This window comes from Amphibalanus amphitrite, unplaced genomic scaffold, assembly GCF_019059575.1.
Source record: "Amphibalanus amphitrite isolate SeventyFive unplaced genomic scaffold, NRLGWU_Aamphi_draft 000039F_arrow, whole genome shotgun sequence".
NCBI lineage: Eukaryota > Metazoa > Arthropoda > Thecostraca > Balanomorpha > Balanidae > Amphibalanus > Amphibalanus amphitrite.
This window is the reverse complement of record NW_024881535.1, coordinates 1,385,157-1,529,335: the sequence shown is the minus strand read 5'-3', so window position 1 is coordinate 1,529,335 and position 144,179 is coordinate 1,385,157. Positions and strand designations below refer to the sequence as shown.

The window sequence follows — 144,179 nt, the reverse complement described above, 5'->3', positions numbered from 1 at the left end:
CGGTCCCGATGCAGAGGCAATTAATGGCTGGGTAAGCCAGCGGTCGGCTCGAAAACGGGTCAAGAGTATTGCACGCGGCGTGGCTTCAAGGCTGGGAGCGGGGATTTCGAGACGTGGGACGTGACACTAGGAATCGGGATGGAGAGAGAAGGAGAGGGGAGGAGGAGGTCGCTTCGTGCAGTAAGATCTTGAGAATCGAGATGAGAGGGTGCAAAGGTTCGAGTGCGGTCGAGAGAGGTTGGTTCATCTCATCATCTGCCTTCTGCGTGACGTTCGAGTGGAAGGGGACTGGGTCGAGAGGAGATTCAGCACGTGTATCCACTGTGCGTAGAGATTGACCTCCACAGCTATGCTGCGAAACAATGACTCCTTATAAGATAAAAGCCAAGAATTCAAACCTTGAAATATCTAACCACACTACCAAAGATCAGTTCAAAACTATTCCAAGGACTCCGCCAGCCAATCCCTGAGCCCAGTCTCCCACCCGCCCCAAATGGCAGTCCCCAGACTGCGTGGCGCGCCACCAAACAATGAACCCCCATCGCGCGCCGTCCCAGGTCGGTGCGATCGCCCGTCGCACGACACCCCTTCCCGCAGAGCCAGAATTTATCCGTCTGGCGGATTCCATTAAAGCGGCGTTCCTGGAGGCAGACGCCAATAAAAAACGCGCCCTCCCCACCTAACGACTACGTTATTTGGGCCCGTCCGGGACGATGATATGTGGACGCCAGATGTCCGCGATCGTAACGGTACCGGTGAGCGCAGCTGGTGGACGCTGATACGCGCGCACACGCACCAGGATGGCCCCAGATGAAATGGAAAACGCCCACGGACAACAGGGGTGCGCTCACACAAAAAGTGGTGAGGATGCAACACAAAAGGAACACAGGTATGATGCATGTACTGCCACCGATAGGTAAATCACAAAACATAAATCAGAGCAGTCATGTAAAGCGAATGGATGCTGCAGTTCATCTTGGCTAATGCAAGCTAGAAGATTATACCAATTCTAGGGTGACATGAGCTTACCGAGCACCGTACTAATGGTCCAAATTAGGTTAACCATACCCCTGGCATCGGGTCACGAGGCTTTCACCTCGGTTCCATTCGTGTCCGAACCACGGCCGTGCTCGATGACCCTCATATGGCATCATTGTAGGCCCGCTGAGGCCAGCACCCCTCCCGGCCTGCGCCCCTTTCGCCTGCTTCGTATGCGGAGAAGAGAAGCCCGTCCGTCTCATGATGAACTGCGGACATGCACGACAGCATGGACGAAGAACGTGGTCGGGGTTTTCTGCCACTCTGATCTGCCCAAACGGTGCGGGTTGCTACCGGAGACATTGGCGACGATAGGACTGGGGTGAAGGACATGTACACTATCTACGCTGGTGTATGTACGGCTCGGGAGATGGTATCGAGCGGTTTACAATGACGACAGATATAGCACGGCTTTATTTGTGTGACGCAGGTGACCTAGCAAGGCTGACAGAGTGATGAGGACAGCACGGCAGCTGTGGACACAGGGTGACCTCCGCACAGCACGGTTACGAAACAAGCACAATGCATCGCCAGGTCACATTCACAGGCCAAGCACACGCCACCAGCACGTAGAAAACACAATGCAGAGTCGCACGGTCACGATTCACGACATTGCCGCGCTAATCACGGACGCAAGTGCAGGCACGTCCATGACGTGGAACGGATGCTACCCAGGCACGTCCGCACTGTGGAACCTTCGTGACCGCGTGCACAAGGTTGACGACGCATCCGCGGCGCCGCAATAACCCATCGTGTGGTTAATCGTCCCGTCGACGGCTGCGGTGTTCTCACCCATAAACTGAGCTCCCATCGTTTGGCCTTGCTCACTGCGCCGCCATCCACCGGGCCGACCCCACCAATTCGCGAAATTCAACGGTAAATGCTGGGCTCCGGTTCAAAGGTGCAAGGATGTGGCCCACTCTTGGGTGCCATACCTTGATCTGTGTTGCACTTATCCCACTAGCTTCCGTGTCAAAGTGCCAAAAGCCTTCTTGGGCTGAGAGATTTGCATCACAATCAAATTAGCTGTATTATAAAACGCCTGTTAGTTAAATCCGCGTATTGTTATTAAATTGTAAGCAAAGATCGCTTTCCCCAAGTCCATTTACACTTATCAATCGGATGAGCCATTTTAGCTGGTTCACTCCGTTTCATTTTTTTTCCCCACGAATCTTCTCTACATCTCGCGAATAGTCTCACCATCTCAATTTTATTTTATCATGATCTTCAACCATTTGTCATACTCCCTTGTCCACGTTCCAAATCCCTCATCTTCCTCTCCTTCCCACCATCCCCACCACACAAAGCCCGAACCCGCGGGAGAGCAAACACAGTCCGCTCTCGGGACCGTTTCGAGTGACGCCGGCCGGTGTCGGTTACGGTCCGGATCGGCCCCGTCGGCCGCGACGCCGCCCGTCGGTCGACGATCCCGCCGCGTCGGCACCGACGCACGTGCGTCGTCGCCGACAGAGCCGCTATCGGCGGGCGGCGGAGGCGGCGATAGGAGGATATTATGTGAAATCGATGATCGGGCCGATACCGGTGTCACTCGGGGCCCGCGGAAAATCGCCCAGCTGGGGCCGGGACACAGACAAAGACGGTCAGCACAAGGGAAGTGTCCGACTCTGATGAAGACGCTAGATGAAAGTTTAAACGAGGGCGAGGGGTCAATTGGAACGCTAATGGACAGCTTTTGCAATAAGGTACATTTGGTATTAATTTCAAGATCTTTCGTCAAACATGGAATGGTCTTCAAGTGTATTATTCGGTTTGTGTTTAGTAATAATATAGGTACTATTGCTTCCAAATTAAGCTTGATTCGCGTCTGGCTCTAGTACTGCATTGAATACCCTCCCAAGCCCCTCCCGTATCGACAGGGTAGCTGTCCCGGTGAGGTGCGTGTCAGACTGAAGCAGTGCGTGGACCTTGTGACTGTCAGTCCGCGCCTGGGGCGGGGACACGGGTGTGACCTGTGATAATGGCGGGCACGTGAGCGTGACGCATAGCTGGGTCACATTCTATCCAATCAGGGACGATGAGAGCGCCATAGTGCAGTGGTCAGGCCGACGACCGGGTGGGGAGCGCTGGTTGGGCTTGCTGCAGGCTAGAAAATATTGGGCACGCTTGGTAACTTGAGTGCTACACGGACTTACGCTTAGACTTTTCACATTTTTTGAAGCGAGGAATTAATTTATGTCTTAGCCGTCGCAGGCCGAGGAGAGTGCCTTCCCCGACATTTTTTCTTTAATTGCACGAAGCATGCAGACAATAGTTTTTTCAGATTTTCGAGCTCTTCCGAATGCCACTTACCACGTGCCGCACAAGTGGCCCAGGATCCGAGTTAGTGTGGGGATGGGGGTGGGGGGGGGGCGACGTGGTTGGCGCCGAGCACCTGCCTGGCGCGGATAAATAATTATCTGATAAATATTTATAATATATGTTACGATTATATTGGCATTATTGTTTTAAATGAAACTGTGGTTATAATTATTAAACGCAGTATTGAAACTAGCGCAGTTAAAGCACCCCGCAGCAGAACTAAAAAAAAAAAAAAACATTCACACACCGTCCAGGCCCGGGCCGGGGTCGGATCACTGCCCTCGCCTCACAGCGACTTCTGTTTCGACCGCTGGTCTCGCCCGCCGGCCACATGTGCCCTTGACCTTTGACCTACGATGCGTGTCCTGGCTAAATTCCGTTCCGATCGCGCGTCCAGCTGCACCAAGGTTGCGGCCGCGCGGCCCGTCTCTCGCCGGGCGCTGCGCCCGCGCCCGAGCCCCGGGTAATGCCTCTGACGCCAGAGGCGCCCGAGGCCAAAATCGCCGATCGCTGACCGACCACAGGTCACGTCCGCACCCCTACCCGCGCGTTTGAAACTCCCGGATGTCACAAGGCCCCGGATGTTAAACCTCTGGCCTACCGTGCACGACTCGCCGAGCCGGGTATCTCGGTAAAACTCGGGCTTCGGTAGGGTATTCACTACAGTACTGGAGCGAAGTGAGGATCAAGCTTAATTTGGAAGCAATAATACCATTAATGACTGATTGTGTGTGAATGTATGATGCGTATGATGGAGTGTAGTGTAACTGTTTGAAAATGCGATGTGTGTGTGTGTGTGTGTGTGTGTGTGTGTGTGAGCGCGCGCGTGTGTGAGTGCATGTATGCACGTGACGCTAATAATAGTACACAACAATTACCTGATACGCCAAGAATTGTTACGCATGCGCGTGCCAGTACAAGTGATTAAGAGTGTGTGTTTGTATGCATGTGTATAGTGTAACGCATAGGTACGAGTCTGCACGTAAGCTTGTATGTTTGTGAATGAGTGTGCACGGAGAGAGGTGCCCCGAATTAAGCCTTGAGCTTCTGCACCAATCTCCGATTTACTCTTTTGTTCCAGTACTTTCTGTTCAATAAATATCATCATCATCATCAACCATTACAAAGACCAATTAGAATCTCTTTTACAATGCAGAATAATAAAAAGTTAACAAAAAGCTAGCGCCGCGATTGGGCTTTCGCACCGCCGGTGGCCGTCATCAGCTTACTCCTATCATCAGCCAGCAGCTGACTTCAGCCAACAGCTGACTTTGCCATTAATTATCAGCTGACTCCTGTCATCATCTGACAGGCATCATAAGCTGACAGCTCAACAGCTGTCCTCAACTGACACAAGTGAGCCGGTTACGCCGTGGACATCTGTCCGCCCCAACTGCGGGCAGGTCGCCACCTTCACGACCTTGGGGCAGCCAAAGTTGGCCGACAGACACAGACAGGGAACGGAAGGTCATCACTCAGCTGGCGCTCAAGTGATCATCCACATGTGGATCAGCCTGTGTCACAGCTGCGGCAAGAAAACTGCGTGGGATGACGTCTGTTCTGATTCTGGAGACTCTTAGTTTCGTTCCCTTATTCGAGCATAGAATAACGTATCAATCAATCACGCAAAAGGAAATGTTTGCTTGGGCTCTAAATTAATACCTCAAGAGGTGATAGGTATATCAGTCTCTTTCGGTTTTTGCGAACTTTGTCTACAGCCATGCGTCTACGTCTACTCGTTCCGTGACTATCCCCCGTCCTTCTTTTGAACGTCATCATTTAACACGGTACCCGCATCAGAGCCCCTCATTTCTGTCCATATCCCCTATCCGGTGGGCCGTTTGCCCCGTCCCTCCCCTCACCCCTCCAGACCGCGTGTCTGGACGCCATGTCTGCCCTGGCCGCTCAATGGCAGACACATAACCCGCCTAATCCGGCAACTACAGCGGCAGGGGAGCCGGTAGCAGCCAACCCGTCGATACACGTCAATAGAGGGCCCGAGTTAACACCCACTCGCCAGGACGGCGCGACACAAAGAGGGCACCAACGACCGGCGCGGGGACCAGTTCCTGGCAAGGGGTCATTCTGGCGTCTAAGGGTCATGGCTAGCATACTAAACTGAACACCGGTCCTGCAATGCATGAAGGTCGGCGTTCGAGCGGCGATGAAAAGTGCAGTGGCTGTGACATTCATGCCGAAGCAGTCCTGCCTATTGTGCTGGACCAGGATGCGGACATTATCGTCAAGCAGTCGCTAATGATGATGACGTCCATACCTCACAACCCAGGGGTACGTCAGTAGCGCAGCAAATGACGCCCATTAGTGTACCAGCTAACGATAACTAAATAAAGATGTCCAGCGGCTGTGCATATAACTAGGCCCGACACTGCCAACATCCGGTCGGTAGCGCTAGGGCTGGCGGGTGATTGCCGTGTCAACAACAACATCAGACATTCCCTACGTCATCAAGGAATGTCAGTCAGCTAGTGCATCATCTGCCATCATCATCAGCGACGTATAGCATCAGCAGTCAGCAGCCCCCAGCTTTTAGCAGTCAGTAACACACTCAGCAACGGCCCAAAACGTAGGCACCAAATTTGCACCTACCAGACAAGACATGTGACTGCACTTGCTCCTCTCACTGCTCTAGCACCATCATTCCTCTCCCCAACCCCTCCCATCCCTGTGCTCAAACCAGTCTATGCGGCCCAAGTCAGACTGCGGTCAGTCGAGTTCGTTCGCGAGGCCTGCAGTTGCACTGTTGCAGCGCTGTTGCACAATACACAGAGGTAGACACTGAGGTCATATCCAGTGCCCACTATGGATGCAGCCCTGTGGTGCGATGAGTGATGACACGAACTAAACGGCGAAGGACAAGGTGATGGGAAAATCGAAGGGATGAGGACCTATTGCAATCTACTGGTTTGATTCACATCTTGACTTTTTACATAAGGTTAATGACTAGAACTAATAGTTCTAGTAAGAGAGCACGGATGATCTCACGCACATTATGTGCAAACGATCTGAAAAATCAACACGTCTGCCTTTAAACCAGTCGCTCAGACCTCGAGCATCCTCCCACGGACATACCACCCGGACCCGATAGCCATCTAAACCCAAACCAGACTGCACAGCACACCCAAACTCCGGCCGCTACATGGCACACATTTTCCGTGACCGCCAACCCCACGCAGCGAGCACCTTTTACGGAAAACGCGCTGCCACACACTCGTAGTTCTTTGTTCTGCGTGGTTGGTTGGCTAGCAACTCTGGGAAGGTTGAGATGACGTCACTCTGTGGCTGGGGGGATCCAGAGCGTCGTAAGCCTCGTCGCAGCTGCGACGTGTCGCAAGTTGTGTAGTAAGTCGTTTTTGGAGGGATCAATTGATGAGCAGCGTTACTTAAGAAGTAAAGTCTATCGCAAAGTGCCTGATTTACGACACAACTTACGAATTTGAAATAGCAGTCGTAAGTTGTGTCGCAAGTTGATATGGCCTTGAGGGAGAGGTCACAGGTCACAGGTCATTGGGGTCATGGTCACGAAATTTGCATGGTACGTGGAAAATTGTTGAAACTTGAGATCCTGAAAATTTCGTTGCAATCCGTTGCCGCTAACGCGAGTTATAAAGCAAGAACCAACGGCTCGTCTATGAGGCCTCAATCCGCGCCAGCGAGAGTGTTGAACATGGTGCATAATATGTTATATTCACATTTATTGGGGTATTCATGGATATGAAGTAGCCTAACACCATTCCAGCAACTACTGGCGAATCCAGAAAGGCGGTCTTGGACGTTGCGAGGGGCATCCCTCAAAAGATTCTCCAAATTCTAAAAACGTGTAGTTTCTGTATGTATTTCCACACGGTCGCTCACCCACCACGGGCTATCGCCGACCTCGCACTGCCGCGGCCCGCGGCTCCCCTCCACTGCGTGTCGCACCGCGTGTCGCCGCCGGGGAGACATATGGCCGGCACATGGGCCCGCGTCGGCCGAGTCCGACCCCAGCCCCGTCCACCCGGCCCGGGTCCGGGCCAGACCGATACAGTTACACACCCCCCTGATCTACAAGATCACAAATCAATAATCAGCACAAAAATGCACATAACATGACACAACATAACAAGGCGAATACCTAATAATACACCGGTGTTCCATAGCGCTGTGCCGGGCGACTCTCCCGCTCGGTGCGCCGCAGGGTTCGTGGTGCAACGACTCCTGTTACATCGTCATTGGAAGCATCATTAGCACGAGTGCATTCAGTGCGAGGCGTGACATCAGACATGACACTCACTACGGGGCCAGGACCAGAATCAGCATTATGTGGCTGCGCGGATACTAAAAGTGGCAGCTCATTTTCGGCACCCTCTGTGTCGTCAACCGAACAGTTATCGCTCACGTTGACGGTGCGGTGTCGCACGTTTCTAACATGATGAGGGGTGCCATCAACTACTACTACCTGTGGAGAAACTACTGAGGACACAACACCAGGTTCAGACACGTCCGTGCATCGTGTGCCACGGCGCCTGACCCACACAGCGTCACCAGGGGCGAACTCGCCCGTCCCGCGCGGCGCCGCCGGCTCCGAGCCGTCCGATCCCTCGCGGCCATTCCCACGGCCGTCCGTTCCCTGGCTGCGCCCTTGACCGTCACTGTCACCGACCGGCAGCTGGCGACCAGCTGACCCGACACAGTCGCGCACTGTGTAGCGATAAATCCGACCGACGGGGGCATCACTGGCGCTGTCGCTGTCGCGGGGCGACACATTGTATAGGTGCACGGCCTCTGTGATTGAGCATTGCTTTCGAGCGGCAATAACCTTAACTGTCCGGTGATGCCGTTCAACAATGCCGTTACCACCCGGCTCGTACGCTGCCCGGAACCGCAAAACCACGCCCCATTTCGCCGCGAACGCCGCAAAATGTCGTCCACGAAACACAGTGTCATTATCACAAAGAATCTCGCATGGCGCTCCACGTTCGCATAATATCGCTTCCAGATGCGACACAACATTTTCCGCGTCCGGCCGACGCAACTGCCGCCACAAACCGAACCGAGACGGACCGCAATCGATCACTGTCAGGTACGACTGGTGCTGGTAGTGGGTGACGTCGATGGCCAGCCGCTGCCACGTCTCCGTTACCTCCAGCGATCCGTGACGCCAGGTGACCGGTGCCGGATCGATTGAGCGGCAGACGTCACAGTGATGCACAACAGCACGCACCTGAGACCGAGTAATGGTAGGAGCGATGTCACGACGGGCGAAATACCAGGTGCGGCGAATCCCTGGGTGACCGGCGCGCTCGTGCAGCTCAGCAATAGAGGCGTCCACTGTTGCCCCGGTCGCCACCGCCGCTTCTGTGCCGGCGGCCACCGCCGCGCCGACCACCGCGGTCGCACCCGTGTCGGCGGCCACAGCCGTGCCGACTGCCGCTTCCGTGTCGGCGGCCACCGCCGTGCCGACTGCCGCTCCCGTGTCGGCGGCCACCGCCGTGCCGACTGCCGCGGGCCCTGATGTGTCATGCCTCAGCCACTCTTTCGGAACCCGTGTCAGGGCGTCTGCGCGATTTTCGTCTGACCTGACCAGGGTCACTGTCAGCACGAGACCCATTTCGTCTACCAGCTGGCGAATAAGGTCGACACGCCGCCGGATTAACATCTCGCCGTGTGCCTTAGTGCGGAGCCGGGCTCGCCCACTCAGAGCGTCGTCAATCCAGCGGTGGACGGTGGCGGAGTCAGTCCTCAGCTCGATGGTTTGCATTCCCCAAGCGATGGCAAGATTTATGCCCTTCACAGCGGCATCCAGTTCAGCCATGTTTATGTGCGTAGAAGCAGCAGCTTCACGCCTCAGCCAGCAGGCATCCTCCACAGGGCCACCGTCTGCGGTCTCCAAAACAACGCCTGCGGCCAGCGAGCTGGCATCCGTCCACACCACGGCCGCGTCACCTGAGACACACCACACGCCGTGCGCCGGATCGTCACTGTTCACCCGTTCAGCCACATGATCGACCTGCGCCTGCAGCGTACGGTCCGCTGTCATGTCGTCCCAGCCGCGTGTCACAGCATTAGCACGGCGTTTGAGCCAGGCTGTAGCGGGACGCAGCCACCCACAGACCGGGAGGTGGGCCACCAGGCGACCGCACCAAGCAAACACGCTGCGGCGGGTCAGCGGGCTGGGCGGGGGGCCGACAGGGTTGTCTCGCACCCAGTGCAGCTCGTCACGCAGTGGGCGAACTCGCAGTCCGAGCAGCCGCGCACCATCAGACACACGCTCAGGGGCCTTGCACTCGAGTCCATACTTGGCGAAATGGCTGACAACCCGCTCCGCGCTCGCAATGTCCTCATCTACCAGCAAGTCATCCACATATGAGAGCACTGCACGCTGGATTTCAGGGTCCTGTGCCAGCACAGCACTGACGACCGCCTTCATGACTAGCGGCCCTAGGCTGAGTCCAAAACCTAGCCTCCCCAGATAGAAACGCTGCCCACGAATCTCAACCGTTTGATACGGCCATAGACTTTCGTCGAGATGGATCTGAAGGTACGCCTTTTTGAGGTCAACGACCGCCACGTTTCTGCCGTGACGCCGCCACTTCCTCAGCTGATCGGCGCAGACATCTGCTTCAGCGGTGTGGGCGTTTAGGTGGCTGTTTAACTCCCGATAGTCCAGCACTGGCCTCACTTTCTCCTTATTCTTCTGTTGTACAGCCATCAGCGGCACGAGCCCTCGCGGTGGGCCGAGCCGCTGCTCGTCGTATGGCAGCAGCCAGCCGTTGCTGATCCATGTGTCCAGCTCCGTGTCAAATTCGTAGCGGGCGGACCGTGGCACGGAGTACTGGGGCACAGAGTTTTCCAGGCACTCAGGGCCAGAGTTGTCCGCCCACTTCCAAGCCACAGTCCACTTTCGCTCTGCCGAGTCGAACCGCACACTAAAGTCCGGCGCGTCAACTTCGAGTGGTGCACGGGCAGCGGCTCCGCAGAAGCGGACTTGAGACGGTGACTGCACACTGACACCCCCCAGGCTAGAGATGCCAGACATGCCGATAATTAGTTCCACTCCCAGGGGCCGCTCGCTCACCACCAGCACACTCACTCGGGCCCGCTGCCCGGTCACAGTCACCACGTCAGCACTGCCCGAGCCAGTACATTGAAACTCGTCACCGCTCATCGTCGTCACCGAGACAGGTCCACACTGCCATTGTTCGCAGAACGGTGCATAAATGATGTTATCGGTGCAGCCGGTGTCGATCAGCGCTCGACAGTCTCGCCCGTTGACTCGCAGTTGCACGACTGGCAGAGCGCCGCTCAGTGCTGCACGCGAGAGGACGCCGGCGCTGACTCGTCCTCTCCTCCGTCGTTTCCCGCAGCTCGGCGGGGGCATGAGAAGGACATATGGCCTATGTCACCGCATGCCCAGCAGCGCCGCGGCCGGCTGGCCCGGCGAGACGGTCCCTCCTGCGCTGACAGCCGCGGACGGGAGGGGGCGGGGGCGAGGGGTGCCGGCCCGGCCGCCGTCGTCGTCGCCGCCGCCGCCGCCGCCGCCGCCACGCGCTCGTCACTGAGCACAGCTCTGGCGCGCGCCAGCACACTGGCAAGGTCGAGCCCTTCCGCTCTAGACCCAGCCCGCACCATCTGCCGAACCGACTCGGGCAGACCTGCCACAAAAGCGCAGGTCAGCGCACGCTCCGGTACGCCACCAAACAGCTGTGCCAGCCGCTGAAGGTCCGCCAGAAACACATCGGCTTACTCTCCACTGCGGAGTCTTCGGGTGGTGAAGGCCTCGTATGCTGCATGCTGATCAAGCGCAAAAGCCTGGTACAGGCCTGCGCGTATGGCCGCCAAATTGCCACGGCTTTCGTCCGGCAGCTGCGCCCACACGGCGAAGGCTCCGCCGGTCAACCGGAGTGGGATGATCGCTGCTGCATCCACTCCGCGGTGCTGGCAGAGCAGCTCCGCTCTGCCCAGCCATTCGACCACATCGCCGGTCCCATCGAATTCGGCGATCACACGCGCGTCGAACGCGACACTGGGCGCCACCACCACGGTCTGTCCACTCGAGTCCACTCCTTTCACGTCTACAGTCCCACTGCCGGTCTTGTTGGCCATTTTTCGCAAGGCCGAAATAGCTTGTAGTTTCTGTATGTATTTCCACACGGTCGCTCACCCACCACGGGCTATCGCCGACCTCGCACTGCCGCGGCCCGCGGCTCCCCTCCACTGCGTGTCGCACCGCGTGTCGCCGCCGGGGAGACATATGGCCGGCACATGGGCCCGCGTCGGCCGAGTCCGACCCCAGCCCCGTCCACCCGGCCCGGGTCCGGGCCAGACCGATACAGTTACAAAACGATGTGTCCCAGATGACCCCCATGACCTCGAATTGATCTCTGTGATGACCCCAAGTTGACCTCTGTGACCTGACGTGTCCCAGATGACCTCCAATTGAGCTTTGTGATGACCCCAAGTTGCCTGACGTGTCCCAGATGACCTCCGTGACCTCCAATAGAGCTCTGTGATGACCCCAAGTTGACCTCTGTGACCTGACGTGTACCTTGATGACCCCCATGACCTCCAATAGAGCTCTGTGATGACCCCAAGTTGACCTCTGTTACCTGAAGTGTCCCAGATGACCTCCGTGACCTCCAATTGAGCTCTCTGATGACTCCAAGCTGACCTCTGTGACCTGATGTGTCCCAGATGACCTTCATTTGAGCTCTGTGATGACCCCAAGTAGACCTCTGTAGCCTGACGTGTCACAGATGACCTCCGTGACCTCCAATTGAGCTCTGTGATGATCTCAAGTTGACCTCTGTGACCTGACGTGTCCCATATGACCTCCAATTGAGCTCTGTGATGACCCCAAGTTGACCTCTATAACCTGACGTGTCCCAGATGACCTCCGTGACCTCCAATTGAGCTCTGTGATGATCTCAAGTTGACCTCTGTGACCTGACGTGTCCCATATGACCTCTGTAACCTCTAAGTGACCCCTCTGATGACTCCAAGCTGACCTATCTGACCTGATGTGCCCCAGATAACCGCCATGACCTTCAATTGGGCTCTGTGATGACCCCAAGTTGACCTCTGTGACTTGACGTGTCCCAGATGACCTCCGTGACCTCCAATTGAGCTCTTTGATGACCTCAAGCTGACCTCTGTGACCTGGCGTGTCCCAGATGACCCCATATTGAGCTCTGTGATGACCCCGAGTTGACCTCTGTAACCTGACCTGCCCCCAAGTTGCCTTCTGTGACCTGACGTGTCTCAGATTACTTCCGTGGTCTCCAATTGAGCTCTGTGATGACCCCAAGTTGACCTCCGTGACCTGAAGTGTCCCAGATGACCTCTGTAACATCCAATTGTGACCTCAATCTCCAACTCTACTAACTCTCTGTGACCTCATACTCTCTTAACTCATTTCTTCTAAAGCATCGCTTCTAGATGCCCTATAGCGCCACGAATCTCCTGTGATCGATCCCAAAATTCATGGCAACTCACGTGAGCGTTAGCAACCACCAGTCACCCAGTTGAGACAAAGCTTCAGAATCAGAGAACATGCTTGAACTGGCTGTCTCATAAGCTCGCAAACCAGAAGGGCGAATGTTCCTTTATAATTGATAGAGTTTTCGACCTTACTGACGCTTACTACGGGATCAGCTGATCGTGTAGCCTTTTAAATTCTCGAGTAAAGCGGGTATTTAAACCTTGTCGCAGCTACGTTCTGTCGTATCCTCCGACAAACCCCTCTTTCCTCAACATCCCTCCTTTTTCGCTACGACACAACTTGCGACGGGACATGTGTCGTAACTTGCGACGTGTCGTAAATGGACTTGCGACGCCCTGGATCCCCCCGGCCGTGTCAGAAGTTGCAGGTCAGTTGCGGTTGTGGCCAGGTGAGGCCGCGAGAGCCGCTGTGGCGTGGGAGGAACCGGCCAGAAAGGTGCCAACTTCCGGCAGCGGGGGGTAAATGATGGCCCACGGAGTCCGGTCAGGTGGGCTGTCCGGGAAGAGGGCTCTGTCGTCCAGCACCTGGCCGTCAACTGTTTCAGTTTGCCAGGAAACTCGACATTAAACGCGTCATGAATGCACGCACTGCACATATGACCACTACAAGTGGCAAACAGACGTAGTTGCATGTATACTACGAGCTAAATAGTTCAGCACCTGGGTTACGTTCTAGTTTATGCGCTTTACAACTTAAGAAACCTACGTTTCGATGGCCACCATGAAAACTGAGCACCCAGCCCGTCAAGGTGTGAAATGGATAGACACGGTCAGTTCTCATGCAGAGGCGAGCAAAAGAAACAATCACGTTGCGCAACCGGGCAACACAATAGCCCTGTGGCCACCGCGAACGGTGTAACCTGACACGGTCCAAACAACGTTACCGCATACGTGATACGTCTCTATCAGATTGATGGAGCTGGCATTGACCCTGACCACTTTGTTCACAATAGGCGGACGGAGTGCGGATTGAGAATACGAATACAGGCACATCCCTTGGATATAAAAATAGCTATTGGAGTACATTTATAGCGACCAATGCTAAAAGATAGCGCAAAATTTGAAACAATCCTGTCTTCATGATGTCTAAAATAGCCCTCACGCGATAATGAACATGATATAGGATGTCATAATTAGGATGTGAATAGTTGTGGTTAGTTCATATAACAAAAGAAATGGACTTGAATACCGAATGCAGAGCTCCATGACTAATTTGTTTATCACGCAATTTATCTTCATGCGATGAAATCACATTATGAAAATACAATTACAGTGACAGCTTACTAAATTGCTAACATAATCACGGAAATTTCACTGTTGCAAGCAGGCCAAGAGACGAAAACAGCAGAATTATGAGTATTTTGAACAATCAAAGTCAAACAAATCGAGCCAAAATTACAAATCCTATCATCCCAAACACACAATTGACCATTCACAGCATCATGCATTCTCATTGTTCCCTTCCGTCAGCCAACCATGGCTCAGTTCTTCACCCTGACGTCACAACCTTCCATTCTATCCACCTACCCTTCTCCGCCATACCTGTCCAGGTATGACGTCACAAGTCGTTCCGTCCCCCTCAAAGGCGCCGCGCGGCCCTAATTGCCTCCGATGACGTCACCGATCGGCCCACGGTGACGCCAGGCAGCCACCTGTCTGTTACCGCCGCGCAGACGGGACCACTGACCCCGGCGGCTTGTGAGAGCGGTCCACCGGCACAGTGGAGCGGGCGATGAGGAGCGGAACAATCCACGGAACTATCAACATCCGCAACGAGAGCACGGCATGAGAGCTTTCCTCGCCACAAGCAATGCTTTTCACCACTGAGTAAGTAGTACGTGTGATGAAAGGTAATCCATCACTTGCAATCAAAGAGCAGATAGCGCAGCGGGCCAACTTCGCCAAACGTCTTATTACGTCAAAGTTGGATTTCCTGATAACGGCGCTTCGCGAGTCTGTTAATGTGGCGAAATAGCTGGTTGGTGCGGTGAAAATGAAGTGTGACCTTTCCACGCACGCGAGCGCAGTAATCCACCCAAAGTTTGACAGGCCAAATAGTGGGATGTTTGCCCGGTTCATTAGCCATCGAGCGGGTCTTCCGACCGCGCCTACCGCTCCCTTACAAAGCCTCCTTCATCACACCCACCCACACATAACTCTTACATCATGAATGCAGCAATCAGGGCCTCATACAATCCCCGGGAAGGCGCCAGGAAGCGGTTCCCCACAATGCCCACACCTCTTCCTGCCACTGACCTCACACAAAAACCAGTGTCTGCTGCCGCCGCCGCCGCCGCCCCGCCGCGGCGTCTGAAGACGCTTTTATGCATCAGCGGCTATATGTAAAGGATTGCCTGCTCGAGATTCCCGTAAGGTATCCCGCAGAGGCTAGTCGAAGCGGCTCAGGCAATCAGGCGAGTCAAAAACTGAGTCAGGAAGAGTCGGGATGGAGTTCGGGAGAGGCGGAGCGCCAAGCGGGCAGTAAGCTTATCGTCAAGTAGTCAGGTAGTCATAATCACGCTGTCATAACTCATGACAACGTGTCTGAGACAAACTCTACATAGCTTGCAGCATGGATACAGGAGATAACCGTATTCCACGATAGTAATTCGCCACAAACCCTAGGCAACAGGTTGTTAGCAGAAGCAGAGAACATCCAGGAACCCATATAAGCGGTTCGTTAGCTCTGACCTATGTGGGATGTCGGGTCACCAGGAGAAAAACTCGGGTCTAAGAAGGAATCCAAAAGGTCCGAAGCTCACCGATTCCACCTCGTTAGCTTCTGATGAAGCGCGGTACGCGGAATGGCCCTTTTTGTCGCTCTTTTTGTCGTTAATAATATCCTCACAGACGGCCGGACGGCACATTACTAGGTAACGGAACTCTCCCAGCTACCCGACAAAGTCCCCAGCTCCCAGCCACCGCGTTGTCAGGACGATGACAAAAATGTCTGGCAAACAGTACGAGACGAACTGTCGCCTCGTTACTGTCGCGTGTATTCATGCACGATGTACACATGCCATTAGTAGGGTGAGGCTGAGTCGTGCGGCAATAATGGTACGCCATATTGGGACAGTATTGTTGTCTCTCCCGCCCGTCAACACCCGCCCCCACCCCCGTTTGTATACCACGACATTTGCTAGACTGGGTCCACCCTGCCGTCTAGAGGAACGCTGTGACGAATGGGTATCCTATGAACCGCACTTCAGGCATCAGCAGCGCTTTCCGATTCAATCGCAAACCGAATGTGTCGCATTGTTCACTTACTTCCACGGCCGCGCGGCAGTGTGGCGTTCCTTCCCACGCAGTCTTTTTACAGCCGGCAGGGAGCCAGCCTTGAGAGGGGTCTGGAACGCTCCCCTGCCATTTATACGCACCCCGATGGGTCCCACTCCTCCATACATTATACGGCCGGCCTGGAGATGGGTCTGGGAGGGACGGGACGGACTGGGATGGAGGAGAGGGGCGAGGGACCAGAGCAATCGATGGTCCTAAAAGCACAGACACCGGTTGTTCCACCCCAAAGAACCGCCTCTGTTCGCCCGCAGAGAGGGCTGTAGACATTCCTTTCCGGTGCTTTGACGCGCATCTTGTTCACGGACAGATCTCTGGAATTCGTAGGGAGCACACAACCAACACGCGCCTTACATTGGTGACGGGCTTTGGGCCCGTAAAACTGTCATCAAAATAAGGAAAACAAAAATGAGCTTGTCGGATTTGTTTTCGGCAAAAGAGTGGATCAGCTACTGGAGCTATACTGGAGGAAGTTTGTTGCACGTTTATTCAAACGAAAATGTAACACTACCGCCCACCATCCCGTGTTCGTTTGGCAACCCAACTGTTTGGACCCTCAGAGCTGCTCAGCAGCAATGCAACTGCAACAACACTGCCGCGGGGGCGGAACGCACCCAGCTCAGGGGCTGGCGACACGTGTGACCTCAGCCACGTGGGAGCCTTGACCTGGTCGTGTCACCTCGTGTGTCAGGTCGAGCACATTGGATATCTAGAGAGCAGCGGCACAGAGCGACGTGGGGTGGCCGACACAGCGCGAGAGGACATCCTGGAATTGCAGATGGAGCTGTCTCAAATGGCACTGCCATTTCTTACGAGCAATACAAAGGCAAAGAAAAATAGACAAGCGCCCTCGCAACCGCCTACGATTCGCGAATGAGTGACATACGATCAGAGAAGAGTGCTGGGAACTGCGTGGTGTTTCCTGTCTGCAACCGAGAAATGTTGTCAAGAGAACCATCAGTGAACCACTTAGAAACCAGACCTTCACCATTATATTGCCCTGACAACGCAAACCAACAGAAGGAAAGAGGAATAAGACGGCACTGAGCCTAGAATAATTGGCTGCGTCAAACGCAATACTTGTCAGGATTCTACCGCAACACACAGCACCAGCATCACGCTCAGGAAAGCATTACAATTATTATAAATTGCTCTTCCCTAGATGACCTACCCAGCTATAACGGATAGTTCGGCATAAGCTGTTTAGGAGGGCATATGTTAAAAACAGGCGGATGTTTCCCTATCACAATCCCATTTAACTCGTCATTACGATTAATTATCGCGCTTTGATCATTCAGCTTTCAGCGAAAATCGCGATTCAAAGCTTTACGAAGAAGTGCGATGCCATTTCCGTCATCCTTGGCGACGCACAGATGGACCCCCCAACTATGATTTATCTCATGGGGTATGGTTCGCCAAGCATAAACACCCAAGTCTCTCCACAGCTACAATCCAGCTTCCACATCCCAACCAGAGCTTGGAGCTCCTCTATCGGAAGCTCTTGACCAAAGCTCCACTCCACGGAGCACGGACTCTTCCCTTAGCCCATCACCTCAACACGCGCGGCAGAGCGAGAGGGCCGTCACACGCGAGAATGATTAACGACATCGCCGTGCGTAGGAGCCGTCATTGTCTCTGTGGCGGAAATAAGTACCGAGGAGCTGACCGGGCGAGGAGCCGACACAATGGTCGGAGGGTGGACAGGACGGACACAGGGACTGCGCCGCGGACACTCGGACAGGACCGGACAGAACGGAGCGCGGGTCGCAGACAGGTGGGTGCCGGTGGAGACACGTGGATTGTCTCTGAATGGAAGTGCCGACAGCAAATTGGACGCTCTCAATAGCCGGAAGTGACGCGATGTTAATTAGCAAAAAGGTAGTATTAATTAGCGGAAAAGTCGGCCTGCTTCGGCGTAAATGTAGCTGTCACGTGGACGGGATAAGGGAAAAGGAACTCGGATAAAAATAAGGAAACCGGCTGACTTAGATGCAAGTAGAGCAAGCCACGCTTCACTATCCACGTGATCAAATGTTCCTGCTCTGATATCACTGGTAGGAGTTCGTAGGCGATGATAATATGAACCATGTCTTCCCTGTCCGATTTATCGGACACGGATTTCACATCGAATAACATAACCAGCAGCAGCAGCTTTCCAGGACATCCGCGACTAGTGCGACCTACACAGAGACACTTCTAAAGAAACATCGATCGCAAGCGTCACCGAACATCACTGGACACATCAGCTGACACATCAGCTGATACATCAGTGCAGTGATCGAAACCTAGTAAATAAAGAAAGGATCGGTATAGGATGCCATACTCAGTCAAATATTTCAGACACATTCAGATCGGTGGGTCGAGATATTCAGAGTCTTGAGACAGCGATTTAAATGATAGATAAAAGGTGAGGCACTGATAAGAGGAACAAACTAAAAGGCACCTTAGCGACGCTAGAAACGAGAGGGGAGATAACAAAGCCCACTGCAGCACGGAGAGCTGAGATTACTGAGGGACAGCAGAGCAAACGACAGACGGACGGAGAAGACGGCCCCGGAGACGGCAGCGGCAGAGCCGGCTGTCAGCGTCCGTTCGCTGTCTCTCATCACCAGTGCCGCCTCTCTGCAGCCAACAGTCGGACGGTATAATGCCTCACTGATTATGGAGATGACATGCACTGCTGTCGGGGGAGCGACCGATGACAGTGCACGCGCTGTTCTTTCCGCGCTGCGTACACCAGTCGCCAGTGACAGCTTCACAGAGCTGGGACTAGCTTCGTAAGCTCTGAGGTTTGAGATGGTCGCCTTCACGAACGGAAATCAATCTCGTGACATTGCTAGGCTGAGGTTGAACTAAGCATCACGGAACTGATATTTTTCGCATGCAAAGCCTTCATTGCCCGCAAGACATTTCACCGTAGTGCAACACATTCCACCGTCCAGCAAGACTACGGATGGCACTTCTGGCGCAGCGAAGACAATGGGAAGGCGAGGGACTGGCGAAGTGCGCCACGACGGAAAGATAAAGGGAAGAGAAACGGTCCCTGTCGCGCCTTGACGTGCTACATCACACAAACAGACACCAGAAGTCCACCAATACCGGTTCTCGTGTCAGACTTCCGAACAGTTCCTGCGGACGGAAGACAGGCGTGTTCGACAAGCGATAAATGATCAAAAATGCCGAGACGGGCCCAGGCACGTGGTACTAGTGAGTGATGATGCTGGAGAAATCCGACACCAGCTGTCGGTATGAATGTTAAAATGTTCAAGCGAAATGCAAGGAAGAAGTGCAAAGAATTGTCTCTAGCACGCCAGGCATTTCTCATTAGTTTCTCATTAGCCTGGATTCAACATTTTTGTCAGAAACAAATTAAAGCTTATCTAAAAACTTCGCAAAATTTCAGAACTTGCCAGAGAGTGTGGAAAACTGGGTGTTTAAGACTCGAAAGATGCCAAACCCAATTAATAACTTCGACGAAGAAGCGTTCTGTCACATTTCAGGCGACATATTGAGCCGTCGAACGAGACATGTGACAAGGCACACCACTGTACGCCCGTCAGCTGACGAATGACGTCATCAAATGGTCGTCAGCTGACTGTCAGTGGCGGTTAACCATCGACTGCTGCGACATCCATCAAACAAATGTGACATGAACATCGAACAGCTCGCGTTTGGAGCCTACCTCCATGACAACGTCACAAGGCAGCATAACAACGGTTGGTTAGCAGGAACTCAACGTCACAGCATTCTGATGACATCATTTTCACATCAATCACTATGATATCGCTCAGGAATCCTATGGAGTGGAGACATCAAAGCACCAAACATGGATATCTACCAGCAGAGCAGTAAAAGAATCCGCTTTGCCACCAGTTGCTTAGACATATGAAGATGAACTCATGGTAAAAGAAGCACCTCCTCTGTGAAAATCACAAAGATCCCTGTAGATCAATGACATCACTAGCACCCAGTGACGCACGTCACCAGAGACTAGACCGATCCAGTGACGTCACCAGTGTCCGATGTGGGTCGCAGACCGCCCGGCGCGACTGGGCTCGGACACGCCATAGCGCTATCAGCCGCCCCGCGGCGGTGGCCGGCGCCCCGGGCGATAGAGGAACGGTCAGGTCGGGTCAAAGGGGTGGGGCAGAACGAGGCGGCTGAGATTGGGATATAGTGAGCAGGGAGGTCAGTCGCAAACAGGATATATTTATAGGAAGAAGAGCATGCCTCGCATCCAACTAGCGGTTGGTAAGCCCCTGATCCCGGCTCTGTGTTACTTGGTTCCCTGACACCGGAGTGAAAGCACAGGAAAAGTTCGGTGCTCGAACGAACTCTAATGTGCCGAGCGGGTCACACAAGTGGCGCTGATTGCCCTAGGAAAGTAGAGCTGAGGAAAACGAACGCTGCTAATGCGGGCCGTTTCGCTGAAAGCGCAATTATCAGCCGAAGCGTTTCCTATCAAGATGAAGGCTTGAGTGATTAAAATGTAGCAGAGCAGGCAAAGGCAGCCTGTTAATCATGTTCAGCTTGAATCTGGGCCACACTTAGTCATCTTATTTCGAGGCACGAGCCTGTTCCTGAGGACGTCAGGAATGAACGACAACGCAACTGTCGAAACATTTTCTACCATTCAGATGCAATTATTGCGTCGGAGATTGTCCATTAATGTCAATCAGCTGGACCCAACAACCAGTCTGGCAGCCACAAAGTTTGTCCAGCGGCTCTGACCACCGTCAAGAGGGCGGAGTGGCCTGAGAACCACTCCCACAATCGCTCTTCGCACGGTGCGAGCACCCGAAGAGAACGGAAGCTAACCCCGCCGCCGCCGCCTCCGCTGCCGCCAAAGCGGCGAAGTTCCCACAGACCGCCCCAGCCGTCGGGGCGGTCCGACCGCCGAGCAGCACCTAATGGTTCCTCTGCTCGGTCCAATGGTCTGATGGTTCACCGACAGACGGCCGGCTGGATGGACCAACTTGGACGGCGGTGGGCTGGTCGCATGGGAGGGGAGGGGGAGAGGTCAAACGGCAGAGGAGCCCGATGAGTTTGGGACAGAATTAGCCTGCCATGAGTAGGTCAAGAAAGTTCTCTTTTACAGAAACGACAGGTATATCGGCGCAGGACAAAATAACAAAATGAAAATAAGAACTCCTGCTCTTCAAACATAGAACTAGAGCCATCTGGAACCAACATAAGGCCGTTGGCCCAGCACATATACCGATAGCTTATCAAACCGACCAAAAGTTCAGAGCCTCAGTCATTCAGGTCAAAGGTCAAACGCCACGTCAAAATGGAACAGCGGTTTGTGCGGGACATGGAGGCTTAGTGAGGTTCAGAGCTATGATTTAATTCGTCGCTTCGCTCGGATTAATTAGTCTCAGACTGACTCAGCCGGGTAGGCACCTCGAATCATACCAGATTACACTAACCACAGCTTATTCCATGCTTTGAAAGGGTTAGTGCCCCGTCCTGCCACAGCAAAACCCACTAAAACCGTCTAGCTGAGTAGAAACAGTCACTGTTCCTCCCCATTACACACCCCTTTGCTCTATCACCATTAAATCACCAGAGCTTCCTAACCAGCTGGTCTTTCGACCCCACTGAGTGACGCAGGGTTCATACAAAGGGGGACGCCACCACCAAAAAACGACCCGTTCATTCAGACCGATTGTGAATACAATGCGGCTAATCATCCGTCGCTTGTCAGGCCCCCACCTTTTCGACCTTCCCTGTCATCTACCCTTTGCCGTCCCAGTTACGTCATACACAAAGCACACAGAGTGTTGTGTTGTGACGAGCAGCACTGTCAGGAGGCCCCGGTCCGCGATCTACTTACAGTCATTTCGGCTGGCACGGTGCCAACAAACGGTGCCGGTCTTTTTAACGGGTTCAGACAGGTCAAATGAGGTCATGCAGGGTCATGTCGTCGGTAATACCAGGGTGACCTGAGGTAAGTGGTGTTTTGGACATAAGCAGTCGGACGACTAGAGAAGCGACGAACTGACTAATTGTATCCGGATTAGGCTGACCAAAACACCTGAATAAGACCCACATTATCCCAAAAGCTCATGAGTCAAAATGCTGCGGCCATTCCTTTCATAATGCTACAAAGAAATGAATTATGGCACAAGGCGCACTTAGGTGCCATTTTAGAAATAAAAACAAATCCTACATTCGTCCCTATCTCACTTTAGGATCAGCCAGCGCCAGCCGTCAGCACCCGCTCTACAATTTGCACACGGGAGCGGAGACACGCCTGAGCGGCTGCCGGTACCGGTGGGGTAGGGGTCGGAGGGGAGGGGTCGCGGGGCGGGGCAGGGGACCCGGGTAGTCATTTGGGGGGGGGAGACGCCGGCTGTGCTGCCTGTAACCGGTGGCAGTGGCAGTGGCTGTGGGGAGGGGGGGGCAGAGGGGTACCGGGAACAGGGAAGGGGAGCGGCCGAGGGGGCAGCGACCGCCCAAACGACCGACCGAGCGGGCCGGCCAGCCAACGAGCCTAGCAATCGAACAGAGCCGCCATCTGGCTTCTGGAGAGAAGCACTCAAAACGCGGCGGTCGTGCGAGCCCGTACGTGACCGTGAGGCGCCTTTGTCGAAGACGAAAACCAGGCGGAAAGTGGCCGATCGAGCCCACTGCACGTGTTAGATTGGTCTCACCAATCAAAGCCGCAAATCGGGGAGAAATTCAGCGCCGATCCAGCGCCGATTCGGTGGCGATTCGGAAGCGAGCCGAAAGCGATTCAGCGTGATCGGAATGATCGTAACGACGATCTGGGGAGCGATCGGGATAGCCCGGGGCGTCATTAGGCGGCTCGATTGGATCTAAACTGTGTCCGAGTGGACCAACAGAGCCATCCGTCTGTCCGGGTCGGGATTTATCGTTCTTTTGTGGCGGCGCGTTGAAAAGCCCGAGTGGCGGCGGCGGTGGGATGATTGACCAGCGCGGCGGGGCGGGGGTGAAAGGACCGGGTGCCCCGGAGTGTGGCGCAGGAGGCGCAGAAAAGAGGCGGCTACAATAGGCGCCCCACGGTGGGCCAAGGCGCCACTGGGCGGGTCAGGGTCGCGAAACCCAGTGAATGGCCACAGAGGCTCCGAGTTGTGAATGGTGCCCGCAGAATGACGAAAAACGCCAAATAAGGGCCGTTACTCACCGGGATGTAAATTATTTTAATTCAGCTGTCTGTGAGAAATTACGAGCCATTACTCGGCGCTCACTAGCACTGATTATGAATGGTCACTCTCTCCAGACACGACAGCGTCACAGCGTGTAAAAACAGTCGGAAACAATCAACTAGCCGTGGAAGATGAATATTCATCTGGCCGGAGCGTGTACAAACCAGTATCACTTTCTCCAGTTAGACGGATGTTTGTGGAATGCAGCACCCCCCCCCCCCCCCTTCACAAACGTTACAAGCGTGTCACCCAGGTAACAGGTAAACTGGAACGCAAATCGGCATGTCACCGCTCCAAACACGTGACGTCACCCGTCCAAACAAGTGACGTCACCGGCGGCAGGTCGCCCGAATGTCGTCGTCGTCACACTCGCCTCTTGATGTGGTGAACGATAGCCATCGGGACGGTAAAACACGTTCTTTGCCTTGACTACCACTGAACTCCGGCTGCAGCCTGCCTACTAAGTAGACCTCAGCAACACTAAATACGACCCCGGCCGCCTGAGAGAGCCTAAGCGGGCCAAAACGGACCTAAGCGGCCGACAGAGGGTCTCATTGCGACGTCCAACATACAGCGACGAGTTATAAATGGTGGACACGTCGTGTTACCGACGTGGGTAAAGTCACGCGCGGGCCGCCCCAGCCCACCAGACGTGGAGTGTGGGACTCTGGCGGGCCATGACAGGACACAACGCTGGAACATGAAGATGCGGCACGAGGAAAACGCGAGGACGGGGGAAGTTGCATAAAAGTTTGCATTGACCTATCTGAGGACTTGCCTGTCCAATGCCCAACTGTAACGCCTCAGCCCCCCCCCCCCGTCGCTCTCAGGCTCATGACTGCATCTCACCTACCTCCTCACGTCACCTGCTCACCCGTCCCCCTCGTGCCAGTCCCCAGTCCCCAGTCACGAAGTCAGCACAGCGTCACGAGTCCGTTTGTCACGAGTCTCAGCGTTCGTGTCGTGATTGTACCGAGGCTCGGCCACAGCACGTGCTTCTGGCTACCGAGTAGCCTTCTGGGCGCGGTATCACGGTATCACGGTCACGCCGGCACGCCGTGATACCGCGTCACGAATTGTACCGACTGGTTCGCGACCGTGACGGCTGAGCGTTTTATTTGTTCTCGGGAATGCAGGCGGGCAGTGCTGGGACCCGGGGCTTTTATGGGTTCAACTGAGCAGAACACAGAGCTATGAGGAGTCCATGACATTTGTATGGTTTTTGGCTGTAGGATGAGAAGGGCCATGGATGACGGCAAATCTAATGCAGGAATACGGCATTCTGAGCCTTGTTGATCGTCAAGGGTATGGTCACGGAGACGGACAATCACGGAATTTAAATAAAAACCCCGTCAGCCTTGGCAAACTCCGACAAACTGGCAATGAGCGGAACAATACTGAGGATGTCTCCACATCCCAAAAATGGAAACTTACCTGAAAATCTGCGAGGCATGCTCATCGGGACGTTCCTGGGAAATCCCCGTTGAAATTCAAACTCCGCTTGGTTCGGTGTTCCTCGGCTGAACACTCAGATATCACTCATTATCCAGTGGCACAAAAAAGCGATGTGTGACCACGCAAGCACTGATCAGCCGCTGTCGGATGCACGACCAGGTGTGACTTGTCACCGGGAAACGATTCACGAATATCACGAATCCTTACGGCACGGGATGCCGTCGATTCACACGGGCCAGAAGCCGCGCGTTCACAGGGGACTGTCTCGGAACAGTCAACAGGACGTTCCGAATTCACTGAATCCACACTCGTCAGTCTCCCCCACGTACTTCACGAGCTACGGCGGAACGGAGCGGCCACACACTGCCTGGCCACACTCCCCCTTCCGCCGTTCGACCGCGCTCACTGCTCGCGCCACGGCGTGCGCGCCGTCAGCGCGCGCTGCTCGGACGAGTCCATTTCCGAACGTGGGGGAGCTAGTTTCCATGGGCGTCGAAACCGGGGGGGACGGGGGGGACGCGTCCCCCCCAGTCGAGGAATCCGGGGGGGACGTCCCCCGCAAAAATATCCTCATGAATGATTAAAAAAGTGATCAACGAAATTGGTGTATTGTCGTTTTGGGATGAAATTGCGGATACCTACTCGTATACAAATTGAATCATGCGAATTGCTGACACTGCACTTGCTTGCAGGGCTGCGGAGTAGATTGATTTTGGTAGCTCTGACTCCGGCTTTTAAAAAATCGCTCGGAGTCCCCACCCCATCTCCGATCACGGCATCCCTCGGCCCGCATCGGAGTGAAAAACATGTGATGTGATGCTTTTGTCTCTTTGAACATTTCTTGGCACGTTAAAAGATAACATTACCTACGAGGTGCAGCTCTGGACTGTCCGTCCCAGGTCCTCGATAGGGAGCCAAAGCTCCAGTTGTAGGGGCGACCATATTCAACAAGGGCTGAAGATCTGTCCCAAAGTCTCAAGCTTGCAAAGACCACACATTTTATGTAGGATATTCGTAATAGTCAAGACCTTCAGCTCACTCTCAAACGGCCCTCTTCCCGTTCAAGGCCATCCGACAGCAGAAGGTCTCACCATGTCCTTTGAACGCTTGATGCTTGAGGGTGAGAGGACCTCGTCCTGGTCTGAGAGAGCCCAGGAGGATGTAATACTCAGTATGGTCCTACATTGGTCTTACCATGACCCGGCCTTCAATCACCACAGCCAACAGAATCTCCAGCTTTTATCCGACCCATCCTCGGGGATGACGTTGACTCTGACTTCAGAGTTGAAGTCTGGTACGACTTTGGTGACTCCAACTCCGTATCCGACCAAAACCGTCGACTACGACCGAAGTCGACTCCGACCCCGCGGTCCTGCAGCTACACTGCACAGAGTTTCAAACTTCTTGGAAATAAGCTGTACCTATGGTTGACAGAGGACCACACGATTTTTTAGAGGCAGGGCTGCTGGACTTGGTGACCAGATCCTAACTGTCCTGGTATCAAACTTATTACTCGGGATGCAAAATTTATGCGTTTTGGGACTGTTTTGCAAAGAGTTTTTGCCAATTTTCGCGGCGCTTCGCGCCGCCAATTCATGCACAGATAGAAAAGAGTGTGACTAATAACGCCTCCACGCGAGAACATGAGAACATGTGTATTGTGTATGCGTTATAAGTAGTGCATAGGCCTGAAATTGTACGGTAACTAGCTTTTGGGTTTTTAGTCAGCCAATCCGTCCCCCCCAGTCAAAAATCCGTGGCGACGCCCCTGCTAGTTTCAACAGGTAGCCGACCGCGCGGCCGCAATCAGTGCAGCTCGCTGGAATCAGCTGATTACTTTCCGTGTGAAATCCGGATCTGAATTTCTCACGTCATTCCCAGACCGGCCAGACCCTGTTTGAGCGCCAGGACCAAAAGGAAGGCGAAGCACGGACTACGGAGTCCGCCACTGGCGGATCCAGACTTGCGTTTTGGGGGGGGGGGGCAACTCCTGCAAGTAACCAAACCTAGGGTACCCCCAAATCCTGTTTTCTCATCGGATTTAGGCCACTTATTTTTTCGTCACAGCCCTGAAACGATAATTTTTTAAACTAAAAATAAAAAGTATAGAAATGGTAGCCCACCCAACCCGAGCCTAAATATTACTTTGAAAACACTTCAAATTGCTTTTGTCGACCAGTTAGCCAGCTCCGGGTCGGTGCTTGGCGCAGCTTTCGCGGGCTGGGAGGTGTCGGTTGGACCCCCTGCCGTTCGACCCCTGATTAAGCTAGAGCTCGCGGAAAAAACAGGCGTGTTGCCCGTGAGTGACGAGACGAAGCCGATGATACCCGATTTTAAGGTCCTTGGTCATTGGTTGACCTTCCAGGGCGGTGTTTCACGGTCGTGCCGACAGCCGCTGCCAGCGCATTCCGCGAGCTAAGGTCAACCTTCGGTGGTGTTGTGGGTATAGTATAGGCTTGTTGATGTCTCCATTGAAACCAAAAGTGCCATCAGCGCTGGCAGCGGCTGGCAGCGTGCCGTAAAACACCGCCCAGGTCAGGTCACAGACCCAAAAGACGGGAAAATCAGGACCTGTCAGAACCTCCTAAAGTAAGGCTGTAATAGATTTGTTTTGGTGCTGATCACAAATTTCATGATAGTTTGGATCATAGATAATGTCTTCATGCGTTTAGGCCATGTCGGGGCAGGTCAGGTCAGATCAACCAGTAGGAGTACTTATGGGCGTCCGTATAGCAGGTGTCCACTACCACTGGCAGCTACGTTACATGATACGAAGGCATCAAAACTACTTCGTAAATATTCAAATGGTTGCAAAATGCTAAATTCAAAATCGGCTAAACGAAACTATCCTAGAAACATGCTAAACTCGGAAAAGTGCACCGAGGTCATCAAAGGTCAATGACCTGACTTGACCGTAAGGTGACATTGGCATCCACCCTAATGCATGGGAGCAACATCATATCCTGTAAAAGCGCGGATAATGTGAGCCGACATACGCCGAATCGCGATTCCGGCCAAACATGGCCTCCAACATGGCCAAACATATGGTGCGTTCGGAGAGGCACATTCCACGTGGAATCCGTTGAATATTCCATGCGCGCGGAATATTCCCGGAGATTGGCCGTTCAGAGAGATACGCCTCCGAACGCGGCACGGGGAATATTCCCGGGGACGGTGAAATATTCCATGCTCTCCGAACGCACGGATAGTCTCGAGATATAAGCCACAAGTCAAAGTTCACTTGGGTCAGGGTCATGAAATTTTCAGACTTTGTCAACATGAGGATACTAAAGTTTCGTCGCGATCGGCTTCATGATAACTTACACGATAACTTCACACGTCGATCGAGAGTTAAAGTATGCAATAAGAACTTCTTGGGTGAAGACAAGACCAACACTTTTATCAAGCCAAGCTCACAGATTTTTAATGATACGGTATTTTCTCTCTACCTACTACGCTACCTTCTCACATTCATTTTTCTTAAGTGTTTTTGGGGACCAAAATATATGTTGCCCCTCTTCCAGGCTTGGGGGGGCATGACCCCGTGGCCCCCCTGGATCCGCTAGGCCGAAACTAACTAGGCCGTTTTCAAACGGTCTGATATTTCAGGTCATGGTTTGCAAACGGCCGGTGTTTTCAGGCTGTTTCATATGGTCTGACTGGGCCAGGCCGTTTGCAAACGGACCGAATTTTCATACGGCCTGTAACATATATTCAGATTTCGACATCTGTCGTAGCATCAAATGCTGATGTGGTGCACTCAAAAGCCGGAATTGGTCCTTGGATGCCGTAAGGACCCTTTTAAGAAATAAGTGACCCGACTGACCCCTTAGAGATTGGCCTGAGCTGTGACCGAAATAAGTCTTAAACCGTTTCGCATGAAGGGACAAAAAGGTCCCTCATATGCTTCTTGTACAATTACGAAACAAAACAAGTTTTTTTTTCAACGAAAACTCAGTGAGTGTTCCTAAAAAATTTATTGCGCATATTCCGTGAATGAAAAATTGCCGGGTCATGTCAGGTCAGGCTGCCACAGCAAGTTTGGTAACTTGTCAGCTCAATCGATATTTATGCAATAAGACTTTCTCGGGTGACGATAAGACATGACGACACTTTATGAAGGAAGCTAGTAAACCCGGTAGTTTCTCCATAGGCGCGGGAACCTGGGGGAGGGGGCAGTGGTGGCAGCATGCCCCCCCCCCCCAACTCTGGGGCCGTGGGGGCGGTGCCCCCCACAACTTTCAGACGGAATACCGCTCTTTTTTTGCAAATATTTTCTTTTTTTGTTGAAAAAGCCAAGAGATTAAAAATAAGTGGCCTAAAACCGATGAAAAAAACTATATTTAGGGGATCCTAGGTTGATCTCTATGGTGTGCCCCCCCCCCCTCTAAAAGTAGTTCCCGCGCCCCTGAGTTTCTCTACGCTGTTGAATCACCCTGCTGATCTAGCAAGTATCTACTACGCAACCTTCTCACATTAATTTTTCTTCAAGCGTTTTGGGGGCCAAAAGATATGTTGGCCCCCTCGTTCAGGCTTTTGGGGGGCCATGGCCCCGGTGGCCCCCCTGCAGATCCGCCAGTGGGGGCGGTGCCCCCACAACTTTCAGACGGAATACCGTCCTTTTTTGCAACTGTTTTCTTTTTTTGTTGAAAAAGCCAAGGGATGAAAAATAAGTGGCCTAAAACCGGTGAGAAAACTAGCTTTGGGGGGACCCTATAGGTTGATCTCTATTATGGTGTGCTCCCCCAGTCTGAAAGTAGTTTCCGCGCCCCTGACTTTCTCTAAGCTATTGAATCACGCTGCGGATTCTAGTAGGTATCTACTACGCAACCTTCTCACATTAATTTTTCTTCAAGCGTTTTGGGGGGCCAAAAGATATGTTGGCCCCCTCTTTCAGGCTTTTGGGGGGCCATGGCCCCGGTGCCCCCCTGGATCCGCCAGTGGGGGTGGTGCCCCCACAACTTTCAGACGGAATACCGTCCTTTTTTGCAACTGTTTTCTTTTTTTGTTGAAAAAGCCAAGGGATGAAAAATAAGTGGCCTAAAACCGGTGAGAAAACTAGCTTTGGGGGGACCCTATAGGTTGATCTCTATTATGGTGTGCTCCCCCAGTCTGAAAGTAGTTCCCTCGCCCTTGACTTTCTCTACGCTATTGAATCACGCTGCTGATTCTAGTAGGTATCTACTACGCAACCTTCTCACATTAATTTTTCTCCAAGCGTTTTGGGGGGGGGGCCAAAAGATATGTTGGCCCCCCCTTACAGGCTTTTGGGGGGGGGCCATGGCCCCGGTGGCCCCCCTGGATCCGCCAGTGGAGTCCGCAAGGATATTTGATTCGCTGCAGTTGCACTCAGCACTGTTTTAATTTCAAATTATATCGATTATTATCGGTGTTAGAGTGAGTTTGCGAAATCGGTGGATCCTCGGAGTCCCTAGGGAATCCACGGAGTTCCTAGTGGCTCCGCGGATGAACATCAAGTCTAGTATATTCGCGGATAAACGGGCGGGGATCCGCGGATGAACAAAACTCTTCAGGATAACCGCGAACTCCCTGAAGAGTTGCCGAGATCCGCGAACCACCCGGGGAATCCGCGGAGTAACGATTCATTCTAGTGAGTTTGCGAAGTTTCTATGCGTTTCATGCAGCTATATTATGACAAGATTGCAAGGCGTATTGGCTAGATCGTCTGTGATCTAACCCTCGCCGGCCGAGGGGGGGGGGAGGGCGGGTGCCGCCCCCATAGGTTTTTTTTCGCGATAGCTCCGAACACGCTGGCGATAGAAAGCTGAAACTTGGCATACCTGACCTTTGATTCAAGCCGGATCTTTTGACACCAACCGCATTTTCGGGTCAGGTCAGGTCACTGACCTATGACGTCATAAGTGAACCTCTGCACGGTCTTCAGATGTCGCAACTTCGCAACGCCCTCACTGCCAGAGGAGCTTCCACATGGATGAGGGAAATGAAACTTGCAGGATCTAGTATCCATTACGAGTCTCACAACTTGTATATCTCGGATTTTTACTAAAGGTCATATGAGGTCAGGTCATTTTCGTGACCTCACCATTATCAAAGTCAATGGGGAAAAATGAAAACTGCTATTCTGGCGCCGGGAACGATCTCCAACTGTCTCAAGCACACAGAATCGTGATTTGATGCACTCCTTGCAAGGTTAGATGCGTCACTTTTGCAATGTTGACCTTGCGTGACGTCATTTATGACGCATTTATGACGTCATCAAGGTCATATTAGTTTTTCGTCAATAACTCCCGATCAAATTGAGCTAGCGAGTCGGGAAAGCCACCAATGGACTCAGGAAGACCTGCCGAATCGAATGATATGCGACATGACCTCTTTCGACCAGCTTCGTGACCTGGGGCGCTGACCTGACCTTGACCTGAGGTCAACACCCTAAGTTGACCTGACCCGAACAAAAAGTATATCATTCGACGCGCCTGAGCGAGGCAAACACGATGTTGTTAAAATCGGCGCTCTGCGGCCGTTTTTTTGCGAAGTTATTCACCAAAAACTGAACCGTACCTTGAGGCACTTGACCTGACCTCAGAGGTCACCGGTTGACCTAGGACCTTAAAATCGGGTACCAATCTCTGCGTCTCGTAACGGCGCACACGCTCATTTTTTTCCGCGACGCTCTAGCTCCTTCAGGGGCGAAACTGCGATGGGGGGTCGTACCCCATCCCCCTCGGCCGGCGCGTATGTAGAAAACCAATAGGTCCGGCGAGGGTTAACTCTCGCCCGTACCTATTGGTGTTTTCCCAGTTGCTATTGGAATTCGCGGAGTAGGTAACGATTCCAGGGGCGGCGGATTCGGGGGGGGGCAGAGGGGGTATTAATTGAGGTTGTCGCGTCTCAAAGGCGATTAAAAAGACAGGATGTCCAAAATGCTATTTGGAATCGACCTGGAATGTCAACCAATGGCCTGGTGCCGTATGGTTTGGGTAGCATTGGCTTCTTCTAATCACGGAAAGCAATCTATTTTTCCGCGAAAGCTCTAGCTCGATCAGGGGCCTCACGGCAAGGGTTCCAACGGACCCCTCCCCCCAAGCGGACACCTCTCCGCATACGCGGTAGTATCTGAGAAAACAATAATACGGACGAGGGTTAAGTCGCAGATGATCTACCCAATATGCCATGCATTCTTGTCATAAGATAGCTGCATGAAACGCATAGGAACTTCACAAACTCACTAGAATGAATCGTTACTCTGCGGATTCCCCGGGTGGTTCGCGGATCTCGTCAACTCTTCAGGGAGTTCGCGGTTATCCTGAAGAGTCTTGTTCATCCGCGGATCCCCGCCCGTTTATCTGCGAATATACTAGACTTGGTGTTCATCCGCGGAGCCACTAGGGACTTCGCGGATTCCCTAGGAAATCCGCGGATCCACAGATTTCGCAAACTCACTCTAACATCGGCATAAAAACGTGCATATCGCCATATCCATTATTCACTGGCCGTGACGGACACAGGGGCAATTTGAGCCAAATGCCCCCTCCCCGCCTGCAGCGCCCGAAATCGACGAATATTTGCGTTTTTTTCAAGAATAAAACGAAAATTTGATTTTTACTTGGAAAATCGTTGTAAACTGCACAGCAGTGTATAAGGAATAAAAATCCGCTAACTTTTTACACTATAAAGAAACTTTTTGGCGGTATCCCCCGCAGCGTCCAAGACCGCCTTTTGGATCCATCAGCGGGTATATCATCGTCCATCGAGGCAAGACACGTTTATAACGGGCCAACGGCTTTCAATAATGCTAACACCGACCATAGGCGGCGCCGGCGGAACGGGGGGGGGGGGGCACCGGGGCACCGTGCCCCCTTGATTTTGGTATCCTTACATTAGCCCTCTGGGCGTTGCATGGAAAGAATGGGACCAAAAGTTGGCAGTTGCCCCCCTTCATTGAAGGTGTTCCGCCGCAACTGAAACCGACGAGCCCTGAACCCCGGTGCACTGTATATTGTGCAATGTCAAAAAGTGAAACATCTTTTCCTACAATCATCAATACCCCAAACTCACGAATCTGAATTTAAATCATGAGCCAAGTAAATGTGTTGTGCGCAACGTGATTGCACAATGGAGTTGTAACGGGTGCTGCGTCGGGATAGTCATTCGGCTCCCGGCGCCCGACATTGGTATTCCGTCCAGGCACTGCGCTCGAGGACGAGCCGTCAACACTCACCACACGCGCACTGTCCGTGTCAGGTGTCACCGTGTCAGTGTGTCACACGTCAAAACGTCCAAACACGGTCGTAAGACAACTGATCGGCAGCTTTTGATCGCTCCCTCAGTCACGACCTTATCCGGCTCGCTAAAGGGCAGGGTCTCGTCCGTACTACGCACTACGCATTCGACCGTTAACCCTATTAGTGGCAGGCTCCTGCTACCCCTATTAGTGGCAGGGGGGGGGGGCTGTTTACGACCCCCCTTGATATCTCGAGATCTAACGGTCCGATTTTCAAAATTCAAACGGCATTCGATTTCGCTCAACGTGATCTACATTTCTAAAAAATAAAAATTAAAAAATGTCAATAGGGGGGGTAGAGGGGGGTAAAAACGGGCAAATTGCAGATACATTTTAGACTGTTTATCACGGCCAGGTTTCTGAACCAATCTTAACGCAACTTTTGCCGATCGATAGAGAATGAACCAGGAATTCACATGGATCCTAAAAATATGCATTTTAAAAAATCATAGGCGGATACAGATCATTGAGATGGGGGTACACAAAAAGTATAGTAAATAAGGTTTTTGTTGGTACTGTTTCTAAAAAGGGTGGTAATGGTCTTGTTATGTTACAATTTTCTTATGAGAGAACGACTACAATTGTATTGGTCATGCATAGGCGGTGTCAGGGCACCTATGTTGGGAGGTAAAACATAACCCCCCTTTTTTGGACGCCTGGATCCGCCTATTATAGCAAAAACGTGTCAAAAGAGGATGCACAATAACTGTATATGTTATCACATGATACCTTTCATTCACTGCTCGTAAAACTGGTGCAGCATCGTGATCTTCGCCCAAATGACTCGCTTCACGAATAGGACCCCCCAATTCCCAGTGCTCTGGAGCCGCCCCTGGTAAAGTTATGAACTTGAAATTTTCAGGGAATGTGCCCAATTTAGTTTAAGGAAAAGTCAGAAAATTTCAGCATCGTAGCTTCAGCGATTTCGGAGATATTCCCGAAAAACCTGAGGGGTGGATAAAAACAACCCCCCCCCTGCCACTAATAGGGTTAAAATGTGTTCATAATCAATGCCGAATGGGGAAGCGATGATGGAATAAGGGTAGGACGGTAGACAGATAAATAGTGAGGTCGGGTTCTAGCCAATAGAATACATAGCGGTATCAATAGGTCACTGACATTGAGGCAATTATGCGGTTTGATGCCCTTTCAGTGTCCAGATTGTATCGCTTTAAAATCACCTCAAGCTTTTTCATCAATAGAGGCTTCCGGATCCTAAGAGCCGCACTTTTGTATAACGATAGACATCAGAGCTCATTTGATATCCTCTGTTCGTTTCACCTTGCAAACGCCGCTCAGAGGAGTTATAGTCAACACTTTGACAGGACCAATCCATCTACTCACGCAGAAATTCCAGATCGCCACCGAACTCCCGCGTAAATTATTATCGACTCTGAGGCCCGGCTAATCCATCATACGCAGCGCAGATGATTTACACTCATCCTTCTCCAAAGGATGAGATGGACAGCTGCCACCACTTCGTAGTTGTGATGGACTATTGTGATTATCGCGAGACGCTACATAACGTGACTAACATGCAACAAAGTAAGCTTTTAAGGCCTGGCTACACTATGCGTTTTCTTCGTGCGTTTTTTGCGTGTTTGCGTGTTTTGCGTGATATCGTTCTAGAAAAAAGAACGATATTACGTTTTTGTGATGTTTTTCACCTTAAATTTTAGTTACATAAGAGTTATATTAGCTTTTGTATATAACCAAAGTAAAAATTATATTGTTTATAACTTTTTTCCTAGAACGATATTACGCAAAACACGCAAACCTGCAAAAACGCACGCAGAAAACGCATAGTGTAGCCAGGCCTTTAACGATGAACTAGCATGGACAGAAGGACCAGCATTAAATATATTTATAAATGAAATTTGTCTTGCTTGTTACAACAAAATCCGTAAAATCCAAGCTCAATTCAAATAGAAACGTTCCTTAAATTACAACACTTCTATTTGATTTAAAAATAACCATCGAAGTCATTAAATTCTACTTTCCCATAAATGACAAGCCTAGCACCACTAATATAGCTCTCATGGAATCATTTCCAAGCCAAATTCAGCAAGGTCGTTCCTCACAAAATCGAGTTTAGAGGATGTCTCACCACAAACTTTCATTCCGTCATCTCATCAGACACTTGTGTCACCTGGCCAGCTCTCCCCACAAGCTTGCATCTAAGACGCTAACATTTGCTCTAAGATGCCACAAATATGCCGTAACTCCGACCTAATCAAGTATGACACGTGCCCCTTCTGTCTATTCTGCGTCAAACATGGTAAATTGCCAATTAACCCCTTCTGTTCACGGCAAAGAATATAAGGTTACTGCTTATCGGCACACTCAGTACCATGACGAGCCTACGTCAAGACAAGTCAATTATTCCTTTCCTCGTATTGCAAAGTAGCACTCCGCGCAATTATATTGTTTGCTCTGCCTCTGTGTTAAACATACATACAGGATTGGTTATTGAGGTTAGAAGCTGCAATCTCGATGTTTTTTTTTGTTTTTGTTTTTAGATTGCCCAACGATTCCGGGTATATGTGTGCAAAATTGCCAGAAGCATGCAGCATTTCATACAAGCGTGAAAACAGGCGTTTGTGATGAAGCTTTAGGAATTAGGAGCAGGCAGATAAGAAACATGAACTTCAAGTTCTACTAATGAACCGAACAAGTTATGAGAAAGTAACAGCGAGCCTAGTTAGACAGAAGCGCAGTGTTGAAAACGTTGCACGACAAACGGTGTCTACACCGACAAATGTCGGTCAGTAAGGCTGCTGACGCACAAGTTTGTCATTGTCATGCGGTTTGAGGAAGAGTTCGCAGTCGGTTGCGTGCTTACTGCGTGAGTTTGACAAATTAAAAAGCAGAGGAACTTTGATTAATGATCGTCTGATGACAGGAGACATTTGAGTTGAAAGGAAAGATATACAACAAAGTCGACTGCTAAGTGCTAACCATTTATGGCGATTTGAATTCTTGAACAATGTGATGGATAAGTGAGTCACAAGGAATTTATGAGTGACTTCAGAACACGAATTTTTGATCCGGATTTCCTGTTATTAAACGCGGAACAGTACAGTATCATTCAGTTGACATCTGTGTTCGTGGTGAAAAAATAGCCACACCTCAAGCCAAACCTTCCTTCTCAATTGTGTCGGTCGAGACATTTTCTTGTTCTTTCTCGTACGACTGTGATAAAGAAATCTACATCTTACATACATCGCTTGGACGGTGGACAATCATCAGATATCATCACTGATTTGTAAATCCAGTCTTTTACACAGTTGTAACTGGGTCAAGCAGTAGCGTATATCGAGAACCGTGTAGTTCTTTTTTAATTTGAGATCATCTATGATGAATCCTTGATTCGAGCAGCACGGATGCAGCTTTACCAAAAAGAAGTTCGGTTGGTAGCTCACAAAGAGAGCTGTAACAATCCCAAATCAATGAAGTCTAAATTGCAGCTCTTCTTCAGCTGCTAAAATGAAAATGGACTGCGGATAAAAAGGAATTGCGCCAGGTCGCTTACATTGATAAAGGAAGGATTGTGTTCACAAATGAATCATCAAATGAAGAAGTGAAACATATTTAATGGCCCAATTCTAAGGCAGGGCTCTAAACTAAAAGTAGTTTTGCCATCTTTCATACACCCTTGAACTGCGAACTGGAAATACACGACATCGGTGTACCGTGCTACCACAAAAACGATCTCAAACTTTTGCTCGACAGCCTTTTATGGTAAGTTCATCCATCCTGCTAACCGAACGAATCACTGACGCACTGGCTTTCATGAGTCGAACAACAGGAAAACAACACTGCATGACTGATTTTCCCACGGCTATCGTTGATATTTCCCTCAATAACCGTCCAGTGCTCGCCTAGCCGAGCGATCCATTCACCGGGCCACTCCCAGTCTACCAGTCCTCCAGTGACGTCACATAGTACTCCAGTTACGTCATCACCGTGTATAATTCGCTGAGCGATCCTTATCTTCAGAACAGGTGTCGTCAATTGTGCGAGACTGATAATGATCGCCGTGTGTAGGCAACATGTGACTATAATTAGCGTGAAAGTCCAACTGTGTATGTGGATGTTACTTATTGGCACACGCCTTGCGGGACAAATATGCACTGTACCTATTCATTAGAATGGACTGGAAGATAGTGAGTGTACGACGTGCGTGCTGTTAATTATGTTTACGTAGGCATTATATGTGAGCACTTTTGGCGTGAAACGAACGGCAAATTGGGTGTCCTTTGCGCATGGAACATCCCCGTGTGTAATGGGATTTGAGCACACGATTGGCTTGCACCGCACACGCTCTGCTGTGTCAACAATAACCATACTTTAATTCTTTCAACAGAAAATCCTGGTAACAGTGGCGATTGACTAAGCCAAACGAAAAGAAACGCCTTCTGCACATTAACGATATCATGCCCATTTATTAATGACATTTTGAATTGAAAATAAGTTTTTTGAATGGTCAAAAAGGCTAACTTCATAAAATACAGAGGCAACGGTAGGTAAAGTCAACATTCAACATTGCTATACCGTTGCCGTCCATTGTCCAATAACACGTCATACGTCCGCTGCACCCATATACGAGTATGCTGTGCTTTCCACTGACCACTGCCCCCCTCCACCCCCCCCCCTCTGGTTCCACCCCTCCCCTCGTGACGTCACACGTGCTGACGGACGGCGAACAGCTGGCGGTCAGGGGAGCCCTCCCCTGCGCTCCCCTGCGCTACCCTCCCCTTCCCTCAGCACCCCGTGCAAAACACACAGGGGAGCGGGAAAGGGGCCGGTGCGGCGGACCGGTCAGCGGGCTGCGTGGTTCACACCGGATCCGTAATGACGCCGTAACCGTTACGGCCGTAATGAGCAAGACATTTCTCAAGATTCCCCAAGCATTGCGACTTTTCTAGGCGAAGTTGAAATTTGGCAACCAGCCGCCGTAAACTGGCAGCGTCCACCGTACTCGTTACGGAACGTAACAGAAGTTGGGGAAAATTGAACTTTTCGGCCGACCGGCCGCCGTAATGACTTTTGTTGACATGTATCTCCAAAACGGTTTGACTGTTTGATGAGCGGTCTTCTTTAGAGAGGGGATATATCTTTTCTTCATGGAATTGTGCTATCCATAAAAGTCATGAGTGCCTGTTACAGCACGTGCCACGTGCGACGTGAGAGGTTCCAGAAGAGCTCGTCATTCATAACTCGGGAACGGCTGAAGCGATACAGCTCAAAATTTGTTTGTTGTTTTGGCTGGGTGCACACTACACATCCGGTGACCTTTGAACGGTTTTGAATTTCTTCAGCGCGTGCGCACGTGCACACCCCTTTTTAATATCTCGGGATCTGCTGGGGCGATAGCGCTCATATTTTGTATGCTAGAGGACACCATGTAAATATGAATATTGCACAGGTTGGCAAAGACCTGTGCATGCACGTGCGCACGTGCGTACCCCTTTTTAGTATGTGGGGATCGGATGGTCCGATAGCGCTCATATTAAGTATGGTGAAAAACACTATGTTTTTAAGCATATTGCACGGGCTGGCAAAGACATTGATTTGCACGCGCGCACGTGCGTTACCCCTTTTTCATATCTGTGGATCGGCTGGGCCGATAGCGCTCATATTTTGTATGCTGAATAACACCATGTTTATAAGCATATTGCACGGGTTGGCAAAGACATTGATTTGCACGTGCGCACGTGCGTACCCCTTCTCCATATCTCGGGATCCGCTGGGCCGATAACGCTCATATTAAGCATTCCGAATGACACCATGCTGACCTGCAGCTTGTACTGGTCAGCGAGGGTATAGGCTAGCACGTGCGCACGTGCGCACCCTTTTTCCATAACCGCAGATCAGCTGGGCCGATAGAGCTTATATTAAAGGGAGATAATGAGCTTTCTTTTTTCTTAAATAAAAATTACTCGACATCTATACTATTTCTACTGTAGTTTCTATAAAATATGAAAATTTCCTAGCACATTTTCGTATGTGAAAAAGGTTTTTATTTTTGCAAAAAAAGAAGCAGTACTTGCAGTACTTGTAACACCCACCGAAATGCGTTGTCCTTCTCTATAAAAAAGTCGCAGTATATGGCGCTTTTGTTTCAAACAGCGACGCTTGGGTTTTTGTTTATGTTATCGCCTTGTCGTTGCTTGGTTGTAAGGATTCTAACTTGAATTAGAGTTAATTCGGTTTAGAATTAATTAGATTCTAATTCGGGGGTACATAGTGCCTACTCTTCTTTGTTTCCAAGTATTATTTTGCGCCACAAATGAACGGCATGCGCCAGAAACGCAGCCAAATCTTGCGATTGCGACTACGAAATTCATTATTTTGGCGTCAGAGCCTGAAGCGAAAAATACAAGCATATTTATTTCAAAAAGACTTCAGGTTTGTCGAACGGTGTTATGAGAATTTTGATAACAGTACTGCATAAGTTTTTCAGTGATGCCGCAAAAGTGTTGTATCTATCTTCTTTTATTGTGCAGTCGGCGGGACCGATTCAAAATTGAGTCGTTGCTACTAAAATAGCAGCATATGGCGTCAGATGATGAACAGGAAAAATAGTTGCGTAAATTTAGACAAACCACCCCCCAAACCATGAAAATCTTTTGAAGGCACTATAGACGACCATTAACTAACTAGATGTGATGAAGATCAAATGTAAGGATACGCTCATTTTACAAAATTACATGCAAGTACCAAAAAGTGATGTAAGTACTTATTCAACGGTCATTTTCAGCGCTCCCCGCTAACGTGACTTCAAGTTGAGATATTTGCGGCAAGGTACCGAATTGAGCAAAATGGTTTTAATTTACATTATAACTTGTTGTGTTTTGTCAGAAAATGGTCCTAACTCAGATTTTGTGGAAAAAGGTCATTATCTCCCTTTAAGTATGCTGAATAACACCATGCATATTAGAAGACTCCACAGGTCAGCGAGCGTATTGGTCTGCACACGTGCGCGTGCTTACCCTTTTTAATGGCATGTTCCGATTGCTTGGGATTGCATCTTTGGTAGATTAAGCCAAGGTATCGCCGAGCGATTGTGAAGCTTCGAAATGTTGACGAGGGCAGCGGTCTGCTCGTGCGCACGTGCAGACCCTTTGGCCTTTTACCTTAGCTCGAATCAACCTGCCAATAATTATTATTTCTTGTGAGCATGCCCTCAGCGTGTAACGTTCACGGCTTACTTTGTATCTTGTTTATGGAGTTCTGAGTTCTGAGTTTCATGGAGTTCTGAGTAAACATCACCGGCCATATTGCCTCTGCTACTTGCTAAATTTGATACTTGGACTTGTAGATATTGGCAGACGTTTGAATCCACATTGACTCTTGGCAAGCCAATCGAGCAAATGGTATACAATCCAGATTCTGGCGTCCGTTGGTATTCCCATCATCCACGAATAGCAAGAATGTAAGAAATAAACTTCAGCGTTACATGCCCTCTTGTAATGCAAGAAATAATGCAAGAGTCTCCGTCCAGTGTTCTGCCCAATGCCCATCGGCGTTTAATTAACAATGATATGACTCGATACAATTGCAGACCGCTATGTCAGAGCAAAATTAACAAATTAAAAGGAAGAGAGTAAAACAAGTCTACATTCTGGCGCTCCAATATTAAAAACAGCTCTTGGCTTTAGTCCATTTTCCGCTTGCCTATAAACAAAATAGAGTTTTGGCGCACTTGTTTCGAACGGTGACGCTCAGCGATGGCAATTCCCGGTGCACACCGAATCCGTAACCATTACGGCGTTACGGCGTCAAAAAATCGAACTACGCATGCGCGTTGCATTGTGCCCTCCACTTTCGAGATATTTTTAATCGCCACCGTATTCATTACGGAACGTAACGGTCATTACGGATCCGGTGTGAACCACGCATAAGTTTGGGACGGTGTAGACTGGAGGTTCAAGGTTGTCTCGCCTTGAGGATGTAGTTTGTAGCGAGGACGAGAGGGAAGAGAAGCTGAAGGGTAAGAAATAGAGTGAGAAGGATATGAAAAACAGGGTTGGGGAAATGAGAGCGGAGCGCGAGAGAGAGAGAGGACGGAGAGAGAGAGAGAGAGAGAGAGAGAGAAGAGGAGAGAGAGAGAGAGAGAGAGAGAGAGAGAGAGAGAGAGAGAGAGAGAGAGAGAGAGAGAGAGAGAGCGAGAGGAGAGAGAGAGAGAGGAGAGAGAGAGAGAGGAGGGAGGAGAGAGAGAGAGGGAGGAGAGAGGAGAGAGAGAGAGAGAGAGAGAGAGAGGAGAGGACGGAGAGAGAGAAAGGGAGAGAGAGGGAGAGATAGAGAGAGAGAGAAGAGAGAAGGAGGGGAGAGAGAGAGAGGAGGAGAGAGAGAGAGAGAGAGAGAGAGAGAGGGAGAGAAAGAGCCTGAGCTAAGGATAGAGCCGTCACGCGGTCACCACGTTGGATTGAGTTGCGACAACCACCTGACGCAGTTCGCACGCTGTTTGATCAATGACTCGTAGCTCGTCGGTAGTCTTTGTTTGACAGCACGGGATCCACACAGAGCCCGTTTGGGTATGGGAAGGGTAGTTAACAGGTCGGGCCGCCCCCTGAAAAATGGCCCGGTGATTTACTGATGAGGTATAGTGACAGGGAATCACGGGAATGGGTGTCACGGAATCACGACGCTGTGGAGGGTGGTGGGAGTCGTTATTACGTGGGAAAATAATGCAAGGTCAGGTGGTGTATAGAAGAGACTGAGAGGCATGGGCCGATTTACACGTTGGGTACTGATGAATGGAGCAGTTGTGTCACCGAACCAGATGGTGCGATATCTTTTGTTGTTGGAGATCCATTCTAGCGTGAGGACAATAACGAAAAGCAACAAGATGTAAGTAGATAATTGATTTTTTCCCCGTAAATAAAATGTAAATAATGCATAGACCTTTCTCCCCGATGTATTTAACCCGCCTCTATTTCTTTCGTCCCCGACTCATAGCCTATGACGATCTTGTCTGTCATGCTCGTTAGCCAGGACCCAGAATGTGCGGAAAAATCAATGTCACCTAACAATGGTCCCCGGTCCCCCCCCCCCTTCCCTGCCCCCTCAGCTGTCACGGGTGGAGCCACCGAAGCGTTACCACGTGGAGTTTGCGTCCCCTAGACAGGGGACAATGTGCGGGGGAGTGGACAGAGTCACAGAGCCATTGTGTTTTGTTCTGGACGGAAAAAGTCAGCCTCGTGAGGAAAAATAATGGTTATGATACGTCCAACAAACGGGTGAACAAAATTTACGATGCGTTATTTTTGACAAACTTTGTGGATCTGGCTCAGTGAATAAGATAAAAATGTAGAGCTTGCAGGAAGTATTCACTTCGTTTGTCATATAAAATGAATATCTTGGACAGAGGTATATTGAGCCATTATAAATTTCAGATTATTCAGCCGAATATTCCACTTCCCCTTCTTTACTTTACCCGATAGCTGAAAGGTGTTTTTCCTCAATCCTTGCTCATTTCTCAGAGCCCTGGGACTTTTCCCCATAAGTGTCAGCTGGTGGTGAACTAAGGGCTTGCGTTGTAGTTTCACTTTCATCACAGCCGGGTCTTATCCACCCATTCGGCAATCGAGCCGGTCGGCGTCCACGGACATAGGCCAGCGTAGATGCCGTTTACGTCAGCAGCGCCACTAGGCGGCAACTGCATGAATTAGCGGTTCTCTATGCCACCACAGTCGCCGCTGTCATCTCAAACGTGAGAGCTGAGACCGTTTTCGAGGGTGGACGGACGACTCCCGAGCCTCTTAAAAAGGGCAGTGGCCAGGCCGCGGTCATTTTCACTGATGAGGAGCTCACACAAAATCCCCTGTCCGGCCCCCGAAATCCCCTGTTTGTGTCAACAAGTCGCCGACGAGCGGAGGAGAACAGAGTAGCGCCGGTGTTGATGCCAGTTTAGCACTCACGACACGGCAGATATTGCCGGCTGGTATCTCGAGATGCAGTCAGGACTGAGCCTGGGTTTTGTCTGCCGGGATATCTCGAGATGCTATCGTCACATCCTGAAGAATCAACCGCTGAAATTTCCAAGAACTCGCTTTGTGGGGGCGTCATGGATCTTCTTTCCTAGAACATTTCGTAACACCGCTCCATATGGTAGAACAATGAGGAATCCGCATTAGAAAACTAGCTCATTTACGCCCTGCCCTCCCCTTACACACAAACGATCACATGTTTTCAGCTGTCAAGCAGCGCCTCCCCGATATCGATGCGTATCCTATAGCTTCCCACGATATCTCAAGCAAATCACATGCGAAACATTTCAGCAGCACGCATTCAAACCGCAAGCCACTGCTGCAACGCGTCTCCAGGCCTGTTCTCAGACTCCGTGAGCGCAACATTTACATCTTAGACTAGCCGTCAGAGGCCAGAGTCAGAACACGGCCTCCAGATGGCCACCGCACTGCGCCAAATTCGTCGCCAGTGCGCCATATTTGGCACCGAGGACGTCCGACATCTGGCAGCATGCAGCATTGTCTGGCAGCATTAGCTGTTATACAAACTACAAAGCGAGCGGCCCGGACAAGCGTGAGATGGTGCATGGAATGTTGCAATTATGAGAGACAAAAAAGCCCTCTGTGCAAACAGCAGGCTGGGTGACACCAAGTCAGCTAAGACAAAAGTGGAGAATCAAGGATAAAATATTTAAAAGTAAAAAACGACTGAATAAGATACTAGTATGCAGAGCAAAGGTGGTTAAGCCGTTTGGGGGCGGCAACCAACCAGCTCTCAGGACTCAGAAGTCAAAATATAGCCCTCTATTGACTAGGGGAGAGTGGGGCAAAGCGGCCACCCGGGGCAAAGCGGCCACCCATCGTTTTAGCCCTTCATAGCTGGCTTCAGTTCCAATTTATGGTTTCCAATTATACTTCTCTTCACGGTCGTTCGAATGAGCCAGACCGGGGTTTCAGGCCCATCACCATTGTTCTGTGAAACACGGAAAAGCATTTCTTGCCAGATTACCAACTATGTTTACAATTTTTAAATGTTATGTTATTCCATAACCGTTTGGAATTTTTATAAGCGTTCTTGTCCATGCATTGCATGGTTATCGTACATGTATTATACCAATTTTAATGTTTTTTACCCCACTAATAGCTAAGCTGGAATATTTTTGTCTCGGACGGTATGCGCGGGGCAAAGTGGCCGGGGCAAAGTGGCCACCCCCCAATTGGCCATAAGTTGTTTCCATCTGGATAAAAACATTATTTATATTCAAATGTGTCGTCATGCATTCATCTTGGCCACTTTTCAGTTGCATGAGTTACCAAATAATGCAATTAAATGTTTTTTCATGAAAATCCTTTCTTTGTTTACCTACAGGTGGGATGCTGACAAAGCAAACATCCATCCTCGCTTAAACCTTGTCACCATCAAATACCCTAGTCGTATACACGAGGCAACTATTTTGTTTCTCATATCGGGACTTGAGAAGACGCCGGTGGCCGCTTTGCCCCAGGGTATGGGGCAAAGTGGCCAATATGCATAGGTTTAAAGTTTTGTCAATATCTTCCATATGTTAACGCCTTTGGAAATAAAACGCAGTTGAAATAAAAGGCAACTTAATAGGGATCACATTGGCATAGAAAGAATCTTTCCAAGTTTCAAAATCAAGCGTTGGCATCGTGAGAAGCGTTAGGGTGGCCGCTTTGCCCCACTCTCCCCTACTTATAACCCCATCCATCCTCTCCAGACAACCTTCTGAGTGACCACACTTCACCTTGAATACCTCTAGGATGTCCATCAGATCTGAGATCCCGGCCGCATCCCATTGTGATCAGATGGACCGACAGATAGGGAGCGTCTCACAGCAGCTCTACTGACAGCTACCGCAAACTGCACTCGCATGTACGAGTGCTCGGGCCCAAGTGAGCTGGTTCAGAGCGTGGGGAACGGGCTTGGCTCGATGGTATGTGAGTATATACGACCTGCTTGTGTGTGTTGTGTTGTGTGTCTGGAGGTCAACGTTATAGCGCCTGTGGCCCCGTATACGTATCATATGTTTTGTGATCGAACGTTCTGAGACTTGAGAAAATAAAAACACAGTCTACATTATTAGTTGGTTGAGAAAAAACGTCTTTTAAATAGCCTCTTTACAATGAAATACCAAATGATCAGAGGTTGAAATAATTAGGCATTGATGATTTCGACCACAGGTCATTATCAAATTAAGCCAGACAGGACTTTTGTAAGACGAGACGAAGTCTTACAAAAGTTCTGTCCGACTTATTTTGATAATGACCTGTGGTCGAAATCATCAATAATTATTTCATTCTCCCATCATTTGGTATTTCATTGTAAGGAGGCCATTTAAAAAGCGTTTTCCCATGCAACTTATACCTATGCCTTACAATATGTAGGTACAACAAAAAATACAAGTGTACATTTTTCATTGACTAACACCGTTCGAAATGCATATGCGTGTCAAAAATGCATATTTTTGGTGGGGTTAGATTAGAACCAATTCCTGCTAGTGTGGGCAGGCGGTTATCAATCCACTGTCTCTCCTGTTGGGATCCACCGCTGGATTTTATAATATCTGTGGCACTACCACTGCATCATGGGGGGGGGGGGGGTCAGTCCAGCCCCGCAGCCTCAATGGGGATCGATACTGCTTACCACAGCGAGACAGAGTGGAGAGAAGTGGACAGAGAAAGGAGGATGGGTCATCGGTGACGTCATTGCTGAGTCAGGAGCTAGCAGGAGTTCATAGATCCGGGTCAACACGAGCTCAAAGAGAACGACATTTGCATAGGGACACAAAGCGCAACACTGACCCTGAATTGAAAATCACCCGCAGTGCTACTCGTTATCTAAATGTGTCCTCTGACGCTGAGTGTAGGTATGTCCCATAATCGTGCTCTTCTCTTGCTCTCCGGGAAACCGGACTCGACACTCCCTAATGCCTTATTTCCCCGAGTGATGTCCTGCAATCTTTCATCGCGTGTCATATACCGCTTGTAGCCGTTTCATGTAGCCGCTTTGCACTTGTGCAACTATTAACATTACACCAAGTAGCGGCTCGCAGTGCACCGACTGGGGTGCCGGTGGTACCTAATGAACAGTGCCGAGTTGCAATGAGCAGAAGGCAAGGGCTCCATATTCCGTCAAAGCATCGCCCGCTGCATGCCCTTGCCATCTAGCGAGCACAGTATGAAGCTTCAGAAGAAGGGAGGCTCCGGTATTGGAGCAGCAATTGTGTAATTTGTTGCAGAGATGGTGATTTAGCTGGGAGTTGAGACCATTTCTATCACGTCACTGTGTGGTATATGGAGTGAATATATTTGCAGCTGTGTTGCTGAAGTAGTTTGATGCCCTATGTTCAAATCATTTGATCGGGATGAGTTTTCCTCATACCTGTCCGGGAGCATAAGCTAAATACGGCTCCAAATGGAAACAGCCCTCGAGCAAAATAGCAAAATGATTGATTCTCTTGCATTACCAACAGATGTTTTGAAAGCCATCACCGATATCCGCTTAGCTAATGTAAGAACACCCAATGGTTTCATGGTCTTATTGAACCACCAAAATTATCCCTCTTACTTCGGTCACGCGGCCGGCGGGCTGATTTTAGACCCCTGTAATGTGGACAAGTAAGCTGTCCGTAGCCGAGCTCTGACCACGGAGTCAAACGTTGACTGCAGAAGTCACATGTGAACTATACATGATACATAACACCCGTCACATGCCCCCAATGCCCAATATCATTGCAAATGGACCTTCACCAGGTTTCAGGTAACCCGACACTCCATTGACCTTCCCCTCTCAGGACTGACCTGGTCTCTCTAGAAGAACGACGGCGCTCGAGGGGAAGTATCCAGCTCTGGGCGATGTGGAGTAGCTGCTACTCTGTATGATAACACCCCGCCAACGGCCGGTGGGACTCTGCTCCAAAACCTGACGGGAACAACAGGAAAATAGTCATATCGGGCGGTATCACAGGGCAATCAGTGGCAATTTGGAGGAAGGGTGTATTGGTTTCGGTCGTGATGATAGTATGTGAACACAGTGATTCGTTGAAAAACAAAGCCAATTGAGGAAAATATCGATCAACAGTGAACACAGAAGTAGGTACATACACCAAATTGCACAAGCTATTGCTAGGAAAACACATACCTATCACACATAACACTGCCTAACTGTCACGGCCACCCTCACCGTGCACTTCACGGACGCCGAACTGACAAGGTGGACTGAGCAGTGCTCACACTCACAATCACAAACGCACAGATGGCTTCTCGAGAGGGCATCACCGGCCACTGAACTGGGCCCCTTCAACAGCTGACCATCCCAGACACACATCAAGAGGTTAGCAACAACCACCACGCCCTCGGGCGATCTGACGCCTCTTTACTGGTGAGCCGACAGAGCGCACGGGCTACCCTCGGGGCATTGATGTCAGAGATGCACCAGCGCGGTACACGGTCGGCGATTTTACGGCAAAAAGCGGACACAGCCCGACACGTGTAGCAATATCCGAACATGGCTGTATGATCGGTATATCTGAGTGGGGTCAGACCAAAACTGACGTCACTATCAATCAGCTGACGACTGCGAGATGTGTGAGGTGCCGAAAGGACGTCCCAAGGATGCATAACAAACAAGGCCGAAGAGATAGGGAGAAGGCCATGACAGTGCGACTTCTCAACGTATTTGGGACGTTTCGCCAGGTATTGAATGCACCTTTCTCCGCAAAATAAACTCACCAAATATTGGTCAACTAATTAGCTCTTAATTTTACGTTGGCATTGAAAGGAGGGAACGTTTCTTTGTTATGATCGCTTACCGCATCAGTAATAATCCTGTCAACTTTCGAGTACAACAAATGAACAATAATTGGACCTTTACCCTGTATTTAGCTCTTATAAAACAATGCGCAGGCATTTATTTCCTTCCAGGTGGAGCGCCTTGTTCAGACTAGCCCCTGGTCGTTTGTTTCGAGTGTCTGCAGTTTGTGTGCAGCTGTTACTGTCTGGGTGTAAGCCTAAGGGACGGGTCTGTAGCTTCATCGATCCACTGGGGGCCTTATAATGGCTCATTAGTTGTTTCTGAAAACTTGGGGTGCTGGCTATCGTCTCAATAGAAGAGCTGTGTACCCAGCAGGCGCCATACGTCAGCAGAACTGATAGGAGTCATTGCTTTGGCGCCGAAAGTGATGAACGACCAGCTAAGCCGAGTATCACATGGTGACCCAGAAATAATGAGCAGCGTCAAGTGGTGAAATGAAATTAATAATGTTGTAGACTAGAGACGCAGTCAAGAAAATCCAAGAATATGCTATCACATGCGCTACAATTTAGCACTATTGCTAAAAAAACAGCCAGCTTATCAAACAAATAGTTTATCGTCACATTTACAGCCTGTTAACTGTTTTGTTCTTTGTGAAAAGCGATAATGTGAACACATATATATTGCACATATATATGTGCAATATATATGTGTTCACATTATCGCTTTTCACAAACGTCAAACTGTCATACCACAATATGTTTTGTTCTTCTTTTTTGGCTAGCTCAATAATTTCAGCATGTTAGCTTATCTGCTTCGTGAGAAGAACCAACGCTCCGCCGCTAAGCGCATTGTAAACGGCAGACTGTGTCTTGTTGGGGCGGAACCGAAACAGCTTGTTTGAGAAGCAAATTAGCGATTTGTGTGCTTGCTTGTGGTGGTCCACTGAAGTCTCATTAGAATGATGTAATCTGTGATTGTCTGGCACCGATCTGGGATGCCCTTGGAAAACCCGGCTACTGGTCGAGTGTAGTTAAAATTATTCTAGGGGTCTAAGAACTACGATTGAATGCTAAAATAGGTAAACAAAGGAAGGTGAGATATGGAAGATAATGAATGCATTGAAACACATTGTGCATGAGAATGATGTATTCAAATAAGAATTTCGTTCTGGACATTTAACATGAATGCCAGAAGCAAACAGTCGAAGATTATAGCCTAAATAGGAAGTTACTTACGACTCTGGCCTCCATATTTTGCCGCGCAGTTTCTATTGACACGTCCAATACTTCCCAGAACTCGTTCAGCTCAGACGTGTTAGTAACACTTCACCACGCTCAAATCCGATCACAAATCCACTGGAAGACTGTTCAGTGATCTATTCACGGCAATGCTGAGGAATCACCGCAATACTCCTACATCCACATCACCTGAGCTCCCGTTCCTATAGAATATCACAAAAAACTAACTTCCTACCCACCCCCGGCGTTTTTAAGCCTCCTAACTCCGGGGCCGCTCGTACGGTACTGTCAACCGCGCCTCAGGCACCACCGCCCCAGGGCATGGCCTCAGGCGGTCTGCTGAGGTGGTAAATACGAGAGTCCACGGGTCAGGTAGCTCTGGTTCAGGTCGGGTTCGTCCGTGCCGGTAGGTATGGTTCGGCTGAACTCAGGTGAACCGCCGGAAGGGCAGCGGCGGAGGTAGCAGAGACTGAGTGGGGATGGTAAATTTTGTTTTTGAGAGGGACAGAAATGCTATATAAATGTGTAATGGTCTTTGAAGCTGCTCAATCAGCACAACGGATTGGAAATGTATGAAGAAGAGTGGAATGGTGCGTAATATTTGCAAAAAAAATCACATGAACTCAGACGTTCACGTTATGAAAGGTCATGCGGGCCCATGACCCTTCAAAGGCTATGTGCAAGAGAGAAAAACTGCTTCGACACAGAGCAAACAGCCATTATTACACAAAGTTCACCGGTGAGAGAACTTCGGGCTTATGAGACGACCCCAACTTTGAACGGCGGACACAACTTTGCCGTGTATAACTTCAAGTCCCGGGGGCAAAGCTGCCTCAGAAGTCGATGTGCGCCCAACTTCATAAGCAAATAAGAGTCCGGTTTGTGATCTTTACCTGTCTCAAGCGACCTTCTCAAACTTCGGTTCTAATCAAATTTGTATGTCTAGACAGCACCCGTCTGGCCTTTGGGTTTTCGCAAAGTCCCATGGGGATTTCCCAGCAATGTTTGAATGATCACATGAAACTTCAGCATTCACCTAGACGAAGAATTGAGATCCATGTAGTTTTCATTTCCATTCAATTTTTCAGAAGACTGAAACCCACCATAGCTCCATCAGCCTCACCCAATTCCATCGCTGGCACCGCCTCTGCTCTTATGTTAAAGTTAGCACCTCGGGCGTCCGCCCCCCCTCCCCTCCCTCGCACCCTTTGACCCGGACAGGGTCGCTCACAAGGACGGGCCAACGTTCGGCGTTCAGCGGTCGTCCAAGGTCGCAGTGCCTGAGGCGTAGCCGCAGGCACGCGAGAGCTGAGGTCGCAAAAACCGAGATCGCATGAACCGAGATCGCATGTACAGTCTGTCTTAAAAGTACCGCTCAAAGTGACGGTGGATCCATCAACCCTGACCGAGGAAGGGCCTGTGTTAGTTTGAAAGTCACCGAATCAATTGACCTGGGGAATGGACGAGGATATCCATTGTTTCGGTGACTCAAATCCAGCAGTCCTTCCTCGGTCAGGCTTGATGGATCCACTGTTACTTTGCGCGGTACTTTTAAGACAGACTGTACAGTCTGTCTTAAAAGTACCGCGCAAAGTGACGGTGGATCCATCGAGCCTGACTGAGGAAGGGCCTGCTAAATTTGGATCACCGAAGCAATTGACATCCTCGTCCATTCCCTAGGTCAGTTGGTCGGTGACTTTCAAATTAAAGCAGGCCCTTTCTCCGTCAGGCTTGATGGATCCACCGTCACTTTGCGCGGTACTTTTAAGACAGACTGTACCGAGATCGCAAGTCGGGACTGTACTGAAGGGGACGGGAGGGGCTAGGTGTTGGGCGGTTCGTGTTGAACTTCGACCTTGTAGAGCAATGTGAGGAGAGCAATTGTTCGACTTGGTTGTATGGTGCTGAAACAAGAGCTTATGAACCATTGAGCTATTGCTCAACCACCAAATAGTTTTTATTGGTTGTTCATTGACAATTCATTTTGCCATTAGTGGGAATAAATAAATGAATTTTTTTCACTAAACAAGATTGCATTTGTTACTTAGAAATAAGGTGTAATAAATCACAGAAACCCCTGAGAATTAGAATTAAATTTTAATCGCTACATGACATGCACTCAAACAGCCACTTCCATAAATGTCACTTTAAAAAGGTCGTGTCACTCTGAAAAGGATAACGCTGGTTTGCGTTCGAGGTTAATAAATGACATCGTAATCTGATATACGACCTCATGACAGAGGTGAGAGAGAGAGAGAGAGAGAGAGAGAGAGAGAGAGAGAGAGAGAGAGAGAGAGAGAGAGAGAGAGAGAAGAGAGTGAGAGAGAACGGGAGAGAGAGGGAGGAAGAGAGAGAGAGAGGGAGAGGGAGGGAGGGAGAGAACAGGAGAGAGAGAGAGAGAGAGAGAGAGAGAGAGAGAGAGAGAGAGAGAGAGAGAGAGAGAGAGAGAGAGAGAGAGAGAGAGAGAGAGAGAGAGAAAGAGAGAGAGAGAGGGAGAGACCCACATTGTCACCGGCAGGGGTGATTGGATGAAACCCTTCGGTCCCTAAGGCGCCATGGCTCCTCTCCCAAAGCCCAATTGGTGCCGGGAAGAGCAATCAGCAATGGACGACTGATTGGGTGTGACGTCATATCCAATGCAGCCGCTGACGCCGGATTGCCATGTGACGTCATATCCAATCTGTTGTCGGCGGTTGATTGCTGACCGGCAGTGTCCTAGTGCTGTTAGAGCCTATAGTGTCATAATAGTGTCGGTAAATTCAACAAACGCTCACCGACGTCCATCTCAAATCATGTCTCAGTGCCTGCGATTTCAACATGCTTTCGAGTCCACCCGCTTTGAACACGGTTTTCAATAAGGCGCGGACCGACCTTGACCGTGGCTTTTATGTTTCATTTCCGCAATATTGACCAAAGCCGGGCTCCATTTTCCTGACATCAATATCCTCACCATGAACTCGCGTTCACCCCTGACCTTACCCCCTGGGTCAGACCAGAGGGCTGTTCACGGGCCCTGTGTGCGGTCGGACCGCACACAGCCTCGAAGCTCCGCCCACTGCGTCCCTACGTCAGCCTTCCGTCACCGCACACAGCGACCGCTGTGGCCGGTCGGGGCTGGCCACAGCGGACCGTCCACCGCACGCAGCCGTGACGTCAGAGCCGCCTACCCATCCCCTACCCCCACGCCTGCTGGACGTACCGCACACACCGCACGCAGCAGTGTGCGGTGCCCGTGAACACCCCTCAGGCTAATACCAGTCTCAGCCTCAGCCACACGATACCACAGTTTAAGTCAGCATTGGAAAGCAGCCGGAAGCATAGTCACAGTCATAGCCAGTACCCACAGAAACTCACAGGCACAGTCCACAGTCACAGTGATAACACTCGCCTTCACACTCACATCCACACAAAAACTCAGCTACACGGTCGCAGTAGCACTCACAGGCAGTTACAAACACACTTTCCATTCTAGCTGCGATGGGAGTTGACCATTATACAATCTTCCGCGTGACCCACAGTCAGTTAGCCAGAGTCAGAGCGTTTCCAGAGCTCATTCTGCTTCTGGAACATGTCCAGTGGAGGAAGCCAGCGGCATTAATGTATGTGCAGTCGCTCGGGGAATAATGCATAACAGACATGGCTATTGGCCAATCAATGAGGGGAAACAGGCCCTGCTTCTGGGAATCAACAGGACATCGCTGAGTTGTAGGTCAAGGGTGGGGCATGGTATGCGGATAATTGAAATAGGGCAGTCGTTGGTTCCAACAAACAGTTGAGAGCTGGCTCACTAAATATTTCGTTAGACGTATTACACAATTTTGGAGTGACGAGATAGGTATTTTACATCAATGAAAAATGTTGCGCATAGGTACTAGTAGCCTTTGGAGTGTGGGTAGGTATGTATGTCTTTTCCGACACCAAGAACTATATGCATAAATACTCAACAGAATAATCACAAAATGAATTAGTGATAACTAAATAAAAAGGCTGATAATCAAGCGTCTACTTCAAACTCATTTGCATGTGAAAGAACACGTAGGCAAGCAAATGTTCAACTTTCTGGAAAATCATTCGAACATCCGGTCGTTGAAACTTGAAACAGTGCCTTAGTTTGGGCATAGCCCAACCTACTCAGAGATAAAGGCTCCGGGCTACATTTTAAATCCGACCGAATGGCCAGTTGTCGATGAATAAGTCATCAACTCATCAGCTTGAAAATCGGAAACTTGCTGCCGCAGCAGGCATGATTTGTCCAAAGTTGGGCCGCCATTCGGACGTTGAGCCGGATGATAGTTGTACCACTGTAGCAGATGTTACTGCACATTGCAGATTGACACGCCACATCAAACAGCTAAACTTGGAGAAATCACGGATAGTGGTGACATCTGTAACATTTTTAACGTAGATCTACCGACGTGCAATCTACAAAAGGGAAAAGTGAAGACTAAAGACGGCACTTTAGTTAAAGTATCGCTTATAAAAAGGCGTAAGAACTCCATGCCATATACATAACATCTCTGTTCCCTATGGCAAGAACAAAGCTGTTTCACCCAGCTCACATTACCCAACAGAGTCCCACAGGAGAACCAGCCAGCTCAGCCCAACAGGTAAGTACAGACTGACCCGGTGTTACCGTCTAACCGGAAATGATCCCTGCCGGCCGGCTGATGACACACCCAAATCAAACCAGTCACATCAAAGGTAGGCTGATCGCCGGTTTCACGGAGTCAGCTCTAGGGCGATGAGGATGCATGAGGCCACGGGTGGGACCGGGGATCGGCTCAAATGACGGGTTCGGAGAGAGCCGGGTTCTGGAAAACCGGAGGATGAGTTTGAGCAGTCGGTGAACATGATTAAAGTTGAATCAATCGTGATCCATATGCTTCTTACAATTTAGACATAAAATTATCCCGCTGATCACAGTCGAACTGATTTTTCGTCATTATTATTTTTACAATACGCAAAAGCCATTACACCGAAAGCACATCGCGCAAATGAGTCATCAAATTCGCTTCAATTGGTCGTGCATCATTTAATTTACATCACATACTGATGTCAAAGTACATACATCTAAGATAATCCAGCACACATTGGGATCTAGGCTTAAAAGTCATTGAGCTAGACATCTGGCGAGGTGCCATGGCTTTATGAACAGCTCTCCAGCTGAGCTAGCTTTTCCCAGAGCTCTCGAGCAGCTGCACCTAATGACCTATTATGTCGGAAACCAAGTCCTTCCCAGCACCCTAAATTGACGCCTAACGACTCCTTTCTCATCCATGCACGCTCTCAAAGCTAGAGCCGAAGTCACTTCGCATGACACTAATCAAGAATAATGTCGCACTAATCACAAGGCGTGCTTAAACGGGACGATCGGGCGGTGCCGGGGGTAGACGATCAGTCCGTGCCCGGGGCAGTGTCGGAGATGTGGAGCGAAATTGGAAAAGTTGACGGCGCTTTCGTCACTGGCGGGCACGGTAACTCGCGGCGGATGGTGGGCGGTGGACAGTGGACGGTGGGCGGTGGACGGTGGATGGTGGGATGTGGACGGTGGATCGAGGAAGGTGGTCGATGGGTGTCTAGCGGTGGACGGTGGACGATATGCGGTGGAAATTTAAGGACAATGAACGATGGACGTTGAACGATTGGCGTTGGACGTTGGACGGGAAGCGGTAGAAGATGGGTGGTAGACGGTGGACATGGGAAGATAGAAGACAGACGACGTACGATGGACGGTGGACAGACCACGGATGAAAGACGATAGGCGATAAACGGCGACCAGTGGACGCTGGACGGTGGACGATGCTTGCCACACGGCAAACAGTGAGCGGCGGGCGACGGACTCTCACCGACTCTTTCCTGAGTCGCCGCCGGGAACCCGCCCCATTCAGAGTGAGTTGTGAGACGGGCGGGTCGTTGGGAACACTATCGGGCCGAGCAGACGCCATCTCAGGGCCGTTCTGCACCGCCGCCACCCGGACAGGCTGATCACAGCTCCGTCAGACCAAACGGAACGCTGTCTACAGGGTGGACCAAAAAGGATGGAAACATTTTAAACTCGTATAAAACACGTATCATTGCATGCATGTGACTGGGGATGATACCAAACAAGAGCACATTTCGTGGAAATTCATAATGGCATCACTCTCATATGCTTTCTCTCGTTTTCAGTCTCTCACAGCAGATGTTCGAAGTGACCACCTTCGCGAGGCAGGTACAGAGCGACCAGCTTGGCTGCTGACAGGATAGCCCGCTTTTATGGCTCACACAGCCTTGCTGATCGCTCTCTTCAGTTCAGAGGCTTTCTGGACCTTCCTTGTAGACCTGGCCCTTGAGATGACCCCACAGTAAAACATCCATAGGGGTCAGGTCGGATGAGCAGGTAGGACAGTTCCGACTGGCACCGCGGGATATCAGCCGGTCACCGAAGTGGTTTTCGATGCACTTGAGCGTTGTTTTTGCGATGTGAGGAGGCGAGGCGCACCGTCTTGCTGGAACCACATAAGGTCTATTGAGGCTGCCATGCTTCGTTTGGACTCGCTCTCAGAACTTCCTCAGCGCCGCCTGTAGCATGCGCTGTTGATTGACGGTCATGGTGTCGCCGCTCCCTTCCTCGAACCAAAGTGGACCCACGATTCCTTTTCCGCTGAGGGCACACCATTTCGGTGGCCTTGCTGCTGTGCAGTGACTTCTTTATCATCTCATCTCAAGGGCCAGGTCTACAAAGAAGGTCTCTGTGACCCGAAGAGAGCGATCACCAAGACTGTGTGATCCATACCAGCGAACATGTGTCGTCGGGCTATCGCGTCAGCCACCATACCGGCCGCTCTGTGCCTGTCTCGCGAAGCTGGTCTCTTCGAACATTTGATGTGAGAGAGACTGAAAACGAGAGAAAGCAAATGAGAGTGATGCCGTTATGAATTTCCACGAAATGTACTCTCGTTTGGTACCATTTCCAGTCACATGCATGCAATAATGCATGTTTTATGCGAGTTCAAAATGTTTCCATCCTTTTTGGTCCACCCTGTATATAGTGACATGGAACAAGTTCGGGTTGGGTGGTGTGGTATGTCCTTACTTTCTCCCTGAGTGGTCATTTGTGCGATTGTAAAACGTTGCAAGTAAAAGATCCGCATTTACCAGAAATGAATATATTTTTCAAACCGAAAATTGTCTGAACTATGACAATTACACGGATCCTCATATTTCAAAAAGAATATCGACCGTGAAGTAATCAATGAAAAATATGTTGACATGTTTGGTCAAATGATAGCCAAGTTATTTAATGGTGGGTCACTGTCTTTTATATTGTTCACTTTTTTCTCCTACCCAATGTCCATTCCCTCCCTTGCCCCCCCCCTCCCCATGACCCAACACCACGGCGCCGTGCTGGCTGTGGTGTGCATGCGAGTCTGCCATCGGCCGCTCCCGAGTGGGTGGCAATTCCCGACTGGCGGCGGCTGGCGTAATGAACGCACGACATGTCCCGCCCCCTGGGTCAGAGGGGGACGGGGGGGGTGACCACACCCAGCCACACCGCACGGCACTGGTCATAGGTCAGAGGCCCGGTAAGGCAGTGCTAGAGAGGCTGTCATGACTCATGACCAATGACAGGGGCAATTGAGTTAGGAGACGTTTGAGTAATGGCACGAAATGAGACGACGGCTTAGAAATATCCATTTCCGATTCTGCTTTTGATGAAAAACAGTCCACAAAATGGCCCGTTGAGATAAAGACGCTTATAGAAAAAAAAACTAAGAAAATGAAAAAAATCCGATGCGATCAATTATGCTGGCAAAACTGGCGAGAAGCGACTATCATATTATCCAAGCCGCCGTCCACTTCAGCCCGAGCCAAGCGCCGCGAAACTGCCTGTCTGGGTAGACTGTGCCGCCGCACTCGGCTGTCTGCGGCACAGCCTATACAGACCAGTATGGAGAGAGATAGGCCCTCCGGCCGCAGCTATTGTGTGGAAAGACGAATGGAAGGGTGACGTGCCTTATCAGTTGATGGTCCGCCTCTTTTACGCTGCTATCAGTTAGATCTAATGCTTCTTTTTCACGCTGAGGCTTCGCCCAAAAGTTGTTTTTGTTTCGTTGCCGCAAGCTCGACAGGTCCCCAGATAAGCTCGGCCACAAAGACAGGCTTTGGTCCGAAACACGGGCTGCCCTGAGAGCTTGAACGAGGATTTGGAGTTCAGAGGGATCGCAGAAGGGGGAATTCCAGCCATTGTGAGCCGCGGGTCTGTCAATAACAAAGCATGTAGCCAAACAGAAGATGATGAACTTGTAGCCAAACAGAAGATGATGAATTGAGTGTAATTTCATTCGATGAATCAAGATACAAAGAATGAGCAATATTTTTTAGTTGAACATTATTGCCGCAAGAGAAAGGCGGTGAATGACTGGCTGAGTGCGCTCATAAAGGTCATCATCTGCCACGTCAAGTGCACTGTACAAATTGCATTTGCTAGCGATGGCGAGCAAAAGCCAGGGCTTGAAATAGTAACAACTCCATTTCTGTCCCGGACACTTGAAAGCAGTAATCTGTCTCGCAAGGTACCGAACTGGCAGCAGCAAAAATAATATTATTATTTCGATAACTGAAGTCATCAATCTTCATTCCTCGTGAACACCTGAAGTCAAACACGTATCGCAGCGTCATTTCTGTGCAGCTACAAGTCTTTCAGTAGCACCCACCTAGTGCTCATTCTGCCATGATATTTGCCTGAATTCAGGTCCTCCCTCACCGCCAAAATCCTTTAGAGCCAGAGAGCGCTTTCACAAGTCTAAACGCCACCAAAAGATCCTGGGAAAGGCGGTGGCAGCCACATAAAACCCGGTCCATCTCGACTCAGCTGGGAGACTTTCCTGGCAGCGTGCCTACCTCGCTCTCCAGCGTGATTGATTTTCTTCGTCTCCTGGCCGGTAGGAGAGGTCTGGCCCATTGTGCTGGCAGCCTCTCGACGCCTCTCAACCCTCCTCGGCGGTAGAGCACGCTTCACACCGACCTGGGCTGGTATGGAGGATGGTGGCACGGAGCTGAGAGCCGCTGAGGTGAGAGGACGCTGGAGGGATTCGATGGATTTAAGATGACCTATTGATTGACATGTACGTACCATGGCAGAGGAGGGATAGGTACCTAAAAACCATTGGTTTATCAATTAATCACTGTTCTGGATACCTAGGAAACACAATAAGAAAGCTGCAGAAAGGTAAATATGATGAACACATTAGGAGTAAGTTAACAACGTTTTCTTTTGACAAACATCAACTTGAATACCATACGCCAATCGACATAACATCATTCTTTCTTCATATCCATATCCCAAGATTCCCGTTGATTTCACAGAAATACGTGTAGCAAAGAACACATTAAATGGAGGGAAGAAACTTCGCAACACATCTTGCTGGCAGTTTGATTTTTGTTTATTGACAAACTGAAAGGCTTGACATTTCTAACGAGATCAAATTTGGCCCGTCACTCATGCTAAGTGTTATTGAGAACGCTATCCTATAAATTCGAAAACCGAATTTCGTTCCTGATCCCAATATAAATGTAATCATTTTTCCACCCTCACTCAGCTTTATCTTTCCCTCTTAGCATGCAGAAAGCACGCTATCCTACCTAGCGCTTTCACGAGGGAGCTTGCTAGTCTCTGGCTCACCAGGTCTGCATGATAAGCTTCTATTTTTAGAGTCCACCCGAGTCGCCGTCCTTGTGTGGGGCTCTTCCCAGGTGCGGAGATCTCGCATTATGTAGGCGTCAGCTGATTTGGACATGGTGCCTCAGTGCTTTATCGTGGGCAGCCACGGGCCGGCTCAGGACTCGTTTATGGGGAAGCGAAAATCCTAATGGCGATATTGGGTCGAACTGATAATGATAGGGGATGAGGCTACATCCCTGGCAAACCAACCAACATCATTAACTTCAAAAGCAATAAAGCAACGTATTTCAGACATTTAGAGAGGGGATCAAAACTCATCAATTCGCTTCCCTGACTACTCCCCCTGTCTGCCCAATGCTAGTTTCTCTGTCCCGCTGAGAAGCACGTCGAGAGATATATGCGACCACATCTCAGTGTCCCCCAGCCCCCCCCCCCCCCAGCATCCCTTCCAGCGCCCCCACGATGAGTCAGAGAGGGAAACGCACCATTCGTTGCTCACAATGGTCATGGCGGACGCACGCTACATCGCCTCGAAGACGGCTAGCGATGGACGGGGAAACGACACTCCTTTTACAGACTCTGCGACAACGACGGCTATCTGATGTTTTGTTGAAATCACATATATTTGATTAAGACATGCCATGAGTCAATTGATTTTTATGCATTTAAGCCCAAAGTGAAGTGGCAAACTTAACTACGCCCATGCTACTAAACGTGCTAGTTGCATTGCATTGCATTTTGCATCTCACTATCTTCCTCATGTATATGCAGTATGCATCGGTGTAATATTTTAATGCATATTTCAGAAGCATGGACGATCCTTATCCATGCAGGACAAGCCCATCGGTCACCACATCGTTGGTAAACAATTACCAGAAGGGGCTCCCTCATGCCGCAGTGGCCAGGCCGTATCCCGTTCTGTCCCATAGCTCGGGGACAGTGCGGGGGAGCTAATGTGAGACGAACCACCCAGGAGTGGCTGCTGCCCTCCCCTGGGCGCGGAGAATCCACAGGGAGAGGGGAGATACCCCGGGGATAGAGGGGAGCAGGGTGTCAGGTAGTCTAGGGCCGGTGGTTCGTCACTTTGGTGGTGGGGTTGGTGGAGAGATCTAATACGACTATGTAATGGAGGGACGCATAGTAAATACTTTGACCGTGCATTAGCATGGCAGTTAGGTTCAATTATAAAATATAAGTAATTGATGCTATTACAAGAAAAAGTTGGTGACGATATATTTTGCATTAAAAAATATTGGAGAGAATATTAGTAAAAATGAAATGAACAGCAAATGCCTATAAAAAGGCAAAGCAATCACCAGGTATTGTTTGAAATTAAATACAACACAGGTTGACGTAAATCATCGTTTACCATATACGCACTGATTATGAAAAATGTCACACGCAAGGCGATATTGCACCACCAAACACCTCCATGGATCATATTTAACCGCCGCGTAAGTACAATCCGTGGAAATGTGTCCCCATGCTGGGAGAAAGGGCCGACTATCTGAAAAATACGCAGCCACCAATCGGGCCCTCACAGCTAAATTTCGACTATCTGAGACGGTGGGCAAAGAAATACGACTGGCGCCACGTCGCGCTTACGAGACAGTTTATGAGAGTCGCGATATACAGAAATGAAGGCGGCAATAAAGAAACGAGTGATTTACGCGTATGTTTTACATTAGAGAAAGTTCTGAGAAGGTTTTCGCAAAGCATGCCGCAAAGAAAACTTGTTGAAAAGGAATCCAAACGTGTAAATAGCGGGATGGTCACAAGGCATCAGGGAAAAAAGCGAGCAATGATTGCTAGGGAAAGTGAATAAAAGTCATAAAAATGAGGTTAATACTATGCCTGCTACAAATGATCATTTGTGGTTGCCCATGCTAAATCACATTGGCATCATTTTCTAATAAGTTGCCCTTATGCTGATAAAGTCATAACCATTACTTTAAAGACTGGGCTTGTGTGACAAGACCGCCTCATAAATATTGCGTTCAAATCGAAATGGACCCTCTCCCTCCCCACCGTTTCGACCTTCGTTTGTATTCCGACTAAACGCATTCACTAGATTCGGTGGCATATGGTCACTCCCCCACATCACCAATTGCTATCGTAGTGTGACATATTGCTCCACGCCACAGCCCCTTTGAAACGCATCGGGAAAGGCGGTGCGATACTTTCTGCACTATAGACGACGTCATTCATAGCGCACTGACCTAATTATGAGCCATTATATCTATCATATCGCAAGCAGGACCGCCAAGTGCAATTACAAACACAAATATACGCAATTACCTCGAGCGCCATTACTGAAAGCTGTGGACGTCCACAAATTAAAACAGCTTCATAAATAAATGAATTGATCTGTTCGTTATGATTGTGTTATTTATTTGTTGATGAAAAAATAAAGCCGGTTGAGCGGGCTTTGACAACTTGTTTCACAGCAATGTGCATATACTACAGTCGGCAAACGCCAGATTGCGCCTCCGACGACTAGGTTATTCTAAAACTATATAATAAACTAAATCGGTGAATTAGGCCACCGGAACAACACATTCTAAAACGGTCAATCTGTCTACACCCTCTGCACGCTCTATTAATCGCGACGTGTTCAAAACGGGCCATCGACGACTGCGTCCGTTTGCAGCGCGATTTAGGCCGAATCATCATCAATCTTCCTGTCACCACATAAAGCTGAACACAAAATCAACTAAAGCGCTAGCGGAGGCTTACCGAACAGAGCTTTGGCGCTAAATTGTTGACATATTCGGCTGGAATGGTAAAGGAACGTGTAGTAAACACTATTCTACAGCTTATGATGCATCCATCAACGCATGTTTTTTATATAACTTTAGGGAGAAGTTGTTTTAAAATGCAAAACAAGGATAAAACATCAAAATGCATGCTTAAGTACAATTGTTACGTGCTGTGAATTTGAGATAATTAAAACTTTTTTATTATCATATTTCTACCTGAAATGAATTCCAAAATATGTAATAAATGTTAAATAAATGTAAACCGCATGGAAAAGCAACCCGCATGTTGGAATTACACGGTTCCTTGAGCCTGGACTCAACTGAGCCGCGGTTCGAACATGATGGACCGGATGTTCGACGGGAGCAGCAGTCCCTCCCCCCTCCTCGAGAGGAGGTCCAATGGCCGACGGTCCCCGCCCCCCCCCCGTACCGGCACTTCGATGAACCCATTGACTGGCCTATTGTCTGACCGTTCCCAATCACCCTGGTCGGAGCACTTCTCCCATCTGGGGTTATATGAGCAGCGTCACAGGAGCACCGGACGGAAATTACAACAGCTGACGGTGGGGGTTAGAGGACAGAAGCAAGTCACAAGGTATGTGTGCTATACTGTGTGAGTGACCTGGTTAGGTGTGTGCTAAGAAACGGTTTGAGAGAAATGATCTATAAGAAGTATAATTTTTAAGATCAGTTATTTACCATGTCTTCCTTTTACACGAATTCATTCAAATAACGCTAATGGATGGCAAAGCCATTTCATGTGGCATTGTGGCATGCTAGAGCATCACAGACATGACACCTCACTGCTCACACCACCACCAGGCAGCAGTTACATAACACCAGCCATTACACCATGCAACCCCAAACCAGGGATCAATTCGAGATGGCGCACTAGGAAGCTAGTAAGACTAGGTGGCCAAGTGACACTTGAAGGTAGTGACACTGAGCGGCATTTTACACCAATCGGCTAGTGGCTCAGCGCGAACCGAAATCGCCTAGTGAGACTTGAAATCAAGTGGCACTACTATGCATTTCAGACCCCATGAGACCCTGTTTTTCGGCGATAATTTCTTCAGTTTTTGTCTAATCGGCTTGAAATTTTGACATCAGACATTTCAGCTCAAGCGCCGATTTTCATCAATATGGTCTCTTAACAAAATGTCAATATTTAGAGCACTTGTCATAGGCTCGTAATGCTAACTAGATTTTGCACCCGGATAGAGGCTCGTTCGCTACCGCAGCGGATTGGATGGGAGCGCTGGCCAATCACGTTGCGCCGGGCCCAACCAAACTCCGCCCACTGGCCGTGACCGCGCTGGGTCTATTCCGGCTCAGTCGGCGGCAGCACCGCGGAGAGGTCGCACGGGGGCCGCGCACTGGAAACATACATGGAATCGACAGGAAGTGTCTGAGCGAAAGCTTGCTCTTCATCTGGGGGGGGGGGGGGGGGGGTTGGTAACCGCTTCTCCCTGCTTAGTATATCAACACCGATCCAGCTCAGAATATGAAGAATACTCATAATGAGGATATTAACCTCCCCAGAACCAACTTTAACCCTATTCCTGGCGGGCTCCGCCGGGACAAGAAACTGGCGGGGGGGGGGCGATTCGGCCCCCCTTCAGATCTCAAAAACTACGCATCGCAGCGACAAACAGCAAACGGCGTTTGATAGGTTGTTTTAAGATCTACAACTTTTACATAAAACATTTTCAGGTCAGGTCAATATTGAGGTCAACAGAGGTCATCAACGATAAAATGTTTTGGAACTAGTTACCTATATAAATTTTTAACTAAGAAACATAGAGACATAAAACCAATACATTTTTTGTTGCTCTCGCCGAGGCGATGCGAAATAGGTATGTGATGACCTTCACAGGTCAATTTGAAATTTGACCTGAGGTCAAGGTCAGGTCATTCATCAATGAGGTTGTGGGGTATGATCATGCTGCATACCAAACGACGCGCCTTGGCCAGGCGAGCAGTTTGGTACCACTTACAAGTCTTTAGCACCATCATGTCGTGATTTATTGACAGAAAAACGATTTATGACGTCACATGCCCTCAGATGACCTTTGCCGGTGCCCCTGTCAATTAGCGGCACCAGGATCATCACCGATGAGAGAATCTTTCATAATACTGAAAGAATTGGGTGGTTTTGACTCGTTTACACGAAGCAGGAGGCGTTTCAATATTTTCCCATAGGCTTGCAATGTAAAGGTCACGAGTCTGGCCTGACCTCAGGTCACATATATGAAAATTCTGAGATATACAAATTGCACATACTGGTACCCTAACTAAAGCCTGAAGAGAAAAAAATTGATCGGTCAAAAACTCTAGCTCTGGCGTGATTGCAAACTTTTCTGAGGTGGGGTCACCAAACCGCCTCTGGTGACCTGACCTGACCTGACCCGGCAACTTTTTTTGTCAAAATGTGCGCAATGAATGTTTAGAAAAAGTCACCGAGTATGAGCTTTCAGTCTTGCGGCGTTTGGCAATGGCACAAGAAAAACCTGAAGGGGGCCTTAAAGCCCCCCCCCCCCCCGCCAGGAATAGGGTTAAATAGAGAGCTGAGTGATGACTCATGCACTAACTGAATATTAGAATGAATGCACATTCTGGCGCCTATTTAATGGTCAGGTCGTGCCACTATTCTGTCACCTATGACAGCATGCGAAGCCTCTGCACCACTCGAAAATATTGATATGGTTGGCTGCGTCAATCGTTGTTTCTGAAGACGCTGTTATACCTATGCAGAAAATAACAGAGTAGGATGATGACTGAGTCGCGAGCACTTCCGATTGCCTTAGACATCGCTCCATGAGCTGTGTTCGTAACTCGTGAAACGTTGAGAAGGGAGCAGAAATGTGATGTGCGATTTACTGCGCATGGTAGAAATGCGACATCAAAATAAGGGAAACAGGCGCATTGGCTAGTAAAGAAATCGCGTCTTTTTGTGAAACTAAAGTCACTTTTCAAGCTCTCCAATAGTGAGGCAGTAGGTTAAGGTTACTTACAGGTGTTTTAATTATTTGCAGTTCAACACGAAAGCCTGGGGTCAAGTCAGTCCGGACTCCGGTGATCTCAATCTAGCCAATTATAAAATCAAAATGGGTTAGTTCTGAAGGTGTTTATGTTGCACCGCAATCACATGAATCCATCTCAAGCATACGCATAAGCATAATATCTTTCATATTGCAACCACACTTCTTAAATGCTACGGTGTTTACCATGTCTTGCGAATTTGACGTAGGCTGACCGATGTCTTGCATCAGTTCATAGTCACTTGACATCCACGATTTTTTTAAATGACGTTCAATCAAGCAAAAATCAAGTCACTAGCCCTGAACTTATCATTAAAGTAGGTATATCTTTATTGATTGACATGGTGTAGGTTAATTTGCGATAAATGCAATAACGAAGGCTAGTGCGCTAACTACGAGCGCTAATTTCTACTGTATCGTTATTACTGCAACGGCAACTGCAAGGCAGCCACGTCCAATGCGACCCGCCCCGGTCCGGCATACGGCCTTGGGTGCGGCGGCTACTGCCCCGTCGGCTCCACGCATCCGACTGACCGGCCAAGGTCACCGCTCCGTCCGCCGGGAGGGCGGAGCTTAATGGTCACGTGCCTGTGACGTCACGCCTACGTACGGATAGCCTCTACTCCACTGACGGATTTACGGAGCTGATTTTAACATTACGAGGCAACGACAAGTGACCTAACAATTGATATTTTGTGAAAAGACCATATTAGCGAAAATTGGCGCTTGAGCTGAAATGTGCATTGTGAAAATTTGAAGCAAATTGGACAAATATTAAATAAATTATCGCCAAAAAACAGGGTCTCATGGGGTCTGAAATGCATAGTAGGGCCTTAGTGCGCCAACGCGAACCGGCTGCAGGGCCGCGCCGCCGCGGTCAGACGACCTATGACGTCAAACCCACAGGCTCCACCCACCTTGATGACGTCACCCTGTCGGAAGGTGAGGGCCAGCAGATCAGATGTGTTGTGATAATCACGGATAGCGCGCACTTGACAGTTGAACACCGGCTCTGCAACGGAAAATAAAAACAAGGTCAAACAAAGTAATGAAAGATCTAGGATAAGCTCCTTCATGGATTTATATGTACATAGATATAGGCATACTGATGCCCATGGCTCGTTGGTTGACTTATACGACACTTGCCACGCAATATAAACACGACGAAAGCATGAAAGATGAAATCATGCAATAATGAAGTTAGCCTAAACAGGTCTCACAATTGCATCACGGCGATACTCCTCCACATCATAAGCTCCCACTAACTAGCCAACCCCCTCCTGGGGCGGGTGGATGGGGATAATCCACCCTCCCCCTCCCCGGATGACATTTCCTCAGCCACCGGCAGCCGGTTTAATTTGACGCTCCACGCTGAGACGGCCCAGACCGAGTAACGAACCGACTAATGGCGCGGAAATATTTGATATTTCGCCGAAAGGCTGTCGTCGGGCCCTGAAGCTGGCTGCTGCTGACGTGCGGTTAGAGGGCTGCTGAGACGGGCTGGAGGGAGGAATCGTGCCGAGGGGTTAGATACGGACTGAAAGAGGTTGATGACCTGAGGGAATGAGAAGGTTTGGTAAATTTAATAAAACTGCGAGAGCTTAGGGACCTGTAAGACTAAGAAGCTTGGTGGCGTTTGTGGTTGGAAGGGTTTGATGAGCTGACTGACCGAGCTTTGTCCTGAGTCTCTTGAAAAAAAACTGTTGGCCTGGTATTATGCAGTACCGTAAAGTGGGGCTATTTGAGACAGTGGGGCTATTTGAAACAGTATTTAAAATCGCTATAAAATGAAGATCGTTTGATTTATTTGTGATATTTTTGTTCAGGGAGGTATGGAACCGAGCAGTAAATCGTCTGAGCAAAAATCAATCATAAATTTCAAACGGTTTTTATTTTATAGGCATTTTAAAAACTGTCTCAAATAGCCCCACTGTCTCAAATAGCCCCACCTTACGGTATGCACATTTTTGATAAAGCCTCACATCCGGTGAAACAAAGAGACCATAGGAACATATGTGAGCATCTAAATGCACATCTCAAAATGACTATTCCCTCCTGTATGCTCACTCCACAGACTCCGCCAAAACCATCCCTGCCTTTCAACTCCACCTTTGATCATCCCTTTCCATTCAACCCTAGATTCTCCCCGCCTCTCCTCACATCTGACTCCAGCTCCACCGCTGCTCTCCCGCGGCTCGCCGACCTGCCTCGACCTCCGCCGCCGCTGTTTCCTGTTCCATTTGCATTCAGCCGCGGGCCGTCGGCATCCGACCCCTAATCGCCGACCACTTCTATGCAATATGCATGCTCGGAGAGCCATCGTGTCTGGGTTCCGGCTCAACGGTTCAGCGGCTCTGCGCCGACCGTGCAGCGCGCAGAAACGATAGATAAACGGGAATTCATATGCATCTCGGAGGGATGGAGAGGGGGGATCGCGACGCGGGAAGGTAGATGGGGAGGGGATTAGAAATATACAGAGAGACGGAGCCAGATCAGACACAGAGGCGGGGTTGAAACAAAGAAACTGGCAGCAGGCGGCAGCAATTATGTTTATGGGGAGCAATTCATATGCGCATAGTGAATGAGTAAGCACACAGCGTATCGTTGACCACGATTTCTTTCATGTAAAAATACGTAATCATGGATAAAAATAAATACCGAGGATCATGGATAAGGTACAAAGGACACCTGGCTAAATATTTTCATCAAGCTCGCAAACGTTACTCTGACACATCCTAGAAACTTTGTTGCAGAGGCGCCAGGCTTCGCGCACCCCACAAAAAGCCTTCTTGTCATCCGGGCCGTTCGCATCACCGCGCTATTATCCCAGGATTTGATTAGTTGGCGTCTGGACGATAAATTAGGGAGCGAGATGGGCGTCTCGATCCGTTCGGCTGACTGGGAAGAAGTATGGATTAGCCACACATCACCGGGTGCGCGTTACGAGGCGGATGGGACGGGAAAACGGTGCAGCGCACGGAAAACGACGACGAAATGGTGCTACCGATGGGAAGGAGATGTGACGCTTCCGCCATTCATCGGTGATAAGCTAGGAGGATAAAGGATGCACAAATATGTGCGTAGCTAAGTAAGAGCACTCTAATGGGCCTGATCATATGAGGAGTTGAAAAGACTCAGTCATGAGGATAATGTTCATAGGTACGTCTGAGTATAACTTTCGGAAATAGGTTATTTCGTTTGCAGCCCAGGGCTCTCAGCCTGGCCATATTCGGCAATAAGCATGTTAAAGTCCATGGAAGCAGCGTGGGTGAGCCATTTGAATCGCATGAATAAATAAGTCGCCAGATTCAACTGCATGTAAAATGCGCCCAAATTACGCTTGAAAGATGGTGCTTCAAGATATAAATTCAAGAGCATTTCACTGCACCCACGCCACAATCAGCCCACACTCATACAATCACACCTAAACCCAACTGCCACCCACTTCTCACTACAGAACATAATCGCCTCTCATTTCCACCCCCGCCCGCCCTATACAGACGCCCCAAATTGACCCAGCTCACGTCAATCGGCCGCATTTGTCACCTGTGCTGCACGAGCCCTCCGGGTCACCCCCGCTCGTATCAGAGACGCTATTCGACCCAGAGACGCTTGGCAGTCGGCGCGACTTTGCCCCTCCCCGGGGGTGAGCACGCTAAGTGTTGCCATAAATCCACCATGTGTAAAATGAAAGCCAATATCGTAAAGTTGTGGTCGTGAGACGTGCGTGGCGTTCGCGCTGCGAAAACGAAAACAACGCAACGAAGACGACGCCGAGCGTCGAGGTAGGTTGGAAAAGCGGCGACGTTGTCCCGGCGATTTGACGGGAACAGGGTAAATCGTGAATGAGAATTGTGATTTGGATAGTTTGAGGGGTAATAATGATGATTGCTATAATGATGATGGCTTTGTTGGAATGACCCGTGGCCATGACTATATATTTCGGTTGCATGAGTGATGGCGATTATGGCATTGTTGATGTGGGTTGTAGCGGTGGCAATGTATTCCGTGACGGTTTTCGTGGTGACGTGGGCCGGGTAGTCCACATTACATTCAGCCAGTGCGGTAGTGTGCACACTACCTCGTACCACAATGGTGGTGAAAGATGATAATTTTATGGTGACGGAAGTGACTTGAATGGTGGTGGAGGCAGGTGGCCAAGTCTGTGTTGGTCGCCTGTGGCGATCGGCTGTGCCTGTGACTGTGGTCACTGTGGAGGGAAGCTGTGTCTGTAACTGTGGCGACTGTGGACTGTGAACGGAAGCTGTGACTCTGGCGGACGTCCACAGCTGCTGTGGTGGGCTGTGGTGGGCGGCAGAGCCCCACTCTTCCAAGGAGGCGCGAATGGAGAGCCACAGGCCCCTCGGGGACGCTCCGAATGACGCCGGCAGCGCCCGGCGCGTGAGGTGACTGCCGAGCGGGGCGCCGGGTGACAAGCTCATCCGTCGCCGACAAACAACGACAACGGCGGCCGATAACTCGACCAGAGCCGGGCGATAACTCGACCGGAGTCAGCCGAAAACGACGGCTGGTTTGGCGCGGCGGGGAGGAATTGGCAATCCGGAAACGATTTGGATAATGACGATATTTTTCAAAGAGAGAAAACTCGTCATCTTTAAACAAATAACGAAATCAATTTAAATAATCTTAAACATAAACATGGTACGAGCTACGCAAGAGAACATGCGTATCGAATAAAATCGAAAACAGCTCGAAGCTAAGTTACCTGGAGGAGAATCTTGCTGGTTTTTATTTACTGACACAGAATGTTGTTCACTCATGCCTCCACCCAACCATTCCCTCTGTGTACAGTTACACCTGTCCGCCGACTCGTCGGCCAGTCCACCACTCGGTCGGTCGGTCATCATTCTTCCGTCGATAGAGCGACCACCAACACAGCACGCAACGACTGCCAATCCAGTCCGGCCCTCAATCAGACGTCGACTCGGTCCAATTTGGGGCAGCGGCGAAACCTCGGCGACCAGCGTACAACAGAACAGCGCATGTAGGCTCCAGGGCAGTCATCATAACAGAGCGAGTGATGTGCTGTAACACGGGTTTTGATGACTACGGGGCATGGTTTGGTGACGGAAACAAACGGCGGAACTGAGGTTTTGGGATTTTTTTTTTCACAGAAATGAGGCACGGCAGAGCGGTAGAAATACATGACATTCATGTTGCGTCATATTCACAAAGTGTCTCACTGATGAGTTTCAATTTGCATTACCGCTGCCTAAGTACAGGCTCGCACGCTGAGTGGAAGCCACGACTTTGGTGTTTTGCCCGTCGAAGGTGGTGCGGCGGCGGTAAAATCAATGTCCCGGCGACTGATTGGAAGACGACGCGATGATCTGGGGCACCGGCGCAGACAAGGAAAGGTGAATGCCGAAATCGACGCGAACCGATAGACATGCGCCAAAGAACACCAAGGTAGATCGTCGCTTGCGATGAACGGCGTCGAATTTCTGCAGATGAAGGACGCGAGAGTGTGACAAAGGAAGCAATCTTGAGGTGGCTCGATGGTTTTTACAGTTGAGTAGTAGCACCAAAAAGATAGCAGCGTTGAGCGGCGGAGACAGAAGGGGTTCGAGAAGAAGTGGAAAATGAGACGAGCATATTTTTAGAAATCATATTAGAGGTGACTATAAATATGATCGAGCGATTCGTTTAATTCATCTCTTCTCCAATTCGTCTAACATAAAACCTCATACGCTTTGACAAATATCGAACGACAAACGGCGATCTAATCACGGCTGCCAATTAATCATCAGCAGCGGCGCACAGTGGCGCTCGTTCCTTTGTTCGCCGGCCATAACTGATTCCACGCAGTTCTCTGTCCGATAGTCTCTGACGATCGACCAGTGCGGCAGACCAGCCCCGCATCGCATGGCTCCCTCCCTCCCCTCCCTCCCTCTCTCCCCCTCCCCCTCAGGGCAGCCGCCCGCCAGACTGCCGGGCGCCGCGGCGTACCACGTGACTGATGACGTCACAGGCACTGCGCCATCGACGCGGCCCCGAGGCGAGTGCCCTCGGGGCAGGGCGGCAGGCGGCCCGCCCGCTGGGCCGCGCTGGGGAGGATGGACGGAGGAGGATAGACATTGGGGCTGGCGTGATGTGGCTCTGGACATAGCCAGAGCGGGCAGAGATGGTATTCAGATAACGTGGTGGGGCCATAGACTGAGGTGTGCTACAGTATTTGTATTCCCATGTGATAGTTGGGGCGTTCCACGACAAATCGACAAATAAAAAATTAAATTTGCACCCTCATATTTTATTCTTCGCTGAAAACTGGTGTAAGGGGTTGTGATGGGCGGGGAAGCCAGCTGTGGCAAGGATTTTTTTCTTCGAACAACCGTTTCCGAGATATAGCCTCGGGCAATTCCTGGAGTTCGCGCTGCAGCCCTATGTTTGGCGGCCTATAACTCAGAAACTATTGGTTTTTTACGATAAAAACTTTATATGGTTCAACTCACAATCAACCAACAAATATTTTGGCTATCTCGGATTTTCGATTTTTGAAAATTTTGATCACGTGACCTTTTGTCCTATTTTTCGAAGAGTGGCCTTGATATTTTCCCCACTGAAAGTTGCAATTTTGTCTGATGAAGATTAAAGCCTTATCGATTGCCATTCATATGCGATAATAAAAAAAGTGGTTATCTCCCTGCGTTGACCTCAGGTCAGGTCATTTTTATGACCTGTCCATTATTACGAGCGGGAGCGACAGCGAGATCTCGAGAATAAAGCAAGATAGCGACAAGCGGTAAACGGTAAAGGGTACACACGGATAAGGTCTATAATTTTTACTGAGGTCATTTTCAGGTCAGGTCAAAGATGACGTCACAGGAGCTAAAAGGAAGTCAAAACAGCGGCACTATACATATATATGAAGTTTTTCTCGAATAACTTTCAAGGTATCCCAGCTAGGAACAAACTAATAGCACCATCGTGATCCTCTCGTCGATCCGCATCGAAACATATGTATGTTGACCTCGAAAGGTCGAAAGGTCAAAAGTTGACCTGAGGTCACGTGATCTAAGGTCAACTTTTGACCTTTCGACCTTTCGAGGTCAACATACGTATGTTTCGATGCGGATCGACGAGAGGATCACGATGGTGCTATTAGTTTGTTCCTAGCTGGGATACCTTGAAAGTTATTCGAGAAAAACTTCATATATATGTATAGTGCCGCTATTTTGACTTCCTTTTAGCTCCTGTGACGTCATCTTTGACCTGACCTGAAAATGACCTCAGTAAAAATTATAGACCTTATCCGTGTGTACCCTTTACCGTTTACCGCTTGTCGCTATCTTGCTTTATTCTCGAGAGCTCGCTGTCACTCCCGCTCGTAATAATGGTCAGGTCATAAAAATGACCTGACCTGAGGTCAACGCAGGGCGATAACCACTTTTTTATTATCGCATATGAATGACAATTGATAAGGCTTTAATCGTCATCAGACAAAATTGCAACTTTCAGTGGGGAAAATATCAAGGTCACTCTTCGAAAAATAGGACAAAAGGTCACGTGATCAAAATTTTCAAAAATTGAAAATCCGAGATAGCCAAAATGTTTGTTGGTTGATTGTGAGTTGAACCATGTGAAGTTTTATCGTAAAAAACTAATATTTTCTGAGTTATAGGCCGCCAAACATAGGGCTGCAGCGCGAACTCCAAGAATTGCCCGAGGCTATATCTCGGAAACCGTTGTTCGAAGAAAAAAATCCTTGCCACAGCTGGCTTCCCCGCCCATCACAACCCATTAGGCCAATTTTAAGCAAAAAATAAAATATGAGGGTGCAGGGCACTTGTCGATTTGTCGTGGAACGCCCCAGTTGTGTTTGGTCATTGTTTTCTTCTTGTATCTGGTCACCAAATTTGACTAAAACGGAAAAATACGAATACCTACCCCGTTCCAACAAGGCCAAATCGAATGCCAGTCCCCCGTCTCCCAAAGTCGATGGGACCCAAGTTTGTGTTAAACATTCCGTTGAGGTAGATTATTTAATTATTCTGAAGGCATCCTAACCACCAGAATGGCTCTGGCGAGGAGTTTGAAGCAGCCTAATTGAATTCCAATTCAGAAAATAAAACGAAATCGCGTTGCGATGTGAACAGGCAGAGTTTGCAGTAAATTTGTAATGGGATATTTGTGACGGAAAATTCGATAATGAGATCATACCCCTCAAAGTACGACGAATACTTATACATAAGTACGCTTCAACCTTAAGTACTGGATACTGGCTGAGGCAAACATAGGGGAAGGTGGGGTAAGACGGCCCAGCGGGGCAAGACGGACCACCAGCCCTCCCGGCTGAACCGCTGCTGGTATCTACATACTGCTTTATGCACTCACTATGTTTGTTTTCCTCCGTAACAATGGCCACCTTGAGCTCATGCTGCTAGGATGCATAGTTTTTGAGTTATTGAGAAAAATGTTGTTTTTCGTCAAACCGATCTAATATAGGTAAGAGCCGAGGTCTACGGATGATTCAATTACGGCGCCTTTTTTGCATGATTAGTTTCTATTTTGCACTTAACTGTGAAAAACAAAGTCATAAACTTAGTTATAGTCACACTTAAGGAAAGGCAAGGTTTTGCAATGTTGGGCTATTTGACATATACGTCATGATAATGACAGAATTTAGATTTGGGGCAAGATGGACCACTGTGGTCCATCTTACTCTGTGGTGGTCCATTGTACCCTGCATATGGAAAGTTCTTTTCCAAAACATTGACACAAGTTTAAGTAGGATAATTTTTCAGGAAGGAGTCTTTGTTGCATGTGAGCCATGCATGCAAGTGCTCAGTTAGCATGCATTCATGCCAAACGACAATCAACACACATGTTCCCAGCTTTTAGCTGCACTTCCATCACACATGAGTAAAGAATATAGGCTCATTTTGTTATTTTACCATTCTGGTTACTTTTTCTTACAAGAGTACAGAGCAGAAGTGTAACACACATGAACGGCTAGCAGGCACTGCTGGGTGGTCAGTCTTAGCCCACGTTTTTTCTTGTCTGAGTTTTTGACATGTCCCTCTTTAAGAGCATCCACCACCTATGTAGATGTCTTTAATTTGAAATTTAGTCTTTACACATATCAACAGAGAAAGGATTGAGCATTCCGAAGACTATAAATAATATGAATTACGAGAGCAGTGTAGCAAGATATGCGGCCTCAAACCTTAGCTGGTCCGTCTTACCCCACCTTCCCCTACACGTAGTTGAAATTTTCCACCTGTAAGACCGAGCTCTCCGCCAAAGAAAACTTCTGTTAGTTAGGGTGCTGTTCTGACAATTTGAGAAAGCACACATGATCAAAGCAAAGATTCCTTGCAGCGCCGGGAGAGTTTCAAAAACTTTCCGGCCGGTAACCGAATTTCGTCCGAGGACTTAGGGGGCCGATTCAGTGCGGAGCAGACCGTTCAGTTTTCCGCCGGACGGCCGTTTGAGAGCGGCGATGGCTGATTGACACCCGACATAGCCGACAACGAGGTGCCGCCAATGGGCGAGAAAATGAACCAGTTTAAATAAACGGCTACCTGGAATAGAGGATCGACCCGATTTATTACCGTCACACGGAGGAAGGCTCCCTTATATTGGCACAGTTTGATCAGCCCGGCAGATTGATCAATCAAAGATGGGATATTCAAACGAGCGCATATTTCAGGTTCAAATACTCCCTCCGAGTACCGGCTCATTAAGCAAAACAGGTTAATATTCGTCATTTTTGCATTTGACACATGCTAGTGTCGCATCTTTTCTTGCGAAATCATCTATAATTTTCACTAAAAGTAACGAAACACTGCTCCAAACATGCTACTGCCAAACATTGTTCAAAAACTGTATCGTCTAAATGCAGCTGCAACTACCGAAAGCTGAAAAGCTTCCATCCTAGAAAGAACCGAGCAGATTGCGTTTCACCGACAGATTTCAGCCTTTCCTCCTACTGAATCCAAGTCTGCACTTATGCATTCAACGTCCGGAATTTATCTGGCCGCTTTCGGCAGAATGCCGTGCGGAAAACAACATCTTGTGCTGGCTGGGCTATTGATAAACCATTATTTTGGCCCAGATTGCCGAGTTTAGGCCGGTGAAGGTAGCGATCAAACAAAGGGCCACGCCGGCGCTATTGTGCTACATTATTCATACCAGCTTCGCCATGGCAGCGCACGGTTACGAAGTGCAGCTGTCTTATTTGGGGATCCCGACATTCATCACTCGGGGTAGGCAAAAACGAAGGGTTAGAACACGCTCTCAGTTCGGAGCCTTAAAATCTGCGTTGCAAATATTTAAAAAGCTCGGCTATGAGTTCTCCATTTTCGATCTAAAGCTGTTAGAGATGGTTCAACATATTTGACTTTTTCCAACTCTGACCCGGTTCGAATACAAATCATAGCGTTCTCAGTAACCCGTGACGCCAGGCCGGCAATCATTCTGCCCGAGGCCGCGACGGGGACCGCCTCAGAGGCCAATATACTGTTCCGAGACACCAGCGACCGACACGGGCCGGTCGGAGCGGTACGACCTCTCCTCCCCCGCCCCTCCCACCTCCCACGGGTGCCATACGGTCAAACGGGTGGCAGTGAGACAGTCAACTTTCCACCGCGCTCGGCGCTAGAAAGGCTGTAACATCACCGCGTGAGGCCGCCGAGAGATCTACTGAGGATGAGGAAGGTCAGGAGGTCAGAAACTGGGAAATGGTGACGGAAGCTGGAAATCGAGAACTCTTAGCGTCAGAAGGCCGCTGACTTACTAAACAAAAATCAGCGTGGATGTAGGAGCATTCGCATACCAAGCGCATTTTCATCAACTTGCAATCCTTCAGAATACAATGAAAAACATCTCCAATCGTTTTCATCGCGAATCCGACTCGAGAATCTCGCTCTCTCACTGCGCCTGTGTTTCTCGCGCTCTCTCGCTAGATGGCACTAGTAGTGAGCGCCTGAAGTTATACTGTGCCGCAGTGCTCGGCGTCGGCTGGCGGGCGCAGCGGGGCCCCGTTTCACCGGTGATAGCAGCACGCTACTATCAAATTGCGCAAGCTGACGTAATGTGATGACCTCACACTAATGACTTTTCGTGTAATCCGTGAGCTTTTTCATAGCTACGTTTGGAACAGAGTTGCTGTCTCGTTGAATGCGTTTGATACATTCGCACGGCCGTAAAGATGTTAGCAGCAATATTTGATGACATCACACAGTAGACGACGCCATGTAGATGTTTCCATGGAAACCCAATTTGACACGTGTGATAGCAGCGTGCTGCTATCACCGGTGAAACAGGGCCCAGGGTTCGCTACGGCCTCAACAGTCGTTGTCGGATGAAGGAATTCTAATAGCATTCGAAAAACGCTATCATTTCAAGGTTTTGAGCACGTCCGGGCTCTACTTCCGTGCTTTGCATAGTTCTCAAAGTGTGTACACGCTTTAAAAAAAGACATTTTCACATCAGCAACAGAGTTCAAAAATCCATCCACCTTGATCAATAACCTAACACCATTAGATATCTGGAATAACACAATGGCTGCTTTTCCATGAACACAGAATGCTCTTTCTAGCGTGTTCATCCTGAACACACCAATGGACTATGGCCCCCGCGCCCCTGGGCTGTTCAGGTTCCGATCGATACCATTCACAAAGGGCCGAGAGGAGGGACGCAGTGAAGCGCAACTCTGCCGATGATTCGCTGTCAGACCCACATTTCCAGGCCGCGCTCGTAAATTGCCTGAAGACGTTAGTTAAATAAGGCGACAGGAATCGCAGAAATGGTCTGATTTTAGCATCGCATTCACCATTTCCAGACGTTCGGATGCAAGAAACTTCAGAGAATCCAATGCAAACTCAGGATGCGTTGAAATCATGCCAATTTCAACCCGTCTTAAGGAAAAACAAAATCACAAAACAAACTAAAAAGAAGAAACATGTTTGGTAGTTTGGAATACAGAGAACCTTGCATTTCCGTGCTTTGAAACAGCGTTACAGGCTACAAACTTGTACAGTCGCATCATCAAAGTACGCATCTGCATACGTCCATTGGCGGAAAATCGGATCTTGATGTCAACATTACGTAGAGAACTTCCAGCAGTTCATTGTGACGTGGAATTGTGTAGTTTGCAATACGATCCAAAGAAGCAACGGTGACGTATAGCAGGCGCAAAAACTGACCAGGATCAGTGATTTGACATGTTATCGTATTAAACTAAACCGCTGACATTGCCAGTCACTGATACAAAGTTGTATGTCAAAATATGTTCCTTATTTGACCACCCATATTCAGTTTGATAACCCGGGTCACCCCAGTTGCGCGGAGGATAAAGCGGGCAGCGACCGTTTGACGATCGTTCCAGACGTCTTCGCTGGGTCGATATCTGCCAGCTGGCCTCTTAAAGCAAGGAAGGAGAGGAGAGTGAGAGTGAGAGAGAGAGAGAGAGAGAGAGAGAGAGAGAGAGAGAGAGAGAGAGAGAGAGAGTGAGAGTGAGAGAGAGAGAGTGAGAGAGAGAGAGAGAGAGAGAGAGAGAGAGAGAGAGAGAGAGAGAGAGAGAGAGAGAGAGAGAGAGAGAGAGAGAGAGAGAGAGAGAGAGAGAGAGAGAGAGAGAGAGAGAGAGAGAGAGAGAGAGAGAGAGAGAGAGAGAGAGAGAGAGAGAAGGAAAATATATCAATTCAAGTAAAAATAATATGCATGGGAAGGTAAAGCATGATTACACACGAAAGACGGGGTAACAGAAGACTAATGAAACACACACATTGGACGAAAGCTAGGAGACGGAGCTCTTTCTGGAAAAGGAACTGTGATTAGAAAAAGGATGGAGAGTATTGGCGAAAATAGGGGAAGGAGAGGGGAGCAGAAGACACCAACGCTAACGGGAGAGTGCAGATACACAGCAGAAAGCAGAAACACACAGAGGGGAGACCGAATAAGAACAAAACCAATACGAATAGCAAACAACGTAACGTTGTTCAATATTATCCGAGCAAACGGGCACAGTGATGGCAAATACGCTATTATGGATAGAACTCGGGAAAGGAGCGGGCTGCACAGGGGTTTGGGATGTGAGTCACCCCCCCCCCCCAGACTCCCCGTATTGATCGGACAATGCAAATGGTTGCTCCGTCCTCGTATCTGTTGCTCCTATTCTTAGATCATCTCTGATAAATGCGACTGGAAGTTGTCAGCAAGAAGTGTTGGATGTCTAAAAGATGCGTTTGGGGTCATTGTGTTATTGTTTATTTAAGTAACTACTTATGAATATTGCAAAACACAAAAAGTGGAAATATCCGCTGCAGTTAAACGCTTGCGTATCCATCTCAGTACAATTTTCAATCCTACCCCCACCCAACCTAAGTACAAACCAACTCTGAATCCCGCAATACTAAGCCAAATCTACACCAACAAACAGACCAACAAAGATAACCCGATACGCCCCAAACAACCTCTAATCGCCTCCCATTACCGCCTCCCCTTTGGGCTCTGCGTGGTGCTGAATTCTGTCCCACAGCCGTACTGTTTACCACTACATATGTCGGCTCTGACTGGGGTAATCACTATCCTACCGCAGGGCACGGGCAAACAGACACTACAGAAAGTGGCACCTGAGGCCGCGCGGTAGTGTTGACCCAAGACGTGCAATATTCGTCGCTGGGTGATGGGGGAGGGGAGGGGAGGGGAGGGGGAGGGTGGCAGGGGAGTGTCAACAGCAGAGAATGCCACAGGTGCGACAGCGACGTTCACATTGGAGTAAACAGGGGGACGCAGCGCGGAGAATGGGAATTATGAGAAGGGCTGCCGCAGCTAGTGCTAGTCTCAGAGAAGAGCCGGGGAGGAACAAAGGGTTGGACAACTGGCGATATTAAGGCTGGGTGAGCTACAGAGGAACAGTGCCAGCGCAAAACCAGATACAAAACGGATACATAAAACGAGAACCTTAAGGCGTTAGAAGGATATGATAAAGCACTGGATTCTGCACACTGTTAAAAAATTACAAACGTGATTGAAATAAATTTAGCATTATTCAAAAATGCATTCGTATTATAGAGCTGTAGTATGCTAGGCACTCAATGTTCCATCAGTTGATATGAAATGAAGATGAATGACATCACGCACAGTTGGAGGCACAGCTGGTTCTCCCAGCGGGATAAAAGTACATACTGCAGGTGACGTGATGCAATGCCAGAAAATAACAGATGGTTTGAGGACGGTTTTGCACCTAGGAGCTTTGTGAAATATGATATGTGGACCACCTTGTATGCAGCCCTAAATTCACCATTGGCTTTTAACATCTTTCGCTATGTGATATTTATTCACTTTCGATGATAACACAAAAGCAAATATTCTAAATAGCCAGACGTTTCGGCCTCAGGGTGCCTTCGTCAGTGACAATACCGAGATACTAATACATTAATAAATTAATCAATATAATCTTTTACACTTTCAAAATACACATGACCTGGACATTTTTCAACTGTTGAAAAATGTCCAGGTCATGTGTATTTTGAAAGTGTAAAAGATTATATTGATTAATTTATTAATGTATTAGCATGGATGATATAACACTGGATTGGTGTCTCGTGGAAATTAACATTGGGATCCGCGACATTGGGATCAGGCCTGCCATCTAGCGAGAGAATTATCGTAAGTTAGGAGCAAGCCGAGTGAACGCTATCTCTCAGCATTATGACACACGTGGGTGTGGTGTGTTAGTTGGCTCGAAGTGCATATTCCCACGAGTTGGAGGTAATCTAACTGGACCTGAGACGACAAAAAATGTCTGAAATGCTTGAAAGCCAAAAACGTCAAGCAGCCTTTAGGTAATAACGAAAATAAAATGCGTAAGACGGTGTGCATTGAAACGCCCAGTCCCATTGGCTTGTACGAGCTTTTATATGGCCATTTACTCACAATGGTACAGCAGTTAGACAATATGTCATACATATTTGGTAGGCTTATTCTTTCTTCTCCGAATTTCGCCCGATTTGCTTCGTCATAGTTAATGTTACGGCACGTGCCACGTGCCAACTTAGGGGTGTCGAAATTGTTCCACATGAAGTAACTCCGCAATGGCTGAGCCCATTACAGTAAAATTTCGTCAATAGTTAGGCACCCAGGGCCAGTGGCCAATGCATTTCCATGTGTCACTATGGGGGTGCTACTGCACGTGCGCACGTGCGGGCTGCCGCTTCCATATCTCAAGAAGGGCTGGGCGGATAACACTCAAACTTGGTACACAAATGTCACATCGATGCTCGCACTGCATTGATCAGTGCTTACATTGGAGTCGTTAGGAAAACGATGAAATGAGATGCGTGGTGTTTATGCCTCTCTGTTCCAGCAGCTGATTGATCCGCAACAGGAGATCCTTGTTTGTGAAGGCTTCGTCTCCCTTTTCCACTCCTTGTTTAAAATAACATTAACAATGTACGAAGAAGATCACACATCAAAGTTGTTTTAGGCGGCTATCTTGGGCCAGGACTGCGGAGTTGTAGTCAGAGCCAGCGGTTCTGTTCCGACTCGGAACCGGTTGATTTTTAAAAGCTGTAGTCGGAGTATGAGTCGAACGTCACCGAAAAGTCATCGACTCCACAGACTTACCAGGGCTGCAGAGTCGGAGTCTGTGTGAATCGACAGTTCTGCCCGAAGGAGTCGGAGTCGATATTTGGATACCGGAATCGGAGTTGGAGCCGAAGTCACTGAAATTTCATCGACTACGCAGCACTGGTTGGGTCCTTTTCATAGAGCGTCTCTGAATGGCATATTGAGCGGCAATGACGTTAGCAATTCCGTTTAACTTTTTCATTAGACTTATAGATAGTACTTACGTTCGTTTTGTTCTTTGATCGGACAATTTGTTTGATTTAGGCCAAGTAAAGACTCATGTGAAAAATAGCGAAAACGACACGTGCTGGCGAAGTCTCCAATAACTCCCTGTTTCACGATTTAATGAGGAAATAACATGGAACTGCTTATCTTATTACTGACCCTGCACATAAATCTATTAATTTCTTCGCTTTTACTGACATATAAAGACATAACCTTTTGAAAAATTGCACAACAAGCCTGCTACTACACCACACTCCCGTGTGTCACAATGCTAATCAGCGGCGTTCACTCGGCTTGCTCCTAACTTACGACAATTCTCCCGCTAGATGGCAGGCCTGAGCTCAATGTCGCCAAAAACAGCGAAGACACCAATCCATTATTATCTCATCCATGGTATTAGTATCTCGGTATTGTCACTGACGAAGGCACCCTGAGGCCGAAACGTCTGGCTATTTAGAATATTTGCTTTTGTGTTATCATCGAAAGTGAATAAATATCACAATGTCTGACACGATACATCTTTCGCTATGCATTCACTTGAAGACGCATTCAACGTTAGGAGCAAGTGCTCCTTCTCAGAATTCTGCTAATGATTAAATCCCCCGATTCTATAACATCCCACTCAATACCATATTTGAGCTTGGCAGCAGCCTTTGACCCGCCCGTGCGACCTGAGCCACACAACCCTCACCTTCGAGGTCGCCCCCCCCCCCGCCGCCTGCAGGGAAACCCCACGGAGACCCCGCGCCAAGTCCGGTCAATGAACGAAGCCAGAGACGTGCGGTTCACTTCAGCGCAGCGAGCGGACCCGGGCAGACGGAACAGAGCCACTGGGGCTCGAATTGAACTCCAATTAGACCGCTCCGGGGCACGTACAGATCGGCCGGGCGTCAAAGGGTGTCATAAAAGTCGATCGCAAGGTTTACGATTATTGGATCGGCGGTTTCGTTCATTATTTACTGGTAGTTCATCATGGCAGTCATGGCCTGATATCCTTAGTTACAGAATAAGAAATACACTTTGCAAGATTCAGGTCAGGAGAATCAGATATATTTTTCGTTTACTTCCTCATTTACTTGTCTGCAGTCTGACAAAAAAATGCATCACTCATTCTATGCTAAGCTTATTTGATTACTATCTATCCATAAGCAGCAGTAGCATACAAAAGCGATAATAGCCCGAACTGCGATGCCACGTCACCGCGCCACTCCTCGTCACCGATGCGGCGACGATCGTCACCACTCGCTTCCTGTGCGTCACCACAGTCCCTGTGGGAGTCCCAGGCTCGTTTATCACAGAGTTCAGTAGCTTCCTCATCTCTCAGGACAACAAATTGACGCGCTAGTCTCTCGGAAATTGTCTCACAAAGTAGCATGACGCATCTGTGGCTCAGGCCGAACGGGCGCGGTCCGAACTGAGCCCTGGCGGTCCGCGCAAGAGGATACTGAGGGGTGATTTCGCCGGATGGAATATATCTTCTAGCAGTGGCTTTGCTGGTCAATGGTCAATGGTCATGACCTTAAAAAGCTACATTAAAGGTAGTGTGCCAGCTTTCTTGGATCGTATGGAGTTAATGGCCCAGATAAGGAGAACCGGATTTTTAGAACTTATCCATACCTTCAAAACTCATGGAAACGTCTTAAATTCTTCAAATTTTGAGTACCCCAGTGCGAAATTCGCCACGACGGGTTGTCGGTCGTACCCCAACCACATTTCACACCACTATGAACAATAAATGCACACACTGAAATCGCTATTACCGATATGCTCATCCAATCAAGTTTCGATAAACCCGTTCATCATCATCTCCTGCGGTTTCGAACACGCCTGTTAGGTGGCTTCTGATGCTCGTCGAGGTCGGAATTTCCAAATACGCGTGGTGCGTCGGGCCGCGCGCTCTGACTTCGACCAAGAAAAATGCGTCAGCTGATCATTGTCATTTCTGCCACTTGCGTGTGGTGAAATGGGGTCATAACTTATAAGACGGCTTTTTCATATCAATTATTTTACATAAAATCATATTTCAAACCATAAATAATGTTCGACAGCCAAATAAAAGAAACAATACCAATACGGGCTTACAGTTTAAGGCTCGACATTGTGTTGTCTACGATTAGACAGCTGATAACTCATTCCCGTACGTCGTATGGTCGTAACACTATAATGACCTTTGCTTATTGTCACAAGTGCGCCGCATTCGCGATTGTTGCCCGACGCCTGTTTGCAGGTGAGCCCACTACAGTTGTTATACATATCTAAAAACCGATAAACTTTTAGGCGAAAAAGGCACTATTCCAGGCCCATTTTTGATTTTTTTTGCGATATTATGTAAAAACAGAAGCTTCTTATCCTAGGAAAAATAAAATGGGAAATCTTTCAAAGGTGGCACACTACCTTTAATGTATATTTGTAAAGCTACATACATGATGTGACAATGCTTTTGGGTTTTATCTGCGGAAGTCAACGGCAAGAATTGAAAAGGTAGGGCTTACGTTTTAAAAAAGAAACGTAAAGTAAAACCAACGTTACAATAGCGGAACACAATCTTCTCACGAATGAGCACTCTTCAGTTCATTTCAGCCACCCCTCTTAATGGACAGAGAAGATATATGAAGCTTCCAAGACCATGTCTGGATGGCATGGTCTTGAAATGTCCTGAATATCACATACAATGGCAGCATTGATCAAACCCAGCTTAGAGATACAGGCCCTCTCTGCAAGCCTTTCTGATTCACCCGGTACGGGGCCTGACAAAGGTGACTGACCGGACACCGAGCTAGCTCCAATAACGCAACGGGAGCCGCTCCAATAACGCAACGGAGACAGCCCGGGTGACATTCGCCAATAACAACTGTCGATCAGAGGCACTCAGGCATTAAACGGTACCTGAAGAGATGTTCAGTGGAACGGCACCCGCCTTTTCGCGGGGGAGGGACATGTGGAAATAAACCTGACGATGAGCCTGCACAATATGAATTTATAATTTAAGGATGATGCAATATCGATAAAGCAGGAGCCTGGAGCTTAGCTTATGTAAACACAAATGAAAAGAGCTATAATCTCTGCAAGTTTTTTTTGACAAAATGCTGAGGGCTTTTAAGGAAATCCATTGCATTTAACAGATCTTCTGTTTTTTTAACCCATGTCCAATGATTGTTTAGAGGGTACTTCATCAGTCAGCACTTACACCTCAGAATCATGTTGCATCTAAAAGCATCACTCACATACCCAACTGTCACAAGTTTTGAGCCTCTCATCATCCCACAACGGTCAGCGCCCTCGGGTTCGCACCATCCCCGCCAGAGCCATGGTGCGAGATTATCGATAAGTCCCCTAATCTGCGCGCTATACGGTGCCTGTGGCGACCGCACAGCGACCGCTACCCTATCGGACGGCTATCTATCTTACGGATCAGGGGCCGGGTGGTGGCATATAGCCGGGTCGATCCGGCAGGGCGGGTGGGATAGAGGGGGAGGAAAGGAGAGAGAGAGAGAGAGAGAGAGAGAGAGAGAGAGAGAGAGAGAGAGAGAGAGAGAGAGGGAGATAGAGAGAGAGAGAGAGTCCCGTGAGACGATCGGTACGGTATACACGACAGGTTTACCGTGACATAAGAGTAGGTTACAATAACAGGACACTCAGGTCACATCACGAATGCATGTGGCATGTTATATTGTTTTCACTTCTTACTTCGGAAATAATTTCCATCGTGCATTCACAGTTGTATTGTATGCACAGAGAAATAATACATACATTAGGTGCATAAACGACAAACGTTATAATTTAATCCAGGTATCATATCACTTTCAGTTTCATCCAGCTTTTCTCAACCTTGGGCCAATTTCCTTAATTAGCTGCTCGGTATTCAAAGTGCGTTCGAGTGCCGCAATCAAATCAAGTAAGGACGTGCTAAGTCCATTAGCTGGGGTAGTGGCTTAAAATGTAAAGCTGCTTACAAACAAAGGGCGCAGTAGCTGGAAGGGTAACATGGGCGCTACATTAGCAGAGAAAATTAGACTTTGTCGCCCAATTCACGTGGGTTGCCCTTCGAGGAGAGCAGCCTTTGAAAACATGTTGTTGGTGTAGTAAGAGTACAAAAATGTGCAAAAGGTCTTCAGCATGGAAATCTTCAAAGCCTTCTTTACATTTCAAATTTTATTTCATGATGCTCTTTATAATATTCATTTGCAAGCCATCATCAATTTGTTACACCGAGCTCACAGCAAAACTCACACAAAGGCACTCTACGTTTTAAAAATCACCACAGTAAAAGCAGCAGCGTCGCCAGAATTTACCCCACGCCATCCGCCTCTAACTCTGAGACTGAACAGCGCGTGCGACGGTCGGCGGGACGCAGCTGTCGCTTCTCTAAGTAAACCAACACCAGGCGCACCCACCCCTACATCGCTCCCCTAAATCAATGGCGCCGCCTGCCCCACACCGCCCAGAGATTAAATTCTAATTTAATTTGACGCTTCCCGTTCGCATACAACCTTTTTGGGAGGCGGCGGGCACCCTCAAAGGCGGACATTTTTACATGGAGCGTCACTTTGGATGATTGGCGGATTCAATTTCCGGACGGCTATTGTAGTCTGGTGTTTTTTAGTCGGCAGATGAGGAGCATCTGGCGAGAGGCAGACCAGGCGAACACCTTGTCTGGTCAGGGATCTGGTTTTGAGATTGCTCTGCGGAGGAGGTATTGAAAACGGAATGGTGCTGCTCGAGGTCGTATTGTGCTGGAGGTTGGAACGTGGCATGTTTCGATTATAAAACATTCCAAAGATGTTGAAAGGGCGTGAATCTTGTCTTGTACCCATTCAGTCGAGCGGCTAGTAGATTGCCATTTCCAGTAGTCGATGCCAATATGAAGTTCTGAAATTCATTGTAAAGACCAGCATCACCTCATAAAACTCTCATTACTCACAAAAGATCAAATCGATCGCAAAATGAGCCCTCATATAGTTACAATCTGCTAACTAGGCTTACTGAAACCACCCAGCGCCAAAACAAAAAACAATCCCTTCCGCAATGCACCAGAACACTTCTTCGAACCAGTATCTCATATTCTTGCCATTGCAGCCAACACTCATCCCTCCGTTCCCCGCTTACACAGACCAGCACGCCAGCACGCCAGCACGGCAGCACGCCGAGCACGGCCAGCACGGCAGGCACGGCGGGCACGCCCTTCCTCACCGAAACACGCCGTTGGCTGAGGGCACAGCTGAGCAGCAGGGCTGACGAGATGAAATTTGCATACAACACAGCGGCAGCGGCTGGGAACGACGGAGGACGAGGTCTGATTAGGGCGGGCAGGATACAAACAGAGACGGATTGGGGCTGAGCGGTCTGACGAGACGAGGACCGGAGAGATGTCTGACGAGAGCAGACGGAGAGAAGGATAGACGGATAGACAGGCAGACAGACAGACAGATAGACAGGCAGACGGACAGGCACATTAGACAGGCAAACGGACAGAAAGATGGACGAGTAGACAGGAAGTCTACTCGTCCGAATGTCTGAGTCCGGTCCGGCGTCCGAATGTCTGAATGTCTATCGACGGATACATAGACAAATAATCGGACAGACAGACGAGCGGACAGGCAGACAGACCGACAACCCGACGGACAGAAGGACAGACGATTTCTGCTCTCCGTCTCCCTCAACTCGTTTCCTCTCCTCGCTCGCCCCTTCCCCCGCTCAGGTGGCGGTTCTCACGCATTGTCACTCTGCTGATGTCCGCTAGACACGATATCTGACACCTCCCCTACCCAGACACGATGTCTGATAGAGCAGTGTCCAGATCAATGTCAGATCAAACATGGGCTCTGAGACTCGCACGATGATATGATGGGAGATACCCATTATTATGGAACTAAAAAGCACAGACTCAGATCAGGCCCGAACACAGACACGCACCCAGACTCACACCTACCAAAAACTTCATTAAACTTCCGAGCGAATTCAGCGTGTTTTTTATGTTGCATTCTGGGTCAACTTACTAAAATCTTCCCTAAATAAGGGTAAATAAACAAACACAAATAACCCCAACCCAAACCCAGGCCTGACCAGTCTCCGCACCCATACCAAAGCTCTGATCCGTGGTGGGAACACAGCAGGAGAGCAGAAGAGCGGCCAGTGTTCGATCAATACCGGCCCGGCCCGGCCCGAGGGGCTCCCCACCGACCCCTCTTCCCGGACCGCCCCTGCCGAAATCAGAGGGAGAGACAGGCCGACTCCCCTCCCCTCCCCTCTCCGGTCCGGCGCAGCGCGCGGCAGCTCTCAGCAGTCGGAGAGAGGATGGGGTGGTCAGAGGGAGAGGGTGGGAGGAGGGAGAAGGGGTGTCATGTGTGGAGCGTTATGCGGTGGGATCTTTACAAAACACAGGGGCAAATTGACTAGATATTTGTTAAGTTGGTAGGGACAGTGCATGAAAATGTCAAGATCATGAACTGTTGTATGAGGCTCGCAATTACTGGTTTGTTGCTAAGCAAACTAAAAATATAGTTAACTATATCTCCGTAAAAAATTCATTGTTGAGCACAGCAGAGTTTCCGTACCGATAAAAAATTGTTTTGCATTACCTTTGCATATCGGCATTATAGCACTTTTAATTTGACCCGATTGCAAGCTCAACATGCGTTGGCATGACAAAGGCCATCTGTGCGTATGGTTGATAACGGTAACATCAAATCCCTCCAATATGCTGTCACTCATCATAGACCATCCACAGCCCGTACCATATCAATTGGCATCTCCAATATGACATCTCCATCTCCAATACGGCGCCAATACCCACGGATTGACATCTCCACTGGGCTCGATCGCCACGCACGTTCGGCCATATCTGACAATCTGCAGTGGCAGAACGACTGGAGCCCCAATAGTGCGCGCGATCAGATGGGGCACGATCACGCCGAATAGCCAATCAGCTGCTGCTTTGACGACAAATTCGGCGCAGACGGCGGATTTGTGTCACAGCGCGGACTCCCATGAGGGATCAGTCACGATGGAAAGCCTAGGATAGATTGACATTTATGACGCAGAAAAGTTCGACTTTCGCCGTTTTTATTCAGCGTTGTTTCCTAACCATCGACCATTGCAATTGTAAGAGGCACAATTTCGATCATTAGCGAAATTGTGTGAAGCTCTCCGTGCGAAATACGACCATCCGCAAAAAGTTTGGATTTCGCCATTGTGAGTTGTTCCCTAACCATCAATGATTGCAATTGTAAGTTGCGATGAGCGCAATTTTTATCATTAGCCTACTTCTGTGATGATTTCGTTGCGAAATACGACCAGCCGCGGATTATAATGAGTCAGTGACATTTGATATCACGAAGAAACCGGTGACTTGGAACGCAATACACTGAAAGAAAATGAAGCATAAAAACGTGCAAATTTGCTGCGTGGAAACATACAATGTTGTCGAGAATCAGACGGAAACAGCACTGAAAAGAAAGAGAGAAAAGAGGAAAGAGCAAATGAGGTAGATGGAAAGAAAACAAGCCGTAATGACGCAACAAACAGGGCCGTGGAACGTTGACAAATGATTCACTAATGAAAGGTACCTAATGGAGGCACCGCACCGGCTGGACACTAGATCAGCGATGTCTCTGGGGCCGTCCACGGAGAGAGAGAGAGGGAGAGAGAGAGAGGGGGGAGAGAAGAAGAGAGAGAGAGAGAGAGAGAGAGGGAGAGGGAGACGGAGAGAGAGAGAGAGAGAGAGAGAGAGAGAGAGAGAGAGAGAGAGAGAGAGAGAGAGAGAGAGAGAGAGAGAGAGAGAGAGAGAGAGAGAGAGAGAGAGAGAGAGAGAGAGAGAGAGAGAGAGAGAGAGAGAGAGAGAGAGAGAGAGGACATCAGCAGATACAGTGGCAGAATGAAGAAGACGGGCAGAGATGACAGACATGCAGACAAACCGACCGACAGACAGGCAGACATACATATTACATGCAGACAGACAGACACACAGACAGACACACAGACAGACAGACTGCAGAGCCAGGAGGCAGAGACAGAGGGTGTGAGGCGGACAAACGATGACGTCCAGCACGCACGGACAGTGTCTGCAGATGGCAGACACGCCCCAGGACATGTCGTGAGCGACGTGTGATGAGGTTATGTCCGACCCTCATGATAATGGGACAGCGCACACGTCTTGTTCTGCCAGAAGGAAGCAGAATAAATGATCAGCTGCGCGACGCAACTATCTGAGCTAGGAAGTAGGCATGTTAGTCACAAACAGGCGGAAAAGATGTAAGAAAATATAGTCATCATTTTTAGTATCAAATAAGGTAATAAAAAGTATCCTAAGTTCGAACATGAGACCAAAAGCCAACTAAGCGATCCTTTGCCCACATAACCATTAACCATGTCACTTCATAGCTCCGGCTCAAATCAAACCAATCACCTTAGGCCGTAGCGCCGGGGACAGATTCGCCGTCAAACTACATTACGGGACCGGTAATGAAATCGGTGCGGCGATGACGTCATTAATTAGCGTCAGTGGCCACCCCGTCGGCACCTCGGGTCATGCATGTGCAAATGGAGCCCGACCCGACACGGTGCAGCGGCGGCGCCGGGCTTCAGGAACGGAACGACATTATGGGGGCGATCAATTCCACGGTGGGGCTGCAGCTGCACTTTACCTCGGTAATAGAGCTGAGACCGGACGAAATAAGATGTAAGAAGCGTTGCCACCCGAAAGCTATTCATCTAAAAAGCTGTCTTTCCATTGGACAAGTGGTATGATTATGTTAGTATGGTGATTTCAAAGCATGTTATTTTTAAGTTTAGCTATTGTGTAAGTTCTGTAATCTTTGTTTGGACTTTTCACGTGTGTTATTTGGTCGAGTTCGTCAGATATCTTGGAGCAGCAGCTCGTTTTGCTGCTCCTGTAAGTATTATTGCTATCTGCAACAATCTAAGGCACCCACACAGATAACCAGCATCTATACCCAACACCCAAGTGCAAATTTCACAGAAAATGCGTCCATTCCGGCCTCTGGCAGCCGTTCCTTCCAATCGGCCCCTGTAGACGCCAAGTTATCACCCTGCGGAAACACCGGATGAATTTGAACAGAGCCGCCCCCACGCTGTTGTTCGAGACAATAGATTCTCAAAGACTCCTTCCTGAAATATATCCGTCGGATTCGCTGGAAAAGCTGACAGACAGGATCGTGTTTATCAGGATATAAGACGCAACACTGATTCACAAGAAAGACAGGCTTTTGAGATAACTAAAAATTTCGTGGCAAGTTCTGTGTTTGTCTCGGCGCCCATAGCCCAAGGATGTCAGTTAATTAAACTCCAATCTCTTTTGAAGTTACTCATTGCTGACATTAATTACGTTAATTACTTTTAGTGGCGATGCTGGTAAAGTTGCACGGCAAAACTTGGAGCAACACTTCCCTCCAGATGTTTCGGAAAGTTGATTAAAGTTGCGTCCTGTTGCGCCGCCTTAGGAACTTACAACCACTGGCCCAACGTTCATTAATGATGATCAACAATGCTTATTTCCTCACCGTAAAAACTTTGAGTGCTCTCCACCAAAGTCATTATTCTTTGCGCGCGAGAGCCATTCAACCTCCAGAAGGAAATGCTCGAGCAGTTTTTTTTCTATAAAGATCCTTGCGCTTCAAATACGAGAGGAATACACGAACAAAGATGCCTACATTGTCTCTGTAAAAAACGACCGATGTGGACCGTGCGGACAAACCATTGTTACACCACAGAACAACACGTCAGTTTATCTTACGGCGACAAAAGCCAGGCGGCACAGTGGTCTGGAAGAAATGGCGACGGTTTCCGACGCCTTCCTCTTCCAAACGACGCACAATTTTGTGTTCCACTTGCTCCGCTGACGAAAAATGAATAGAAGGAAAACTGGTGGTATTTCGAACAGAAAAAGTGGTAAGAAATGTTGTGAAGGTGCGACGTCGCTTATCTTTGTGGGACCTTGAAATGCCAAAAGCTACTATTGTTGATGTCCGAAATATCCCAGTATCTCACTAACCTGTGGCTACTTTCACCTTCCCCAGAGTTTGTGGCTTCCTTCCTAGATAACTCGCGCAAGAATTAGGCTAGCAAAATTTTGCTAGCAGACAATAAAGAACACCGAACTCACCTGGTTTCGAAATCTGCTGACACCTTCACACCAAAGTCGTCACCTGCGCCGATCAGCTACGTGAGCTGTCACCCGCTGTCACTGAATCTCTCAGTTGCCACCACTGTCACCAGCTGGTCACTTATCACCCTTCCCACACCTTTCTCACTCTTCTCACACCCGTGTCTCACTCTTCTCACTCGTTATCAACACTCTTCACCAAAAACTCTTAACTTTTGCACCTTCTCACGAACGTTTCAGCCACTCCAAGACTCTTCAACGCACTAGGTTCGACTATCTCCTATTGCCTTCAGCAACCACTATCCCTCAACCCTTCACCACAGGGGACAACCACAAGGGACCGCCGTGTCCCGACCCGTCGCCGTCTGCCCGCCTCTCCGGACGGACCGACACTGGAAAACGTCGGCGCCGACGGACGCCAAGCGTCGAAACCGACGGTCGGCGACGCGGCGCGGACAAAAAATCGATCAGTCTCTCTCGCTCTCATGTTAATCGCGCCCGAGGTTAATGCAGCCGGTGGTGGTAGGAGAGGAGGTTGCGGGGAGGGAGGAAGCATCTACCATGGGATTTGCACCATGCGTGACGTGACACAGAGATGAGAGTGTCACGGACTAGTCGTAAGGCGAGTAGTCTATGACAAGCACTGAAACAGCAGGCGGTGGAGGTGTGGGCGAAGTGGTTGGACGATTTAACTGGACTATAGAATGCGAACAAAATGTGCTCCTGTGCCAATCGTGGTTTTCAAAACTGAGTCGGACCAGAGGTGATAAATGAATTAACACGTAGGTAGCCTTGAAATTCGACGCACATATTTTTATCCAGTTTGCTACGATGCTCCTTTGGTCTTGACGTTCATTTGAGAGTGAGCTGGAGGAGTTGTGAGGAATTTCCAAGTGTATTTCACGCTCATGCTGCAATAACGAACACAAATGTACCAGAAACGCATCACTAGCCGACGAATGAAACACCGGGTGAATCCAACAGGAACGAGAGCGAAAATGAAGGGGAAAGGGAACAGCGACATATTTGAGTGAGACGCTTATGTAAAACCAGCATTCTGAAAACTGCTACCTTTTTGCAATATCCTTCCGGTTGACTTAATTTATGTGCCTGGGGTTTCAGCCGACACCCAACTCGTTTGAGATAAATGATTACCCCCGGAGAAAGATAAATGGTTTGTGGGTACAAGACCAAATGATATCAACTCGGAAGACGGGATATGGCGAAAATGTAAGAAAGCATTTTGCTATACGAGTATACTTCTATGAATTGCGATTCGGGCCCTGTACGTGCCATTGCATTGAAACACTTTATCATAACTGCAGCGTTTAAAGCCTTACAATTGCATTACTTCACATCCCGTCTGCGTGGCAGCGTCTGAAGACAACGAAATTATTCACTGTCGGATCGCTCATTTTGAGATGCGCCCGCATGAATATTCTCCCGATCTAAAAATGCGCGCCGTTCCATTTTTCACGCTCCGACAAACTCTGTTTCCCTAACACTGGATGTCATTTCCGGCGAGTGGTGCGCCGTTTTGTGATTCTAATGGGGTTCATTGTTCTGGCCATGGAAGTTTCGTTCCCCGGGGCCGGTTTGGGATGTCTGTGGGCACGTTTTGACCATATCATTGGTCATCTGGAGCGGCGAATGTGCGCGCCACACGCATATCTTTCCGAGATGAGCGGACGTCTGTCGGATTTGTGCGAAAGTTATTGAAATGAGACACGCCGCTTTAGAAGGTCTTCGACATGAACAGAGCTGCAGGAACGCACTTTATAGATAAAAGAGAACATTTCGATACAATGCTTCTTCATTTCAATATGAAATCCTAATGTAAAACTAACTCTCCTCAATAACGCATTTAAAATCGATGCTTACTTATTTCATGCTGTCATGGGTGACATTGCTGGCATCGCGAATGGCAAAAAGCCTCACCTGAATAAAACAAAACATTGATTAGGATGTTGCAATAACCAACAAAATCAGCATTCAACTAAGGCAGTGAGATCATTTAACTTAATGGATTTAGAAAACTTAAGCAACCAACCGAATAATCGAAACTGACTAGATAAAGCTGGCCCTATTCTAAAACAATGGCATTAGCTAAAATCCCCGCATTTCCATCTTTCCAGACGTTTTTCATTACCCATTTATTCGCCAACACAAACATGGTGTAACAGCATCAACAAAGTTGCAATTTCATTCGCCCAATTCGCTTAAATCACTGGAAGCCTCAGCCTGGGGTGGGAAATCCTCGCATTCTCGGGGCTGAGGCTTTCTGCTTTTCGGAATCGTTCTGCGCCGTGAGACATGTTTTCTGAGGGTAACGCCCGTTACCACGGCGGGCGACAATATTTGGGAAATCTATGCAAATGAGACTGGCGGGGCAAGACGCCGAAATGGCCCATAATTCAAGCCTGAATGCAAACAAACTCTAATAACTGCGTCGAAAGTGTCTCCGCACCCGATAGTCAGCGGAAAACGGCGAAATAGACGTGGAAACGGCGGCGCAATCTTTGGAAAATGACGCAGATATGCGCCAGAAATGTGCGTAGGAGCCGCTCTCGACTCAAACTGGTTAATGTCGCTCCAGCTACTCTAATCGGTAATCTAATCGGTAATCCAGCTACTCCAGCATCGGTAACCGTGCCTGGCGAGAGGATGTGCACTCGATGGGATCAAATGAATACGACAAACGCTCAAGTTACGATAAAGATGTTGTGTGTCATATGCCATAATTTAAGCGATGACAACATAAAACCACAGAAAAACTCCAGACAAATGCATCAAACAACACGCCTACATTTTTCCTCACCATACAGAATAGTCGCTCCCGAACAAATAATTTTGACGAGGCCTGTAGCTCGACACGCCTCGAATATCTGACGCTGCGGCGGCGGAAACTTTCTCTCCCCACCACTCTCCGTGGATTGCTGGCGGCCCGTTTTCTCGTCACCACCCCTGTCATTCGGACCCTCTGTCAATTTCCCGTTTCTGCCGTTAACAGTGCCCCTCTCCTGCACCACACCCACCTATCGGAGTATCGCCAGGCTGGGAGAGCTCTCCCTCCACCGGTAGTTTGGCGACTGTCTCCCCTCGTGCAGAATGCAGAGGTGGAATTAATCCGCCAATTGACATTTTATGGCTCAGAAACGGAGCGCAGTCACATTGGGGAGGGGAGGAGTTGGACTGACGAGAGGAAGGAAGACTGCATGAGGATTGCTATCGGATTTATAGGGTGTCTGAGTCATAATTCTCAAATAAATTTAAGCTTTTCTATTGCGAGTTGAAATAGAACGCCAAAAATGTAGGAGCCGTTTACTGTCGTAAGGTAACTGACGAATGTCAATGGTGAATATATTGGCCACTTTAAATGAGATTTGAGCGCCGGTCGCTGGCTAAGCACGCAAAAAGTTGTCGTAATTTGATGATAACGCAATTTGATGATACCAATTGTGAATGTGTCAATTGAGCGGGCGTCACTTCTTGCACCTGAGCGGATTGCAAAGAACTATGGCACAATATACTCATTACACAGACAATACGGATGAAATTTTCAGTCCCTTCAGACGATATTTGATCCATGGAAAGGCAGAGGCCAACTGAGTTCGACCTTCCGGGTCATCCATGGATGCCATGTGTAGGCCAGTCTGGCGGTGCGCCCGGTGCGCCAAACTGATCCGGCCCTATGAGGCTGAATCTCAGCACTGTCTCCACACGATCTACAGAGGATGGGAGCAGCTCACCACTCTACCCACCGGGGAACATCCCGTCCAGCAGGCCCTAGGGGCCATTTCACGGCAGAACTGCCCAGAAAAGCACCCTTACGGAAATCGGTCTCCACGACACACGCTCCTCGGCAGTAAAGGGGAGTGTCCGAACGAGGGTAGAGCGAAGAGAGGAGAGAGTGGGGAGGCGTCGGAAACGACAGAATGCGTGTGAGTGGGGAGGGGAGGGAGGGAGGGATGGAGGGAGATGACTCATGGAGACGGAGTGCTATCTCCGAGAATGCGCTGATAAAAGCGCGACAGACAAGATGGACAATCATCGTAATGGAAAAAGAGACGTAAAACTTGGGTGTGGGGGTTGTAGTTTTGGAAGGAATAGCAACACTACATGGCGCTGTACTACACTGGCTGCACTACACTATAGTGTTTTGTAAAATTAGTAATGATATTGATCAACAACAAACGGTTTGTCCTTCAGAGTGCTGTGGTTTTTGAACGGATGAAAAGCATGCACGCTTCTCATATTTTATGTGCAGTGTGCACCACAGCGATTCATTTCAGAGCATTGCATAACGCATGACAATGGACTGCAAATACGAAAGGAGAAGTAGTTAGGTCATAGGTGTACATACAATGCAAGGATACGTCACTGCAAGTCAGGGCAATCGGCATCGCTTTTTCGGGACAGCATATGGCAGAGAACACCGAGCCTTAGTATTTACATCTTATCTTATCTTCGATGCTTCCAGAAGGCAGCGTGCTTTAAATCGCTTCCACTAGGCACTTCAGTTGGATCGACGCATTGCAAGGTCTGGACTCTCCAGCCTCCTTGACTCCAGGCGCTGTCGCCCCGACGCGTGGCCACAGCTGCCACAGCGATGCCAGCGTCATCTACGTCAGCTGAGAGAAGACTTGGGGATTCCATACTACAGATGGCAGCACATACCACGCAAAGCTCAGAAGGACCCAGCGGAGCATCATGCTCTCAGCTAGTGAATAGTCGAATCCGTCGAGAAGTATCAAACGTGTGCATCTTCACGCAGCGGGAGTCATTAAGCTTACATCATACCGTGATGCCTTTTCAAATTTAACTACATCAACCACACCACCATAACCTTCCCCAAAAGTACCGCACGGACACGGTCATGTCATGACCAAGGCCCTGAGTGAGAGTGATCTACACACAGAAAAATATTAACACCGTTAGCGGTGTAATTGCACAGTACATATCTGAGCACTTAAGGAAAGTTAATTTAGTCCCTTCCCCGCTTAAATTACTCGCGCTTCCAAATGAACACCAGGAAGAAGGTAATAGAACACTGTTAGGAGGGTTGGGTGTTTTGCTACATGTAGTAAAACACCCAACCCTCCTAACAGTGTTCTATTACCTTCTTCCTGGTGTTCATTTGGAAGCGCGAGTAATTTAAGCGGGGAAAGGACTAAATTAACTTTCCTCAAGTGCTCAGATATGTACTGTGCAATTACACCGCTAAGGGTGTCAATATTTTTCTGTGTGTACGCGAGCCATGCTTCCACGACCCCTATAGGTACTACCGTGAAAACCTAACAATGACAAACAATCCATTTCACAGTGCGGTGACTGACCTTTGACGATCGGCTGAGTGACCTCCGGCGAGGTCAGGCCAGCGATGACGTCATCCGATGAGGTCACCGAGTCGGGCGGAGGCGATGTCTCGATGCCGCTCTGAAAAACACAGACGGCACGTGTCAAATGATGAATGGCGACAGCACAACCGGTACCAACGAGATATAGAGCAAAAGATGACAGGATAAAGCAGTAATTTGTGTGCGTAGGTATAGGTAGTATGGCTGAGTAATTCTGTCGTCTGTAGACTAAAAAAAAAAAAATCAAAAGCTCACGTTTCCACATTCGCGTGTGGGACGTAGGGCATTACAATTATAACCGGAAGGTTCTATTCTAGTGCTATTCTAAACGTCGAAGAAGAGATGGACGAACTAAAAAAGGCTGCAGCTGTTCTAGGACCTGCCAATGCTTTTCGTCTTGATGCCGACAGTGCACGTGTAAACATCGCAGAACTGTTCCACTACAAGTGTCCTGCTGTCTAAACCGCTTTAGTTCAATGTGAATGCTTTGACATTGGAGACACAATGTAGGCGAATGTTTAAAACTGCGACTTTTGCGACAACCGTTTGAAAGTACCTGTCCTTGAATATGTGTCACTTTCGCGGGCCATCCAACGGTTGACAACGTACCATTGCTCTTCCTATATGCATGCCGCCCTGTGATCAGATTGCGTTCGAGTGAAATGAAATACGCGACGAAATGCGATTACATCGCCGAGGAATTTCAATGTGACACCGAAGACAGCGTTTTGACAACAGCCACCAGGGTAATAACCTCACAGGGGTACGGTTGGGTGGTAAAATGTCCGACAGTGAGCTGTGAATGTGCCTCCGATAGTGATAATTTTTATGACTGGATAGGTGTTACGGATGTGCATACTTGTAGAAATTTCAAATGGCTGCAGGAGCAAGTACAAACTGAAAGTTATTGATAACAGGCCAAACCAGCATTGCTTTTAACAAGTAACTTTACGATTAAACTTATACATTAGTCATGTCTGATGTCTGTTTATGTTAGCTGTCTACATGTCTGACATATGCAATCAGTTGCGTCAAATGTTCATCTTTCAGCCGCGTTGTAATGTTTTGGTGCACTACTATCGGTCATTCTAACATGAACTCAGATAGTCATATATGTAATATGAATGCATGGACGCATGTCATTGAACATCTCATATAAATGCGGGTGTAGTTGTCCATTCATGGAAAGAACATACACGTATATGATGTGTATGATAAACACCAAGCATCCGATAAAAACGTCATTTCTCGCATGAATCATTTATTTCCCGTAACCTTTCCCAGCATTAACGATTAGAAGTAGAACCATAATCCTGTTACCAACTAAGCTGAAATAAATATCAGTATAGGTACTACTTCTCAGGCATAGTGAACACAAAACGCGAAGTGTCAATCGATTCCTCTTTCATTTTCTCACACATTTTATCATCAACTCCACCTTTCTCTCTCTCTCGCTCTCGCTCTCGCTCTCGCTCTCTCTCTCTCTCTCTCTCTCTCTCTCTCTCTCTCTCTCTCTCTCTCTCTCTCTCTCTCTCTCGCTCTCCGTCTCCCTCTCTCTCTCTCTCTCTCTCTTCCCCTCTTCCCATATTCCAGCTTCCGTCGTCTGTTCCATTCCCCGCTGTCCCAGGTCAAGGAACCACTTCCCCTGATCAGCCGCGTACCGAGAACAAATAAACAGCACAGAGACGCACACCTGTCTCTACCCAGCACCGCAGAGAAACTCCTCTCCTCTCTCTCTCTCTCTCTCTCTCTCTCTCTCTCTCTCTCTCTCTCTCTCTCTCTCTCTCTCTCTCTCTCTTCCTCCCTCCCTCCCTCCCATTTTTCTCCACCTGCTCACGTGCGCCGCCATGCACCACTCGTCCAACTGTTTATGCCGCGACTCGCCGCCGAAACTCGAGAGCACCACTGCTGGGTGAGCGTTACCGACCTACCGGGTCGGCCCGGTAGGTCGGCCCCGTCTGACAATAAACCGACCGGTCTCTGAGGGACTGGGGTGATACTTCCGGGGGAGGTGAGACTCGGCGGCAGGAAGGACGGAATGAGGTGGGAAAAAGGGGATGGGCTGACGTTTTTCATATGATTCGGGAATACCTATACGTTTCTCAGACAGAGGCAGCATGCCGCATATGCGAGACGTTACACCATGAGCAGTTTGAGTGTGACGTTCCAACTTCCATTATGAAAGCAGCATGATAGGCCCATGTAAACGATGAAATGAGGAAAATGACAACATGGAAAACCCATGGATATCAATGACGTACAATCATGTGCGCTTCGACATTGCAAATGGAAAGCGTTACAATTGACTAGGATAACTACGCCTTTCTATGACAGTCGAATAAAACAGTGATGTTAGTAGCAGCTGTCTACAAACGGCTTTTCTATAAGCAACAAATACACCCCATAAAATCCCACAAATGGCATAACCTCAACAAAGCTACACCCCACTATCACTTCTCAGCACAGTTCCACAACCGCAGCTCATGATCTCTGGTCTCGCTGAGACCAAACCGTCTCCTCTGTGAGGCCTTTGGCCCGCGGGTCACACGCATCGGGGTCCGACCCGCCACTTTATGGGGAGCTAACACGTCAGCTGGTTACGAGCTGTAAGTGAAAGGCTGCCTCGCTGGCTGGCCTGTCGGTCTGTCGGTCGGGGTCGGTCGACTAGATTAGTCAGCCGGCTCGGTTTCAAATTCGTATGCACGTCCTGCGCCAAATGCGTGCTAATACGCCCCGGCCTCTCGCGATCTCAGTCGTACGTTGTGTAATTTGTCTGACCACAGGCATCGGCTATTCAGACGAGTTGTGGTTATTAATTGGCCCATGAGTATCGAAACGGCCACTCCAGTCCGCCGGGCAGGCGGGTTCGAACCGAATCGAAACCGCGCCCTCTCGTCGACATGACAGATGGAATATTAATATCGGCATAAAATGTAGGTGAAAGCCATCGGGAGTAAATATGGGCGACGTGAAAAAGGTGCTGAGTGTCTAGACCAAGTTGGAATTGGTTAAAGCCAGATTCAGGCATATTTCGAGAAAAATAGGTGTGAGCATTGAGCATTGAGCAGTGAGCAGTGGCCAGTGACTATCGAAGTATGTACCTAGAAACCTATGTGATATGTGCAAGTATTTTTATCATCCAATTTTTATTTGCGTATCATTTATCCAAAACTAGACGCAGCTACCAATAAAGCACCTGACAGTTGTTACCTAATTACGCACATACCTTCGATATGCCAGCATCAATACGCGTATCATACATGTTTGCGCAGACAGATTTCGTTCAGCCAATCGATGTCGGATAGTAGGTTTCCATGGCAACCAATACATACGGACGTCCGTATGGCTTCCAGCAATCGGCCGATCATTGCTGGCGGAGCTATTTGCCTGAAGTACAAGTCCAGCGTGGAAGGAAACCATATCGACGACGACAAACAATCAATCAAAATGTTACAGCAATTATTGATGTTGTATTGACAGAATCTGAAAATCAGTTACACTTCTGCTGAATTAATGGGCGTAGTTAAGTGCACTGCGTGTTGTAGTTCCATTTATTTACGATACATGTAGGAAGAGGGAGGCAATTATCATCAATAGACAAGGCCTATATCAAGAAGTCCTCTGGTCCCCTGGAGATATGTAGATGGTCTCGGCTAATCGTAAACGCGTTGTGGGAGATATTTAAACGTATCCAGACATTTTTAGAATTGAAATTTAATTGTCAATTACAAAAAAAAATGGAGAAGCCAGACCTTGCTAGTTTTAGGAAGTAGGTACAACGTTCGTAAATACAAATGCAATTTATGCATGTTATACCCCTTCCCTCGCTTGAGAAACTTTCTCCAATGCCTCCAGTTTCCACTATGGATAGGAGCTCAACTGGTGAAACGCAGCGTCACACGTCAAACATGCTCCACATTCCTCCACCTAAGTTCACATTGACCCGAGTTCGGAGTGATGACAGGACAGAAGGCTGGCCGCGATCCCCGGCCCCGCAGATCAGTTTGATCAGCGGTACACGCACCTGTCACGACCCTCGAGGCGGAACATGCGGAACAGCGCTGGCCGCTCGCCAGCCAAAACACTTAGGTGTTTGAGGGTGATGGGCGCCTCCCGCACAACAAGTCGTCAGGCTGTCAGCACTTATCAGCACTTTTCGGCACTCTGTGCGGCAGGTGATTTGGCGAAATGGAATGTGGAATGTAGGAAATGAGAGCAGACTGCTATTAGTAGACCTGTACATTTGTATTAATGGCGTTATACAGTTGGATGAAGAAACAATTAGATTGGTGTAGCGACTTGAGCCGGTCGGTAGCCGGTTATGTTTTGTATTCACAGTTACCGCCATGCAATGCAGGCCATTGTGGCCCCACCTCCCACCACAGCACGGCACCTCAGATCATTAGGGTCAAACCACAATACGTTATATAAACGCCATTCTCATGCTGTCAGAAGTGTCAGAGGCACCAGGCATCGTCTGCTAATGACCTCATGAGACGGCCGGCGCAAACAGTCCCGCATTCAACGGCGCGAGGCACCGACCCACCGTGGGAACGTGCCTTGACCTCCCGGGGCGCAAGAGCTATTAATGGAGCCGATATCTGCGTCATCACCGACCAAACAACTCGGAAAACGGACCTCTATCCTGGTTCCTCATGCAGGGGAAGCAAGACTTGCAGAGCGATTCAGACCTACCGACATCGAAACTTTGAGCTCCTTTGGGAGTTCAGCAGTAGTGCGTCTCGCTCGTGCCTCTGCGGGCGGCAGTCCATACCGACTTCTCTCGAGTCTCGAGCCTTTTGACCGGCTCGCGGGTACTTCAACAGGTGGGGAGTCCCGCGGGCATCCTGCATACCAATTCAGCCTCTCCTTCCCCACTCGGAGTTGTTGAGCCGGCCCGATGTCCCGACGCTAATCGATCACAGAGCGAGCAGCCACTGAGTTGATCGCTGCTGAGCTCCAGCTGCCTCCTTATGGAGCTGAAATTCTCTCACTGTCAAGCTTCATCTCTCCCATTACGAGCTAAGGCCGAGCTCAAGCTCATTCGCTGCCGAGCTCAAGTTCTCCCATCGCGAGCTATGGGGCTCTCCAATATCCATTGCCAAGCTCAAGCTCTCCCATTGCGAGCTAAGGCTCTCCATTGCCGAGCTCTTCCGTCGCCAAGAACACCTCTCACACTGCCGAGTCGCAGCTCTTTCATCCCAGTGCACCGAACGAAGCCTCCGGCAAAGAAAGGCGATGTCGATTATCCCTTTTACCGACTTTACCGACTGATTCGTCACGCGGCGTTCGTCACATGCGTTCGTTACGCCCGTTCGTCACGCCTGCTCAGGGTGATCACGACGCTCGTATGTCCGTCTCTTCGCGGTCATTTTCAGGTCAGCTGGGAAAACGGGACCTATCTAGGCTCCCACAGGCTCACAATCGTTTTTAACTAGTTCACCCATTGAAGCGGGACAGCGGACACCCAACAGTTGCGCTGCGGATCGCTAAAACCTGCTGCAGGGTCACGTGAAGGTGAGCGCTGTAAACGTGACTGTAAGACAGGGAATCTAGGAACCAATCACGATCACGTGTAGTACATGTTCGTGAGCCGGATCAGCTGACCGTCTCCGTGGCCCCCGGGGCACAATCATTTTAGTTGTCTTGTTCACTTTGTGCCTGAGGCTCGCTGGTGTATCGCGATCAGATAGCAAAGCCGGATGCTGTTTTATATGATGGATAGCCTCGGTACAAGGCTTGGAGATGACTGGTCGAAAAACTATCGACATTTTGACAAACCACTCATCAAGAAGAAACATTTTGCCAGTATAACTGAAACAAAGGCACTGCCCGCAACATAACAAACACATCACCATCATCTCTCTACATACCAAACATCTTTCCAAACAATAGCACTAGACAGCTGATAGACCTAACGGTGAAAGGGCTCTCCGACCAGCCCAACCACGCCCTTACCTATCCTCTCCTCTACACTGACCCATCCCTCACCGCCAGCCGAGAGTCCATACACCACCGCACTCTGCAATCTGCGGTCGTTTGCCGCCGGTTATTGGTTCCTAACCAGCGGTTACTGGTTACTCATCAGGTGCGATTACCCACCTCAAAGCGGCCCGACTGCAGGGCGGAGTGGAGGTCGTGACCTGACGGCGTCTCGAGACAGAGGTGCAAATTTTTCGGGGTTGGAACTAGTGATCTTGCTACTTTAGCTACATTTTTGTTGACACATAGCAATTTTGTTTTAAAAAAATGCATTAGGAACTCTCATTATTTGTCAAATCTAGCAAACAAATGCTTAGCGAGTGGTAGGAAGCAAAACTTTGGAACCCCTTAAATATCTAAATAATCATCTCTAACTCGCCCCACCGCCGTATGCTCAGTTCGTGTTTTGACGCTGTTACCACCGTCCCACAGTGTTCTTGGCTCATTCCTGGCATGGCCATAGACTGCAAACGACTCCAACACCCCACAAAGCAGGCACCTCGAGCGATACACGTGGCTTGCTGTAGGGGATCGTAGGGGTGTAAAGGAAGGAGGAGGGTAGGGGTAGGTGGGGAAGGCGTACCCGAGGGACGTGCTGGACGGTACGCCACCCCGCCGTAGTTTCAGACGTAGCCCCAGTGACTCCGTAGGCGTTGGATTACATATAGGAGAATTGTGCAAAGAAAGTCACTCACAATCACAACTACACGTTGTGCACACACGTTGTGCACTACACGTTGCAATGTAGTGGGTCGGGTTTTGGTATACTGACGTTGACTTAATTAGAAGTGGATAAAATATACATAATGAAGAGCGGTAGGCGCACCCGATGCTGTAAAAGGACCGTCCCTATGCCTGTTCGGTTATGTTTATTGCTCATTACGCTTCATTTGTGGACAATGTGGGCTATAACGGTACTAAAACGTAATGTAAATATGACGTGAGTGTTATACATGGGGGATGCAGCCTTCTCAACGCTCATATGCAATGTGTGTGGATGCATATAGTGTGCGGTTGGCCAGCCCACCTCTCCTCAGCCGTCCCGTGAAATGTGCTAAATGATTAATGAGCAGGTCGAACAAGCTGTCACGAAAGGAAAGCGACACTAAATTTTATGCTCACACAACAATAGAAGACGGATTGCGGGGCAAAACGGTCATTAAGCGTATCCAAGCGAAGTCATTAGAGGCACTCACACGGTATAGTCGGTCAAATATGTATCTTTCCCGGCCGGCCCTCCCCAAGCTGGGCAGGTCGGTAACTTGGCTGAATCCGCCGGCCGCTGCGAGTACTACGGAGGGGAGGGGACAGGTTGTGCGGTTGCCGCGTCGGCCAATGAGCGCGGACCTGGCGAGCGGGCTGGGGCCACGGCGTGTTGACCTAATATGGTCAAAGGTTCATGCCCTGCGGGTATGGTCTGCGGCCAGCTGGCCCACTGATTGAGCCACAGCACCGGGTCGCGGAAAGGTTTCGATAGGTATCTGAATTGGAGAGTGGAGACCGTTAGCTTGAACTTGAGTGTAGTCGCTCTAGGTTTGAGATGCCGTATCACTGCACCGTTTTTGAAAAGGGGAGAATTATTCAGTTGAGTGATGAGGGTAGAACGGTTGCAGAAATCTTTAGGAGGGTTGGTTTAGGAGGTTGTTTTAGGAGGGGGCGGTTTTACGCCCCCCCCCCGTCTAACTCGACTCCTGAGCGTCGTAGAGACAAGCGGTAGGCGGCGTTCGAAAGAGCGATAAAAAACGTTTTTACTTCTGATACTTTTTCTTAAATAGCTTTTGATCCAGACAAGATAAAGGATCGATTCGAACGTCATCGTTCTTAGCTTGTCAAAGCGCATCGAAAGCTATATCATGTGACCTCGAAAGGTCAAGTTGAAAATTTGACCTAAGGTCAAGGTCATGACCTGACTGAAATAGGTCATGTTGCATATCATTCGATCCGCATTGATCAGACAAACATGATAAACGTCGAACGGAGTCTCTATTTCTATTCACTCAAAAGTTATTGCAGAAAACCCCCGCTGGTGACCTCAGGTGACCTCGGATGACCTAGCGACACCTTCCAAAGGTCACCGGTGACATCTTTCGGTAGAATGACCACCAGGGACCTGCAACACCATGATCCTGAATATATTGTGTGGATCGGGTGGCATTCAGATGAAGTTGAAATTTATCCCATTGACTTATAATGGGGAGGTTGTGAGATTGACCTGACCTCAGGTCATAGATAAAAAAATCCGAGACATACATTTTGTGGATATTGTCACCCTTACTAACTCCTGAAAGTTTCATATCGATCGGTCAACAGTTGTAGCTTTGGTGCAAGTTCAAACTTTTTGTGACGTTAGGTCACTCAAACCGACCTGTTGACCTGACCTTAAGTCATATAAGGTCAAAATTCGCACACAGTATGCGCAATAGATGGAAAAACAGGTATGCAAAATTTGGTGGCGCTGCACGCCGCCGTTTTTCGGCTATCTGCGAAAAACCTGGGGGGGGCGCAAATCTCCCCCCCCCCGGCCCGGCGCAGGTTAAGATTTTCAGTAGATATGGCTTAACGCTTTCCCGTTAATGCCAAAAAAAAAAGTTTTTGCTTTATCAAAAAATAACCGGTCATAATTCGATTAAATATTTCTCTTGCGCTAATCATCATATCACCAAGCTTTCAATCGTATCAAGAGCAACCATCTTAATTTTTAGGTCAGCGACCCCTGTTGAAACACCAGATAATCCTTTGATAGCTCATAGCACTCAGTCTACAATTTACACGGCGCATGAAAGCACAGCCATCATTAGACCATCGCGCTGCCCTCACATTCGTTAGATTCCTAACGCATCCGCTTGCTCGCCTCTCCCGGCCAGACCCGCCGGAGCACCCGGCGGCGAGGCCGTCCAGTGCTGGTCTGCGGTCACTCTCTAGCCGGCCGCTGTGTAGCTCCGCCCCCCGCGCGTGACGTCACAGGGCCGCCAGAGCCGCCAGGGCAGCTGGGGTGTGGGCTCAGCCAACTATCGAATCCAGACCGTAGCGCCACTTGGCGGCCGGGAAAGATACATATTTGACCGACTATACAACTGTGAAGGCGTTTATTGATTGCAATTGGGGTCGATAGCATCCCCTGGAGGCTACCAATACGTGTTACAGCTGGGGCGTTCCACGACAAATCGACAAATAAAAAATTAAATTTGCACCCTCATATTTTATTTTTCGCTGAAAACTGGTGTAAGGGGTTGTGATGGGCGGGGAAGCCAGCTGTGGCAAGGATTTTTTTCTCCGAACAACGGTTTCCGAGATATAGCCTCGGGCAATTCCTGGAGGTCGCGCTGCAGCCCTATGTTTGGCGGCCTATAACTCAGAAACTATTGGTTTTCTACGGTACAAACTTAATATGGTTCAACTCACAATCAGTCAACAAACATTTTGGCTATCTCGGATTTTCAATTTTTGAAAATTTTGATCACGTGACCTTTTGACCTATTTTTTGAAGAGTGACCTTGATATTTTCCCCACTGAAAGTTGCAATTTTGTCTGATGACGATTAAAGCGTTATCAATTGTCATTCATATGCGAAAATAAAAAAAGTGGATATCGCCCTGCATTGACCTCAGGTCAGGTAATTTTTATGACCTGTCAATTATTACAAGCGGGAGCGACAGCGAGATCTCGAGAATAAAGCAAGATAGCGACAAGCGGTAAACGGTGCAGGGTACACACGGATAAGGTCTATAATTTTTACTGAGGTCATTTTCAGGTCAGGTCAAAGATGACGTCACAGGAGCAAAAAGAAGTCAAAATTGCGGCACTACATATATATGAAGTTTTTCTCGAATAACTTCCAAGGTATCCCAGCTAGGAACAAACCAATAGCACCATCGTGATCCTCTCGTCTATCCGCATCGAAACATATGTATGTTGACCTCGAAAGGTCAAAAGGTCAAAAGTTGACCTTAGGTCACGTGACGAGCGGGAGCGACAGCGAGATCTCGAGAATAAAGCAAGATAGCGACAAGCGGTAAACGGTGCATGGTACACACGGATAAGGTCTATAATTTTTACTGAAGACATTTTCAGGTCAGGTCAAAGATGACGTCACAGGAGCAAAAAGGAAGTCAAAATTGCGGCACTACATATATATGAAGTTTTTCTCGAATAACTTTCAAGGTATCCCAGCTAGGAACAAACTAATATCACCATCGTGATCCTCTCGTCGATCCGCATCGAAACATATGTATGTTGACCTCGAAAGGTCGAAAGATCAAAAGTTGACCTTAGGTCACGTGACCTAAGGTCAACTTTTGACCTTTCGACCTTTCGAGGTCAACATACATATGTTTCGATGCGGATCGACGAGAGGATCACGATGGTGATATTAGTTTGTTCCTAGCTGGGATACCTTGGAAGTTATTCGAGAAAAACTTCATATATGTAGTGCCGCAATTTTGACTTCTTTTTGCTACTGTGACGTCATCTTTGACCTGACCTGAAAATGACCTCAGTAAAAATTATAGACCTTATCCGTGTGTACCCTGCACCGTTTACCGCTTGTCGCTATCTTGCTTTATTCTCGAGATCTCGCTGTCGCTCCCGCTTGTAATAATGGACAGGTCATAAAAATTACCTGACCTGAGGTCAACGCAGGGCGATATCCACTTTTTTATTTTCGCATATGAATGACAATTAATAAGGCTTTAATCGTCATCAGACAAAATTGCAACTTTCAGTGGGGAAAATACTAAGGTCACTCTTCGAAAAATAGGTCAAAAGGTCACGTGATCAAAATTTTCAAAAATTGAAAATCCTAGATAGCCAAAATGTTCGTTGGCTGATTGTGAGTTGAACCATATAAAGTTTTTATCGTAGAAAACCAATAGTTTTTAAGTTATAGGCCGCCAAACATAGGGCTGCAGCGCGACCTCCAGGAATTGCCCGAGGCTATATCTCGGAAACCGTTGTTCGAAGAAAAAAATCCTTGTCACAGCTGGCTTCCCCGCCCATCACAACCCATTAGACCAATTTTAAGCAAAAAATAAAATATGAGGGTGCAGGGCACTTGTCGATTTGTCACGTGGAACGCCCCAGCTGTGGCTGTAAATAACACGCTATACGCCCTTCATCAAGAGTCTGTGATTTATGTTTGTCAAATAATGATAATAATACCTACCCATACCATGGTTCAATTCAATTTAATTTGAACAATTTCGAGAGGGTAACTGTGTCTGTTCTCAGCATGTCTTAAACGGTTTCTTAAAAAAGATTATTAGATAATTAGATATTATAAGATTAAGGCATTATGCACCACCCGAATGATGCGCAAATAATCGTAAAGTGGTTTACGCGTAGCTGTAGAATTGCATTATAACTTATATCATTTTCAGGTCAAATTGGTAGGATAAATTATTGTTAGCACTCATTATCTTTACCGATATTCAATTGCGTACAAGTAACAAAGCCATTGCAAACAAAAACAGGGAGCTATCTAGCGCCATAGATTAGCACTTATGTGTTACAAACGCTAACCGACATGGCCCTGCCAAACATGTGCTTATTTTCAATGGAGGCCGTCTAGCACCCACCAGGCGCTATTTGCGGCCCGGTCGAGCGGCGCGGCTCGCACGCCCGGCCGTGCCGCGGTGGGCCGCTGAGCCCGCAGTTCGCACCCTGCCACCGCGCCGAGCGATCACCTTTGACCCCGGGGTCACCGGAGGGCACGCGGGCCGGGTCGAACCGGGCTGCGAACCGGGCCGGGTCGGTCGGACACACAGGTAAACTGGAGCAAACGGTAGCTACGGTGGTTTGAGCTGATGGCAAGCTTCGATCATGTGGAAAAGCTAAATCATGTGGAACATGCATACAATGTATTGTAGCTGTATTAAAGAGGACATCTTTTCCAATTTACCGTTAGCAGAATAGCTATTTGACGATACCCCAAGGCCATGCCAAACGCAGTGCAGTGTGGCATTATGCAAAATATGAGTGTGAACCCGGAAAACATTACGTAGGAACAATTAACTCTTTCAACGCGTGGAGAAAAACTTTAAACAATGATAAAGAACCATACTACTGAAGAATGTGGAGCCTGCCATGCCAATTATTGTGACAGCATAAACCCATCTTCTCATGGCACTCAATCGGCAAAAACAGACACATGAAAACGCCCACATCCAAGTTATGAACTCCAAAGTGCAGACCAATTCAAAAGACGCCATTCCATAAAAGCCATCCGCCATTCTTGAGGCACGGTTTTTCCTCTCCCTTTAGCCTACATACTCGTAAGCGGGGTCTTGCCTCTCTCGTCCCACAATGCCACCACGCCCATCACCCCGAATCACCTCTCCCGCGGGCACCACCCTCTTGGATGGCGCCGATACCTTTGACGTCGCGTTGGATCCCTCACATAACGTGATTTGTGTCGCATTAAGCGCCCGGTAAACTGCCTTAATCTGGACCCCAGCCGGCTCAGAGCGCGGTATGAATGGACACATTGGGAGGGAGGGCGTTGAACGCAGCCCAGCCGCCCGCCTAAGCCGTCACGCTGCCACTGCGACACGGTAACGTGATGTCGGGGCGCTACTCTGGCGTGACGTGACGCCGCCGTCGTGGTGGGGAGTGTCGGGATTTAGAGCACCTGATAAGAAGGCTGGCAGCTAGGTGCTAACTATTCAGTTGGCGGTTAAGTTTTCATGTTTGTTTGGAGCTCTTGGTAGTGCTGTGCCCGGTAGTTCAACTCGTAGGCCGATCCAACTCATAGTCCCAATACCGAGCGGCGAAGTCAACTGACCATTCCCCAACTTCAGAAACAGGAAATACCCATTACGACCAGTCAATATTTCCATATCAATCAGCATTTTCAGACAGGTAAACACAAAGCGCAATCCATACGAAATTCCGAGAGGTTTGCCCAAACTTTCAAGAGTGACTGACGGGTGAAAATTCTAGTGGACTTGGTTGAGAAATAGCCGCAGGCTCACTTGCCCCCTCCTCTCTCTCTCTCTCTCTCTCTCTCTCTCTCTCTCTCTCTCTCTCTCTCTCTCTCTCTCTCTCTCTCTCTCTCTCTCTCTCTCTCTCTCTCTCTCTCTCTCTCTTTCTCTCTTTCTCTCTCTCTCTCTCTCTCTCTCTCTCTCTCTCTCTCTCTCTCTCTCTCTCTCTCTCTCTCTCTCACTCTCATAACTCCCACTCCCTCTCCCTCCCCCATCCTCTCTCTCTCTCTCTCACTCTCATAACTCCCACTCCCTCTCCCTCCCCATCCTCTCTCTCTCTCTCTCTCTCTCTCTCTCTCTCTCTCTCTCTCTCTCTCTCTCTCTCTCTCTCTCTCTCTCTCTCTCTCTCTCCCTCTCTCTCTTTCCCTCTCTATCTCTCTCCCTCCATTTCCCTCCCTCTCTCCCTCTCTCTCTCTCTCTCTCTCTCTCTCTCTCTCTCTCTCTCTCTCTCTCTCTCTCTCTCTCTCTCTCTCTCATGTCTCCCACCTCTGGCCAAACACCGAGACTTGGATGGTCATAACAGGTCATTTCCCATGGATTGGACCGGCTCTAACACGATATCCCCCGAGGCGCACCGGTCCGTGAGTAGACGTCACGGTTTGAGACGTTCACCGGACGTTTATGGCAAATTTCCGGTGATTTGCAGGCCGTGTACCGAGCTGGTAAAATGGTGTTTGTGAGGGTGGTTGAAGGCGATATGGCGGGTGACAAGACGTTGGATGGTGGCAGTGTTCATTTGGAGGTAATCGATAGGTAATTTTCAAGTGCTTTTGATACGTTGTAACAATAAACGGCATCCACGCAATTCAACAGGGCTGGTAAGTATCTTTAAATTCATTCAAACGACAGTATCACCGAACCAAATCACTACTTTCTATATCTTTCTAGTTGAGGTTTATTTGCCATTGGGTCTACAGTGCAGGGATTTTCTATCTCGCACTCCTCTGAGATGCAAAGATAAGAATTTGTTATATCTGCATCCCTCTGAGATGCAAAGATAAGTTCTCGAGGGTTCATAGCGAAAAATCAAGAGTTCATGTGATGATGGGTCAATAACCGAACGACATTTTTAATGGTTGTTTATGGATGAAAGTTGAAACTTATGAAATAAGAACAAACTACTCTGAATCTATTTTTACATAGATGAATGCATTTAAATATAATATGTTATTAATTAAGAATAAACCTCAACATAGAAAGATATAGGATTCCTCATGGCTCACTCGTGGAAGATCGGATATCTTTTCCTCGCGTGTTACAGAAAAACCTCGCTCCTTCGTCGCTCGGTTTTTCAGTAACCCGCTTGGAAAAGATATCCTTATCTTCCACTCGGAGCCATGAAGAATCCTCTATATCTAACACGCCCGATTGAATCAAAGTTAGTTGCAGCCAGAGAAAACTGCCACTTAGAAAGCTGAGACCCAGACATCCACCTCACTGTAGCAACGGTAAAGCCCACAGACACAGACAGTATCAGACAGCAGTATCTCTCTCACACCACTCTGGATCGAACCACAACTCTTTTATCTATCTACCCCGTCCTGCATATTTAGCCAAAGCACCTGGGTATTGGATCTAACATCAGCTCCTGAATCTATCTACGCCGCCCTGGATCTACCAGGTACCGCAGTCCATGGACCTACTGATCTAAGACCTAACCACATCTCCAGGATCTAACTACCACCGTCTAACCACAGCTCCTGCGTTGTGCGACTGATCTATACAAATGACTCTCAGCTCCCGAGCGACATTGTGCAACGTTCACTCTGCCGCATCGCCTCCGGCTATCGGTGACCGCTCCAACAGCGGCACCGGTCTCATTCCACGCACGTGCTCTGAATTCGAGAAAGGCGTCAACGTGTGTAACACTGCGACGAGGTAGCCGGAGGCCATGGCACCCAACACGCGCTGGCGCAATATGCAAGTTACGAGTAACGACCGTCGTCTATCTGGGGCCTCATGGCGACTGGGCTCGACAGGCCTCTGAGACGGTTTTCAAAGGTCATCTGGGTACGCTATAACGCATGCGGAGCGCGTCAGTGCTGGCGCATAGTTATCCCGGGCTGTCATCCGCGGCGCAGCGCCATTCGTTTGAAGGTACCGGCTCGGCCCGGAGAGGGCAAACGACAGCCAATCGGGGCGCAGAGTCAGAATGACGTCACAAATTCCAGGGACGAGGGTTAGGTAGGCTAATTGGTGGCTATTGTCAGCTGATGGTGGCTCCAAGAGCTAATGTTCTATTATATTCGACCGACTGAAGACGCCGAAACTCTCGCCGGAGAAAACATAACTGATTTTGAACACTACTTGGCCAATGGGGTCAGGGCCAGGTGAAGAGAAGTGCGAATTTTGGGCTTAGTTGGCCCGACCCAATTTAACTAAAGCAGCCACTTTGCAGCCACTGAAGTATGCCTATAGGTAAAATTCATTTTAAGATTCAGCAACAATCAGAATCATTCTAGAAGTTGCACAACTCAACATATGCACAGCACATAGACCATGGAGCCCTGCAGCTCATGAAACTATCCCACACCTAGAGACACGCTATTCGCATTTACAGAAGCGTTTGCCGACGCCTGGATGCTTTTAGCCGCACCTCATCACATACCACCCCGCTAATCGACAAGTCAAGCGACAGCAGGCGGAGGGCGCCGGTTGCGCTAATCTAAGAACACATCCCCATGCATATACATACCGCTGCACATACCACCGCGATACTCGAACCGAGTGGTGAAGGCACCACTCAGCTCTGAGTTACCGTCTGTGTCTTAGAAACGACTTCTCGGAATGATAAAGTGAACGTAATGTCAGCTTTGCAGACCGGATGCGGCGCGGCGCGGGCTAAAAACAGACTCGGTGACGGCAACACAAATCACACTCACCTACACACATGTGACGAAAACACACACAGACATACACACACACATACATCCGGCTGGTTGCGTGTCGGTATAGACGGCTCCTGCGAGTCGGTTCACCTGGCCAAATGAATTCACTCAGCGTTTGCTTAACATAATCAGCCTCGGTCGGTCGCTGATGCACCGGCGCTACAAACACGCTCATGAATAAGCCATAGCGCGCCGCAAACGTCTCTGACGCGCCGAGATCGCTTCATCTCCGACCGGGCTGATTGACGGCGGTCGTGGCGGGTCGGCTGCGTGCTGCGGCGTATCCGGCGCGAGGCGAGAGGCGTTTCCGACGCGGGGCGGCGGCGGTTGCGGTCGCCGGAAGGTGGAAACCAGGCCTATTTGACGCTGAGGTCGGCACGTGTGAGGGGCTGATTGCTTGGTGACTGGCGATTTTACAAGACGGATACGGTGATCAAACCAGGTGATACTAGCTCAAATAAGGTGAAGCCATAGATGAAAGGTGTAAGGTTAGGGAAATTATTTTGTGATAAGAAGGAATAGTTCCGCCTTTCAAAACGCTAATCAAAGTGCGTACGAGATCCTTTAACTCCTTTTCCGCGCTTGTGGAACCTTTAATATTAAATTCCTTGGGATTGCGAGCAAACTTCTGGGAACACTTTTATCTCTCAGAATTCGAAGAAACGGCTCAAGCACAAGCAGTGCCGATGCAACCCATAACTTACAGGCTTTTATATTGATAATAGCCTCTAGAAGCACTTGTTCTCGACTTCTTCGAATTTGTATCTCATCACATTTCATAGCTCCTGTCATCAGTTCAATCTCTCTGTGATAAGCTGTACGCCACCTTCTCATCGTGTCCAATTCTGGCCATTCACGTCTCCAATATTCTCACTTCTTCCCATCGGTGGGCAGCCAAAAGACCTCAGCAGCGAGCTGCTTCAGCCTAAATTTAACCAGACCGTCTAAATTCACCCCAGCTCGGCACAGACGGCGAAAAGGAAAGGCGTCGCCGGTCAGTTCGGTCGCTCCGTTAGAGGCTGAGTGTTAAAACAGGTAAAACACCCAAGGACGATCGAAAGTGGAATCGAAGGAGAAACATCAATAAGGGGAGGGGAGGGCACTGTTGTCCGTTGGTCGCGCGGTCCTTTCTCTTTCACGTTTATGACTAGGTGTGTTACTGGTTTGAAGTACGAATTCTGTTGTCAAAAATCGTGCTAATCTATACTTACAATGCACGAGCAAGCACTCATCGACGGCTGAACTCAATAAATGTGTTCAGGGCGCACCAGTACATAAATCACACACCAAAGACTGGGCGTTGAGGTTTTTGGCTTCAATGAATCATCAATCATGCCAGAATGTAAATGTAAATGAACGCTGATGACAGTGGTCGATGCAACGCATTGTGGACGCCTTATAATTACTTCGGCTAATATTCGCGGAACATTGGAGTGGCCACACCCTGTGTCATCACCAGGTTCCCCCTCGTGTTAATTCCCCGCGGGGCTGCAACCCCTTCCCCCACCCGGTCAAACAGACACCCACGGGAAGGGTTGCACGCGACACAGACGGCTCAATAGCTGAGTGACTCTCTACGGGTGTGTGGTCAGTCTACATTTCACGTAGTAAGCGGTCAAGACAGAAGAATTCGTCCAAAAAGCGCCACCCGTGGGGGAGAGAATGACATGAAAACGTAAATGAATGACGCTTAAGATTTGTACCAGTAAACATGCGAATTACTTAATGAATGAAGTACTTAAAAATGTGCCGCATTAACAGAGCAACTCCGTGAAGTCTAACATTGGTTACACTGAACAGTTCCCTAACACATCTAATGCATACTGCAATGCCTGTCTATGTATTAAACATAATTTCGTACATACGGCACTTCAGCATTATTGACAAAATGCTACCACGGCACATCAGTCCCTACCCGCAAGTGGAAGTTATGTGGCAGCGATGGATCTGATTAATATTTTACCTCCCACACCGGCCACGGCCCCGTCCTCCCTCGCCACCACGCCGGCCACGGTCAGTCGTTACAAAATATACGCCAAGTCTCGGTCAGTATAGCTCAGTAGACAGTAAATATTAAACAGGACAGGGCATGCCCGGTTCGAGACGCTAGGACGTAGCTCGTGCCTCAGAAAGATGCAGGAGGGAGCGCGATTTGATGGGGAAGCAGGAGACTCGGAAACGTTCGGGATGTGAAACGAGAAGTTCTGACAAGTTTAAGATCACCAGTACCACAGATAACAGTAGTACACAATTAATTAGTAACTGTTATCTGTGCAAGTACCTGTGGTGCTCAAAAAAGAAAGCTGGGAATCCATTGGTGACGATGCTATTTTCTAAGAAGGAATGTCACAATAAATGCTTTGGACCTCTTCCGATGTTCGTACAAAATCGTGCGAATGCCATAAAACATCCCCACTCCTCTACCTACCTCGACAATTGCACTCACACAAATACACTAAAACGTCCTCGAAACTACTTGTTTCCGGCCATATCCGCCTGACTACGCAATGTGCATAGTGCATGCCGTCAGCCGTAAGACTTTGGACCCAGCCGAGTCTGTGAGGAGTTCCAGCGCCGGCGGGGCCGGAGCTCTGGCGCATACCGCTGCCATGGGTAGATGCTATCGCCTCCTCCCCTCCACTTGTGGTGCCGAGATCTTATCAGAGCCGGATGCATTGCCGAAGCACCCCTACCCAGCCCATCCCGTGCCTGAAATGGTCTCACGCTTCAAGAACTTTGAGGAGGCCGACTTCGTGGGTCGTAGTACCAAAATGCGTCGTCTAGAAGGAGTTAGGTGGCTGCGGCTGCTGCTTGCTACGCTGCGCAGTCTGGGCAATGTATGCGAATGCATGCAGTTTGCTGCAAAGGCGCCAGGTTTCCGATTCATGCATACTGTGCACGGTTTGATCTGGGCCCAGTGACAATGTGAAACTCGATGAATGTCGAATAACTCTGAATTGATTCGGCGGCGCCACTTCCTGACGACTGCAAGGTCACCGCCTGCTGATTTCGCATTTCGAAAAAGGAATATAGAATAAAATAAATAGGTCATACCTAGGTGGAAGAAAGCGTGATTATCGACAAGAACCAAGAGACATTTTCAAACAGAAAATAGTCCCTCATATGTAGCTTAGTGATAGCAATACACGTTGATTTTCATCATGAATGAGTGATAGGCATTATATAACTATACGAGATAAATGCAGTAACATGTACTCAAATGAGCGAAACCCAAGCGCGAATTTCTTAGTTTGGTAGCAGAAATAGACACCGCAAAACAATGCATGTCACTACACGGCACACCGCTGAGAATGAATTCTAAATATGGCCGTCACCGAACCAGAAACTGAGAAGGAAGGACATTATGGTCAAAAGGCTGTACAGACATAATTCAAGCACGCAAAGATAGTTATCGACCCACGTGGACATGGTGAGTCACCTGACAATCACCGCTCACGGCTCTAAAACAATGGAAACACCTCGCTTAAGTGCATATTTATACCCGGACACTGGTAAATGGTGGAACGCCATGCCACCAGTCTTCGCTTGGATATGGGTAACATTCAGAGTTGGAGGGCATTCAGTTGTAGTAGAGAGGTCATTGTGGGATGTCGATGGTCGATGAAATGATGGGCGGCTGCTTTAATTGAAAACATATTTTTAGCCAATGGAAACAATTAACTTGGAGCCAAAAGCAAACTTTCAACTTAGGCCATTATACGATAACGGCAAAGCACAGGATGCAAAGTAATTAAGGCAACTACATGCATCTAAAAGCGTTTTAAATGGTTATTTATGGTGCGTTTTAAGAGTGGCTCTCGACAAAAGCGCCAAAACTCCGTCGTGGAGCTACATTTAATTGCCGAGCTTACAGTATTTGTCATTTTTTACTAAATGTTTGCAGATGTTTGCCATAAAGTATGGCTAATTGAATGCAATTACAAACCTAACCTTTTCCACGTAAGCTTTTTAACCAGACACAGAAAAAATACAAGTTTTCCCAGGTATGAACATTCCAAACATGCCATCTCACTGTCGCACTCTCCCTACACTTCTTTTTCGCATCTCCTTGGTAGCATCACAACTCACAAGACCACTTCAGCGCCACAAAAACCCTGATCTGTCAGTTCACTGGCCTCTATCTCTCTCTCTCCCTCTCTCTCTCTCCCTCTCTATCTCTCTCTCTCTCTCTCTCTCTCTCTCTCTCTCTCTCTCTCTCTCTCTCTCTCTCTCTCTCTCTCTCTCTCTCTCTCTCTCTCTCTCTTCCATGTCTATCCGGTCGGCCTTTGTTCCCTGACCACTTCTTCCAAGAGACCAAAGCAAAACAAATAGCCATTGTATACGCTGCGGAGCATGAGAGCTTCTTCTCATCTGCTGTACAGGATGGAGAACCGGATATGCTGTATACGTAGGAGGCTGGGGGCGTTTTAGTTTCACTCTTCTGTCTGAGACAATCAATTTAATATCCAGAAATTGATTAACTGCAGAATGTAGGTTAGGTGCCTTAGCACATGAGAAATCGGGGAGTATCCTGAAATTCAGTCACAAAGCTCGATGTACTAAAACAGGATTAAGTCCCAAAACTATTGACTGTTTCGTTCAAATTTCTTAATCGCGCCATTCAAACCAGCCCGGTACGCACTTTTATCGCCTTCACACGCACATATCCGGCATACCGCCGGCTCATTTCATGTCATCGACCATTCCCATTTTCTTTACGACCTCCGCTGGCGACTGCTCCGGGCCTACCAGCCCGTGGACCGGACACGACAGGCCGTTTGGACCACTCTGGACCACTCTGGACCACTGTGGTCCGCGGTCGGTCCGCGCGCGTGAACCGCACGCTGCCCGCTTTATCGCCGAGTCCGACACGAGGCAGCGCCCGGGCCCATGACGGCTGAGGTTATTTATTGTCACGATCGCAGTTTTGACGGGCACGAGTCAGACTTGGAGACGTGTCGGCATGAAAGTGGATCGATAAAATTGTGGTGCGGTTTTTTCCGCGATAGTTATTAGTGCCGCTGTTCGCAGCCAGTTGGCGGCATTTTTCAATGTTAAAACCAATTTAACGATGTTCTTGCACCATTGCAGCTTGTTCTGTGGATAATTTTAGCCTATGCATGGGTTTTATGTCTTTTTTTGCCGTTATTTTATCGCAGCATTTATGGTGAATGCTTTCTACCTGTCTCGCATCTGGATTTAAATCCATATTTCATGAAGCAGATATGAGCCATTTTCACGACGGGCTATCCGGCGAATGCACCTAATTTGACCAAATGTGCACCTAATCTCTTTTACAGCAAATATCTTCATTATATGATTTTATTTCAGTGTTTTAATCGATAATGCTCTCGGATAATATGACAAAGCAGGCATATAAGCAATTAGCGCAACCCTAGCTGATAGCTACTAAGAGACACACTGAACCTAATTTGGCCAAATCTGCACCTAATCCGCACCAGATGTGCACCAAATGTGTACCAGATGGCCGTCGTGAAATGGCTATTTAATATCAAAATCTCCCCGAAACATTGGCGATGCATGTAAGTTGTCGATGAAACACCACAGCATAAGGATCTGAGAAGAACCCATGCTGTTTGAAGGTCGAACACGATCCCAGAGGAACCGCTTCTCAGTTCTCAGCTACTTGACTTATCCTACTCGAGGGAGTTCGGCCAGATTTTAGCCGATCGATACAGCTGTCAAGGACTACGTCGGAACAGAACATTTGCCAGATGGAATGGCGGACATCGAGAAAGATTCCTTTGAACATGGAATCAGAGCAGCGACGCCCATGCTCATTATAGTCTCCTGACGTCCTCGGCTCTAGCTTTTTGTAACCGTAATTCATATGACTTAAACAAAGACTTATTGCCAGGAAGGACACAGGACGCAGCAGCAGGAAGAGCTCTGCAATTGGAAAGTAAGCGGACCTCTTGAAACGGGTTATGGCTCTGAAATATATTGAAAAGGACTAAAAACCGCGACAGCACACCTGTGCAGAGGGCGAGCTTGCCACATGCCATCCCTGATTTTTCTGATACCGGGTCATTTGTTATGTGATGTCATCTGCCCGCCTACACCGCTCAGCGTCCCATATCGCTGCACGGTAGTCTGCCGCTGTCACATCTTCTGCACCCCAACATGACACTGCCATGTCACAAACTCCGCCACATGTCAGGATGCGCCCCAGCGAGACCGTCATACGACCCTTTCAATGACAGACCCCCGGTGGGAGGCTGTGTTGATATCCCTCCCAGGAGGCTCTGTTAAGATTCCTCCTAAGTTTTCAAACAGCCCCGAGGCGACAGCAACAACAGCTCTATCCTCACGTTGGCATACAATCACACAACACAGGTGACACCGGCAGTTTGTCATTGTCACTGGACGTGGCATGTACGGTGTCGTGCCGTGCATGGTAGATCGTGAGGAAATGCTGGCCCATGAGAGTCACACAGTGAAGGGTCAGCTTTGAGAGTAGAACGTGATACCTTGCAGGGTTTTTGTGAGTTTCGATGTGTGAACAGGGACTAGGGTAAACAGGGAGGTTGAAGGTCAACTGAAGAAAATAAATTTTGTATCAAACTTCATGCCACGATAAGAAATAAGATCTGCGAGAAGAAATAAGGCCTCGAATAGAAAAAATAAACACCTGTAAGGTCAACCACAATAAATTTCGAAACCCGAGCCTGGACGTCCGCTTGCTGCCACGCTTTGGATGTCATTCACTGAGTCACATATCAATCCTACGACATCAACCTACCGACGTCAGCTTTTCCACATCAGTCACGCTCGTGCGACAGGTGACGCGCCGTCGGCGTCACGTTCACCTTGTCCGTTCCGTCACGTGCGTCGTGACGTCACAGCGTCACGACCGAGTGTCACAGAGCGGGCGAAAGGAGTCGGGTCATACGTGCTCGCCGGAGGGGATACAGGTCATACTGCAGGGGCTGGCGGAAACTGCTGGTAAACAGCGAGAGAGAGAGAGAGAGAGAGAGAGAGAGAGAGAGAGAGAGAGAGAGAGAGAGAGAGAGAGAGAGAGAGAGAGAGAGAGAGAGAGAGAGGGAGAGAGGAGGGAGAAAGGGAAGAAAGGAAGGAAGGAGAAAGAGAGGGAGATAGACACATTTTGGCGATATTCTGCTGATTCATTTGGTGGCCAGTGAAACATTTGGGTCTATCTGGACTGTTCAGACTGAAAGTGGCCGAGTTTTTGGTCCTGGTACCTTTGTTTTGTTCGCACGGTGATATTAAAAGTTCGGCAGTTGAAGTGAACAGCCTCGATCTTATTAGTTTTCTACAATGTCCAGTGTCCACCGTCCACCGTCTACCGTCTACCGTCTACCGTCTACCGCCTACCATCCGCCGTTCTGACATTGACATGGCGTTACCCATGCAATCCGAGCCCGGCAAAGTGAAGGGCTGAAAGCCTGTTCATTACGTTACGGCCTCCTCCGCCGCCTCAGGTGCTAGGTCAGATTCGATTGCCAATTTACACGCACCGAACTACAGCCCTTAGCGGTGGTTCCTTGACATATTGAATGGACGTTTAAAGACGGGTAGACACACCTCTGAGTCAGCGTCAGAATAAATGGGAGAGCAACTGAAAAATCCCAGACAAAGGCGTAAGACTCAGCATGCCGCTAAAAACAGCACCGGCCGCTTTGGCGCCGAACGGAACGCCACACCGGTCAGCAGAGATGACTCCCGCCGATGGCAGAGGTTTGCACGCTGTGCACAGCGTGCACTCTGCACAATCACATGCACGGTGCCAGGTGTGCACCAGCGGGGTACTCAGCGAGTCCCCGGGCGCGCAGAGAGTCTCCTGACCTCGAGAGGCCGACGGTTTCAGCACGCGCAAACGTGCCCGCGGCGGTGGCAGCGAGCGAGCCGGGGAGGTCGGAGGGAGGCCGTATAACCGCGCCGAACTCCCACAGAGAGAGGACGTGACGTGGGCTTGATGTCAGCCGTGACGTGGAGGACGTGATGACGAATGTGATACTGAATGTGATACTGAACGTGATGCTGAACATGATCCTGGACGTGACGCTGGGTTTGGCACTATGCATGACGTTGTACGTGACGTTGAGCGTGATGTTTGTCATATTATACTCGTAAGTGGTGCTAGACGTAACATTGAGCATGGTGTTACATGTAATTTTGCACGTGACTTCGAATGTAACATTTACCATAATGTCAAAGCGCTGGATGCGTTCTTCCCACTGTCATGCGATTAAAAACGTCACCTAAGACGTCACACAAACCGACAACGTTATCCTGTGTAGCATCCCTCCCTCTCTCTCCTCCTCCCCATCCCTCCTCCCTCTCTAAGTGCAGTGAAGCATGCCCTCGGGTCAAACAGGTGGTCGCCGCCATCACCCGGCCATCAGATGACCTCAGTTGTTGAACGTCATCGTCCGGTAGGAACCGCTCAACCATGGCGCTGGTTACATGTCGAGGCGCGGGCTGTATGGTGATGTGCTGTACAGGACAGATAGTGCTGGTTTCTGACCCGTGTTTTCGCTGTGTAGGCGTCAGTCACCAGGTGTGTTGTCCGGAGAATGCAGTTGCTGGTCGCTACAGGTACCGGTGATCTGATCCTAAGTCATGTTCGATTCTGGACAGACATTTTTCAAAACTTCAGAAGGCGACGTTTGAGAGATGACGCCCGTGTATAATAGACAACTTTGAATCGCAACAAACGTAGGTTCATAGCATTAATAATGTCAGCCTCACAGACAATCACAGCCGCATTTCTGGAGCATTCCCACCAATGTTTATATTCACAAAGCCCTGAGACCAGTCAACCAAGAAATAACATCACCGCACTTCAATCAGTCCCCGCCACGGAAGTTAAAATCCGGGGAAGCCCCGTTGCTGCCATGAATTATCAGTGTCAAAGAGCCTTAGCAGGTCAGTGCGTTTTCAGGGCTTTACTCCCGTCGCGTAAAGGATTCAGCCAGCCGTATGATCCCGGAAAACGGAAGTCCGTTTGCCTTTGAGCATGGCCGGCTCCGCAATGTGGATGACAGCCTGATGTCGCGAGTGTAGTTGACAGGTCGCGACATCACAGACGAAGGGCGTATTTTGCTATTATTCAGTGTTAACTTAACGAATAAGCACAGTATTTACAACGGTTAAATACAACCATCGCTTATGAGGGAAAGATACGACGATTATCACAGCCATTGTTGTTACATTCTATCGGTTTCGTTTCATGTTCATGATGTTCATACACGCCAATGTTACCGTGGGAATTGTTATACGCACTTTCCTTCCGGTGACGGAGTACTCTTATTAAAACTTTCCCGTTCCGGGCAGCTCAATGAGTGGCCTTATTTTGATCTTGGGTGAACATATCAATGACATTGCACCTTGTGTTTATCGTGGCACCTCTAGTAGCCTGGCGTTGTTCTTTGGCGACCTTATTGACCTGATACTGACCTGAGACCTCTTGTGATCTCTGATCACCCTGTACCTACATATTGCTCACTTCATTGACCTCTAATGATTCTGCACCTATTCCTGACCTTGTGTGACCTCCAGTGACCTACTGCTGACCTTTGGAGTGACCTCCAGTGACCGTGTTCCACTTGCAGCTCTAAATCCTGTCGCTATCTGACTTCCCCAGCGCACACCCTGCCAGCTGATCACTATGCAGGAATTTACATGGCTTAAATAAATCGCCAGTGACAGCCGGGTTGAACGAGCGGCGCTGCGCACGCTCCAACGCTGTGCACAATTGTGTGCACGGGTTCAGAGTGTGCACCCTGCACCATGCACCAGCCTACCCGGCCATCTGGCACAGTAGGCGAGCCGGCACTAGGGGATGATCTAAAGACCGTTTAAGTAGCTCCACGGGAGTCAATGCCTTTGGTATGGCTTAACCCTATTCCTGGCGGGCTCCGCCGGGACAAGAAACTGGCGGGGGGGGGCCGATTCGGCCCCCCCCCTGAGATCTCGAGAACGAAGCAAGATAGCGACAAGCGGTAAACGGCATCGGATACGCACGGCCAAGATCTACAATTTTTACTAAGGTCATTTTCAGGTCAGGTCAAAGATGACGTCACAGGGGTCGAAAAAGTCAAAATGGCGGCACTAGATATGGAGAGAGTTTTTCTCGAATAACTTTCGAATTAGTCAAGATAGGAACAAACTAAGGGCATCATCGTGATCCTCTCGTCAATCCGCATCGAATGATATATATGTTGACCTCGAAAGGTCAAGGTCAAAGGTTGACCTCAGGTCACGTGACCTCGAGGTCATCATGTATATCATTCGATGCGTCTTGACGAGCTGAACACAATGAGACCATCCACGCGTCTGTATCTTGTTCCTGTACGGAGTTATTGGCCAAAAACCTTTGGTGACCTTTGATGACGTCACATGACCTCACAGCTGCCCAACAGCAAAACAGACCTCAAGGTAGTGAAGGTTGATCGTATATGAAGTCATGTATGGTATATGGGGCCATTCCGACCCGTTTTAGTGGTAAAAACAGGGAGTTGATTTTTCCCCCATTGACTTATAATGGGGAGGTCGCGAAATTGACCTGACCTTAGGTCACCGATATCAAAATTCCGAGATATACAAATTGCACATACTGGTACCCTTACTAAACCCTGAAGAGAAGAAATTGATCGGTCAAAAACTCTAGCTCTGGCGTGATTGCAAACTTTTCTGAGGTAGCGTCACCAAACCGCCTCTGGTGACCTGACCTGAGGTCAGATCAACTCAAAATTTTCAGACATGTTGCGTAGAAGCCTTTTAGGAAAAGTCAGAAAATTTGAGCTTCCTAGCTCAACGCGTTTGGGAGATATAACCAAAAAACCTCAGGGGGGGGCTCCTGAGGCCCCCCCCCGCCAGGAATAGGGTTAAAGTCATCGTTCGTAACTACCCGTCGCTGTCAATGCAATGTAGCCATTGTTAATAATTTACCCACCGGCGTGCACAGTCGCATGCCACTGATGCCGGGCGCTCCCACGCACAAGCTTTATCGATTACTTTGCATAATACGATCAAGTCAAAGGCCCGCCCAAGTTAGTGCAGGGGTGGGGTGTTCGCATAAGTCACACCACTGCCTTTGAACTAAAGGCGCGGTGTTTCGATTGGGCAAATGCCCGCACTTCATGCTCGCAGTTACAGCAGAGTGAGGTTAATGACAGCAAGATAGTATCGATAGCATCTGCAGGGGGCGTGGCGGTGCGCTATGATTGCTCCATGTTCGTGGCCGACAAAGGGAGAGATTCAGGAAGTCGTGGGTGGGAATCAATAGCATTCTCCGGTTCTAGTGTTACGGCACCTTGACCGAGGTTATTTCTACGGACCTTTATGGAATAATGACATCCGCCGCAATATTGATTGAGGATTGCTCATAAGAATCGCGTAGGCGAAAGCAATGGCTGAAAAAGTCACGCAAAAAAATATTTAATACAATAGACATACACAATACGCATTCCAATGCCTAACGGAGTCATACCGCGGCTGAACATTAATTGCTTTTCCACCAGGGAAATGTGTTATGCGCTATCGATGTGACGCACATACGAATCCTATTGAGCCATGGCAGAATGGTAACCACAGGCGACTCAGATAGCAAGACGCCGAATTAAATCAACACCGTAAAATCTTCGCTTCAACGAAGGACAAGCTGACGACATGTTATCGAAGTTTCCCTGACTTTTAGAAAAGGGAATGATGACTTAATGGAAAGGCCGACATAAAGATATTGAGTGTATGTATATGAAGCATTTAAGATGTAAAAATGCAATGTCTACCATTATCTTCCCTTTCCTTAGCTACAGACATTCATACAAGAGTTGAGATAACGCTTTATCATTTCACTGGATGCTTACATAATTCAAGGGGTTAACAGCATAAAAAACAATGTATCTCCAGTAGCAGTCTCGTCCCAGTCTCGGAGCTAAGTGGCCTCGGATCAGGAGTCCCTGGCCGAGGAATTGAGCGTGTGCCGTAGACACAGACACCATTTGTAACAATCAATGCACCAGCTAACGACGACAATGGGAGCTAGATTGGCTGTAAAAACTGCAGACAACCGACGTAGATTATATGGCACGCGACGATAACGGCAAGACTGGCAGAAAAAAAGTTGGATTTATGGGTGACACGAAGGGATATAAGTTTATATAATGCGTACATATTGTGCATGCATATTGCATATTGTAATGAGCGCAAAATGCAGAAAGCGAGTGATAGGCTGGGAGCTTGTTTAGGTTTTGGTGTCTGTATTGTGTAATTCTGATGCTTCGACGTTTTGGCATGTAAATTGTAGTGGAATTGTATAGCCGACATAGTCGACTTAGTTTTTATGTTTAAAGAATATGCTTGTTAGTGATAATCCTGGGGACGAATACTCGTGACGCGCTATCAGTAAAAGGCGCATTCTTACACACGAGAGCAAGATCAAGAACATGACTACTGTGTTCTTACACACGAGAACACAGTAGTAATTGGATCCCGAACCCGGGCCCGTCCCAGCCCCGAGTCATGCAGTCCCTCCAGGTGTGGGCAGATTCAACACTCACCCATATGTTGATCTCGGGTGGCTGATCTTTCTTGGGCTTCTTTCTCTGCCAGAACTTCCACCAGGACCTGCCCATGGCGAACGGTGCGTCCCGTCGCTCCAAACTGCTCACTTTGGCCACCTCCCGGCGCTCCAAACTGCTCACTTTGGCCACGTTCCGCCGCTCCAAACTGCTCACTTTGGATACACTCATCCACCCACGCGGATACACTAATCCGAGCAGCGGTGTTTGAATGGCTCACTGCACCACCGCGCTCCTCAAGGTCACTTAGATTATTTCTGGACTTGCCAGGGGTTTCTTAACTAGCTTAATGAGGCACACTTGCACGAAAAGTTCGCTTAACTTAGTCGTCCTTAAAATACTCCACTGCGTCCGTCCTTCTGTCCACAGCTGTAGTTTTCCACAACTTCGGAACCCTTCGAACGTCCGCTGTCCACTGTAGCACTGCTTAGAATTAGGCACTCACTCACGATCACTTAAATTCACTTTCTCACTTATTCTACACTTATGCACTATCGTCGATCAAGTTCTTATTATCTATTCACTTAATTAGCCACGTGCCCCTTAGACACTAGTTCAGACTCCTCTCAGTCATTCCTGAGTTCCTCTCAGTCACTCCCGAGTTCCTCTCACCACCGCTCTGTCTCCCTCCTCTCTCTCCAGGACCGCTCTGCACACCGTCTCTCTCCTCACTGGACGGCGGCGACCCGCGGCGCGTCCCGTTCGAATTTCGGCGCGGTTCTGGGCAGATGAGTCACGGGTTCGGATCGCCCACGCCGCGCAGGGTGACCCTGTGCTGCACCCAGCTCGGCTCCGTCACTTCAATGAGTGAATACCCGACAGACAGACGGGGAGGGCCTCCGGGACTATTGACCTTCCGCTGTGCCCTTAGGGACAGGTGATCACGTTGAGTCTCGTAGAAGTCGATTTCGATCACGGACCGGTTGCTTTTCACAGAGTAAATCACCAGCAATAAACAGACGTTGCTGGCAGATGATTTCCGTTAGCTGAATTGATCTGCGGTTTTGCGATGATATCTGACGACTCACGACGTTTTTCACGCTGGTGGTTGAGTGTCTCGATGTTTCAACTACGGTAGCTGATTAACGCCAGTTGTCGGCTTATCTTCAAATCCACACACGTTACGTTTGCTTTTCGTCACTCTGTGGACACTTCAGATTTCTTCCGTTACAGCACACCTCACTCAAACATCCACCAACTCAGAAATCCTCCAGCGACCCGCGAGACTCGCTCTGACGTGGCTCCGGTCCGCACACCACCTCGGCACACACCGACTCCTCAGTAAGTGGCCACTTAGCTGCACGCCACGCGCCGGACAGCCGACGACCGACCGACGACGGTACCGACGCAACGACGTCGACGCACCGACCGACGATCAGCTGACCAAAGGTCGACCGAGCGACGACGGGCCGACGGGGCGGAGAGGCGACACAAAAAAAAAGGCGCTGATGAGAGTAACACGGCGTATGTAGCAGTCTCGGAAGAGTGTTGAAGATGAACGTAAACACAGTGAGCTCACGGCGAGCTCTGAGCAAACTCCAAGCAAGCTCGGAGCGAACTGCGAGACGCAGCTACCTCGCCGCGATGAGCCGAACGACTGCCGACACGAATGACGTCCCAAGACTGATGGGTCGGCGCACCTCTGTTCGGGCCGCTCCCGGTGACGTGACAAGAGCTGTGGCTCTGCGGAATCCTGCGGCACCCACACGACCCTCACTTGACCTCCTGGGGTGACCTGTAGAGAGGCGGAAGCGGGCTGGGAGCTGGAGGCGATCCACGGAGAGTGGGAGATGAAGGAGGGAGAAGATCACTTAGGTAAATGACAGATGTCGTGACCTCAGTTGACCTTGATTCGACACTTGTGTTAATTAAGTTGTAGATTGTAGATTCAAATCACTTGGATTGTAGTTTTGATCTGTTCTCTACGAGGTGTGTAGTTACTAGTTTTCAAACCGGATTCGAGTCCAGCTTATCTCCGAGATGTGTGCGTTTTTACCGATGAGACGGATGATTGATGAGTCCGTTTTTCGGCGTCCTGTCACGCAGAGTCCCGGTTGACCTCAGCTGACCCAGTTAGGGTGACCTGACAGTGACACACCTAACTGCAGCTGACCTGAGGGACGGAGACCACTCCAGTGACCTTTCACGGGGAAAGGCTGGGAGACGGACTGTGTCCTTTAAACGCTCTGGTCACTCTCAGCAATCCAATCTTCAGCTGAGCCGAGTTGTATGATCTTTGAATGTTGAAATGACGCTTTCGCTGTGGCTCAGAACACCTTGGACTGTTGGACTGCCAAACTCCGAACCTGGCCTCTTGTTTGTTGTATCTCTCTGACCAAACTTCCGAGTTGTTTCAGCGCCTGTGCTCCTGGGTGGTCTCTTGTGACTTCTGTCCGACGTTTTGCATCAGCTGGTCCCGCGGATGGAACAGAGGCCTTTTCTGGTTGAAGGGACAGGTCACCTGCTGCCCCGGATCCGTGAGGACGTCACTCCTCTCCCACCGGTGACGTCACACCTTTGATGATGTCACGTGATGACCTCAGTTGTCCCGTCGGACCTGCGGATAAAGAAACACGGATGTCAGCAAAGTCACGTGTTATTACAGTGACAGGGCGTCAGTAGTCACGTGATATCACGGTGGCTTAATGCCTGTATTTAGTGATCACGCAAAATATAAGATCGGATGTTGTTTCTCGTATGACTGAGCGGACACAAACAAACAAAACAAACGTCACGCGACTGAACAGCGGATGCTGTCAAAAGTGACAATACGCTGCCACCTCTATCAGTGACCCTCTAAGGTCAAAGGTCACGTGGAATTGGTCAGCCGTTGGGAGCCATAACCGGGCAGCGCTGTGAGGTGGCGTGCCACCTAACCGGCGTCCAGAAATGTAATAACCATTGAGCGCCGGCATATGGGCGGTTTGGGACGCGAGCAGAAAATGACCGGCTCAAACGCGCCATGGTCACGGCTCGTGTTCAGGGGCCGAGCTTTTCAACAATGAATAGAAAAGGTGTTTAATAAAAGGGTGCAAATAATTGAACAGCGACGGAAAGAAATCGTCCGATTAGCTGTGAAAGGCAATCATTAAAGGAAAAGGGCCACCTTTAACATGGGGATTGAAACTGAGATAGCCATCTTGTAGCCCGTGTCCGAAAACCTATTTGCCTACTTCCTTACGGCCGATTTCGGCCTCCATTCGTAGTTATCGGCAATTTTAAAAGAAAATACGCCAGGAATGCGTCCTTATCCCAGGAATGCGTTCTTATCCGACAATACAGCCACCCGCGGCGAGGCTTTGGTTTTTTACCAATCAGCTCCAACCAGCTCAGCTTTAACCAATCAGCTTATCTGACACAATCCGACGAGTCTGTCTTCTGAACGCTGATTGGCTTGAGTGTGACGTCATCGCTATGCCATCATACAGTAGGTGCCGTAGAGAGTATCAACATAGTACCAATATGTTAAATAGTTTTAAATACTTTTTCGCGAATTGTGCACTTCTGGCACCAGTTTTAAAAAGAAAATGAAAAATAATAATGTCAAAATGAAAAACAACGATATCTTCATATTTCACGAAGGTGGCCCTTTTCCTTTAAACGAAAGGATACGAGGAGATGGTGAAGTCTAATAAACTTTGCTTTTTGTTATGCGCGCATGTACGTGTGAATAAAAAATATGCAATGAAAAAAATTGCAGCTATTTCATCGCAACATCGAAATGAATGAAAATATTTCACGCGAGGTGAAAGCACCTTCACGGTTTCATTACAGTCGAACCGTCTTATTTGAGTTATTTCTAAGTGTAAAATATGCTGGTACCGTATTATTATTCAATTTCACTATATGATCCTCCTTAGCTTATTTCCCACAAATTAAAACGTCATGCCAGTGCGCGCATTTTTACACCACAATCCCTTCCGTTCCAAGACGGGGTGATCTATGGTATCGTTCCGTCAGCCGCGGTTTTATAACTACCATAGCCCATTGGCGGTTTCCCGTGCCAGCGCGCTGTCTTTTCACGGCCATTGCCACCGGGAGGGCGGCCAAATTGTGTGATGTTCACATTCTCCGGGTGAGCTGTGTGACGCTAGTGAAATGTCCGGTGAGTGACCAGTGCGGTCCGGGGTGGCTCGTGGGAGTTAGTTGGTCGGGTTGCCAGGGTGGGACGTGCGACCACTTGTGAGGGGAGAGCCGAGAGGGTTATGGAGTATAGGCGATGGTAGATAGTTTATACGTTCCGCATGGAGGATGGCTGGTAGTATTCGTGAGGGAGGAGAGGGGAGAGATAAGGGCAAAAATCACCGACACTCCGATATGCTAAGCCCTGAGTCCCAAGTATCAACAGCAAACACTCTATACCACATCACGCCATTTCTCAGGCACTCAACACCAAAAACACTGAACACTTCGAACCGAACAGGCAAACATCTGCACACAAAAGAACACCATGACTAAACGTTGCATTCAGCAGCTATACGTGAGGTCCCACACCTGACAGCGGGGACCCGGATCACTATCTCTCGGGGCTGACTCACCCAACGCAGAGAGACAGACTTTAGACACCAACGTAGCTCACTGTTAGCGACACATAGGCCGCTTGCGTAGCTTACTGTCAGGGACTATGGCCACTAAACCTACCTCATCCATAGACACTGAGGGGTTACACAGCTATCGGCTACGGTGGAATGCCGTATATCGCCGTGTGGCTGACGCCCAGTTCCGGCGGCCTGTTGTGTAGGAATGCAGAATCTGTACTTCAGTGACGTCAAATACTGAGTGACGTCACAAAGTTCAGTGACGTCATCGGTCGGCAGGATTGTTTGCAGATCTGCAGCGTTTATGTGAAAACATGCACTCATTGAAGTTCCATGTATTGAAGTGTTGAAGAAGGCACCAACTACCAGAACGCGATTTCTGAGAATACCTGTTCCTCACAGAAATTGAAATTCTGGGGCGGGGAATCTAAATTAGGGAAGCTGCTGATGTGGTAAAAGCAGAATTAAACATGAACACGGAAACAAGGTCGCTGCTCAATGTTATGATGGGAGATTAGGCTAAAACACGAGTCCGTTTCGATTCAGAAATCAGAGCACTTCATATTTGGTGTCTGAATCACGCCCAGCCGCAAGGAAGCGAGGTTTGAATGACGCTCGAAACAGCTGCAGATCGCAGAATAAATGAATGAATTTATGCATATTTGGGCGTGCCAAATGACCAGAATAAATGAACAGAGCGCACAGAGTCCAATTTCGTAATTCATTAAGTCGCCGTCCGCTTCATTTTACAGACGCCGAGTCAGAGCGCTACTACATCAATAATAGTTTCGTCAGACAGCTTCGCTACTGGAACAGATTGCCGAGAACATTGCCTGCGATCACTTTGTTTCCTGTTTGAGGCTGCGCTCCACATGCTAACAAGACCACCGGCTTTGATATACGCCGACCGAGTGTCGTTGCTGGGTGGTACGAAGATCGGTCCCTCGAGGTAAGGGGGCTCGAGCAGTTAACTTGTGTCCGGGTCGCGAACAGTGAGGGCGATTTAGTTGATGAATCTGGCAACCCTAGCGATGCCAGCTGTGGTGAGTGATGAGTCATAAGTGAAGGGGTGGACAAACGACAGGGGTGAATCGGTGAAGAAATCTGACAAATGCGGCGGTTTGGTGGGAGTGTGTATCGCGTCAGCCGCAAAAATCGAAACAATCGATAGGAAAAGGGAGCTGTGCGGCTGTGAAGCCCTACTGCACCGCTCACAAATTCGTCTGTCTGTATGTGTGTCTGTCTGTGTGCCTGTGTGACAGGAGCAGGTTTCAGTTACCTGTTCAGCGTCACTCAGTGCAGCTACTAACTTATTGCAGCCTCGATTGGGCTCAAAAGCTGCGCCTCAAAAACATTAAATGCGATGCTTCATGAAGACAAGGAAATTATGCTGTCTTGTCGCAGATCAGGGAAACTGGACATATCGCACAGGTAAACGGCATGGGAGTCCTTGTGACTCACTGCCTGCGAGGAATGCTTTGTTCGCGCTCATTTTTACGGGCTGATAACGGTTTGAATTGAGGACTATCGTGCAATAATTGGGACAGAGTGCTCACCAGACACGAGTAGCCGGTGCCAGCTAAACTCAGCTGGAGCTGTGTCGGTAGCTATAGGGTTGTGTGGTCTTTCAAGGTAACTTCACTCAGGCTAGCAGCCGATCGAAGGTCACCATTTTCATGTAACACCTCGTCAACAGCAATATTCTCCAAATAGACACGCATCTCTCAGCACACATTTCTGGGCAGATGACCGGTGGGATGGACCTTGGGTCTCTCCTCGTGCTGACACGACTACGTGGGCGTGTGTGCTCTGACGGGACACCGCGGCAGCTCCCACATTCGCCCGGCAGTCGGTAAATATACACAGGATGACACTCCGGACGAGAGAGGCGCCGTGGACCACACAGCGCGAGCCCTGTCAGCGCAGAAGACGAGGCCAGCCACCGGCTTAAACACCGGCCGGTAATGGATGAGACACTTGTCAAGGTGGCTTATCAAGTCAATCGCAAACAACGTACTACTCAGTTACCGGGAGAAAACATCTGATAAGGGTCGAGAGACTGGTGTTTTCGGTGGAGTGCCTCCTTTGGGAACTTTTATAACCTTGGGCGTTATGGACGACTAGGTTTCCAAACAAACCGAATTGGGATAAAACGGCCCGTTATGATACTATCACACATCATGATCGCTGACCGCTCTCAAAATGGTTAAATGGTTTGGGCGTTAGAACAGGTTTTTCATATGTACAAAAACGGGGATGTTGATAACGCCAGCTTCCGAGTCTGCGGTCTGGTACATTTTCGTTTAAACAAAGGCCAATTTTACAACGGCAGCTCAGGAGTCCTTTCAACTCGTTGAAGCTGAGAGCCTCAATTACAATAATTAAATTCAAAAGTAAAGGAGGGGAAAAGTTGACGTTTTAAAATCAAAGCAGCGCTACTAAGCTCTTTGATCGTAAACTTTACAGTATATAACAATAAAGTGCCGAATCAACCGAAAAATAGCATAGTAGCTAAAAATAGCTACCTGTGTTGCATTGAATACACATTCACAATCAAGCAAAGCATCGTGCACGCCATCCAGGGCGCCTCGGACAATCACAGACTTGTGCAAATGATTCATAAGTAATTTCAAACCAAAGGCTTCAACAGTAAGAATAACAGCAACCAAGTAAGAGTTTGGTCGGTTGCAACCGCATACCCGTATGAGGTGTGACCGTCGGACCATTTGGTCCCCTGACGATTCGCATCTCCAGTCCACAGTGGTCCCCTGCGACACAGGTTCATCGGGTTCGTCTCCTATCGCCGACCCCCCACCTTCAAAAAAGTTTATGAATTGGCATGAGAGTGATGTCGCTCGGTTCAGAAAGAGCGAAAACGAATATCTACCAAATTTCACCGAAAAATATTCACCGGTTTTCAAGATATTAGACTTTTACTTTTGTTTACTTTTTGGGATCTCCGCTGTTCCTAGCGACTTTATTTGGAAGCAATAGTTTGGCAGCTGAAAGTGCGGCACTTGTTGCGCGCAAAGCAGCATATACCACCGCGTGCTACAAAACGTTTTAGTCAAACATTTAAAAATTGTTAGATATCTGCGCTGACGTCACACATTCAGAGGGGTATTCCTATGCATTAGCCCCTCTGAATCAAAATGCTGCAATTTTGAAATTCAATATTTCCGATTTAAGGCATTTCTCGATGTTGTGAGTGCCGAAACCGGTAATTGTGAGCCAGGGACCCCATTTTGGCTATCTCAACTCAAATCTTATGTTAAGGTGGGAGGGTCCATTTAACGCCGCTTTTCTCAAAACCGGCCGGCACGCTGTTATGAAGATAGGGAGCTTTTGGAGAAACCATGTAGGCTGAGCGTCCTGTCGGAGACGGAAGACCTTTGACGAGAACCGAGAGGACAGAGTGACGGTGAGGAACGTACTGATGAGAGAGAGAGAGAGAGAGAGAGAGAGAGAGAGAGAGAGAGAGAGAGAGAGAGAGAGAGAGAGAGAGAGAGAGAGAGAGAGAGAGAGAGAGAGAGAGAGAGAGAGAGAGAGAGAGAGAGAGAGAGGAAGAGAGAAGGAGAGAGAGGGAGAGAGAGAGGGGGGGAGATAGAGAGGGAGGGAGGGGAGATAGAGAAAAAAGAGGAGGAAGAGGGAATGGGGATGGAGGGAGGGAGGAAGGGATGCTTTCAAGTTCTATCGACTCCATTTTATATCACGATTCGCGAATGAAAGACTTGACGCCAGACTGAAAGATTAACTGGTTGTAAGTACATTGCTGCTAAATGGGTGTCGAACCTTTCCCCGCTGGTCCGTACATTCGAGTGACATGGTCCGATACATCCGATGGTCCGTGCAGCATCGCTCGTAGTAACTCCGCATTAGGAGGATACCATTGCAAGGAGGCGTGGGTCGCATCAGCAATCGGCTTACACCCGGATGGGGATGAGGCGAGAAGCTGGGTCAAAAACGGGCACTGAATGTTTGCGAACTCATTCAAACTTGGTCAGACAGTGCGTATGGTGGCACTACACCAGGGGCGGATCCAGCATTTTGCCAAGGGAGGGGCTATTCCGAATCGGGGGCCCCCCATCGATGGGGGCCCTACCTACCCCCAAAAGTTTAAGCCTGGATTTCGTCCACTTTATTTTTGGGGGCCCCCTATCATGCTTTTTTTGCAAAAAAAAAAAGAAAATGAGAAAGTCGCCCGGGGGGGCGCTATAGTCCCTATCGCCCCCCCCCCCTGGATCCGCCCCTGCTAGGAGGCCTTGTATGTGAACTAGGAAGCCCTCTGTGATAGCTAGAAGGCCCTCTGTGCAGATGCGAGCGCAGGCCCTCAGTACAGACTTGGAGACCCTTTGTGTGGATGCGAGTGGAGGCCCTCTGTGGAGATTAAGAGGTCCTGTGTTGGCGAATAGGATATCTGTGCAGGCTTGGAGTCCCTCTGTGCAGGATAGGAGACCTTCTGTGTGAGTTAGGAGGCCCTCTGTGTTGGCTAGGAGGCCCTTTGTTCGGATGCGAGTGGAGGCCTCTGTGTAGGCTAAGAGATTTTGTGTTTGTTAGGACATCTGTGCAGGCTTGGAGGCCCTCTGTGCAGGTTAGGAGGCCCTGTAAAAGTGGTCATCTCTGTGAGTATAAGAGACCTCCAAGTTATGAAAAGCTTTACCAATCTTCTAACAAAGAAGTCTTCTCAGCTAGTCTTCTAAGAAATAACTAAGTGGGTAGGTTAAAAAAAAAAACTCATCGGATTTCGGCCACTTTATTTTCAGGAGGCCCCCTTTTCAGCTTTTTAACTTTTTATTTTATTTTTGAAAAAAAATCGGCCAAGGGGGGGGGGGCCATGGCCCCCATGGCCCCCCTTGTATCCGCGCCTGCCCTACACTGTCCACTTTATGCAAATAAAGAGCGCACCTACCGCGCACACCGTGCGGACTGTGCCATTGTTCTCAGTTTGTGAATGAGATAAAAGGATGCAATGCTTTTAGATCCAGCCGGCACACCGGCACGAGCGCTGTCCGCGAGCACCTATGTACAGTCCGGCTGTGTTGGTGCAGACGTCAGAGTTGGTGCGGCTACGCTATACCTAAGCTAGCAGCCTAGCTGACTTCAGAAACGCCGACCGTGGATCCATTATCCATACTATCTACTGATACCTTACACGGATAGAAGGCATAGCTCACTGGAAAAACCAGTCGCCAAACAGAGCCAAAATATCACACCTAAACTTAGCGTCACAATCTGAGTTACCTTCCGTATGCAAAGTGGTCGTTCCTTGTGCGTCTCACTAATGCGCACTGACAAAGCATTTCCTCGTCATTAGCCTGTCTGTGGAATTTCCTCCGCAACATGTCGTAACATTACTTCATGGGCACAGATAACAGCAGACCAATGCTTCATGCAATTACACCCCCCAGTCGACTTCCTTCACGTTTTGCCACCGTCACCAAGGTGACAAGCACATGTGCGCTCGTAAAACCATCCGTCATCGTCCTGCGTTCACGGTGCGAGCGAACACACTGCGCAGCATGTGTGCAGGCGTCATGACAGTAAAACAAAGCGTGACTTGCAGCCGATAGGACCTCTCACAGGGAGGGACGACCTGCGGCGGGCGGAGGGGATTTCTTGTCGGCAACAAGACCTCCTGTCGGGCGAGCAAGAAATTCCCTCACGAAACGAGCAAAAAGAAATATCACCGAACGATAAGAAAATGCCCCAAGACAGAAACACACGGCACTGGACAGTGGACAAGTAAGGATTCCCATATCCAGACAACCGTACTTCTCGTTGGGTGGTGAAAAGACCTCTCCCCAGCTCAAGAAGACCTCCCGTCGGGCGGTGAAGAGGACCTCTCTCCAGACAGCTGCGCTGACCTCTCGCCGCAGGCGGTCCCCCGCAGGTAGAGTAGAGGAATGTGCTGCACGGAGCGTGTTGGCCCGAGGCCTGGAACATCGCCAGTCATCCACTTAGCGCACCCTCCTTGCGCTGGATTCACGGCGAACTCAGCGTGGAAGCTGGGTGGACGCAGGGTGGGAGCTGGGTGGACGACAGTGGAATCATGCTAGTCCTTCAACATAATTGCCTGTTAGCATTTGTTTGAGACTCGCTTTATGTTCAGTAATGACTTAGGACCTATAGGCTTAGTCTTGCTGATGAGTGTTGAGCCTCGAAAAGGACTCGGTGCGGGCTTACAACGAGAGGAATGCCAGTCCGGAAGAGTCACGTGGTCTGTTCAATTTATGACGTCACCACTGCTAATCAGCGTTGTAATAATGCCTGCACGTGCGTTTCTTTTGCATCGCCGAAATTTATGCACGATGTCTGACTGCGCACCAGCTTCATCTTCGAAACGAACTCCCGTCTGAACGAGCCACGATGACAAGCATTTATGGGATGCATAGTTCTCTTTTTGGGACCACGTGAACGTCTTAGCGCTGACATCCCACCACAAATTCATCATATAGCGAGACTCCTTCGACCATTTTACCGTCCCTCTTGAGATTGATTGGCCTTTGTTTGTAAAACCATGGGCGTCTGCTCATAGGACGATGAAACTCTACGAGCCGGTCGAGAAACGACCCTGGCGTCGGTAGAATATTAATCGGCAACTCTGGCAGCTGAGGAATTCGTCGCCAGCCTCTCCAAACGTCCCCGCTGTATTCTGATGGATTCCGGTCGAAAGAGAGTGATACGGAGACGATTAGTGGTTTCTCGATGACTAATTGGCTTCGTCTCCTCGCCGCATGACAGCTGAAGATAAAACTGACCGTAGAGACGCCCGCAGCAGACCGCCCCGCGCCGTGACTGATTTTCGAGCGGCGGGTTTGTATCTGTGTCACCTAGAACGCCTCCAGAATGTCGCCGTCTCCGTGACGAGTTTTATGCCAGCAGGTGACCACGAGGAGTAAATCATACCCCTGTGTGATTATCGCCTTACCCGGGGCGTTCGGCAGAGAGCCTCCAGCGAGGAAACCGGCCCGTACGGAGGTCGACGTATGGAAACCAGGCTTCAGTGTTGGACCCGTAATTGGTCCCATGTCAGTAGGCGGAACTATGGTCAAGCGTACCCATTTTCGGGAACGCATTTTCGTTCCCATATTTGGGAACGATAAACCCAAATATGGGAACGCCATGTAGGCATTATTTAAAACAAGAAAAAGAACCGTTAAATGACGTCCAAAAAATATAAAACGAGCGTGAACCACCTGATATTTGTCTCAATATTGTTGGGAAAGAGTTTGATATTGTAAGGCCCATCGTAGTTTCAAATCGTTCCCCTATTTCTAAAGCAGTCCATCATCCGGGCCGCGAGCCCAAATTTGGGAACGCTCTCGTACACTGGCGCTGCAAGCGTTCCTTATTATGGGAACGGCGTACCCAAAATTGGGAACGATTTCACCGACGCCTTTCAGGGGCTCTTTTCATTAACAAGCATCACGTCCAACGCCGCAAATTATTGTTAACGCAACAATCATCAGATGACCTTTCCGGCAAGACCGTCGCATGTTTCGCCCGGTCTTCTGCGCTTTTATTCCCGTCGATCTCGCAGCGGACACGCCCCCCTCTGCAGGATTACGTAATTCACAACGCTCAGCGATGTTCAACAAGGTCTTCCATACCTATATCCACCGTCCGCGCCGAGGGTGGAGACATGTCAAGCACCTGTCTGTTTATCACCGATAGTTGACGAGCACAAGGAAGTATCCAAAAATGGGAACGCTGAATATGTTACACCCTCAAAACACCTAGTCCCAATGAAAATCTAGTTTTTTCCTTTCTTGATGAGTGTAAGTGGCAAAAGGCCTGGTAGGATGGGCACGAGGAATGATCGAAATCAGCATAAAAATTATAAATAAGCCACACAGAGCTACCTATATAAGAGAAATTCCCCCAAAACGATCACGCTTAGAAACACGGAAGACAAAAACCACGCTCATGACGCTGCTTATAAAACAACTCTAAACAGCTAGCATCCAAATAAAATATGTCTATCTGGGATGATATAATACAGCTGAATAATTTTAAACCACTGAAACTGAGTTTACAACAGTAGTTCGGTAAAATCACTGACGTTCCATGCGGTCGTGCGCCCCGACACCAAATGTCACCAATATTACCCCCGGACTGTCCGCGTGTTCGCTTGCATATGTCAGCATCTGGTGTCGCTAGTATGAAACTTCATAACCAGGCGAAAATTATTATACTTGACCTCAAAATGTAAAAAACGCTTCATTTTCCTTAAAATTGCAAGTTAAATGTAGAATAACCCATGTTTTCACCATTCCGTCATTTCAAAAAATCATTAATAATATCATTCGACGGTCAATTTCCTTGTGCAACGGTCAGATTAAAGATAATTTTATAGAGACTTAGTAGATACTTAAATTAGCGTGCACTTTTTTGAAACGTGATGCACTAATGAGTTTTAGTGGGCGAACGGCCGAAAAATTACCTTCCGTTCCCATAAATGGGAACGCCCGTTCCCATATTTGGGAACTCCGTTCCCAAAAATGGGAACGTTCCTATATTTGGGTACTCATGACCATAGTTCCGCCTACTGATGTGCAGCCCACAAAGGGCTATCTGTCACCGTGGGAACACGGCCGAAAACGGTCAGTCCACGCACGTGCGGTCGTCGGCAGAGGGCCTCGGCTGGGAAAACATCACCATGGTGCTGCTGTAGAGCCTGCTGGCGGCGATGGTGCAGGTGATGACACGACAATGGTTCGGGGACATGCATGTAACCCCACCGCACGCATTCCGCTCGCTGCAAAACTATCAATGACATGCGCAGTTTGCTGCCGATGGCTCTAAGTAAATGTCTTAAAAACAACGTCTGATGTATCATCTTGATCCTCGGCATGTTCTTGTATCGTAATTATGAATTGAACTACAGTTCAAGGCCGTATAAGAGCTACAGTTCAAATTTCGTTTGAAGTGTATTATTCCAGCCAACCGGCGTTTAAGATCTAAAACAAAAACAATGACAGACTCAATCCAAGTTCCAACTTAGGACGTATAAGCTGTCAGCTTATTTATTTTATTGGGGATGTGCATTGTAACAACCGTTTTCAATTATGCATTGCATATGACTAACACGCTGTGCATCAGAAACCCCGAGGCTGTCGCCGTCCACCGGTTGCACATTAGTCGGCGTTCATGCGACACAACTTGTGACTGTCATGTTTTATGCACAAAGTCATGTCTGCCGGGCCGGTCGCGAGAATTTCACAGGCCAGGTTCCCATTTGGCCTGTTCAAATGTAAAATGTAACACCGCTGAACAAAGTGTCTACACGGGCCACCGTTCCAAATAGGGTGCTGCGGGCCGCGGCAGCAGCGAGAGGTGATTGTAATCGAATGACATCACCGTGTCGGACGATTGTGGCCGGCGTAGTATGCAGTGTTGAGATAAGCAATCTTCCAGTTCCGGCTCGATAAGGGAATGATGCCGCTATGGCGCCGGGACCGGGCGCGGCGACTCATAGTCGTTGGCCGACACAGAGACTCGGCAACTCAGAGGACATGGGACTCAGAACTCAAGGCTCGGCAACTCAGAACTCAGAAAACTGGGCAACTCAGAGGACATGGCGACTCAGAACTCGGAAGACTCGGCAGAACTCTGTGGACTCGGCAGCTCAGAACTCAGGGACTCGACCACGCAACGGCCGAATGACTCAGCTCACCTTGCATGTACGAAACATCGTTCAGCTTGATTGTTAAATAATTAGGTGTTTAAGGCCCGATATGTTGTCTTTGATGATTTTATCAACGCCCTGAGTTTCCAGATTTCCAGACAAGGTACAAAAAATGCCGATCACCTCCGTTTACGCCATATCAGGTGCAGTACAAACTGCCCAATGTCCATGTATGCCTTTTGCACGAGGCCCCATAGCATGACGGAAGAGGACGTCAAAACAGGCCCGTATTCATTGCCTTTTCTTGTAAAAGTCTAGCCGGATTTACATTCACGCTTCAACACTCAGCAACGATGAAGGAAGCTGGAAGGGGATCCCCCACACTTCACTTTCGGAGGTCTGTTCAAAGTAAAACAATAAGTACGGCATGCATCATCAGAGCATATTAGCATAAATGTATGCTCATGAACATTGAACAAATATGACTCCGCTCATGCACCCATATTATTGTTTTCTTTACGCCTGATACACTGGCCTTTATCAGTTCCGCCGCAACTACTATAAAGGTCATTAGCACAGCAATTAGTGTGATACTGGATTTCACAACCACTATCAGGTCGGGTGTTGTCTGATCCAGACACACTCAAACGACTTCACACAGCAGTTTTACCTCGTATCTTTCCCGACATCGAGTAGTGTTCCATTCAAAGCGGAGTGGGACAAGTTGCAGTCTGACTGAGTACACCTGCCTAGACCGGAAGGAAAATCGCAGGTGTGCGCGAACATCAGACGGAAGCGACTGGTAATTTATCATCGGATGAACACAGTTCTTTAGGGAAATTCCCGAGAACCATATCAGGATGCGTTAAAATGAAATAAACTACGCATGATCGCATCTTGATCGCGATTTTACCCACGGAAACAATGGTTTTGCATAGTTATTGATAAATCAGTCTCCGCGTAATTGCCTCGATGAATTCATAAATTGCCCAAGATAAGCGGCATCTAGTTGAGTAAAAGTGTGTCTTTTGGTTCATGGTCACAAAAGTAAGCGTTTTATCATCATCTTATGTCGGTAATGAGCTACATCACCCACGACCTTTCACTGCGCAGTGTGCAATGTTTTCTCAACTGGGGGCTAATTAGGCCATTTATCATTTTATACATCGATGTATGGTAGTCCGTAACCGGTTACGCTGGTGTGAAAATGGGATATTAATTATTAGAATAAACACTGGTTAGCCCTAAAACACATTAACGCCCAACATACACCCAAAGAATCATGTACACATATGAGACACAAGTACCTACGCAACTCCGTTTAGCTGCCAAAGAACGAACCGAAAAAAAAAATACCATTAGCTTCGGTGGTAGCATTTATGTAATAAGTAAGCAATTCTTCGCCTTAAAAACAGCCCTTCTCGCGATTATAAAACAGCAAGAAGTCATTATAAAACAGACGAGTCAGTATCACAAAAGAGACCGGTGTCCCTAAATGCCATACCTGAGTGCTGTAAAACGGTCAGACGAGGTCAAATGGGCCTCTTGGGGACAAATCCAGGAGCTGATACGGCACTGGACAGCTCCAAAACGGTCGTCCTGTACAGGCTCCAGAGAACGGCTGGAGGTCAGTTACTGGAGGTCGGTTTTTGATCCGTGAAGCGCTCAGCCCCGGTTCATGAATCGTTCGCACTCGGTTCACGAAAAGTACGGCCCAAATTCACGAACGAAACGTGCCAGGTTCACAGATTGTTCGCATTCACGACACAGACGTAGGGCATTTATTTAACGTATTTTCTTTTTTTCGTTTGTTTTCACAAAGTCAGGGTCTGGAGTTCACGAAGATCCCGATTTACGTCTCTCGCTTCACGAATCCGTCACTTTTGACTTTTCGTCCTTCCTGCACCCGCTTTTCACACCTCGACTTCCGTCCACTGAGTCTCACTTCACGGTCTCTCTGAGCACGAGTCGCCTCACTGTCCTCACGTTTGTCCTGTCAACCCGCTACCACCGTCTGTCTACAATTGTCCACCGACCGGCGACCACCCTTCCTGCAACCCCGCCGGCCAGCCGGCGGGCTAACTCCACCACCGTCCACCAGGGCGGCGCCACTGTACCGGCGCCCCGTCCCTGTCCGCTCGAGCCGGCGGGCCGCGCGCGACTGAAGAGCGCGCGCTTCTCAGGTGCCGGAGCGTTCACAGGGCTCCTGGCGGCCACCGGCAGTTACTGTTTGAGTTTCGGATCGTCGCTGGAGGCGGATGGATTGCTCGGACAGATGGACCAGCGCCCGAGCCGTCGCAGGCGCGTAGGTCATCCGAATGACCGCTCAACAACGTTCATGTTTAGTGTTCGTGTCTATGACGGCGTGACATGGCTGATATCCATTCAGCATGTCCAGGGAAGGCGCCATTGTTATTATGACAATGGACGGCTTTTTCAGCGTCGAGCTGATAAGGTGGCAATTAGCGTCATTGCCACGAACATACTAACCTGAAATCGTGCAATGGTGCATCTGTGGTAACACAGCAGGCCGAGCGCCGTTTATGCAAATAACGACAACTTCGAGACAGGCGTTTACGGTACGGTCACAAGCTAAGGATCTGCAGAGAAGATTATTGAATTTCAAGGCGGTTTTATAAAGAACACCGATGTCATTTCCCAAAAAAATTATGGCAGTCATTTCCAAGCATGACGTCATTTCCCATTATTTCATACCCTATAAATGAATGATACAGTCATCTAAAAATCCCTTGCTGAAACCGTGCTGAGGGCGCAACGACCACGCCTAGAGCTGTTATATTTCGCTATCATCCGTCCTTACTTTTCTCAGGACTAGCCCACTTCCGCATTCCGCACCCTTGCTTACAAGTCACACTAAATACCTACCATATCCGGGCTGACGGTCATCCCCACCAAACAACCGGTGGTGCAAGGATAGCAGTCACACTCTCCAGGGTGATCTCTCCGAGTGACCTCTCGACCCTCTCCGGGGTGACCGTATGAGTGACAAGGATGACCTGGCCATCTCTCCACCCTATCATAGAATAGAGTTCATTATATTGGCTATTGCCTTCGGCTCAACAGTGAGCACTGACCTGATCACCGACACGGCGGTGCGCCACAGTGCCAGAGCACTGAGGACTGTCCCTTCACCGTCCCATCGCCAATGGGACGGTAAAGGGACGATCCTCATCGCTGGACGGTCCACCACGCTACCATCCCATCGCGATGGGACGGTAGCGGCACGAGCAGAACAGCGTGGCGGGAGCAGCACATGTGGCTGTCTCCGCGCGCCCGCACAGCTAGAGCCCCCGACCCCCAAAAATCCGACTCGGCCGATATCGCCCCTGGCGGCAGGCCAGTCAGAAACAAAAGGGTAGATAACTGCCCATTCTGATTCTGTGTCTCGGCTTCAAAAGGAGGAGGAGGAGGGGGGGGGGGGGGAGGTACAGTCACCAGCACTTGCTACTAATCACCTCGTTTTTGCTCAGTAGTTTGAAGACCGATCAATTCTCAGTCGAGCAAGATACGTCAAACGATCGGTTTGGTCCTCCGATTTTCGAATATCTAACTTGTTTTTGTATGTTCGAAGCATTTTGGGATGAGGAGCCAAAAAACATCTTTTCCGCCCTAAAGTTGCCCCAAGAAGTCGTAGAACCTAGCCCCGCCTCTGATCCACAGACCACTAGTGCCATCTCTTGTCAGCCGAACAAACCGCAGAAGTAAATAATGTCACGTGACCTTTGCACACGCTACAATTACTACGCAGTTGTAGTGGGGGAAGCGGGGCGGAGGCGTGGAGAGGGACGCGATCGGTCGGCTGGGGTCAGGTCGCCGAGGTCAGAGGTCATCCGCCGGAGGGTGTTTGGGCGGTTGGGCCGTGTGGGCTGGGGCCTGCGGAGTGGGGAGCGCCTGGACCTGTCTGGAAACAAGTTCTACAGCGCTGTGGCAGTCGAGAATATTGTGAGAAAAGAGAGAGAGAGAGAAAGAGATAGAGGAGAGAGAGGGAGAGGGAGAGGGAGAGAGAGGGAGAGGGAGAGGGAGAGAGAGGGAGAGGGAGAGGGAGAGAGAGAGGGAGAGAGGGAAAGCGAGAGAGGGAGGGAGAGCGAGAGAGGGAGGGAGAGAGGGAGAGAGAGGGAGAGAGAAGGAGAAAGGGAGAGAGATAGAGGGAGAGAGAGAGAGAGAGAGAGAGAGAGAGAGAGAGAGAGAGAGAGAGAGAGAGAGAGAGAGAGAGAGAGAGAGAGAGAGAGAGAGAGAGAGAGAGAGAGAGAAAGAGAGAGAGAGAAAGAAGAAAGACTGGAGGGAAGGGATAAGGATGGGAGGAGAGAAAACAGACAGAAAAGGAAAACCAGGGAGGGTAAAATGAGAGAGAGGGTAATGGGTAAATCAGTGAGGGGAGCGAGAGAGAAAATATTTAAATGTGTCAGCTTGTTTCGTATGTAAAATGTAAATTTGCTTTCCATCATTTCAGCTTCGGATTGGAAATTAAATCTTAGCATCCTTATGATAAACAAACGCTGACGGGATGGGGACGTTTTTATGGTCGTCGTTTGCAGCTCGGCACTAATGGGGATGATGTTGAGGGTTTCGCAAATATTTCATAAAAGAGATGCTATTTTTTGCATCACCTATTAAACATTTTTTTTTACGTTTGCTATGAAAATGTTAGGCCCAGTTCCTTCAAGATCAGCTCCACGACTCCACAGCTTACAACAGGAGCTAGCTAACATAACAATTCACCCGAGCCGTGTTGATGGCATGAACTTTCCGTCGAGTGCTGAGGGTGTTTCACTGAGGGTGTTTCACGCCCCTCCGTCTAACTCAGCTCCTGGGCCACGTTGCGACACGCGGTAAGCGGCAATCGAAAGAGCGTCAAAAATAAGAAGGAAAACACTCGGTCATTTTAAGGTCAGGGCATAGGTCCGGTCACCAGAGTTCATCAAAGGTCAAATTTTGTCGATTTCAACGATTTTAAACACCCGACGACTAACTCTGGAACCAATAGAGTTACAGCGCCGTGGAAAAGCGCATTCGATAGCTCTTTTAACGCTCTTTCGCCAACATATCCTCAAATTTGACCTCAGATCAACGGTTTAGCCCCCAGAGGGCACCGCTCTGATTGACTTCAAATTTGACCTCAGATCAACGGTTTAGCCCCCGTGTTTTCACCGCTCTAGCACGTCTCTGTCAAATCAAAAGTTATAGTAAAAAAAACTGCTGAAGACCTTTCATGACCTGAGATGACCTCAGGGGCACACAAAGGGGGCACAGGTGCAATTTCCCGATTCAGAGTGTCATGTTTACATATGAACCGATGTTTGAGAGGGTGTAGAATGGCATTCGGCCAAAAGAGGCTCATTTCAATTTTATCCCATTGATTTATATGCAGCAGTCGTAAAATTGAACTGACCTTAGGTCACAACTCACAGATATAGAAAAAAATCTGAGATATCCATTTTATACATACTGTTACCCTAAGCAACTGAAAGTTTAAAAGTGATCGCTCAGTCGGTGTAGCCACAGCGAGCTTTCTAACTTTTTCTGAGGTAAGGTCACTTAACGTTACCTGGTGACCTGACCGGCTTGAATGACCGGGATCTGAAATTTTCATAGCATGTGCGAAAAAGATGTCGGAGCGGGTGTATCTAAAACAGCGGCGCTACGCGTCGCCGTTTTTTAGATATTCGCGAAAAACCTAGGGGGGGGGGCGTAAAAACTCCCCCCAGGACGGCGCGGATCAAACGGCCCGTGAGACCTCAGGATGGTGCCCCTGAGACCTCGGGATGGTGCCCCTGAGACCTTGGGATGGTGC

The 144,179-nt window shown here is 49.0% G+C and overlaps 1 protein-coding gene across 1 annotated transcript; it reads right to left on the bottom strand.

Moving 5' to 3' along the window:
- Positions 1-46,824: 46,824 nt before the first annotated feature.
- On the bottom strand, positions 46,825-140,530 carry LOC122374539. Its single transcript, XM_043353350.1, has 5 exons — positions 139,872-140,530; positions 124,181-126,758; positions 95,768-95,867; positions 65,410-65,504; positions 46,825-46,956 (listed from the first exon to the last, which is right to left on the bottom strand). The coding sequence occupies exons 2-5, from the start codon at positions 124,370-124,372 to the stop codon at positions 46,825-46,827; spliced, it is 519 nt and encodes a 172-aa protein (XP_043209285.1). The 5' UTR covers positions 124,373-126,758; positions 139,872-140,530.
- Between the last annotated feature and the right edge of the window lie 3,649 nt (positions 140,531-144,179).

Bases quoted from the DNA above. Each gene is read 5' to 3' on its own strand.
- LOC122374539 (XM_043353350.1), bottom strand. From the start codon at position 124,372: ATGAGTGTATCCAAAGTGAGCAGTTTGGAGCGGCGGAACGTGGCCAAA. The intron at 65,505-95,767 runs GTCAGTCACCGC...TTTCCGTTGCAG, and splicing joins CACTCAGCCGATCGTCAAAG to AGCCGGTGTTCAACTGTCAA. The intron at 46,957-65,409 runs GTGGGTGGAGCC...TGTTCCCGTCAG, and splicing joins GACAGGGTGACGTCATCAAG to GTTTTGGAGCAGAGTCCCAC.